The sequence below is a fragment of the Musa acuminata genome, chromosome BXJ3-4 (assembly GCF_036884655.1).
Source record: "Musa acuminata AAA Group cultivar baxijiao chromosome BXJ3-4, Cavendish_Baxijiao_AAA, whole genome shotgun sequence".
Classification (NCBI taxonomy): Eukaryota; Viridiplantae; Streptophyta; class Magnoliopsida; order Zingiberales; family Musaceae; genus Musa; species Musa acuminata.
The window spans coordinates 1,547,658-1,666,849 of NC_088352.1; the positions used below are offsets into that span (position 1 = coordinate 1,547,658).

At 36.0% G+C, this 119,192-nt stretch overlaps 16 protein-coding genes across 31 annotated transcripts; 4 read left to right on the forward strand and 12 right to left on the reverse strand.

Moving 5' to 3' along the window:
* The first annotated feature begins 224 nt into the window (after positions 1-224).
* Positions 225-5,042, forward strand: LOC135635038 (UPF0481 protein At3g47200-like). Its single transcript, XM_065145842.1, has 2 exons — positions 225-278; positions 3,286-5,042. The coding sequence occupies exon 2, from the start codon at positions 3,495-3,497 to the stop codon at positions 4,980-4,982; it is 1,488 nt and encodes a 495-aa protein (XP_065001914.1). The 5' UTR covers positions 225-278; positions 3,286-3,494; the 3' UTR covers positions 4,983-5,042.
* A 9,693-nt stretch (positions 5,043-14,735) lies between these two features.
* Positions 14,736-17,839, forward strand: LOC135635793 (UPF0481 protein At3g47200-like). Its single transcript, XM_065147132.1, has one exon. The coding sequence runs from the start codon at positions 16,329-16,331 to the stop codon at positions 17,715-17,717; it is 1,389 nt and encodes a 462-aa protein (XP_065003204.1). The 5' UTR covers positions 14,736-16,328; the 3' UTR covers positions 17,718-17,839.
* Positions 17,840-18,707: 868 nt separating this feature from the next.
* Positions 18,708-21,156, reverse strand: LOC135635825 (extradiol ring-cleavage dioxygenase-like). The gene is made up of 3 exons (XM_065147185.1): positions 20,742-21,156; positions 19,147-19,517; positions 18,708-19,072 (listed from the first exon to the last, which is right to left on the reverse strand). The coding sequence occupies exons 1-3, from the start codon at positions 20,970-20,972 to the stop codon at positions 18,880-18,882; spliced, it is 795 nt and encodes a 264-aa protein (XP_065003257.1). The 5' UTR covers positions 20,973-21,156; the 3' UTR covers positions 18,708-18,879.
* A 1,422-nt stretch (positions 21,157-22,578) lies between these two features.
* LOC135634931 (early nodulin-like protein 21) lies at positions 22,579-23,271 on the reverse strand. Its single transcript, XM_065145686.1, has 2 exons — positions 23,073-23,271; positions 22,579-22,928 (listed from the first exon to the last, which is right to left on the reverse strand). The coding sequence occupies exons 1-2, from the start codon at positions 23,269-23,271 to the stop codon at positions 22,579-22,581; spliced, it is 549 nt and encodes a 182-aa protein (XP_065001758.1).
* Positions 23,272-25,066: 1,795 nt separating this feature from the next.
* On the forward strand, positions 25,067-31,285 carry LOC103980323 (uncharacterized methyltransferase At1g78140, chloroplastic). Of its 4 annotated transcripts, none has more exons than XM_065145873.1 (9): positions 25,078-25,402; positions 26,685-26,785; positions 26,948-27,088; positions 29,011-29,092; positions 29,377-29,567; positions 29,703-29,814; positions 30,010-30,117; positions 30,634-30,866; positions 30,945-31,285. In XM_065145873.1, exons 1-8 carry the CDS (start codon positions 25,211-25,213, stop codon positions 30,772-30,774), a joined length of 1,068 nt encoding a protein of 355 aa, XP_065001945.1. In that variant the 5' UTR covers positions 25,078-25,210; the 3' UTR covers positions 30,775-30,866; positions 30,945-31,285. The 4 variants fall into 4 exon arrangements, with proteins under 4 accessions (XP_065001946.1, XP_065001947.1, XP_065001945.1 ...); XM_065145872.1 differs by having other exon boundaries at positions 30,634-30,842; XM_065145874.1 differs by lacking the exon at positions 26,685-26,785 and having other exon boundaries at positions 25,067-25,402; positions 26,948-27,009; positions 29,393-29,567; positions 30,634-30,842.
* A 5,959-nt stretch (positions 31,286-37,244) lies between these two features.
* On the reverse strand, positions 37,245-39,161 carry LOC103980517 (uncharacterized). Its single transcript, XM_009396953.3, has 2 exons — positions 37,527-39,161; positions 37,245-37,426 (listed from the first exon to the last, which is right to left on the reverse strand). The coding sequence occupies exon 1, from the start codon at positions 38,709-38,711 to the stop codon at positions 37,614-37,616; it is 1,098 nt and encodes a 365-aa protein (XP_009395228.2). The 5' UTR covers positions 38,712-39,161; the 3' UTR covers positions 37,245-37,426; positions 37,527-37,613.
* A 3,732-nt stretch (positions 39,162-42,893) lies between these two features.
* On the reverse strand, positions 42,894-45,317 carry LOC135634854 (probable trehalose-phosphate phosphatase 6). The gene is made up of 11 exons (XM_065145522.1): positions 44,937-45,317; positions 44,708-44,848; positions 44,542-44,613; positions 44,355-44,447; positions 44,215-44,268; positions 44,028-44,129; positions 43,843-43,920; positions 43,693-43,762; positions 43,545-43,615; positions 43,360-43,452; positions 42,894-43,262 (listed from the first exon to the last, which is right to left on the reverse strand). Exons 1-11 carry the CDS (start codon positions 45,222-45,224, stop codon positions 43,197-43,199), a joined length of 1,128 nt encoding a protein of 375 aa, XP_065001594.1. The 5' UTR covers positions 45,225-45,317; the 3' UTR covers positions 42,894-43,196.
* Positions 45,318-55,624: 10,307 nt separating this feature from the next.
* On the forward strand, positions 55,625-56,995 carry LOC135637179 (FCS-Like Zinc finger 5-like). The gene is made up of 2 exons (XM_065149687.1): positions 55,625-56,057; positions 56,701-56,995. The coding sequence occupies exons 1-2, from the start codon at positions 55,726-55,728 to the stop codon at positions 56,852-56,854; spliced, it is 486 nt and encodes a 161-aa protein (XP_065005759.1). The 5' UTR covers positions 55,625-55,725; the 3' UTR covers positions 56,855-56,995.
* Positions 56,996-62,921: 5,926 nt separating this feature from the next.
* On the reverse strand, positions 62,922-63,989 carry LOC135584435 (heavy metal-associated isoprenylated plant protein 23-like). 5 transcript variants are annotated; one of them, XM_065147548.1, is made up of 3 exons: positions 63,863-63,989; positions 63,453-63,684; positions 62,922-63,366 (listed from the first exon to the last, which is right to left on the reverse strand). In XM_065147548.1, the coding sequence occupies exons 2-3, from the start codon at positions 63,601-63,603 to the stop codon at positions 63,068-63,070; spliced, it is 450 nt and encodes a 149-aa protein (XP_065003620.1). In that variant the 5' UTR covers positions 63,604-63,684; positions 63,863-63,989; the 3' UTR covers positions 62,922-63,067. The 5 variants fall into 5 exon arrangements, with proteins under 5 accessions (XP_065003620.1, XP_065003621.1, XP_065003618.1 ...); XM_065147549.1 differs by having other exon boundaries at positions 63,453-63,627; positions 63,863-63,963; XM_065147546.1 differs by having other exon boundaries at positions 63,819-63,955.
* Positions 63,990-67,542: 3,553 nt separating this feature from the next.
* Positions 67,543-71,954, reverse strand: LOC135635372 (transcription termination factor MTERF4, chloroplastic-like). Of its 2 annotated transcripts, none has more exons than XM_065146405.1 (2): positions 70,581-71,954; positions 67,543-67,858 (listed from the first exon to the last, which is right to left on the reverse strand). In XM_065146405.1, the coding sequence occupies exon 1, from the start codon at positions 71,764-71,766 to the stop codon at positions 70,594-70,596; it is 1,173 nt and encodes a 390-aa protein (XP_065002477.1). In that variant the 5' UTR covers positions 71,767-71,954; the 3' UTR covers positions 67,543-67,858; positions 70,581-70,593. The 2 variants fall into 2 exon arrangements, with proteins under 2 accessions (XP_065002477.1, XP_065002476.1); XM_065146404.1 differs by lacking the exon at positions 67,543-67,858 and adding an exon at positions 68,166-68,384.
* Positions 71,955-75,472: 3,518 nt separating this feature from the next.
* On the reverse strand, positions 75,473-79,289 carry LOC135635901 (transcription termination factor MTERF8, chloroplastic-like). 3 transcript variants are annotated; one of them, XM_065147361.1, is made up of 2 exons: positions 77,967-79,289; positions 75,473-75,754 (listed from the first exon to the last, which is right to left on the reverse strand). In XM_065147361.1, the coding sequence occupies exon 1, from the start codon at positions 79,150-79,152 to the stop codon at positions 77,980-77,982; it is 1,173 nt and encodes a 390-aa protein (XP_065003433.1). In that variant the 5' UTR covers positions 79,153-79,289; the 3' UTR covers positions 75,473-75,754; positions 77,967-77,979. The 3 variants fall into 3 exon arrangements, with proteins under 3 accessions (XP_065003433.1, XP_065003431.1, XP_065003432.1); XM_065147359.1 differs by having other exon boundaries at positions 75,473-75,807; XM_065147360.1 differs by having other exon boundaries at positions 75,473-75,807; positions 77,939-79,289.
* A 5,338-nt stretch (positions 79,290-84,627) lies between these two features.
* LOC135634936 (transcription termination factor MTERF15, mitochondrial-like) lies at positions 84,628-85,785 on the reverse strand. Its single transcript, XM_065145692.1, has one exon. The coding sequence runs from the start codon at positions 85,783-85,785 to the stop codon at positions 84,628-84,630; it is 1,158 nt and encodes a 385-aa protein (XP_065001764.1).
* A 2,748-nt stretch (positions 85,786-88,533) lies between these two features.
* On the reverse strand, positions 88,534-92,320 carry LOC135635730 (transcription termination factor MTERF6, chloroplastic/mitochondrial-like). 3 transcript variants are annotated; one of them, XR_010495726.1, is made up of 3 exons: positions 90,996-92,320; positions 89,921-89,961; positions 88,534-88,836 (listed from the first exon to the last, which is right to left on the reverse strand). XR_010495726.1 is itself a non-coding variant. In XM_065147017.1 (2 exons), exon 1 carries the CDS (start codon positions 92,179-92,181, stop codon positions 91,009-91,011), a length of 1,173 nt encoding a protein of 390 aa, XP_065003089.1. In that variant the 5' UTR covers positions 92,182-92,319; the 3' UTR covers positions 88,534-88,836; positions 90,996-91,008. The 3 variants fall into 3 exon arrangements, 1 of the variants encoding a protein (XP_065003089.1); XR_010495725.1 differs by having other exon boundaries at positions 89,921-89,972; positions 90,996-92,319; XM_065147017.1 differs by lacking the exon at positions 89,921-89,961 and having other exon boundaries at positions 90,996-92,319.
* A 2,837-nt stretch (positions 92,321-95,157) lies between these two features.
* LOC135635614 (transcription termination factor MTERF15, mitochondrial-like) lies at positions 95,158-98,682 on the reverse strand. Of its 2 annotated transcripts, XR_010495673.1 has the most exons (3): positions 97,316-98,682; positions 96,231-96,282; positions 95,158-95,518 (listed from the first exon to the last, which is right to left on the reverse strand). XR_010495673.1 is itself a non-coding variant. In XM_065146813.1 (2 exons), the coding sequence occupies exon 1, from the start codon at positions 98,500-98,502 to the stop codon at positions 97,345-97,347; it is 1,158 nt and encodes a 385-aa protein (XP_065002885.1). In that variant the 5' UTR covers positions 98,503-98,682; the 3' UTR covers positions 95,158-95,518; positions 97,316-97,344. The 2 variants fall into 2 exon arrangements, 1 of the variants encoding a protein (XP_065002885.1); XM_065146813.1 differs by lacking the exon at positions 96,231-96,282.
* A 3,682-nt stretch (positions 98,683-102,364) lies between these two features.
* On the reverse strand, positions 102,365-105,905 carry LOC103980312 (transcription termination factor MTERF15, mitochondrial-like). 3 transcript variants are annotated; one of them, XM_065147086.1, is made up of 3 exons: positions 104,521-105,905; positions 103,446-103,486; positions 102,365-102,733 (listed from the first exon to the last, which is right to left on the reverse strand). In XM_065147086.1, exon 1 carries the CDS (start codon positions 105,702-105,704, stop codon positions 104,550-104,552), a length of 1,155 nt encoding a protein of 384 aa, XP_065003158.1. In that variant the 5' UTR covers positions 105,705-105,905; the 3' UTR covers positions 102,365-102,733; positions 103,446-103,486; positions 104,521-104,549. The 3 variants fall into 3 exon arrangements, with proteins under 3 accessions (XP_065003158.1, XP_065003156.1, XP_065003157.1); XM_065147084.1 differs by having other exon boundaries at positions 103,446-103,497; XM_065147085.1 differs by having other exon boundaries at positions 103,446-103,497; positions 104,493-105,905.
* Positions 105,906-110,572: 4,667 nt separating this feature from the next.
* Positions 110,573-115,342, reverse strand: LOC135635601 (transcription termination factor MTERF4, chloroplastic-like). Its single transcript, XM_065146792.1, has 2 exons — positions 114,000-115,342; positions 110,573-110,943 (listed from the first exon to the last, which is right to left on the reverse strand). The coding sequence occupies exon 1, from the start codon at positions 115,199-115,201 to the stop codon at positions 114,044-114,046; it is 1,158 nt and encodes a 385-aa protein (XP_065002864.1). The 5' UTR covers positions 115,202-115,342; the 3' UTR covers positions 110,573-110,943; positions 114,000-114,043.
* Between the last annotated feature and the right edge of the window lie 3,850 nt (positions 115,343-119,192).

Consider the following 119,192-nt stretch of genomic DNA (forward strand, 5'->3'; position numbering starts at 1 on the left):
GTAATCTACCATTATAAATACAAATACGTACGTAAAAAAAAATCACAAGGCGACTAGCCGAAGAGACGGAGCAAGCTGTAAAGTGATACAAGAGTCGAGTCTTTTGATAGACAAAAGTGTGGCTTAGTTAGTATGTGGGATGTTTCCTTGGGTGGCCCCTCGCACAAGAAAGCTATCAACTGTATAAATACAGAGCTCAGGGGGCAATGTATCGATGTCTTCCCCATCCCCCCACTCCCAAACACTTACTCCAGTCTATATAGCGCACATGATTCACGGTAAGCAAAACAACTTAGCTTTTAGAACCTATCTCTTTTGTGTCACATCTCTATCTTAGCTTTTTCTCTACATGCAAACATTTCTCATTTACTTGATGTTGTTTTAATCAGCATTTTAGTATGTTTTTTATTGGCATAAAAATACACAGTTATGTGGACTAACATAATGTCAAAATCAAAATAAAAAACATAGATTAGGTTTATGTACCTCAAAGAACATAGTTTATGTACCTTATGCTATGAAACAATAACTTAGTTTGATCTAGCAACTCATTATAGTCAGATTTGTATGAAACAACAGCATTGATTTGCAAGAAGGAAAATAGACACTTATTCTTTATCTCTTTTTATCTTTTATAAGACCATGATATTGATGGAAGAATAAGGATTAATAAGAAGATGAGAATAAATCTATGATCTATAATCTAATCTCTCATAAGTTCTATATATATACAAGCGAGAACAAAGGATCTAGATAGATAATTAAGAGAGTTTCTCCCATAAAATCATATCCCAAGGAATCCTAATATAAGTGGACTTTCATTCTATTAGAATTTTAATATATCTTAACTAATTGAATAAGGGTCATATAATCTAATATTTTTCTCACTCGGCCAATTAACTAATAAGATATAAACAAAATAATTCAAAATCAAAATTAATAAAATAAAATTTATTTTAAAATAATTTTACCTAATTGGATTCTGAAATTTTGAAAAATATTTTATACGTATGTATAAACTTTATAAAATATGCCAATAAGTCTAATATAAATAATAATATCATATTTAATCTGACTATCAATGTAAATCATAGTGGTTATATATTATCAATGTCATACTCTCTTTTTTGTATCACAATACTATTAGTCTTTCTTAATACAATTTATAATATTTTTATTAATTTATCTTGTCAATATAATCTTGTTATTATATTTAACCATAATATATATATAAATAAACATAAATAGAATAACGAAAATAAATAACTTTAAGTATAAATAATAATAATAATAATAATAATAATAATATTTACTTAAGTATGTCAATTAATTTTTTAAGTTTCACTATATTAGTTGTTAACCCATTTAGTATGGCTTTACAATCTAAGATTAAAGAGCATATTCTTAGAATAAAGTTAGTAAGTAATAAATCTAGTTTTATTATCTAATATTATCATTTGAGTCATGTTTACTCTTAAAGATTAATTTAGAATTGACTTATTTATAATTATTAGGTAATTTGATAAGTTTTCAAATATAATTTTGGTCTATTGATTTTAATTTTTTTTCATTGCATCATATCACATTTTTAAAATCATTATTTTCCATAGCTTTGTGAAAATAATAATAGGTCATTTGAATTCTCGTATTATAATATAATTTTTAAAGATATATCATATAATTATTAGAAATGATAAGTCATTTTCTTCGAGATATTCTCAAAACCATCGATTATAGTTGTTTTACAAGTTCATTAGCAATGATATCAACATTATGTAGGAATTAATTAATGTAATTTTATTATTAATCTTCGTCAAATAATTTAGTAACTTAGGAATAATAACTTCTTAAATATGAAATGATAAAAGAGTATTAATCTTTATCTCCTTCAAATTTTAAGATTTTTCACTCTTATTAATTTCATAATTTTTAGAAATCTTATATAACCAAATTTGATTGTCTTTGTATTGTTATTAGGATAATAAAACATATACTCTTAGATTTTTTTAGATAATCTATAAACTACCCCGATATAGTTCTTGAATTTATTTTTTTTTATGTGGAATGAAAACTCTTATTCTATACGATAACCCAAATATATAAATGTCTTAAAATATATTTTCTACTAGTCCATAACTTAAATAAAGTTGATAAAACTAACTTGTTAGGAATTTATTTTATATATATATATATATATATATATATATATATATATATATATATAGTTGTTCTTAGACCTTTACCCCATATTATTCTAATATAGAAAAATAACTTATCCTACTTTTAATCATATTCATAAGAATATAATTTCACCCTTTAGTAATTTTATTTGCTATAACACACTTAAGACATACTAAGCATAAATATCTTACTTTGTAAAAAATTTAGAAAAAGGATTAAGATACTCACTCGACTTATTATGTCTACCATAAAGTTTATCACCTCTATTGAATCAAATAATTTTAATTTTTATTTATTATCTTTTGATTTTATTCATGTACACTTTAAAGATATTAATAACATGAGAAGTTTTATGTATTAGACATAATATTCATATCTTGATAAGTCATATATAATAGTAATAAAATACTTGTCTTTCTTTACAAAATAGGAAACACGAAAAAAATATGTAGATATAAGTATACATCATTCCAATGAGTTTATGGAACAATATTTCATTCGTTATTGTAAACTCAATATTTATATTAATTATGTACAAACCATCATATACAATTTCATAACTCACTTTTATTGACTTATAAATACATGAAAAATAATATCCTAACAATTATAAATAAAAAAAACTAAATTTCTAGAATAGGAGCATATACCATGTCTATTTATAGGCTTAAGATATTATAAAATAATATATGTATTCCAAGAAGAAAATCATGTAGCTGATTAGCTGATCACTCATGCTCATGCCAATAAACATTTTGATCTTTGGAGGAATTCATTTTCATTTCATCAATTAAATTCTCTATTTTTATTTTGTAAACAAATTATAGGAATAGGATGACACATTAAATTAGAATACGATTATCATCTACTATCGTATTCACATCTATTTTGTGTTATTAAAACTTTAATACTTTATCAAACCAGACTCAATCTTATCAGCTTTTTTATAAATTAATTCAAGACTTTTCGTAAGATATAATTTTAATCTTCACGTTCACAGTACACTAATGGTATGTTTTAAAAATTAAGACGATGGATGAGTGAAATTTATAGCCTATCATTCTAACATACGCAGAGAGTAATATTGAATCTGTTTATATGTAGGTTTTCTGTATTGTTTTGTCTTTGATCAGAGATGGTGAGAGCCAGCGTGCGTGCAATTTAGACTCGCCGTTTCTCTACAACTATTAGGTGGCTATTTTGCCCGCACATTCGTGAATGCAATGAATCGTGAATTCCCTTCGTTTCTCTAAAAGAACTAGAACTTGGAAGGGGCCCTAAAAGGTTGGGGGAGAAGAAAGGAGGAAAAAGAAATGAGTACTGCAGGGGAGCCGATTGAGAAAACTATAGATCGAGACTGGGTTGTCTCATTGAAGAACAAGTTGAAGGAAACAGAACAGGAGGATTGGCGCACCGAACAGCCGACCATCTTCAGAGTCTTACCGCACTTGCGAGGGATCGATCCAAAGGCATACGAGCCAATGATCGTCTCGCTCGGCCCATTCCACCATCTCGAGTCTCACCTGAAAGCCATGGACCACCTCAAATGGCACTATCTCAACAAATTCCTTGGCCGAAACCCCGAGAAGCCCCTGGAAGACTACCTCAAGTTGATCAAGGAGAAAGAGCGGCAAGCACGTATGGCCTACTCAGAAGAAGTGGAGATGAGCAGCGATGACTTCGTCCAAATGATGTTGCTTGACTGTTGTTTTGTGATTGAGACCATATTGTCAGAGGGAGAAGGACAAGCCACGATATGGTCGCTATCGCCAGTGTTGGTGCGTGATATGCTGATTCTGGAAAACCAACTCCCTTTCTGTCTCCTCCAGCCTTTGTTCGACTCTATTTTTCCTGACCAATCCCATAACCTCAAGAATTCGATACTTGATTTCCTCAGCGAGTCCATAAGCATCAGGCCGGAAAATCCCTCCGTCGAAAAGTCATTTCACCATACACTCCATCTTTTCCTTTCTTGCATTCTCCCAGCAAAGGACGGAGATGGCAGTGAATCCTCCACATCCCTCTGCCACAACCTCAGCTGTATGCAGAACGTGTTCCCCGTGTCGTTTTGGCTCCCATCGTGGCTAATCAAATTATCATGCTGCTCTAGAGACGATCAGGAGGAGACAAATGCGCTTGGCGGTACGCAGAACATGTTCCCCGTGTCCTTTTGGCCCTCATCGTGGATAAACAAGTCAGGCTGCTCTGGAGACGATCAGGATCCGACAAATGCGAGTCTGAAATGGATTCCAAGTGCGACACAGCTCACGGAGGCTGGCGTCCATATCAGGAGGAAAAACAAGGCTAAGAGCTTTCTGGACATCACCTTTCGGGACGGGAAGATGGAGATCCCACAGCTTCAGGTTGATGACCACACCAACACCCTCCTCAGGAACCTCATAGCATTCGAGCAGTGCTGCAAGGAAGCCAGCCATCATGTCACGTCCTACGCGGGACTCATAGATTGCATCATCGATACTGCTGCCGACGTCGCATTGCTCCAACGAAGTAAAATCATTATTAACGGTATGGGCAACGGCGAAGAAGTCGCTACTCTATTCAACCGAATTTGCAAGGAGGTAATGATTGACGAACCCGATAGTGGCTACTTTTCAAGAATCTACAAAGAAACCAATGAGCACTACGACGCCAGATGTAACAAATGGCGAGCAAGGTTGAATCATGATTACTTCAGTAATCCTTGGGCGATTGTCTCGGTGGCTGCAGCTATCTTTCTCTTCGTTCTCGCTACAACTCAGACCATTTACACAGTACTGAGCTATGTTCAGCCAACTAAGTAGTCATGTATCATTTGTTAGTTTGTATGAACCACGTAATGATACATGTTCTCAGAGTTTGCACGTGTGATACATGTTTCTTCTATTTCTGCAAGTAAAGCCTTTCGCATGGCAATACCTATAGTATCAGCTTCACCTTTCATAAGCGGTGACAGAACGAAACGACCATAATAAAGACGTTTACTGATTCAACACACCTCCACTGTAGTGTTCTAGTGGATCCTGCTACTTCCTCTCGAACCATACTATACTAATACTATTATTTGATCAGATCATTGAATCATTTATTTCTCTTGAAATCCGTTGTTTTCTTATTTCTACACACATCTTTTTTTAGGGGGTCAACATCAATTATGTGGCATAGGTGTTACATAACGTACGAAACTTAATAGTATACCACTTCTACGAATGGCTCGTAATGCTGCATCTCTTTGGAGACCAGGACCTTTTAACATAACTTCTGCTCATTGCATACCCTGATTAACTACTGTACGAATAACATTTAATGCTATTCTTGTCCTATGCCGCTTAAGCAGCATAGGGTGTCCCTCTTCTTGTCCCTTTGAATCTGGAAGTACCAGAGGCCCAAGAAACTACCCAACCTCATACATCTGTAACAGTTACAATGATATTGTTGAACCTTGCTTGAACATGAATAATTCCTTTTGGTATTCTACGTCCATTCTTACGTTAACCAATACACCCATTTCTACGTGAACCGATTCTTGGTATAGCTTTTGTCATATTTTATCATCTTATAAATATAAGTCAGAAATATACAGAAAGAAAAGATACGAAAATATCCATTTCATATTAAAAGAAATTCTTTATTTTATCTTTTCTTTAGAAAGTTCTTTTTTAGAAAGATAATCCTTGTCTCTGTTTATGTCTCGGATTGGAATAAATCACTATAATTCGTCCGCGCCTACAGATCAGTCAATATTTTTCATAAATTTTAAGAACGGAAGCCTTTATTTTCATATTTCTTATTCCTTACCTTAATTTTGAATCTATTCCTTGGAAGAAAATAAGTCTCTTGAATTTTTTTTTAACTTCGAATTGTATTGTCATGAAAGAAATGCTTTAAAAATCACCTAATCATTCGAATCTTTGTTGCGAAGTCTATAAATTATACGTCCCCTGGTTGAATCATAACAACTTGCTTCAATTTTGACTCTATCCCCAAGGAGTATTGGTATAAAACTACATCCGATCCTTCCGGAAATATAACATAGAATTATATCTTTATTATCTAGGCAGACCCAAAACATACCGTTGGGAAGTGATTTAGTAATTAAACCTTTATGAATAAATTTTTGTTCTTTGTAACTTCCATGAAATATCAACTAATGGAGGAAGAGTTATATAACTCACTTTTCCTCTCTATTTCACAAATAGGAAGTTAGAGATAAAATTAGGATACCAGAGGGGGAGGATCACCATATATATAACAAAAGTTCACCTCCAATTTTTTCTCGTCAAGCTTCTTGATTTGTCATTATACCTCGGGAAGTAGAAAGAATTACAATTCCTATTCCACCTAAAATCTTAGGAATTTGTTGATAGTTAGAATAAATTCGTAAACCGGATCAACTTATACGCTTTAAAATAGTTCTGTTGTATTCTTTTCCTAGTCTTTCTATGTCACAAAGTTGAAACCAAGAAATATTTGTTACCTTCCTATGTTTTCGAATGTTTTCAATAAGACATTCTCATAGAAGTATTTTCACAATATTTTCAGTAATATTAGTAGATGTTATTCGCACCGTTCCTTTTTTATTCTTGTCAACATTTCTTATAGAAGTTATTATATCGACAATAGTGTCCTTACCCATGACGAACTATAATTATTGGTGCCTCCTAATTTTGATATAATCAACATGTTCCCTTTTTTTCTTTGTTTTATTTTCTTTCTTTTTGTGTTATAAAATTATTTATTATTAAAAGTATATGCGTGAGACACAATCTACTAATCTACTAAATTTGATCTATTTTAGACGTTCTGATATATCATAGTCCCATATAGTAGTATTTATAATACCTCGGGAGCCAATCAATCGCACCAAAAACTTGAGTTCCTTTTGGATTTCCTTCTTGATCACTGACAACTGCAGCATTGTCATCATATCGTATTATCGTACCGTTGTCACTTTTGAGTTCTTTACAAGTAGGCTACAATTACAGTTCTAATTATTTCCGATCTTTCTAGTGGCATATTAGACAGTGCTTCTTTGATTACAGCAACAATAACATCACCGATATGAGCATATCGATTATTACCAGCTCCTATGATTCGAATACACATCAATTATCGATGAAGACCAATACACTGTTTAGTTCTAAATACCTATCCTGACAAATTGAGTTCGTATAGGCATTTTGGACGCATCTAGTGAAATAGCTGCTTTGGCTACAGCTTCTAATACTCTGCCTATTTCATAAAGTTTTTAACAACGGACACCCAATATTTGTGGGATCCCTTTCCCGAACTCATAAGTGTTTCCGTAGGTCTTACTGTAACAGGTTTGTCGGGAAATATACATAACCATATTTTTCCACCACGACGCACATATCGTGTCATTGCTCTTCGCCCCGCTTCTATTTATTTAGCCGTGATCCAAGCGGGTTCAAGTGCCTGAAAAGCATATCTGTCGAAACAAATACGATTGCCCCGACAAGATATTCCCTTCTTTCTTCCTCTATGTTGTTTACGAAACTTGGTTCTTTTTGGATTATAGTTGATGGTTGTTTCTTAATTCCATCTCTACTACGGAACCAGGCATGAGAGTTTCTTCTCATCCAGCTCCTCACAAATGAAAAGATTCAATAATATTACAAATACACATGTATTTAATAAACTAATACACTAAGACATTTATTAATATTGAATTTGTTTTGTTATACAGGAAGATGTATATACATGATATACAGCTAGAATATTTATGTTATGCATATTTATAGATATAAATTATAGATAATGCTTTTTATTGTATAACGATCCTTGATCCTTATTTTTATCCTTATCAAATGATGCCAAAATATTGTAATGTAATCTCAATAAATAAAGGTTTCCCGGGCGAATAATAACTCTTTAATGTTTTATTCCTAGGTCAACCCATGACTTCTCATAATAAATAATTTTTCTCTCGGTTCGTTCCGCCATCCCACCCAATGAATTATTCGGATTCGTTTTCAGTAGAATCCTGTGACTGAGTTCCGTCGTTCCCATAGCTTCTCAAGCTTCTCGAGTCAATCTCCTTCGTTTTTATTAACCCGAGGCTCTTTATTATTATTTATATTCGATGCTTTATCACATTACCTTTATGGGGTAATTCATAGACCATACATATTGGAATCATATATCATTGATATTTTTGTTCTCTTTTTCTATCATCCTTCCATTTATCCACATCCCTTTATTTTTGTTTCACAACCCATAATCAGATTTTTTATGGAAAATATTTTAGTTGCAGTTGCTGCAACTATATGATTGATCCACTCATCTCATATAGTGACTGTTTCTTGGGATCTCGACAATACGAAGCAATAAGTTGGTTATTAGTTTATTTTGTTTTTATTTTTGTTTTTATTTATTTTATATAGTTATTAAGTTTAAGTAGGGTTTAGTCTTTTTTTTTAATTCCAACTCTAAACTCTAAAGAAAAATTAACGAGTCACACACTAAGCATAGCAATTATAACAAATGGTCAATCGAATTTTTATTCAACATTATAGAATTAGAATTGCTCATTTTTGTTTGATTTAACAGAAAAAGAATGAAACAGTTTGTTATCTTTTGTTCGGCCAGAATGGCAAGATAAATAAAGGTCTATTATTCCTTGTCCACAAATATCCAAATTTTGATGCCTAATACTCCATAGATAGTTCGAATTGTATAGGAACAATGATCAATTTTAGCGCGAATTGTTTGTAGGGGAACCCTGCCCTCTTTGATCCATTCGACACGTGCAATTTCTTTTCCGTCAATCCGCCCTACAATTTGTACTTGCATTCCTTTTGTATCGGTTTGTTCAGCTAATTCAATAGCCTTTTTCATTGCCTTTCGAAATGAAACTTTATTTTTTAATTGTAAAGCTATACATTCCGCAAGAACATTATGTTGCCCGTAAGGTTTTTCAACTCTTGTGATAGCAATGTTGACTCTTCGGTTCACAGAATGAAATTCTTTCTGTACATTCATATCTAATTCTTTGATTCTGGTCCTCTATTAATAAATTTAGAAATCCAATATAGATTATGACCCGGATCAAATCAATTTTTTTTTTAATTCTTATATGAGCGATTCCTTTGAAACCCGAGGATATTCTCCTATTTTTTTTTGTACATAGTTCTTGATACAATTCCATATTTTTTCATCTTCCTGTAAACCCACGGAATAATTTTTTAGTTGTGTGAACCAAAAGGAATGATGACGTTGGGTTGTACGTACGAAGTGGATTTATTTTTTGTCCCATATTTTCCTATTATATTTTCTTTCCATCCATATATGTTATTTTACTATGATTACTATGATGAATCTAAATCTTAGATTCATCTAAAAATAATTTAGATTTATCTTTTAATATAATTGTTATATGACAAGTAGACCTTTTTATCGGATAACTACGTCCTCGAGCTTGAGGTCTTAATTTTTTCATAATGGTACTCCTATTAACTTTGACTTCACTAATGAATGAATCAGCTTCGTCAAACCCATATTATGACTAGCATTTGCTGCTGCAGAATAAACCAATTTTAAAATGGGATAAGATACTCCATAAGGTATGAGTTTCAGTATCATAAGTGTTTCTTCATAGGAACGTAGGCGAATTTGATCAATTACTCTTCGCGTTTTGAAAACAGGCATACTACATATATGTCGAGCTAAAATTTTCACTCTTATCCCCCAATAATGAATGATAAACACTTGTTTTACTTTCAGTTTTTTTTTCACAAAAAAATATTTTTTTTAAATTTAAATTTTTATATTTAATTTATATTTTTATATTTTAATATTAAAATAAACTTTAAATTAACTTAACGATGAGATTTATTATCGTTTCTTGCATGTCTCGCAAAAGTAAAAGTAAGGGCGAATTATCCCAATTTGTGACCTACTATACGATCAGTTATATAAATAGGTAAATGTTCCTTTCCAAATAGCGATTGTATGGCCAATCATTGTGGGTATAATGGTAGATGCCCGAGACCAAGTTACTATTATTTCTTTTTCCTCTCTCATGTTGAGTTTTTTTATTCTTTTCGATAAATGGTTATATACAAAAGGGTTTTTAATAGCCAACGTGTCATGTCACAGTGTATTACTCCTTTTCTTTATATTTTTTTATTTTAAAGATTAGCATTCTATGTCCAATATCTCGATCTAAGTTAAGTATGGAGGTAAGAATAAATATAATAATGATGAATGGAAAAATGAGAAAATCCTTTATCTAGCAAAGGGGGTGGCTGTAGCCAAGTGGATCAAGGTAGTGGATTGTGAATCCACCATGCGCGGGTTGTCATTTGCCCATCACTTTTTTTTAAATTCAAAAAATTCTATTTTCAATATTCCTATTTACGATAATGAAGAATAAAACTATCACTATATTTTTTTCTTTTCCTACTTCTTCCACAGGATAACCCCAAGGGATTGTGAGTTTTTTTTCTACCGAATAGGGCTCTCCCCTCACCGCCCTCATGGGGATGGTCTACACGATTCATAACTACTCTTACTACTGGATGTTTATCTAGCCAACACTTAGATCTGGTTCTATCCAAACTTTTTTTGGTTCACCCCAACATTACCCACTTGTCCAACTATTGCTAAGTAGTTTTTGGATATGAAACGGACCTCCCCATATGGTAATCTTAATGTGATCGATTTACCCTCTTTTGCAATCAGTTTTGCTACAGCACCTATTGCTGTTGTAGCTAATTATCTACCCTTTCTAAGTGTAATTTCTATGTTATGTATGACTGTGCCTAAGGGCATATCGGTTGAAGTAGATTCTTCTTTTTTATCAATAAAAATCCCTTCCCAAACTGTCCAAGCTTCTTCCAAAGAATATATATATATATATATATATATATATATATATATATATATATATATATATATAATTGAACAGTTAGAATTTTCAATTCACTGTCAACTTGACTTCTATTTGATTATAAATAGTTGTCAATTGTTAACTATGTATTTCTCACGTTTGTACTTCTAATCAACTACTAAATTTTCTTATAAAATATTTTATTTATAGGATATTTTAATTGCATCGGTTAGAGGTTAACATCCAAAGTTTAATTTTGCGAGAGCATGATAAAGACAAATATAGAATGATAATTTTAAATTCCTTATATCTCTACAATATGAGAATCACAAATTTGAGTGCATGATTTGAGTGTATGATTATAGAAAATCTTTTCCTCAAAATTTATATAAATATATATTATCTCAATAAATGATATATCTTTTTCAAAATAAATATTTCAGAAACCATTCATTTGTGATTATCCACAATTATCAACGCATATAAAAATAATTCTGTCAACTTCTAGCTGCTTGAGATAGAACACGGTAACATAAATTTTCAGAGAAAATAATGCTTATATATTTTGTAATGTAAATAGATCTAGAATCCTTCTAAAAATGATTAATACTTCAATCTTATCGTATCAAAATCAATTATGGAGACCTCAAATTGAAAGCTCTCATTCGATTTTGTAAAACAACATTCAATTACGATAAAGAAAGTGAGTCTCGATGATCGAGAATATATATTTTAATTTGACCAACATTAATTACTATTTGATGTGATTGTGGCATACAACCTCCCATCACTAGACTATCTATGAGTGTTTATTGTAAACAAAAATAAATAAATCTAGAATCCTACTAAAAATGATTGATACTTCGATCTTATCGTATCAAAATCAATCATGGGGACCTCAAATTGAAAACTGTCTCATTCGATTTTGTAAAACAACATTCAATTACGACAAAGAAAGTGAGTCTCGATGATCGAGAATATATATTTTAATTTGACCAATGTCAATTGCTGTTTGATGTGATTGTGGCATACGGCCTCCCATCACCAGACTATCTATGAGTGTTTATTGTAAACAAAAATAAATAACTATCTATGTGAGCTGATCACAGAGTCTATATATAGACTCACATCCGCCACTCCCGTTCATATTATATCTTATTCTCCGGTCAGCTTTCAAGGTTCTCTTCTTTCCTCGCCATTTATTTCTAGATTGATTTCATTAGTTTGTATCTTCTAAGCAATTCTTTCGTTTAACGTCTTAGCCGTGTTTCTAAAATTTGCCATACATTGAGGAAAATTTAGTGAATATATGTGGGATATATATATTGGTAGTAGTTAAGAATAAGCAGTACCTAACAGCTATAATTCCTCTAAATTAAGGTTTGAATGCCATGATATTATAGAGGAGAGGATAAAGTTGGTCGATCCATTGAGTGGGATGGTAGCAGCTTAATTATCATTATTGAATCCATATATTCTCTAAAGTTTTTTTCTAGTTAATACCTGACTAAATGCCAATTTATTATGATATGCTAATCTAGTCTATATAACACAAAGCCGCAACTAATATATTTATATGACTATATTATATATTATAAATTATGTCAATTCGGACTTCGCTAGCTAGTGCACCTAACTTCTCTGTAATCTACCATTATAAATACATACATAACAGAAACTTAAGATATGAATTGTATATTATTAGCAGGTGTCCTTACCGTCTTCCCCTTGTGCTTCGTCAATTTTACTTGGACTCCCTTTTCCGGCACACTGATAATTAAACATAGATTAGATTTACGTATCTGTGATAGGATATCTTAGTTTGATCTAGCAGCTCATCATAGTCCGATTTATAAGAAGTAACAATAACACCGATTTGCAAAAAGAAGATTTATAAGAAGTAATAATAACACCGATTTGCAAAAAGAAGATTTATAAGAAGTAATAGTAACACCGATTTGCAAGAAGAAAAATAAGCTTTTATTCTCTCTCTTCCTGTCTTTTATAGGACCATAATATTGATGGAAAAGTAAGGAATAATAAAAAAATGAGAATAGATCTATGATCTATAATCTAATCCCTCGGATATCATATTTATATATAAGCGAGAGTAAAAAATCTAGATATAAGAAAGTTCCTCCCATCAACATTGTATCCTAACAAATCCTAACATAAGTGAACTTTTATTCTATTAGAATTTTAATATATCTTAACTAATAAGGATCATATAATCTAACATTTTCTCACTTAACTGTCCATTAATTGATAAGATATAAAATAAAATTATTCAAATTCAAATTTGATAAAATAAAATTTATTTAAAAATAATTTTACCTAATTGGATTCTAAAATTTAAAAAAATATTTTATACAAATGTACAAACTTTATAAAATATACCAATAAGTTCAATAAATATAATAATATAACATTAAGTCTGAGTATCAATTTAAGTCGTAGGTTATATGTTATCAATGTTATACTCTCTTTTCTATATCATAATACTATTAGTCTTTTTTAATACAGTCTATAATATTTTTATTAATTTATCTTGTCAATATAATCTTGTTATTATATTCAACCATAATATGTATATAAATAAATATAAATAGGATTATAAAAATAAATAACCTTAAGTAAGCAAAAAAAATATTAATAATAATGTTCACTTAAACATATATCATCATATATTTTTTGTATTAGTTATAAGCCTTATTGTAAGAATATGTTCTTTAATCTTAGATTGTAAAGCCATACTAAACGGGGACAATAGCTATTTCTAAACTTTTTATCTAGCCATCAACTACTTTATACTAATATGCTTAAATACGCTAAAATTATTCAGTGATTCAACCATGTTAATTTTTTTAGTAAGAAGTTTTTTTAGTCTGCACAATAAACTAAAATCACTATTGATAAATAAAATATCATTCGTATATAAGACTAATATGATGAAATAACTTTCAATGACCTTTAGTTATATACATTGATCAATAATATTTTTATTAAATCTGAAGAAGATAATAATATTATAAAACTTCGTATATCATTGTTTAGAAGTTTATTTAAGGCTATAAATGAATTTCATAAGTTTGCAAGCCAATTTTTGCTTTTCTTTCTCTATAAATTTATCTAGATTCTCATTCAAAAAAATTATTTTTAGATCTATTTGATGTAATTCAAGATCATAATGAGTTACCAATATTATGATAATGAATTCCTTCGAAAACTAGTCTCATTATCGTCCATACTATTATTTAAGGAAAAAATCTTTAGCCATAAATCTAGTTTTATTATCTAATATTGTCATTTGAATCGTGTTTATTCTTAAAGACTAATTTACAATTGACTCCTTTATAATTATTAGGTAATTTGACAAGTTCCCAAACATAATTTTGGTCCATTGATTTTAACTTTTTTTTCATTGCATCATATCATACTTTCAAAATCATTACTTTATGTATCTTATGAAAATAATAATAGGTCATTTGGATTCTCATATCATAATATGATTTTCATAAATATACCATATAATTATTAAAAATGATACGTCTTTTCTTTCAGATATTCTCAAGACTATCGATTATAATTTCTTTACAAGTTCATTAGCAATGATATTAATATTATGTATGAGTTAATTAATATAATTTTGTTATTTGTCTTCATCAAATTATTTAGTAACTTGAGGAATAACAACTTCTCAAATATGAAATGATAAAAGAGCATTAATCTATATTTTCTCAATATCATGATTAAATTTTAAGATTTTTCACTTCCATTTATTTCATAATTTTTAGGAATCTTGTATAACCAAATTCAACTATTTTTTATTATGATTAGGGTAATAAAATTTGTACCCTTGGAGTTTTTTGGATAACCTATAAAATATCCAAATATAGTTCTTGAATCCAATTTATTTTTATGTGGAATGGAGACTTTTATTTATGTATGATAACCCAAATATATAAATGTCTCAAACTATATTTCCTACTAGTCCACAATTTAAATGAAGTTGATAAAACTGATTTGCTAGGAATCTTATTCAAGATATATACAGTTGTTTTATCTGGTATTGATTCGAATATAGAAGAATAACTTATTATGTTTTTAATCATATTCATAAGAATATAATTTCACATTTTAATAATTTTATTTTACTACAGCACACCTAGTAAGGTATACTAAGTATAAATATCTTGCTTTTTTAAGAATCTAGAAAAAAAGATTAGAATACCGACCCAACTTATCATGTTTACCATAAAATTCATCACCTCTATTGAATCAAATAATTTTAATTTTTTATTTAATTAATTTTTTACTTCATTTATATATATCAACAACATGAGAAGTTTCATGTATTAGATATAATGGTGATAAAATACTTTCTTTCGCTACAAAATAGAAAACACGAAAAAGTGTGTAGATATAAGTACATATAATTTTAATAAGTTCGTGCAATAATATTTCATTCGTTATTGTTAACTCAAATATTCATATTAATTCTATACAAACCATTATATACAATTTCATAACTCACTTTTATTGACTTATAAATATATTAAGTTTATCACCACTAAGAAAAATAATATCCTAACAATTATAAATAAAAAAACTAAATTTCTAGAATAGGAGCATATACCATGTCTATTTATAGGCCTAAGATATTATAAAATAATATATGTATTCCAAGAAGAAAATCATGTAGCTGATTAGCTGATCACTCATGCTCATGCCAATAAACATTTTGATCTTTGGAGGAATTCGTTTTCATTTCATCAATTAAATTCTCTATTTTTATTTTGTAAACAAATTATAGGAATAGGATGACACATTAAACTAGAATACGATTATCATCTACTGTCGTATTCACATCTATTTTGTGTTATTAAAACTTTAATACTTTATCAAACCAGACTCAATCTTATCAGCTTTTTATAAATTAATTCAAGACTTTTCAAAAGATATAACTTTAATCTTTACGTTCACAGTACACTAATGGTATGTTTTAAAAATTAAGTCGATGGATGAGTGAAATTTATAGCCTATCATTCTAAAATGTGAAGAGAGTTATATTGAATCTGTTTATATATGTAGGTTTTCTGTATTGTTTTGTCTTGATCAGAGATGGTGAGGGACAGCGTGCGTGCAATTTAGACTTGCCGTTTCTCTACAACTATTAGGTGGATATTTTGCCCGCACATTCATGAATGCAATGAATCGTGAATTCCCTTCGTTTCTCTAAAAGAACTAAAACTTGGAAGAGGCCCTAAAAGGTTGGGGGAGAAGAAAGAAGGAAAAAGAAATGAGTACTGCAGGGGAGCATATTAAGATAACAATAGATCGAGACTGGGTTGTCTCATTGAAGGACAAGTTGAAGGAAACAGAACAGGAGGATTGGCGCACCGAACAGCCGACCATCTTCAGAGTCTTACCAAACTTGCGAGGGATCGAACCAGAGGCATACGAACCAGCGATCGTTTCGCTCGGCCCCTTCCACCATCACAAGTCTCACCTGAAAGCCATGGACCACCTGAAATGGCAGTATCTCAACAAATTCCTTGTCCGAAACCCCGAGAAGCCCCTGGAAGACTACCTCAAGTTGATCAAGGAGAACGAGCGGCAAGCACGTATGGCCTACTCAGAAAATGTGGAGATGAGCAGCAAAGACTTCGTCCAAATGATGTTGCTTGATTGCTGTTTTGTGATCGAGGCCATATTGCCAGAGGGAGAAGGACAAGCCACAATATGGTCGCTACCACCAGTGGTGGCGCGTGATATGTTGATTCTGGAAAACCAACTCCCTTTCTGTCTCCTCCAGCCTCTGTTCGACTCTACTTTTCCTGACCAATCCCATGACCTCAATAGTTTGATACTTTGTTTCCTCCGCAAGGCCATAATCATCACGACGGAAGATCCCTCCGTCGAAAAATCATTTCACCATACACTCCATCTTTTCTATTCTTGCATTCTCCCAGCAAACGACCGAGATGGCAGTGAATCCTCCACATTCCTCTGCCACAACCTCAGCTGTATGCAGAACGTGCTCCACATGCCCTTTTGGCTCTCATCGTGGCTACACAAATTATCATGCTGCTCTAGAGACGATCAGGAGGAGACAAATATGCTTCTGGGCTGGATTCCAAGTGCGACACGGCTCACGGAGGCTGGCGTCCATATCAGGAAGAAGAAGAAGGCTAAGAGCTTTCTGGACATCACCTTTCGGGATGGGAAGATGGAGATCCCACAGCTTCAGGTTGATGACCACACCAACATCCTCCTCAGGAACCTCATAGCATTCGAGCAGTGCTGCAGGGAAGCCAGCCCTCATGTCACGTCCTACGCGGGACTCATAGATTGCATCATCGATACGGCTGCCGACGTCGCATTGCTCCAACAAAGTAAAATCATTATTAGCGGCATGGGCAACGGCGAAGAAGTCGCTACTCTCTTCAACCGACTTTGCAAGGAGGTACTGATTGACGACCTCGAGAGTAGCTACTTTTCAAGAATCTACAAAGAAGTCAATAAGCACTACGACGCCAGATGTAACAAATGGCGAGCAAGGTTGAATCATGATTACTTCAGTAATCCTTGGGCGATTGTCTCGGTGGCTGCAGCTATCTTTCTCTTCGTTCTCACCACAACTCAGACCATTTACACATTACTTAGCTATGTTCAGCCAACTAAATAGTCATCATGGTCTGTATCATTTGTAAGTTTGTATGAACCACGTAATGATCTCTACGTTTATCTTTAAAGCTGTTTGCGCCATGTACGCGGATGTCATATCGTCAACAAGCTTAAAGTTTTCAATCATGGTGCAGATTCACTGTGTCAACAAGCAGACGGATCGAATTGAAGTCATAATCTTGTACACCCACATCTATTGCATACGTAGTAGCGTATGAAACTTCAACACCACCTTTTGTAAATTAAGATTGCCTTATTGGTGAATCTTGATAAAAGAACAGAGGGCTTTTCTTTGAGTGGTATAATATGTTTGGCGTAGTATATAATATTATTAACATAATTATTACTAATATTATATTTTGAATATGGATATAAAAAAAGCTTAACTAACTAATAATTTATGTCAAGGTTAATGAAAGTGGAACATAGTGAGCATTTCACCAATTGAAAGGAACATTCGATCGAGGTTGATGTGAAAATTAATAAAGAACTGCTGCGTCCTCTTGTTCTGTCTAGTAGTTTTTTTTTTTTTAATAGAAAAATGACGAAGATAAAATTTAAATTAAAGATCTTACGATATATTATCAAAGTTTGTACGTTAATTAATAGCCCTATCATTGTCTTGGACAGCTTTTGAAACTCTTTACTGCACCTAAGGTGTAGTTTATTTTGTTTTTTAGGAAACTTTTGCAGAACAAACTTTCTACCTCTAAGCCACTATTAATTTGTCTCCACCCTTCCAATGCTGGCTTTACAAATCTAAAATTGAATCCCTCAGCCATCTTCTCTTCAATCGACGAAGGTGAGCACTTGCAGAGAGAAAAGATGCTCTGGTCCTCGAGGTTTATCTGGCCACTGGATTTTGGATGTTATGGAATGGTAGGAATGATGCCAAGTTCAATCAAATTTAGGATAAGCCTAGGAATATTATGTTTAGAACTTTTGCATATGCTGCTTCTTATATTGACACCCAATCTGATTGGTGAGCCAATGTAAAAGCCGTAGAGGACTTCTTATTTATTAGTTGTTGCAGAGAATGTTCAACAAACAAGCAGTAGATAAGCCTCGAATTAAGATCAACAGTGGTGAAATTAGCCACATCTAGAACGAGATAATTTCTTTGAGAATATGCATTTCATATTTATTCGGGACTACGGTGCACATCATTCAGCAGCCTTGAACCGATAAGAGGAATAAGAAAGTGTGCCGTTGCTCCAGCTCTGATGGACCTGTTCGGCCTTCGCATTCTCGCCGGCAGCCCCAAGCGCCACATGCAGAGGGTAGAAGTGGTCCGGCCATGGCTGTGCCATCTTCGCGTTGGGCGCCTTCACCAAGTAGTTGTTCACGTCTTCATACCTACCAAACAGCATCAAGGAGTCAGCTCAGTGCAGTGATCGAAACGCCAACAAGCACGTATATACATGTCATACCTTCCATTAAGAAGAGCATCTGTGAGCCAGTTATCGAAGTCGACGGCCCAGCTGGGCGGAGGTGCACCATCTCGTCCGATAGCCCTCAGGTTGTGCGTGGCGCTGCCGGAGCCGATGAGGAGGACGCCTTCCTCCTTGAGTGGCGTTAACGTCTTCCCCATCCTGTAGTGGTATGCAGCATCTTTGGCCGAGTCGATGGAGAGTTGGCACACCGGGATGTCTGCCGCCGGATACATGAGCATGAGCGGCACCCAGGCACCGTGATCCAGCCCGCGGTTCTTGTCTTCCTTGACGTGGCCGAAGCCCGCCTCTTGCAGCAGCTCTTTCACCCTCTTCGCCAAAGCAGGAGTCCCTGGTGCGGGATACTTAAGCTGTCACAATTCCAAGCTTCTTAGTTTTCACTTGCTCTCCTTCCGGAGGACATTAAATGCTGCGTTACTCATCTTCTATGCACTTAACCATGCCCTAAGATAAACAATCAAGATCCTCTTCTACATATGGAAATGTCAAAGATGCATGTCTTAATTAGCACTTTACGTGGAAAGAAACTCAGTTTAGGAGACTCATTTAGTAGGTCATTTAATCTAATATTGATTGAGAAATATAAGCCGGGTTTATAAGTCTGTCGAGTCTCCCTTACTCTTAGATATACTTTTTAGAGTTCACATATTCCGAAACGGACAAAACCCCTAGCAAGCTTACTGGCTATACCAATGATCGACTGATCAAATGGTCGATGCTAGAAGAAGGGAAGGGTCTAAGGCTTGCATCTCAGTCGAGCAAGCTCGCTACTGCATAAAGCTATTTTAATCTCAAAATAAGATGTCATTGAATTGGTAAGCCTCATGTGTTTTAGGTCTACCTAACTCTCGCCACCTAATCATTAGTCAATTGCCCACCCAACACGTGCGTGTCATCAAATATTATTATAATTAAAAAATCTCCCTAATAATTTTTTTAAGTGGTACTATTGACAATCCTTTAAAAATAAAAGGATTGATGAGACACATAAGAGTTATTTTACTATTTAATTATTAGTTATTAGGGAGACTTTTAATTAACTCCCACTTAAAATAATACTATTGACACCCACATTTTACTAGGGATTAAGTCTCCCTAATAATACTATTGACACGCACAGTTAAAATAATTAACTCCCACCTAATAACCTTTTAATTAACGCCCACCAAATCATTTTACTATTTATCAATAGGTCTACCAACTCCCACCACCTAATCATTAGTTAATTGCCCACCCAACACTTGTGATCGTCAATGGTATTCACTAATCAGACTTTCAATGATAGAAGATCCACAATTTTCATGGACAAACTTGATGCATCGCATGTCTTCTTGAGATTCAACTAGGATTTTGAGGTATGACAAATATTACAAGTCCTCTAAAATCAAGGGATCACAAGATTTTATGCAACCTGGCGAACTCCAATCCGTGAAAAAGAGGAGATTTTTTTTGTTGTTGGAGGAGGAAACAAGAAAAAAATATCCAGTTTTCACAGAGAAAGAAGGAAAGAGAGAAAAGACGAGTACAGGGAAAAGAGGAGCATAAGAAGAGTAGAGGGAGGGGATGATGATGACCTGGTACATGGACTTGGGGAAGCCATAGAAGTCGTAGATGGTGTCGTTGGGGCCGTTGATCACGTTGACGGTGGGCTCCGACACATCCCAGTGGCCGGAGACCATGAGGATGGCCTTGGGCACCTCCGGCAGAACCTGATCCCTCCATGACTGCATGAAGTGCCTCGCCTGCAGCCGCTCGTCGATGGACAGCGTCGGCGAGCCATGAGACAGGAAGAAGGTATCCATCATCAACTAGAAACCACAGCACAATAGATTGGTGGCGGTAAGAAGGGGGGAGGAAGAGCGATGAGATATGAGAAAAAGTATTGGTTGTTTATAGAGGATTAATGCGTGAGGATTTGAGTCGAAAACCAAAAGGGAAAGAAGAGTGCTATATTTATCGAGTCAATGCCGACGTCGCCGTGAGGCTTCTCTGACCACGAAGATGCCATTAAGTTCTAGATATAGTAGGGAGAAGCTAATATAGAATCAGCTCGCTTTGACTGTCGGACCGTGTCAGCAATCGTAGGATTCAGATCTTCGAAATGCATGCGACCACCTAACCACGTAACCAAGTCTTGGCTCGGTGGATCAAACCGTCCAATCGCAAGTTTAGTACAACACAAAAATAAAAAAAAAAGGTTAATATTCCCTATTGACCATCCTTTAAAAATAATATAATAATATTTTATTATTTATAATCTAGATATTACTAATTTAATCTTTTTTTTCCACAACCCCCTGCCAAATAATATTAAAAAATTTAAAATAAAATTATAAATAGTAAAAAAGAGGTTACAAATAATAATATCCAAATAAAATAGATGAATTCTGAAAGGCCTCTCACTTTAGGCTTTTTCTTCAATATCCTCACTTTTCACATATTCCAAAATGCTCCTAAGAGGATAAGGTAAAAAGATTCTCATCTTTTGCATTAGATTAATTCTGAACAAATATAATTATCTTATTTTTAATCATATTATGATGTATTTAGCACCTCCACAAATATATTGTAAACCTATACGAGAATACTATAACTAAGTGACAATGATTTAAAACTATAATACAATATGTGAAAAATACTTTGTGTTCTGAGTTTCTTTTTAAGGTGTCTAGAGAGGGTGCTTTCAGGAGAGGGTGAATAAAAATAGTGTAAATTCTTTAAAATATATATAACGAGGATAACTCAAAGTATGATAATTGACCTCACATTATCATATGGGGGGAGCTCATGGGCACTGGAACTTCGAAAGCTCTCTCGACCAACGAGAAAACTTATCCCCTTCCTTGGAATCCCTTTTACATGTAATGGTATTGGCGGACAAAATCTAACAGTAAAAGCTGTTGGTTTCGTGGCTGAGCTTTGAAGGGTAGCTGATTAGAGGGCAATCCAACTTAAATGGCATGTCTCTAATTATTTTATTTTAGATGTTACAATTATTCGTAATAGAAAAGTAACATTAAGATATATTATGATCAGAAGCGAGATTAATAACATATAAACTCAGAAGAAAATTCTATGGATTTGGTCTCACACCTTCATTAGATGTGAGCTCGGAGTAGCTGTTCTTCTCTTGCCATGTGATCAATATAAAGCAACTTCTGTTTCGATGGTAGTTAGGTTGACTAGGTTTCTCCTCTGTTTTGCCATAAATCTTTTTATGCATGATTTAAAAGAATGTGTTAGGTACTTGACGTGAAGATATATCCAAGAGAATGCCATACTAAACTTGGAAATTAATAACATATAACGAATTAATTAAGCCTTAAACTGTAATGAAACAACCAAATAAATGACTAAGCTATCCAAATCATAAAACAGAAGCGTCCAATTCTAGCGTCCCTAAAGCTTAATCTAGGAGAACAGGGAAATAGCGAAGAGAGATCCGAGAGCTGCCATCAACACAGAAGCAGCAGTAGTGGTCTTCAAGGCAGCACCGGACTCCGTGTTAGCCGAACCGCCGCCCGGCTGAGATGATGGAGCTGCTCCTGGCATCACCTCCGAATGCACCATTACGCGAATGATCAGCCGCTCCCCGGCCTCGCAGTGGCCCGGCTTGCCGCTGATGAAGTAGAAGTAGCCGTGGCGGTCGAACCTGAACGTGGTGTTGCCGTCGACGAACTTGAGTTGTGGATCCGTCGTGTTGCATTCCTTGTACGCGTTCTTGTCCACCACCAGCACCGAGTCGTTCTCATACTTGAAATCTAAAAGCTCAAGTAATCAAATCAACATGACCACAAACATATGATCGATGAGAGGAGAATCTTATGTTACTAAGATTTAATAACCGAGTGCTCTTCGTATCAGTGAGGTGAGTTCTACTATTATATATATAGTGATCAACCTACACAAGGAATCTCCAACATGGAAGCGATTCTTTGTGGCCCAGTGGTTGTAGTTCTCCAACTCATCTCCGGTGGGCTTCGTCCAACCTCGGGGTCCTCCGACGCGGAACTCGTAAGCTGATACGGCGGAGGTAAGCAGAAGCGCGACCGAAAGGAAGAACAAGAGGTTGGGGAAGAACTTTGTCTGAATCGGAGCCGCCATTGATGAGGTTTGAAGAGCGAAAGCAATCGACTACTCGTTTGTTGGACTTGGGAGCTCGTGATAGCAGGAAAGAAGCAGGCGAGTGCGCCTTAAAACAAGAGTGAGAGAGAGGGTAACGGGTGGTCAAAGTTAGTTGGACTGGATTGAGCATGAGGAATCGAGGGAGAGTGGGGAGAGTTCGTGATTCATTGAAACGGCTGTGGTTGGAGTACGTGCTGAGATTTGATGTGCTACGAGGGATAGACATAATGTTCCAAGTTTTGTTTGTGACTGCATGGCGTTGAACGAGTCAACCCGTGTCGATCGAGGAGAGTGCGGAGGACGTGGGGGCTTTAACGGTCAAAAATATCGTGTTCTTCCACTAAATAGAGTTGGTTAGAAAAATAGATTTTGGTTCAAGCCCGCAGTTAGAAATATCGTGTTCTTCCACTGATGATAGTTTAGGCTATCGATTTAGCCATCGGGCCTAATTCAATTTTGATTCAAGCCTAATAATTTTTTTTTTGTGTGTATAAGTTGACTTTGTTTTGATGTAATACTGACTTAAATTGATTTAAAATAATCTCAATTATGATATTATCAAATCAATCACGACATATTTTTAAAATTTTCGATATATTATCCTCTCTCTCGATATGTTATTCAATTTTTTGATATTTCGTTTGAATCTATGACATATTATTCTTTCTTCGATATATTACTCGTTATAACGATGTATTGATTTTCTCATACATTTGATATTGAAGTATAATATTTGATTTTTTTAGCATGAATCTATAAAATGAAGTTTGATACATATTGACCAAATCTTGACTTAATGTCTAAAAGTTACCACACCTACCTATCAATTATTTGTGTGCCACTATGCCTAATCCTCTAGATCATCACACCCAAAGGTATCGCCCTACCTCACTTAGCCTCATCGATCCCTTATATTTCATCATCATACCTGACTATATCATTCTATCCTATCGTATTGCTATATCTAATCAAAGTATTAACATATAGCATACCAAGTCAAACATTCCATTATATATAACTGCATGTATCGTAGTGAATATGATGTCACTCATCCAAAAACGTAATGTGCCCATACTACTACTTTGTGTTTGACACCTCATCTCCACGTGGCTAAGCCACTTAGCCGACATGTGGGAGCCATTTAAATAATCTTCCGTCGTTACCTCAGCTTGATGTAACTATACCCTACAAGTGTCAACTGAAAAATGATACGCACCCATTATCGTGCAAACAATATTGTGACCGGGTGTAATGATCCAACACTAGTTGATGGCGGTTTCAATTGGAGTAATATAGTGGCTCTGCATCAATGAAGGATGGTTATAATTGATTCATATGTGTTTATTACCATACCAGCTGAGTAACAAACCCCTAGGCACTCACTATAAAAGGGAGACCAATCTTAGTTCCACTTGTCTACTAAAATAGAATAAGTCAAAAAAATATATATATAAAAAAAGAAATTTAAGTTATATATATATATATATATATATATATATATATATATATATAAGATCGGCGGCAATTAGTGCCTAAACCAAGTCTCTGTGTATCATCATGATATTTAGAATGCAAATGCAACTAGGAGTGCTTAACTGTGTTGTGAGTGCAAATGACATCATGATCATCATATATACATGATGATGGGCCGTAAGCGTCCGTTGATGGGCCGGCCAACATTTGGTTCCGATTGGATCAAGGTTCGTGTGTACGTCGCAACAGCCACGTATCCGTGTAGTGTCTGCCCATGGCAAGCAACGCCGAGGCGGTCGCAGGATAGCCGCACAACATGTGAGACCGTAAAATTCCGACAACCGTCATCACCGTAAAATGACATCCCGCGATCTAATTCGAGATCGTCGTACTTTATCTTACTGTCGCCGGGGTTCAAAGCGAGAAGCGGTGGGTGTAGGGAAACATGACAACAGCTCTGGGAAACGTGGGAGGCGTCCTCCTCCACCTCCCGCTCCGCCACTTCCTCTTCAATCCTCGCCGGAGTCTCATTCCCAAACCCCACCTCCTGGCTCGAGGCGTAGTTATTCGAGCCGCCACCACCTCTTCCTCCTCTCCTCCTGGGACGGCCACCGGCGACTCCAATCCGGTAACACAGGTCTTATTCGTCTACCCTTCATTCGCAATTCGATTTATCATCGGATTTAGACCTTTTACACTCTACCCTTCATTCGCAATTCGATTTATCATCGGATTTAGACCTTTTACACTCTGTCCGCTTCTTAGTTAATGTCACGGGAGATGAATGGTTCGGTGATGTGCAGACTATGAAAGGGGAGTTGTTATAATTTTGGGACTGGTGATACAAATTGAAGGTGGATTTGGTAAAAATTCGAATTTTAATCTAGGAGGATATTTCATTGAAGCTGCTGCATCAGTTACAATAAAAAGTCCATCCAATAGAGATAGAAAAAACAAATGGAAAACAGTAAGCGGTTCAGAGTTTTACAATTCAAAAAATTTGCATGTTATCATATACGACATCCATGGATGGATGTTGTGTAGTTGCATTCACAGGCATGATCTCGCCCTTGATGTCCCAGAATCATATAGTATTTGAATTGACCATGATTTTGATGAATACAGTAATTCTGCACGTCAAAAGCAGTAATATACACTATTGTTGCTAAAATATTGCTAATGCCATCATATTAGCTCTGATTGATTGACAATGAGAAAGTAATATTGTATTACATGAGCATTGCTGATCATTCTTCCTTTCTTTTATACTCTTCTCCATGTCAGAATTTGGGGGGTTATGCTTTTCAGTTTGTGAACCTTGTACTGCGAATAGTTATGTGGAAATTTATAACATCCAGTCAGCTCTTTGAGACAAGTACCTGGCTTGTTTTCTTTTATATTTTCCTGACTATGATTTTTCAAACCAAATTAGAGGGTGGAAATCATTTAATAGTTGTTCATAAGATTGTGCCGAATAAGGCCATTGAGACTTTGCTTCAACCATGTTGACTGCCCTTAGGCTCATTATTTGAGCCCTTGAAACTTAATTCTTTTTACAGTATCCCAGTGTATCTATCAAGACCTGCATGATTTTGGGAAACTATTCTTGTAAGGAATTTATAAATCCATCACTGCAGTATACAAGCTAATCATTACCATTTTAGTACCCTTATTGGTAGAATTTTATATGAATTTAAGCAATCGTTATTTGATTTGGAGTTTGTGAGTTATTATTTGAACTTTCAAAATTTTCTAATGGACCTTACGTAAATCCTGTTTTACCAAAAAAGCCTTTGTTTGTCTGATTATTAATACAAATATATTTCTTATATGTACTACATTTATTAGATAATTTTTTTGGTGCTTTAACCAGCAGTCTTGTGTTTGATAACCCTTTCCTGATGTGGTACTCTTTTCAGGATCTCACTGAAGATGCAAAAGTTAGCACTGGCATCCCCATATTAGCTTGTCCTATTTGTTACAATTCTTTGATCAGCAAAAATGGTCCAGGCTTAACATTGTTAGTATTGGTAGAAGTATTGTTATTATTATTATTAATTTTTAAATTGTCAACACAAGTGTGACTAATTACTATACTATTTCTTCTAGTATCATACAATATTTGCAAAGTTGAAAAGATCATCCTGCTTTGTGTAATGTTATATTGGTTGAATTTTTTCAGAGCATTCCAGTCTGCGTCCAATCTTGAATGCCATACTTGCAAGAAAGATTACCAAAACAATGGTATATATCTTGATCTGGCAGTAGCTAGTGGATCCAAGGATTATGCTGAAACTATGCCAGCAATGACTGAACTTTTCAGGTGTTAAATGATTCTTCTTTTGACAAGCAAACCATGGTGCAATAAAAGGAATGAATGTTACCATGTTATGGATCACATTTATATTCAATAGAATCTCACAGACTTTTCTGTTTAACAGCATTGTTGAAAGTATATACTAGATTTATTCATAAATGTAATAAGGTTCTTTGTAGTCACATAAAGATTATAAGGGCCAAGGCTTGCCATTTTGCCTGGACCAGTATGAAGGGGAAGTTATGTATTGATCTAGACGTGAATCGGGATGCTGACCGTCTCTTTTCAAGCGGCATGTCTGGTTCTCTTTTTTCTTTTTACTAGGGATGCCCCTGCCCCTCTCTCTGTCTCTCCATAAGTTTCTATCACCTCCCTTGCTTGCCTCTCTTGTGCCACCTACCACTGCCAGACCATCACCCGCTGTCCTCATCCCATCCAGTTCTCCTCTCCTCCTCCTCCTTCCAATCTTGTCTTCTCCTTCTCCACCTCCTCCTGTTCCTCTTTCTCTTACTCTTCTTCTCCTTCTCCTCCACCCATATGGGTCTGGTCATGGGCCAGCATGGGTCCAATAGCAGAAATGGGATACCTTGATATCCTCTTATATACTCGTGTTTATATTTAGGAGGACTTTTTTCTTCTCTGCTACTAATTTATAGGAACATGATAAGTTCAGACCACAAAGACAAATTAGACAAGAGCAAGAGCCTTGCACTTCTTAATGCTTGGAGTTTGATATGCTTAGGAATCAGTAACTTCCGTAGGGACAAGCATCATAATTAATGGCATTCTTCTTTATCATTCTTCTTTATTATTCAGTGGATAGATCTTTTACTTTCTAAATATATTTGGTCTTCTGATCTAGATTAAGGGTCTCTGAATGTGCTAGAGCCCAAAGGTTCCCTCATAGGAGATTGATTACCACCTTTCTGAACCTCTAAATTCCATGGAAGATGCTGGTTGATCCTTCAAAAGATAAACTGACAAATTTATAATCTATATTTTTCAATACAAAGAGCTGAAACCCCCATCGTTTTGTGAGGGTTCTTGGTGAGGTTCAAGTTAGTATCTTTCTTGAAGTCCTACTAAATGATTATCTGTATCTTCTGCCTAAAACTCATTCATTGTGGATAAGGGATGATTTATGTCATTGATGAGCAAATGGTTTAGCAAAACTCTTTTGTTTGTTCTTTTTTGTCTGAACAAAAAACTTGCACATCTCTTACACTCTTAAATATCATTTTCTTGTTCTCTGTCCAATATGTTGATAAGTGAAGATAGTTACTCTCAGTTTCTGAAAATTTTCAGTGCAGAATCACTGTTAAATTCATCTACTTTTATGGGCTAGGTTTATTCATTTAATCATGAGATGTCAATTCATGCAACACCAAATTCATCTTATCCATCGTACACATCTTATGTTTGCAATGTTTATCCATTAATGGTTTACCAGACACCATTCTGATTCTTAAATTTCTATGTTCTAATATACTCATTCCTAAGTCATGATTATAATATATTATATTATACATATATCCCTGTGATTTGGTCATTGGATTTTAGACCCTTAGACAATAAAAACTAATTTTTATGTGTTTTTTCTACTATGATTTTCATATGCAAGAGGATGGCAAAGTCAGGTTGATGTTCAAAAAAATATAATGGATATATATATATATATATATATATATATATATATATATATATATATATAATCTGAATGTTTTCCTGCAAAAAGAGATGCCTACACTGCCATGTTAGAGTGAATCATTTTATATCATTTCTTGTCTTCATAATTTTTTTTTAAAAGACCTGATGTGAATCTCCTGCTAAAATTTGTAAAGTTTTATTATTGAAATTGAAGAACCATTAAGTTGTTTCATTTGACTTAGACATTCCAAGTATCTTCTTACGAATTGCTTATGGAACAGGAGCCCATTGGTATCATTTCTTTACGAGAGGGGATGGCGCCAAAATTTTGTATGGGGTGGTTTCCCTGGTCCAGAGAGAGAGGTTTCATGACTTCTTTCTTGATACCACTGTTCAGCTTTAAACTTAAATTGGATCATGTGCAGAATATTATTTGTGAACTATTTCAACATCTGTTTCTTGCAATTTGGGAGTACTTAACACTCAAGAAACAAATACATAAAAGCAATATTTTGGAATGAAGTCAGACTGCTAATATCATCAAAAAAACTGTATGATACAATACCAAAGAAATAGAATTTATTTTTTGTGTCATTTCCTTAATTCTAGTGTCAAATCTTTATAATATTCTCGGTATCTAACTGCAGTTTGAAATGGCTAAAGGTTATCTTAAACCCAGCACTGGTGGAACTATTATAGATGCAAGCTGTGGGAGTGGCTTGTTCTCAAGGCTGTTTGCTAAGAGTGGGATGTTTTCGCTTGTTATAGCTTTAGATTTCTCAGAGAATATGCTGCAGCAATGCTATAATTTCATCAACCAGGAGGGCATGCCAAGAGAGTAATAAGCTTCTTTCTTTCTCAGCAGTCTTGTGAATCCCAAAATTTAACTTGCTAATTGTCTTAAGGGAAAATTCACACTGAAACTATTATGAGAGTTTCAGGAAAGTTTAATTTATAATTTGTTATGATTCAGGAACTTGATTTTGGTGAGAGCTGATATCTCTAGGCTCCCTTTTGTCTCAAGTTCAGTTGATGCTGTTCATGCTGGTGCTGCCATACATTGCTGGCCTTCTCCATCTGCTGGTGTAAGTATTTTCTTTCCTTCTTTCACTTTTGAAACCCAAGTGTTACCCTCTTCTTTGCCTTTTTTGGGATATGGAAAAAGCAAGAAAAAGAAGGGGTAACTATCTAAATAAGTTACATTCTCCCTCCCTCACACGTGTCCCATTTGTTTTTGAAAAAAAAAAAACATTTTTATTAGAAATTTGTGGTGTTTCTAGGTAGCAGAAATAAGCCGAGTTCTGCGCCCTGGAGGTGTATTTGTTGCAACAACCTTCATCTTGGATGTCTTGCCTCCGGTTATTCCAATCTTGAAAACAGTCCGCCAGGTAATGCTTTGATCTAACATTTATACTGTCAAAAAACTACTGTTTACATGAAATTGTAGTCTGGCCGCTGGTTATCAATGACATGTGATACACAACTGATATAAATGCAACGCACATAAAAAAAAAGATTATACATTGGGTTGCTGATACCTGGCCCCTGGTCCATGGTCCAATATCAATGGATCTTATGGCATATTTCTTATTTGTTTTAAGGACAAAGCACAGTTATAAAGGCATCTATAAGCCCACTTTAGTCATCCTTTTGTTCATACAAGAGATGCACTACCATGGCTACAGAGAGCCTTTTTTTTATGATGTTAGAAACATAACATTAGTCCTCGTTCGTATGTCTCTATCTTGCTATTTGCGTAAATAAAACAGGTTTACATCGGATGTCTTTGTGTCTTAATCAATCAGGTAAGCCTCATTCTTTTTAACTGCTGAGTTATTGTAACCTTTGATCTTTATTTTATTCGGTTTTTGATTTGCGGAAATTGGTGGCATTTTCTTTTGCAGTATTATATCCGTGCCTCGAGCAATTACCTCTATCTATCAGAAGGTGAACTTGAAGATCTCTGCCAGACATGTGGCTTGGTCAATTTTACATGTGTGAGGAATGGACCTTTTGTGATGATATCTGCAACCAAACCCAGTTAATCATGACATTGTATACAAAGCTCATAACCCGATTTTTATGACCCTTGCAACTCACTTATTTTTGAAAGGTGCATGATTGTGTAGTCGTTCATGTGAGTTTCTGCACATGATTTACCTGATCTCAGTTCTTGAAATTTTTATGAATGTTTTGTTATGTTTTTATTCGTCAGGTTGATCATGAACAGAATAATCTCCTTGTCTGCTCTCGGACTTTCTCCAAGGAAAGGAAGGGGGGCTGCTGCAGAGGATGTGATAAGACTCTGCACTGTGAACTTGCAGTCGCTAATGCCATTTTTACTAGGTCGAAGCTGCTTAATTCTTAGGGTTGTAATCCTGTAAAAAGAGGATGGTGGGATTCTTCTTCTGCCTTTTCTCATGCTTAAACAGAAAAGATATATATACCTGCCTTGAGTTAACTTAAATGCATATTCTGTAGAAGAATCTTCTCCTTCCTTTTCATATAATTTGCTAAAGGAATAAATTTGTGTGTGAGATGGCATGCAATTAAGCATCTGCTGATTAAATGTCTTGACGATGTTCTTTTAGATATAGAGCACGTCTCTGAGAATTGGAAACATATTTAGGTGACGAAGTAGAATGAATAGTCTACCATCATTGTGCCATGTTGCATATTTTGACCGTCATATGGAAACAGTCTATCAGCTAATTCTCTGTGGTTCCACTTCTCCACACCTACAAACCGGAAGGAAAGAAGAGAAACAAGCAGCTTGAAACATCTTCAATATATTAATCCAACAGAAGGGTGGCAAGCAAATGTACAATGTACATATTTTCTTATAAATCTTTTCACCTGTGTTATACATTATTATTATTGATGGTCATGGTGGTGCTCGTGGTGTTGTCATGGCACCGACACTGAGATGGGAGTCGCATCGTCATCGTCGTCGTCGTCGTTGCCACCGTGAATGAAATCGACAGGGGCCCCATGAGCGGGCGCCGTTGGCCCCACCTGTTTTACCAGCCGCACCTTGCGCCAGCATGGCGCACCATCATCGTCAATGGGTTCGCCTTAACTGGATCCTTGGGGGCCCATTGTTGACTATCCCGGATCCGTTTAACAAATAGGATTTGGGCTCAATATTGTGATACAATTCGAAAACATTTGCACTTGTAATTGATATTTTGATTTAATTATATACATCTCAAGCTGATACTGATCCATGTCCTCTGTCTGGTGTATTTATGATATTGGACTCTTAAGATTGTCATCTCACATGATGTTAGGTCAGAAAAGCTACAAGGATCTCAATTCACAGTCAAGATGAAAACTTCTAAATGACACAGTAATTTTGCAGCCACAGATTTGATCAATCTATGTTGCTAAATTTTCAAACCAATCCTGTTTGTATGAACTTAACTCACCTCTTGGTTTTCTGAGTAAAACTTATGATCTTTAATCAAGCAATCCAACATTTATGGCAGAGGGGTTTTTGCCCAGCCTTGTCCTTTGGAGACAGTGTTAGGACTGATGTGAGATGCCAAACCTTGTCTCCTCATCCATGCCCCAAGTTTGGGTTACCCATCATCAGCAGAAACACTAAGTAGCCTTGCTATCACAGGTGCATGGGGGGCCCTCAAGCAAGCAACTCCGATTATGACACCAATAGACAACATAGAATTTGTGGGAGATAACATCATTAGATACGCAGGAGGAGGGTTGTCTGAAACAAGAATCATGAGATGAGACAGGGAGACCCCTCAGCCTCAGGTGTAGCAGTATCTTGTCTTTCGTTGGTGCTACTTCCTGAGAAGAAAGACATCTAACTTTTCGTGCTTGAGGGAGATCTTCTTATTCCAAGTTGAAATTCATTTCCAAATTCAAATAATAATGATTAATGTTCTGTTTTTTTCTTTTTGTTTTCTTTAATTTGGTGGAAGGAGAAAAAGTGGGTTGTCATTTATGACTGCCTGTTTGCTAAGGATTTATCTAAAAGAAAAAGGTTTATCTCACCTGTTTTCATCACCAAGTCACCAAATATCTTCAGGTATGTAAGATGTATCAAACCAAGACAGTATTTGAACTGAAAAGGTAAAAACTATGCCCCTTCCCAGGAAAGAAAAAGGATGTCAATTCGATAAAGTGATATCTCATCAGCTGCTAGTTAACCAGAGGTGTAGATTTCACTTCTACTCCTTTACGTCCCCTTCAGTCACCACAATTTAGCAACTTATTAACACATGATTTTTATCTAGAATTAAAACAGCATTTTTTATTAGTGAGTGTGTGTGTTGGTAAGAACAACATTTAGTTCTATTTGCTTATTCCAAGTAGTTGTTGTCTTCACATTCTTGTGACAGATTATGAGCTTAAAGAACTTTAACAAGATCAGTAAACCTGGTTAGGCAGCTCGTTGAATTGTTGTTGCCTATCTGGTAAACACTGTTCTGCTAGGCAGTATAGTAAGTGCACCATGTCCATGAATTATGGTGAGAGACAACTTTATTGAATCCTAGTTGTTCTTGCTGAACTCCAAGGGATGGATGTACACCAGCAATAAAGTGATGATCCCTCAAAGTCTTGGTCAATGTCGGAAGAGTTTAGTCAAATGCTCATGTGGGGGAATTTAGAGTCTGTCTGTCTTGGAGTTGGCAACTATCTTGGGTAACTGTTGCCAAAGAGAAATCAGTCAAGAGAAGGATCGACACTCTCTAAGGTCTAATATACACTTACCACACAACGAGAGGGGAACCAAGAGTCGTCATTCTTGTGTCTTGCAGAAATGGTGGTACAGAAGGAAATATTAAAGGGCATGTGCTGAGTCTTTGCAGAAAAATGACCAGTTGTTTTAGAGTTTTCTGAGTCGAGGACTGTACCCTTCTTTGGACTGGTAAATGGCCTTGTCTTGTTCTCTTGAGTAAGAACAAGTCCTAATTGTCATTGCATCCTGCCACCCTTCACTCACTCTTGACACTATTTGTATCTGTGCATTTGGTTACACCATGATGCTTGTTCTAGTTTAGGCACTGGTAATAATGTGGATGGTGGTGTGTGGTTGAGCATATGGTTCATGTCTTTATTAAGATGCAGATAAAACCACCAAGGTCCTTTTATGGAGATTGTTGGTATCAGACATGGGAAACCAATATAAGAAAAGTTCTACAGATCTTGTTGATGAATCTCAATTGATTCTTGACTAAGCTTGTTGCTAATATATGGCTAGTCTCTTGTACTCACAAAAACCTGCATGGCCTACTACTATTGCTCTTATCATTATGTGATGAACATGTTGTATGTAGTAAATGATGCTGGCATAGGGTTTCCAAGTGTCTCATAGCAAGATGACAAGATCTTGTGGTCAGTTTGACTGTCATGTCTGCTTCATCCATATCTGAACTAAGGGTGAAACTTTCACAGCTTTGCAATCAAGCAGTTAGGACTCAAATTAGGATGAAACACTAAATGATCAATTAGTCTATCATCAGTCAGAAAGCTAGAAAAGAGTGCCTTGCTCATCATATACAAGAAAGTTCCATTGTCTTTTTTCCCCACACAAGGCAAACAACCCACCTTGATTTCATGCCTTCCCTAGTAGATCTATTCTTCAATAAAGTTCATGCAGAATATGTAGAACCAACCTCACTTAGCTGTGTCAAATTCCACCTCCATGGTTCTTGATATCACAAACTGTTCCAAGGATAGTAGATGTGGACATTCCAAAAAGAAATATCATGTGGGAGATGAAATATAAAAGAGTATGTTCTTGTCAACTAGGTCTTTATTTCTCTGCATTGCGCTACCTACCATAGGAAGGGAAATTTTATAGAGGATCACAATTGATATTATTTTATAGAGAAGGAAATCACCATCATCTTGTCTAAGACGAGAATTTTATGGTGACTTGGATGAGATGTAAACAAGCTAATGTTACTGTCCACCTAACAAGAATTATTGAATAGATTTGCCTCAAAGTATTTTACATGAATTATGTGATATATTTATGTCTCATTTCACCAATTAATTGTCCTACCTACTGTACAAAACATCTATTTTTGTTTTAGGAAATACTTTTTCGGTCCTCATTCATTTGGTGAGATCGAACACATTAATAGTCTTCAGAATTAGCCTTTTGAGGTCACAAGGAAGATAACAATTCATGTATCTCTAAAATTACTCCAAAATATTCTCAGTGTGGCCCTGGCAAGTAAACCTTCCCTTGACCTAAAACCTTGAGCCAAACAGATCAAGTGCAAGACTTATTCTATGTTCCAAAAAGATGGCTCAAATCTCTCTTTAGCTTCACAGAATTTTCTCCCTGGATCTTTACTGCCTCTCCTACATACATAACTACACCAGTCAAAGGAGGACTCCCTCCATTCCTGGGTCAAGTCAACCAGAGGAGTGTTGGTGTAAGCTACAAGTCATGGCCTTCCCTGGTCCTGTCAACTTCACACGGCATCTCGCAGCATAAAATATAAGCATGTACTCTTCCCCTAGAAAATAGGCAACATGCTACCATCCCTGCTCGAGACTGATCAACCATCCTTGGTCTTAAAAGAATTACTGGTTGATGGTTGATCCAACAGTTCACAGCTTGGTAACTTCCTGCTGCTTGCAGATGACCATTTCAGTGAGGGTGTCGTTCATGATAGGATTCTCTGGTAATGGCAGTCGCATGATTTGGTTCTAGTATGGACATTAAAGTGAGACAAGATAAGAGACAGCCACTCATGTAGCTTTGTCAGTCTGGTTGCAGTCATCATGCCCGGTTGACCCCAGTTGGTGAGCTGCTTTGTTGACACCAATTCTCACCTCATTAGGTGCATGAAACAACGGCAAACCACAGAATTACGCAAACCAAGTCGTTCAAATCCACAAAGTCTTGTTGTTAGTGATCCTTTGAGAGATTGTCACTAGAACTTGTTTCTGAAGTCTGATGGAAGATGTTGGTCTTCTTCGAGAAGGAAGAAAGAGAGGCGAGGCAGTCGGGGAAACCCCTCGATCTTTTTTTGAAGCCCGTCGTCCTTTTAAGCAGAACACCAAATGCTCCATCTCACGTGTTACTTTGGGATGGAAGAAGAAAGACATCATTTGATGTAGATCACATTGTTGTCTACAGTTCTCTATCATTTATTCCAAAACCTGACACATCTAATCATGCCAAATTTTGTTAGATCTGTTCACTTTCACCTGCGAGCCCAAAAAACCAAGCATTCTAAAACGCGGGAGAGAGAGAGAAGATTTGTGTCAGCAACTCAGATTGTACATTGCTGTCTTACAGGAGGAGATGAATAGAGACTGGAAATATTGTTGCGAGCAAAGTAAGAAGCAAAATATGGGCACAGCAAATTTTTGTAGATCAGTAAATGTTCTTTGGAGCCTAGAAAGCTTTTACACCACAACCTTATTATCCATGGCCTGTTGCATCTCTGATGTGATTGGTTTTGAATGTTGCTATACCATTTTACTGCCGTTGTTCTTTTCATTTTCCTATCTTTGGGTGGTCGCTTTCAATATATTTATTGTTCTTGTCATTTTCTTTAACCTGATCCATTGCAAAACAAAGAAAGATCAGGATTTATGAATAAACCATTCAATATATTGTTCTTGTCATTTTCCTTAATGTAATAATTTATTGGATGATGTTCATATCATCAAATTTTAATAAATGAATGTTACTTAATTAATATTTTAAATGTAAAATTTATCGAATGAGATTTTGAATCCTTATCAAGTAGATATCAATGGACAATGTTTATAATTAAAATAATCTTTGAAATGTCTTCCAGTTTTATTGACAATTAAGGAAGAGTGAACTAGAAAAACTACTATTTATCTCATTTCATCATAATATCATATATTGTCAACATTCAGAAAAAGAATAGGATGTACTATTTTGAAAATACATAAACAAAAACTAGTATTTATCGAACACCCATTCAATTGTAAGCTTTGACGAACACAAGATTTATAATTTGCGAATAGTCGTAGAGAAAAGTATCTCTCTCATTTGCGAGAACCGCTTCTTTACGTGAGGAAGGTTTAGAATGATAGTATTATATGAAACAAGTCGCCGTTACGATAACTTTATAAAACTGATGAAGAATTTGCAATATGAAAGCTTTTAATTCATTAGCATATTTTAATTTATTTTTATCGAAAAATCAATAAACGATAGTAATGAAGTGTCAATATATACCGTATTTGATAAAAGGACAAATTCAATGCATATAACTCCTAGTAATATTAATACCGGATTTGGGAAGACCAATGCAGTCTTACCTTTATGGATAAGAAGAGTATATTCACGAATCAAATTATTATCACTCACGTCATAAATAAACAATCTGATTTCTTGTATAGAAGTACTGAAAATTGATTATTCTACATAATTATAAAGGCATTCCGATTCATTGTGTCAACGTGACGAAGGAATCGGTATATGAATGAAAGGAATCTATCTATATGTAGCATGATTAAGATGGAAGATTGCTGAAAGCTTTTGCTCCACTTGATTTCCATCTCGTCCCATTTGTTCGTATTATAATGTAAACATTGATAGACATCACATATTTGCGTTTCGATTGCACCATGCACATCTTTAGTCTTCTTTTAGAAGAGCTACTGTGGTTGACAATGCCTGAGGAAATGGGACGAACGACAGAAGAAACAAACTACTACTGTTTCCAAGCTCTGTCATTGTGCAAGTATAGTGATGAGCTCGAGAAATCCTCTTAACGTACCAAATAGATAGGTAATAGAGAAGACGAAGAAGATACTAATGTATACTTACCAGTGCTGCTTGCTACATGTGTCATGTGCATGAGGAAAAAGAAGGCAGCCATGAACTCCTCTCCTTCTGCGTCCAATAAAAACCTCACTACATCTCTCTTCTCGATTCCGCCATGCCTTCGCTCCTCGTGGCTGCGATGCTCTCCGGCTGCCTCTCTCCGTCCAACTCCAACCGCCCCGAGAGCGGCCTCGATTGAGCTAGATCGGTGCTGGCGTCCGGCCAGCCGGACCGCATTGCTTTGGACGCGATATGACCTGGGAGGAGGCCGCTGAGCACGTTGTTGCCATACTCAGCCGACGGCACGCTGTAGGGCTTTGCATCGAAGCTTGTCGGCATGGCACGCGTGTAATTGGCTTGGAGTAGAGAGGGTTGAAGTGGGGATTGAAAGTTGAGGGCGGGAGGAGATTGGCTGTGTCCTCCACCGAGGCCAAGATCTTGATAAGGTAGTTGGTAGTCGCTGTTGTGGTTATCAGTAGGAGTACAGGTGTTGACACTATATGCAGTAGTTGTGGGGATCAAAGCTGGAGGAGAAGAAGAAAAGGAGGAGATGGAATTAGTCGTAGTAGGAAGGGACGGAGATTGGACCTTTTGGGGGAAGGGCCGGAGGAGGAAAGGGGGCGGAGGGGCGTCGGTGGGACAACGGAAGCCCACGGAAGCAGAGTGGAAGAGATCGAAGCGGGAGCGGGCGAAGGGGGAAGAGGACGCGGCGGCGAAGGGAGGGGATGGGATGCCGGTGAATTCCTGTACCATGGCCCGGAAGTTGGACGTGTCGGTGGTGAGCACAGTCGTCGGGGCCCGGCGCGAGGCCCTAGAGCGCTTCTTCGAGCTCCGCGACCCTGCAGCTGCCGCAGCGGTGGGGACGGGCTGTTGCACTGACGACATCGACGACGACGACTGGCAGACGGCGGCAGCGGTGCAATTGGAGGAGTCAAGATGAGAGCAAAGCCAAGGCACCGCAGCGGCGGAGTCGAGGGGGAGGAGCGAGGTGGAGGAGTTGAGGTAGGAGATGGACGGGTAGTCGAAGAAGTGCTGGCCGTCGGATAGCGGTGCCGGTGGGAGGGTGGTGGCGCCAGCTACGGAGGAGGAGCTGAAGAAGGCGGAGAGGGAGTCGACATGGGAGTCAAAGTCATCATCGCCGCCGCCGCCGCTGTTTGACTGGAGGCTACCACGGTTACCAGAGTCCATGGTATAGCTTGTAGAAGACAGAGAGAGGGTGAAGGAAACAGTACTCCAGGAGGAGGAAGAAGAAGCTGCTATTATCTCAATTCAAGAACTGATGGCAAACACGGAGACGAAAGCTATCATTCTCCCAATAAACGTAGATCAGATCACTCTTTTCCAAGAAGGATACGCGGGAAGAGAAGATCAGAGAAGAGGAAGGATCAATCAGCACTCAGCCATGGGTTTTGAGGGAGGAGAATGGGAGAGGACGGACAAGGAAGGTTCTTTGTAGCTTCTGTTTTCGTGTTTTCTGGTAACTAAAAAATGGCTCCTTCATCCCACGTTTCCACTTACAAAAAGAATAAAAAAATCTTTTAATTAAGGGAAAATTCTTTCTACTTTTTGATAGATTTCGGGGTTAGAATTGTGGGGGGCAAAATCCAAGCCACTTATCAATGTCGCAATTGGTGTCCAACACATACTGATCAGAGACTGCCGTCAATTCCAATTAAGCATGAGAGAATAATTACAATAATTAGATAGCAATAACACACCCACTTGAGTTGGATTAGAACGTCTAATCGACCTAATTAGATAGATAGATAGATAGATTGTGAATTATCTTGGGGGGATATACACTACTCGTCAACCGAAGTTGCACAAGTACACATCACTCCCATGACCCTACAACAGAAGAACTCTTAATTGTATCTGAGCTTGTTCTCATCACAGTTCTCCAAGTCACAACACTTCAATGGCTCCCTCATCCATCCCTTTCACCAGCAAAGCTGATCTCACAAGCAACAGGTGGGCTCAATTGGATCCAGTGCTGTAGTCACAGAACAAGTGTACTGCCTTCCATGCACTGACATGGGATAAGTTGGACAAACTGCAGCAGAGAAGGCAATACAAGTTTCTTCCTTCAGTTTAAGAGGTCCAACATCCACAGTGGAGTAGTTCATTGATGTAGCTACATAATGTTTGAAGAGGACTTCAAGTCATTTGCATTTCTTTTTACCTTAATTGAAGTCATTTTACTACACAGAACGATTTGACCAACGAAGATCTTTTTGACCTATCTCCTATATTAGATGCTAATTCAGTGGAGTGTGAAGTATTTAATGATTTCCAGCTTTACTCTATTATACAGCTTTCGTGTTAGGTTAGAATTTGACCATGTTTTCTCCTTCTGTAATTGGAAAGGTTTCATCTTTTTTCTCTGTGGTGTTTCTATGATTGAAAGAGTAACTATATATCTGAGTATTTAGACTGAGGCAGCATATCGATATCAGGCACAAGTACAAAAATCTGAGGCCGAACATATTTGCTGATAAACATGTTTGTACAAGTTTTCATAAGTAGTTGTGTTCTTAATTTTTATTAATGTAGTTTGAAACTTTGGATATTAACAACTTAAAAAGAATGCAGAAATGCAATCATCATTTACTTGAGGAGGATTATTTATTGTATTAGCTTGCTATGCTCTCGTATCCCTTGTTTAAGAAGATGCACTAAGTTTATGTAAGAAATAAAAAAAAATGAAAAAGTATTCCAGTGATGCATCTGATTCCTAACCATAATAAATCCACCTACCAGTACTGGATGTCATATCTAATAGTTGAAAAGGCAGCCATATGTTCTAATATTATTAATGAATCCACCACCAAGTGTGCTGGATTTCATATCTAATAGCTGGGAAGAGATGACAACCATTTGTTTAAAGGAGTTCTCTTTCTGCAGTATAAGATATCAGAAGAGCTTATATGATCATCAGAAAGCTTCTGAGGCTTACACCCATGCGTGGCTAGTTTTGTTCCAAGCTTGATGTGTTCGTCCGCTGAACTCACAAACAAATAAGAAGCAAAATTCGACTCGAATGTTGCAGAAGATGGGGCAATCTTCTTAGAGAACTTTCCGGGTCCATTACGGAACAGCTAAAGTAATGTGGCTCATGTTGTTCAACTGATAGATACTGCTTGAGGAGGACTCCATCCATGCCCATGAAAACTACCTTCCTAAATCACTTCAACCTCATATCATCTCTCTCTTGTTTCTTCTTCTATTCAAGACCAATCCTAAGACGTAGTTGTAGGGTAGTTTTGACTACGATTCAATTCAAATCAGAATCGAATTAAGTACTCGATAGAATCAGAATTCAAATAAGTTCCATAATATAGTTAGCACTTTAAAATCAAAATCTAGTAATGAAATCTTTTAATCTTTTCTTTTTTATCAATGCGAACCGATGGTTTGAATCAAAATTGAAGCCGAAATCACTTGAAACATCGGAAGATTATCCTCTTTAAGACCCAATGGTTTCGGAACTGAAATTGCTTGGAACCAAAACTGTTAATTTCAGATGTATGTTTCATGAAACTTAAAACTATTAATTCCGGGAGCATGATCAGATGTGTTGTAGAGTTTATTAGTTCTGGGATAAAGAAGATGGATAACAGTGAAGGTGCACATCCACTTCCAAGTTCTGGAGGATGAGTCCTTTCAATGACAAATATTGGGTAGTGTTGCTTCTTTTGCATATCTTCTTTCTCTTGACTTGACTCCATATCCCAGAGGACGGGCCGAATTAGAAAGATACGGGCCAAACAGCTCAAGATGCTTGATGCTTATGGATTGAAATTGATCTGTCTTCTGTGTCTCCAACTTGTGACCCAGTAATTTTTGTTCTTAGCTGTAACTTCTTTTGGATGTTAATCAACATGATACGTATTTTGGGTGGACAAAGGTGCATCACAATTGTCTGAAGCAAAAATGACATGAATGAGAATTGATGAGAAAGGTAAGGTTGCATCTCACATCCCTTCTTTATCAGATAACATTGAATTACTTGCCATGTTCTTAGCTCAATTCTGTTTGATTGCGTTTTAGATCGTTGTCAAGAAAGATGAATTCCATCAATGTATCAGAAGATGTGGCTGTTGGGTAACTTTTCACCGAACAAGCAGAAAGCTATATTTCCTGAGCAAATTTGCATGTCCAAGCTTTGATGGAAATGATAGCTTTCGCTGTCATTATTAGAGATCCAAATGAATGCCCTCCTCAATTAGCTAGCTACCTGTAGATATAATTTTTCTTGAGATAAGGTAAAGAGTTTGTGTAATACAGATCAATTTGTTGGTGCCCAACATTGGATGAAATCAGGTGACAATTTTGTGGACAACAAAATTGATCTTTCCATCAACATGAGACCCCTTAACTACAAAGATAGAAACAGCTAAATCAAACATCTCTTTTGCAAGAATAATCCTTCACACCTTGTTGCTGCCTCCCTTTCATGACCTACCTGGAAGGGTACCCAACCAATGTTGAAGACAACAGACCTTCCATATTGCTGAGATTCCACTCACTGACAGACCAATGTGGGTCTGACAGAGATCCAAGATGGCCATCGTCCCATGTTTGAGAACACATGTGAGGTGGTGAAGATAAACTCTTCCTGTGGAAAATAATTTTCATGTGCTCATTGGGTTTACTTGTGTCAGTCACTTGTTGGAAACACAAGACATATGTGTAGGTAAAGAACAGAGGATGACCCCTCTGCATGGTCCAACTTATCTGAAGCTCCCAACCTCTTTGATTGTGAAACAGCAACTTCTGTCGATAAAGGTATATTATATGGTGTGGGTGAAGATGATAAAGTAGGATTGGTTTCAGAGTTCTGTAGCTGCTGGATGCTATTTGGAAATGGGACTGACAGCTTCTGAGGATGAAACTAAGTATGCTGCTAATTTTTGTAGGTTTTAAGACTGAAATATGACTTCAACACAAGTACAAAGCATAAATGGAGCAAAAGAACATGATTCTGAGAAGGGTTTATGGAGATTCAGGTGAGGAGAGGAGAGACGTAATTGGCTGCTGATGGAAACGCTTATTCCAATCAGAATTCGTAGATCCTACCTTTTTCTCTTCACCAAAGAGGGACCAAAATGGGAAACTAAAAAGACGACTTCAGGGTGTGGGTTTCTTCTTCCTTTTACAACGCATCAGAAAGAGACTGAAGAAAGTGACATTCCGACTGAAGGGAGACTCGAAGAAGAAAAGAATTTGCCTGCTTATGGACATTGCAACTACTGACAAGTCTCTTAAGATGAACTTGCCATATATTCCACACACAAATCCAAGTATATATTTCAGTTTCCAAACATAAAGTAAATTAGTTTACCCTAAGAACAACATGTTAGTCCTCTCTCCATTGCAAAGAGATCAAGAAAGCTAACTTTTGTTTCTCCATTGTACATAGTTCTACTTACAAAATTTAGCTTCATTGAGGGGCAGGAAAGCCAATTTTTTTGCAGTGCTTTCAAACCCCGAAAGAACTCATAATAAGAAAAGGATAATGAAATGCTCTCTCTCTCTCTCTCTCTCTCTCTCTCTCTCTCTCTCTCCTTTTATTCTTAAACGCGGGATGAAATGAAGTCCCATCTCATTCAATCCCAAGCATACCCCAAAGTTTTAAAGGGGTAGTGCCATGGCACATCCCCTTCGTGCTTACTACTCCAAGCCATCCTCCAAAGAGAGGCGCTTCCACTCCACCAGGCGAAGTAAGAACTCCATGACCTATAATAATAATAATCCAAAGATCACATCAGCAATTTCACACCCAGCACACAAACTTCCATTTGTCTGTATAAATACATGAGGTTACACTAATTACTTCAGAGGGCCGTCGCAGGAAATAAGAAGCATTCGTCTCCTTTGGAAACTCTGAAACGAGGATCCCAATGCCTCGGCCTCTATCACGTAAAACCTAACAAAATCACGTCACATTCTTCCTGTTATCAACATCACTAACTCATGAACTTTAGAGGCAAACAAGGTAAATGGAGATTGCATGTATACCTTAAAAGCATCTTCATCGGTGAGATCATCTCCGATGTAAACAGGCAATACATTTTTGGAGTCAGCAAAACCTATAGGAATCAGAAGAAGTTGATGCTTCGTTAATGGAATAATTAGAACACCAAACCAATGCTACTCTTCGGTTTACCAAGTGAGTCTAATAGGAACTGCAAGGCCCTCCCCTTGTCCCATTTAATAATGGGACGGATCTCCAGTACCTAAATATGTAGTGAACGAGGAACACAAGTCACATCCATGTTATGGCGTTAAGCTCCAAAAAGAGAGAGAAACACTTCACCTTTCTCCCTGGAGTAATCCACAACATGGGGTATTCCTTCAACACTAACCACACCTGCTCCAGCAGCACTCTCCAATGCTGCATATAGTTCATACACAGAGAAGGATAAGATGAAAAGATTTTGTTTCCCATGCATGATGGCATGGAACAAGCAGTTGGTCCTCGAGTGTGAGCTCACGGCTGACCTTTTCATCTACACATCTAAAGTGAACAGACACACAGAACTTGTTGTTCTCCAACTTGGCACCAGGAATGGGTTTGGTCTTCTCCGACAGCGCTTTGTGAACCTGAAGGAGAAAGCAAATGTTGGTGATCATGTATAATGCTATAGTTTCATGTACAGATCAGAAACACTTGGAAGATGAACCGAACCTTCTTTATCATGGGCAGGAATTCGCTTGCTGGTTGAAAGAGAACAGTTTTTTTCTGGACAACGAAGACGAGAGAGAAGCATAAATGTGTGAGAGAAATTTTCTTGATTTTGATGTAATAACAGGGAAAATGAGTGGTACCTTCTTGGTGTATTTAGTTCCTTTGGGAACTTCGATGTCCATGCCATGGCTTCCAGCGTAGTACAACTCGGTCAATTTTACGAAGTCAAACAACTACAGATCATGGGAGTCAAATGGTGAGCAGAGGAAACAGAGAGACGGACATTACTGACACATGTTATGTCTTGGAGTTGGGTGTTCACTGCACCTTGCTTCGGCACCGCCCGCTCACAATCGCGGTGGGGAAGCACCCTGCCACTTCCTTCACGGCAGCTCTCATCTGATACTCCCAAGACAACCAATCGAATGATCACAATATCATCTTTTGATGAATTGGGGCACGCAATAAAGAGATGAAAGAATGGAAGACTCACTGCATCCGACATGAATGCAGAGTCGGGATCATCGACGATGGGGGACAGCGTCCCGTCGTAGTCCAAGAACATTACGATTTGCTTTCCTTTGGTGGCTTTCATGAGCTGCTCAAACTTACTCAAAGCAGATGGATGCCGCACCTGCTCCAGCAAAACATGACTATCAGCAATCGGGAGATCCGACCTTTTTGGGTTAAAGGACGAACGCAATTGAACTATAAGCGCTTACGATCCATGCTGAGTGCTCATTCTGTTCGCGCTCTATGATGGGCACCGCGGCAGCGCTGGCCGCAACCTTCGCGTGGATGGGAGAGGAAGCTTTCATCGACTCCAGCCACGCGTTGGTCCAGCTCTCGCCGAGCTCGACCTGAGAAAGGTGCTTCTTCCTGATAGCGGCTGCAGCGGAGGCGCCACCACCGCGAGGCGGGGGGTAGGGGAACAGGACCGGGGGTTTGGCTGCCGCCGCCACCGTGATAGCTGGCGTTGCCTCCGGCACGACCACATTCTGATTCGTCATGGCGGCGAGGAGTAAAGTTCGGTTCTTTTTCGTTCCCTTCGCTAAAAATGGGATTTTTAAGGATTTTGAGGGTTGGTAGGGCGGTGGTAGTGATTGAGATTGGGGAGTTGGCGACGGAGCGATGTCGCGGTGGGCGGTGGATTTATGGGAGCGAGGAGAACACAAGGCGACGAAGGCCGGGGCCCACGCCCAGGTGGTTGGCGGCCGTTGGGCCCGCCGCCGTCAACGTCGCGGCGAACGCAGCACGCGCCAGCGTCGGGTCCACGTGTGATGCGGACGTGTCGAGCCCGCAGCGCCAACAAATCCAAAAGCCACCTAACAAATGGCGGTAGCACTATTTTTCACCCTATAAAATTATGAAGTTTACGAATTAATTCTTCTTACTACTTATTAAGATCGTGCAATTATAAAAGAATATGATCATTAATTTTGGTCAATAAAAATTTGAGCCACGTGGTTGATGAATCCAAATATTACTATGCACTAATTAAATAATATCATATCAATAAAAAATCTAAAAGATCATTTTCCTATTACAATCTTCATTTGTTTTTTTAAGATGTCTTTATCGTTTTTCTCATATAATATTTTTATTTTCCTTTCTTTCATTGCACATCGCTTTCACCTATTGGTGCCACCTATCCTTTCTTATTTATATCTCTATCATCTCTATCGTCTACTTCTATTACGAGATTTTATTGTCTTTATATAGTATCCTTGTCTATCGTCTTACACCTCTACTCTTTTCACTTCGTAATTTTGCTATTCTTTATACTACGATCTTGTCCACTTATTGTATTTGTCACTTTTGTCCCTTCCCCATCTATCGCCTCTATTCCCTACCCATCACTATAAAATTTTGCCCTTGTTGACGTATCATGCTCATCACCTCTACCTTTATGTGCCTCATGTCACTCGTCATCTTTGCCTATGTGCACCTTTCTCAACCCATTACACATGTCACATTCGCTCTTCCTTTGTTTCATGAGGCGAAGGTGATAATCACGACGAGAGAGGAAGAGCGCACAAAGGCAAAGATGATAGTTGTGATGAGCAAGACCCCTCGGTGATAGGTAGGGGGAGGAGGTGACAGGTGAGGAAGGGTGGGTGACACCAACAAAGCGATGATGATAGAGACAATCGATGACTAGGAAAGAGAAAGAAATTTATAAGATTAAAAAAATAAAAAGATTCTATTTAGGAAAATGAAAAGAGGAGATACCTTATGAAAACATAAAAAAAGGAAGAGTTTTTAGGAAATCATTCAAATCTAAAAAGAATATGCTTTTTCTATAATCATTGAGCTAAATCTAAACCTGAATTTATTATAGATTTTTTGCTCATAATAAATTTAAACTAACTTAAGATGAAAATAAAATATGAGATATAAGATATATGTATTGTTATCTTTTGCCTTCGGTTGATAATTTTCTTGATCATATTCTCTTGAGAAGAACTTTTCATTTTCTAGATGTGATCCAAATAGAATCAATCTCCATATATTATTAGATTGACAATTGATATGGGAAATCTAACATACAAGTAATTCGTTAACACGTTAGATCTGACTATACACCTTGTCATTCTGATATGATAGTTAAATCATCATCTATAGGAATGCTGGTCCAATGTGGACAAAACAACCTATTAAACCAGAATGACAACTTGTGTCCCTCCAGCATCATTAGCATAAACATCGATTGCCTTATAATTATAGCATTTGACAATTTGACTCATGACCTCGTGGTTTAATAATCAGTTGAATATTTGGCATAATTGTTTTTAGAATTACTCGTCTGCTCTAATCTAATGGCTACCCGTAAAAGGTCCTAAAATATTATCTTATTATTTTAGAATCATATAAAATCATACTAATTTAAGCATCGAAAGCGCCTACGAACCATATGCCTCTGATATAATTTTAAAGGATCAGGAATCCATCGTTTTCCCAAAATCTAACCTATGATAAGAGTTAGAAGTTAGACTCATATAATATAATGATAAAATTTGATCGTATTACTAAGTCTTATTTTCATTGAGAAGAATGAGATTAAGCAAAAAAAAAAAAAAAAAAAAAAGATGAATAATACATACGAAACAAGTAGCGTGAGCCCAAAACCAGCTGCCATGTTCTTTACAGTGTGTTGAGTAATTTTTATGAGAGGATTCCATTAAAAAAGAACACATCCAGATTTTCTGATAGCATTAAAGATAGACACTAATCAAAATCTGTTCTTGGAGAGCAAGCCACGAGAGTGGTGTTAATTACAACACACACAGACATAAGAATGAACTGTTACTTTTATCATGATATCTTATAGTACTTACATATAAAAATGTATCTATGTTTGGGAGGTGATGCTGTGAATAAACAAAAAGACATTTATCGTCTTCCAAAATTGTGTTCCTCTCTCATGGTTTAGGGTTCTGAACTGTACCCCTTGTGACTCGCTAAAAGTCAATGCTTCCTTCCATGTACCTAATTCTGATCGTTTGGATCTGCGTGCAGAAGCCTTCAGAAAAATAAAAGGAGTAGTTGGCTGTCTTACTTTTAGTTTAATACGTAGAATCTATCACAGATTTGCACCAGCTTTAAATTATTATATCGATGGTTTCAACGTTAAAACTCTATGTTCCAGACTGAGCTCACTGTAAAGAAAATTCCCACGCAACAATTCCAATCTTTGCTGAAGGAACCCTCCGTTTATTACACCAAACAATCAATATTCTTCACTGCTGCATAAAAATATTTGATTGCTAAGTATTCAGGAGTCATGAAATGATTCAAGCTAATCAGAGATTTTTTTTTATAATTTAAAATTTTATTTATTCGATTAATATTTCATGTATATGTAAATCTTGGTGGTGGGAGAGCAACATATGAGAAAATAATTTGGGTGATTCAACTTATTTGAAGGATCAGAATCCAAATAAGAAAAAAAATTTATGATTTAGAATTTATTTAGTCTATAAATAGACTAAATAACTTAATCAAACTTATGATTTGATAACAATAAAATTTTTAGTTTTCTTTGTGTAATTTTATGTTAATTTTCTGGTTTGTTCTTTAAATTTTGAAGTTTTTCTTTCGAACAAAAGATCCAATGATTAAAAATTCAATAAAGATGTTTACATTTTGATGGAAGAAAGAGTTTTACTTAATGAGGGTGAAAGTTGTTATTCAACAAAACATAGTAAATATGTTAGGCGGACGAACAGACAAACTTGAACTCCATATGATCGATAAAAATTCAAAAGGAGCTAAAATATATTTTCTACGACGCACACAAATAGATAAAAAATACTCAATTATTGTTTAGGTTAGTAAATATTTAAAGAGTGGTTATATGATTTAATTACTTGAAGTAAGAAAAGAATCCTTTGTGATTCAAAATTTATTTATCTTATAAATAATTAATTTATAAGATAAATAAATTTTATATTAATTATTAATTTGTTTTTAAATAATTAAACATTTTCTTTTGATTTTAAAAGTGTTTTTAATGAAAAAGAATGGGTGATTTTTTTGATGTCGAGACTCCATATGGAAGACATATGGATTACACTACACGCTCTTGCAGAATCCATCCAAGCGTTTCTTGTATGCTTACATTTCTTCCGATGAAGACACACACAAACACACATTGATCCAGTGCAAGTCCATCGGGGCTCCGCAAGGATCATTTTCTTGCCTTCTTCGTGAGACATGAGGAGGACGATTAAGCTCCGTCTCCCTGACGTTTGTCGAAGTGGGATCCGGACTCGGGTTTCCGTGTCAGAAACCTGCGAGCTTCCCAGTGACACGTTCCCTGAACTCTTCTCCCCTCGCACCACTCGAGGCATTGTTGCCACCGATCTTTATCTTTATCAAGTGATCACTTATCAGCGGCTGCCTGCCCAAAGCCTGCCATGGTGGTCTCTATCCATCTTTCTCGCTTTGGTGGAGTCTCGAAGCATGAAGATTACCACTTCGGCCTCCCAGATATTTCTTTGCTTTTTGTTTGTTGCTTTGCATGCCGTTCAAATAGCTTATCCATGTCTGCACCTACATCTCTGCAAACCGTAAGCAATGACGGTCTTGTGGAGGCGTTGCCCTTCGAGTACCAGGATAAAATATTTAATTTACTTTGTAAGATATGCTCAATATATGTATTTTAAGATCTATTCAACTTATCCTCATGTGATTGTAAAGAACTAAGCAATTCACTAACCTGTAACTTAGATAAATCTTTTGATTCTTCAATAGCATCAACTATATGATCATATCTATCCATAAAACTTTTTAAAATTTTTTCAATAATTTTTTAATCAAAAATTAATTCACTATATCTTTTCATCTAATTTACTATCTCCATAACTCTTGAAAAATAGGTTTATATTGTTTATCTATAAATAAATTCTCAAAATTCTTTCAAAAAAAATTAAAATTTAATGGTCAATACCTTAGAATTACTATGATATTGTTACTCTAAGATATTCCAAGCATCCTTAGAATTTATTACAGTTGAAATTCGAGAAAATATAATCTTACTAAGAAGATAAAGAGCATACAAATCCTTTCTTTAATCTTCTTTAGTGGCTCTAGCTAAATCATAATATTCTTTAATAATATCCCATCAATCTTGTCACCTAAATCAAGTTTTTGTCATTACACTATATGTCAAATAATTATATCCTCTAAAAATGAGGACGTCAAGGACTCATCATAATTTTATCTAAAGTAGGTATCCTAAATCAATTAAATTTTTATCTTGATATCTTCTAAACAAATAAAACTTATATTAGCAATCTTAACCATTGCAGCATGAGATATGTTGTCTTTGCAAACACGTGAGAAAAGGTCAATAATGTTTGTGTTCAATCAGCAACAAAGGAAAAGAAGCATGCATGAGGCACTAATGTCTTGCTAAAACAGAAGTTATACAAGAGACTGTGTTGCCATACTTTGAAGTGTATATCACTGTTTCAGAAATGTCATGAAAAAGACAGTGCACCAACTAAAGAGCTAGAAAGATAAACAATTACCAAGGAGTTGCGTTCTAACTGGTAGCAAGCCACCGTCTTTAATGTTTCTTCTTCTTTTTTGATTTAAAAGGTCAAAAAAATCTGACATATAGCATTGTCCAACACTTAAATATGTGTCATATATTGCACTTTTGCTCATCTCAGTGAAAGCCTATAACAAGTACAAGCTGAAGAAACCTAATATTAATTTTTCTTTGTAAATCTACATGACATATTTGCATGGCTATTCAAGACATCAATGCAGCCATTAGACACCACCGCAATCTTCTTAATAAGTTGTCAGCTAAACTCAAATATATTTTATATACCTTTAAGGACTAGTTTCACATGCATAAATGGGAGAGAATTATTCCATGAAAGAGGATTCAAGTTGGAAGCATTTGGAATTAAAAATGTTAGGATAAGAGCTTTCAGAGGAAAGCTTGAATGTATGCCAAGAACCTACAAAGTGACTGATTTATATTAAGCATGCAGTCAAACCACAAATCTACCTGGACCTAACTCCCAAGCCTTTCACATGATCCAGAGCTCCTCCCTTGCTAGTTCAAATCCCTTGAATCAAGTCAGATTTCAGCAGCCAAAGCTGAAAGTATCTTTCTGGCCATGGAGTGGTTTGGATGCATCAAACAACATGACAATAGAATGTTCTCTTTGTATCTTGGCTCTCCATTTCCATTAAATTTTGTTATTTTTGAGCTTCCTTTTTTATCATCAGGTGGAGTTCAGAATGCTGAAAGCCTTTTTTTTCTCTCAGCTGCAGTAGAAGTTGGTAATAAAGGAATATTTAGTTGGCAAGGTGGAATTCCTCTGTGACAATTATTAGACCACCAATAAGAGACAAATTCAACAAGGAAAAGCCAATGTACTGGCAACTGAGTGGAGAATGATTTGACTCATGAACACACACACACTCTCTCTCTCCGCAAATCTCAATTGGCATCCAAACAATGTACAGTGAGCCACATTTGCTGTCCTAGGAGATGTAGTTTTGATGTGAAGGTCAATGTAGCAATAATCAATGCAGGTGATGAGTGGATAGACTTGGTAGGAAAGTGAGAAAAAAGTTATTATCATATGAAGGGAGGTGGGAATCAAGTCTCACTTAATTGCTCTAATAACAGAATGTATCAGAGATACTGGTTTGTACTTAGTTCAGCTTAATAATGAATCATTATTCTTATCTGAAGCCCATGAAATAATTAACCTATTGATTTGATAGGTCTAGAATTATATTGATCAAAATGTATAAGTTGTAATTAATAATAATAAATCCATGAACCTATTATAGATTAATTTACTATTCTCTTAATTTTCATGTAGGACTAAATGGATGTAGGGAGTTGACAAGCTCATAGTGACCCAAAGTACTAGCATGATTTATATATGGAACCAAACTATGGGCGTAATTATTTATTTATTTTAGGGTCTTGACATGATCCAAAGATTTTGCATGATGTATATGAGGCTTAGCATAGAACACATTTGATAACATGCATTGACAGCCCAATATATATTTGAAATATGAATTAGTATTTGATAATTTTTTTAAAATCATATTTGGCTGCTGTATTGTAAATACTCAAATGTTGATGTCAGGTAGCATTAAATATTTCAGTATTTATGGGATATTAATAAAAAATTAAATTTTTTAAAGCACCTTATGATATTCTCTAAAATTATAAAATTACCACCATATAATAGATATCCTAACTCTGATTTCTGCCTTCTTTCTCTAGTGTTTTTTGTTTTTTTATCATTGACTCCTCTCACAAGTCCACAAACACAACCCACCATAATCAAACCTAGTCATGATCTCATGTCATCCCAATGTTTGTTTAGTTATAATATGATTAAGACACATTAACTTGATAAATATTAAACCATAGGATCGAAATGTTTGAATTGATTTTTTTAAAAAAAAACCAAAGTTAATGATAATATAGCCATCAAGCCTTGTCGATTAATTTGAGCATTCTTTCAATTCTAATTCCGATAAGAGATTAAACTGGGTATTATATAAACAATCAACCATTTGAGTGATATAAGGTAAGCTCAACTATAGGTCTTTGTTCCCTCATTAACTTTGTCATTATTGATACAATTATCACTTGTTATTTCTAGTTTATGTTATTCAACATTTTAGAGATATGATAAATTTGTTTGTGAATACTCTTGTATTTGGAATTTACTAATCGAGAAATGATTGATAAGTCTATAATTTATACTCGCGTAGTACTACTAACTAACGAGATAAAAATTTTGACTAGCATTGTTTATGCAAAGTGATTTTCAAGTTTGTGATATATATTTATATTTTATTCATAATGATGATTACTTTGTGATGAATCGAGTTGAAATATAGGAAACATATCGTGCATTTGGATTGAAAAATTCAAATATAGGTTACAAAACCATCCTCCATGGCTCTATAAGAAATATTTTTATTTCAATTTTTAAAAAAGTTCTATTTCTAATATAACTTTCTTGTCAAAGAACCACATTCAAACATTTTTTTACATCAACACAAAGTGTAACTTGGAATTAATTGTTGAATTACAATTTTCTTTTGACATTACAGGTGCAAATTTTTAAGCTTACGAAGAGGTCATCATAACCTATCTTTTCTCCTCTTTAAATAACATGGGCCCAAATTGGTCTTTGTATATATTCTCGGACCACCAAATGGACCGATAAATGGAATCCACTCACCGCCAGTGAGGATAATACTAGAGAAGACGAAGAATTTTACGCCCAAAATAATTTACGTTGGCACAATTTGTCATGTACTTGACAGGCGGTAAACTCACGGGGTCCTGCAAATGCACGGCGCAGATTGGTTTCTGTTGCCACGAAATTGAAAGGACGTGGATGACAGCCTCAAGAGAAAGTTTCATGTAGGTCTCCTGATGATAGAAAGTTGATAAGGTTTTCTTCCTCCAAGGATCAAGGATGAGGAAGGTGAAGGTTAGTGCAACATCTCACAGTGGAGGAATTCTCCTCCACTTGTTGTTGCATCTTTTTTGCCTCTTCTCTGCCACTAATGGGGAACAAAGCAAGAGGTCAGTAGAGGGTGGTGGTGGGAGTGGACATGCCCCACTCATTGCATCCAATGCTAAAAAGCTTTTGGTTACAGGCTGAGGTTTGCATCAAGATGCATAACCTTTATATATCCTGGTTGCCTAAGAATCAAGAGATATATTATCAGGAACTCTGATGCCACTCCTTTTAGTGCAGGGACCATAGCTGGTTTGAAAGTGACTCCATTATTGTGATTGGTCTCTCAAAACAGATTAGCTTAGAGAAACTCAATACAACAAATTACTGCAGGAGGATGATACAGTCAGTCACAGAACTCTTTACTAAATATTCTTTAAACAGCATATGTAATGGCTGGAAATAGATGGAACTTATTCTAGGCCAATACTTGTTGAGGGTTGAGCTTTAATTTCTGACAAACACACAGACAGTTCGCAAACCTATATGGTAGGCCAGTGATTCTCTTTTTGGGTTATGAGGTCCATACCGATGAATTAAATGAGATAGCAAGTTACCATAAGAGCTTGTAATCTTATCATGCAAAACAGGAGAAGAATTTATTGCATGAATGCATTTGGAAGGCAGCAGTTTGATCTTCTTCCTTCTGATTATGTAAAGGTGGGGTTTTGGCTCATCATTTACCAATCAGCAGAAAGCAACAGTTCCAAACTTGGATGCATTTTGGTGATCTTCCTCCACTCATTCTTTTGTTATAATTTCTCTTGAATTGCGATTAGAACTGGAAAACTGATTGCAGAAATAAATTATTGTAGTTGGTAGATGTCATAGTGGGGATCATGAAGTGATTACACTCTTACTCTCAATATCTATGCTTGGTGTCTGATGAAACCTGACAGAGACATGGGTGTGCACCTCCACAGTCAATGGTTACAGATCTTTCAAGTCTAATAACGCTAGGTATATTCCTTGCAGTGATCTAAGCCTCGGAAAGGAAGATGCTCTCTGAGTAAGCCGTATAAGCTATGGATCAACCTTTAGACCACTTCATGTCACAGTAGAATATTGAGTTCTTTAGGTGTGGACAACGGTAAGTTCTTTCAGAAGAGTAGTCTTCACATAGAACTTTTTGGGGGGCATCGATGCAACTTTTCTGCTGCAGTGACGTATATTAATGCATGTGGAAAAGAGTAGCCTCCAGGCTGAAACTACTTTTCTATATTATGAATTCGTCTTCCAAGCTGGTAAACATGGATTCAACTCTCCAATTATTTTGCAGATTAACGTATAGTTTAGCATCAATCTTAGGATGCCATCATCCAAAATGGTTAACTCATGTTTTCCATTGTCTTTTTCATTATGCTACCATTCAGTGTCCGTTGTTAGCTAGATGTCGTTGTCCTCTTAATAATAGTTCATTAAGTAGTGACGATAGACCATTTCAACCTCTCACTGTTTATTTCCTAATCTAATGGACATGGATTTGACTACTACAGTGACATCTGCGTACCCCTTTTTTTTTATGATATAAGAGGAGGATTTGGAAACTTTTTTTCTCTAGTTTATCAAAGTTTTAGACTTTATAAAAATATATATATATATTTTTTTTTATTTTTATTGAATTAATTCATGAAAAATTAATAATTATCACAAATAAACCCGATGAAGAACAGGCTTGGTGACCTACCTCTCTTTGAATATTTTACCAATTCAAGATTATCACCACATTATTTTTGTTGTTACCATGCTTGTGTTATGAGGTTGATTTTGAGCCATGCATCATTTACATGTTTGTCCATATTTGGATGAAACATAGGAATAAAATAAAAAATATATATTAAACATTTAGTTCAAACCGATTTGACCTGGCAAAAGATCACTGTGCTAAAAATAATATACTCTTATACCCCAGAAAAAAATAATTGCATAGTATTTCTGGGAACAAAAGAAAGGCAGAAAGCGTGAACGAGGAACGAGGAAACCGGAGGAGCTGAGTAGGCATGGGGCCCACCATTTGACCTCATCGACCGGGAAAGCGAGATGCTGGGGCGTGTCCCGACCGAGACTCGAGCCGAACCCAGGAACCGTGGGCCCCGCGGCAATGATTCATAAGGCGGGCCGACGATAGAGACGTCGATTCTGACGAGGTCCCGAGCAGCGGTGTGGTGTTACGTCGAATTACGACCGTCCGATGCTGATCGGACGGATGATCGTAACTGGTCGCCAATCTATCATGGAAAAAATAACGCGTATAAAAAGATGAAAAAGCCCCGAAAAATAAAGGACGGACGTGGACCAACGGATGGGGAAAGCAATCGACGGTTCAGATACATCTGCTTCTTTTCTGGCTTCCCTTCTTCTAGTTGACTGCGGTCTCCTCACCTCCTGTTCTCTACTTCGCTCGCCTCCCAACGCCCGCTCCTTTCTACGCCTCCTTCTCTTCTTTACTGAAGCAAGAGGAATTAGGGAAGGAGGAGGCGATATGTTGCTGGGGAAGCGGCAGCGGCCTCCCATGAGGCGGACCACGAGCATGACCGAGTTCGCCGCCGACGTCGAGGTGATGCAGCAGCCCTTCGATCAGGAGAAGGTCAGCAACGCCCTTCACCACCAGCGGGACCAGTCGAGAGAGCGGCAGACCGCGTCGGATTGGTTGGAGACGAAGAACCTGGGAAACCCGGCGGCGCCGTCGCCGCGGGGCGGCAGGTGCCCGAGGAACTCGGCCGAGCTAGTGGTGGTGGATACGGCGCCCTTCCTCAGGGCCTGCGGCCTCTGTAAGCGCCGTCTTGGACCCGGCCAGGACACCTTCATGTACAGGTACTGCTTCTGGTTCATGGATAAAAATCCCATCTCTTTTTCCCATAGTTTTCTTCATGTTCCACGCTGATCCTTGGATTTCTGCTCTAAAAACTTGTTCTTTATTGCTTTATAATGGGTAAAAACTCGAGGAGATGCCAAGTGCATGCAGAGGTATATCTGTTCGATGGTGCTTAGAACTTTATCTTCTTTTTTTTCGCTTGCCTCCAAGTTCATTTGTGCTTACTGCTCTCGCTAAAGCTTAAGGTTCATTTCTCTCCATTTCTTGTGGAAATTTAAATGTAGCCAAAAGTATTTGTTGGATGTTCTGTGAAGCTTTTTATCCCCCAGTATTATCTTCAACGAGATAAATAGGTCTTCTCCTAGTTTCTGAGATCTACATAAGCCCTGAAATCTTTCAGACTCGGATTTTGAGTGATCTCATGAGATCTTATGGGATTGTCTCCTATAATATTGGAAGACATAGATCTTGGATATAACAAAGATATTCTTGATGGTTTGTCTCGGAACCAGTTCATCGTTGCTCAGCGATCTTTGGCAACGTTAGATCCAGCCATGAAGAAATGATGGTCATTATCTCATGCAAGTAGAAGCTTACAAATCATCACTGGATGTTTAACTCTATTATTCCTGTCTTGCACAGAGGTGATGCGTTTTGCAGCTTCGAATGCCGTCAGCAGCACATAACTCAGGACGAGCTGCAGGAGAAGTGCTCGTTGACTTCCATGAAGGACACCTCCACTGCAACCACTGGATCCGAGCAAGCCGGTGACAGCGAAATGGTCGCCGCCGCATAAGCTTCAGAGTTCCTTAAGAACAGTCCATGTCATGCACTGTAGATGCTGCAGTTAGCAGAAGGGAATATAATGTAGAAACATGAAGCTGATGTCTTTTCGGTTCTCATGGAAAGCAATGAAGTCTACACCATCTTGTGCTTCGATTTGTTCTTGTGGCCTTGAATGCCAGCAACTCGTGAATCAAAATGTCCTTTTGTTTGGCCTGTATTCCAAAAAGTCTAAATCATATGAGCTAGATGATCCCCATCCTCTTCGAGTGATTCCTATAAGTCTTTTGGACACCTAAGAAGAATAGTCTTCCACAAGCATGAGCGGCAGTTTTTTGCATTGAACCAATATTCATACTTCATGTGAAACTGAGAAATATGCTTAACGTCAGCGCCATGTGCCTTAATTCAGAGGTAGCTGAGTTGCGGAGAAAGAATTCGTGCAGCCATGTTGTTCCTTAATAGTTGCAATATATTAATGAATCATCCCTACGAAGCTTCACTGCCACCAGAGATACTGGTAATGTTAGGCGTGTAGCTTGATATGCTTTTTCCTGGCATAATTGTAGCTTTACTGGGAACATTTAGATGCAGAAAACCTCTGCACATACATTGTATGAAGGCATGCAAGGTTGAATGTTCATTCTATTCCCCATGTCGGCTTGCGTCAAGTGGGACCCTTCTAGGGTGGGCCCGGTAGGAAGATGCAATGATCTGCACGGCCCCATCTTTATCACCGTTCATTTAACCCACTAGCTCAGCGTCGTTCATGTCCCCATCTCTCGCTCTCGTATTTGCCGTGTGACGTAGAGATCACAAACAACGACGACCTGGCCTCGATGTTGTCCTCGTCTTCTCAGCTGTGACGTCGCTGAGCACCGAAGGCCGAAAGGTTTGCGTGCTGCTGCAATCTTGAACTCGCTTTCTTGGGCGGACGACTTTTACCCTCTTAGTACGAGTCAATAGATTCATCGCCATCATCTTTCTGAAACTCCAACTTTATTGGAAATTTCGACCATAAGCATCCTCGATCTGTTTACTTCATGCAAAGCACCGTGGTTAAACTGAATTACCTCATTAAAACATTCACCATCGCTTCACCATGATGGAATATGAAACAGTACTGCACACTGAAGAACAACACAAGAGTGTTCATCTAACTCTACAGAGGTTAAATATGCACTTAACGTTGGACTTCTACCATCACCTTACTGTATCACCTCCTTACCTTCAACTTGATGGTGCCACTGGCTATCAACAGAGGACAATAATATCATGTTATGTACTTGAGTTCATGTTGCGAGTTATCCTTGAATTGGAACTTACTTGATGAACAATTTGCTGCTTTAAAGTGTTTGGCATAGTACAGCTCCTAGTCCTATTACATTATCTAAGATCTATCTAAGCAAAGATGGATTCAGTCTTGGTATATGATTGACAGAATTTGGAGACGGGAGTTCATTGGAACTCTAGCAAGAGTTGGGGGGGTAAAGCTACATAAGATATTTTGTATGACATTTGCATTTTCTAATATATATATTGCTCTGTAAGATCAGATATTGTGGAATCTGCACTCGAGTGAGGGTGACTAAACTAAAAAATGAGTGTTAGATGTCCGATACCTTTCACAGTAAAAGTTGTCTCCCTCAGCACATCATAGCTTGCTGTGGATCTGGAAGCCATCTCATTCCTCTTATTAACTTAATCCTTATCATACTTCCTGATCTTGTCTGCTTGTTATAAACTATACCCTTGAGATTTGCTTACATCTGGAGTTTAGGGACTAATTAGGACTTCTTTATGATTTTATTATTGGTTTCTTTCAGATTGTGCCACTATCCAGTCCTACAATGATGTCCAGTTCCATCAAAGCCTAAACTCCAAATCACCAGTGCAAGAAGCCTATTGGTTAACAAATTGAAGTCATTAGCAGATAAATGCATGGAGAGAGGCCACAGAACCACCAACAATATGCACTAATGTTTTGAGAAAAGATCAATTATGATGCCAATACCATCACCCATGCAGGTATCTACCCTGGCAATAATTGTCACTGTTCCACAGATCCTTTTCGCCATCAGCACTGAGAATTGATACTTCACCCTTTGACTGAAGAGCAGGACAATCACGTCATACTAGTACTGAAAGCTGAGAACTTCCCTGTTCATATATTGTGCTGATCAGTGAAGAGGCATTCACTGGTGATTTCTCTCATGTTTGAAGTTGCAGTTTAGTCTTACTAGCTCCTTAGCCAAGCCTTTTGACGTGGCAGTGGAAATCTTTCTCAATAATGTTATGTAGCTTGAGTTCCAGCAGTTTGTCTTAAATGAAACTTGTAAAAGACATCACTAAATTTTGCTCAACAACGGGAGAAATTAATGTGTGAAGACAACAAACTGCACTTGTGTGGTCCATCAGCTAACTGTCTCAAATAATATGAGCTGTGTATAGGATGCAGGAAGCCTCTCCAGGCTTGCTTGCTCTAAAAATATATTGGTCCAAGAATGGTGAGAAGTAATTGTTTGTTTGGAGCATTCAGCATGAAATCAGTTAGAAAACTATGACAGAATTAAAAGCAATGTTGCCTTTTATTAGTTTATTCCAGTTGATCCATAGGGCTGGCCCATTTTTCGATTAGGATATACTGATGACAGACAAAAACTAGGTGGAGAAGAGGCACCACAATGAATGCCAATGCCTCTTCTCTTTGGTGAAGAGGCAAACAATAACCTCAAGACAAGTCTCCTGCTAACAATAAATGCATGGATCCTGCTCTGCCTAAACATTATTGCATGAAAACAACTCTTTCATGGGCAGGCTTGCATGGTCATATTGTTGCATGAAATAAAGTCAGCTTGTGGTGTAGGATGCTAAGTCTTGATAACTGATCTACTTATTCTAGATTGATAACGCATCTCTAATCCATTGTTTATTTTTCTTATCTTGTACTGCAAAATACTTCTTTTTCTTATCTTGTACTGCTAAATTCCTACTGACAAGCTTTAGGAGTATCATGAACTGTACATGCACAAGGTTCTCAAAAAATGAACAGACATGATGGCCTGTCTTAAGAGCAATTTGTGGCTTTGTTAATGACTAATGCAGATTGTGCTAATTGATAATGATGATCTGCACATGCTTAGAGGAACTGAAGAATCTGAGACTAAAACACTTATTGATATCTGAAGATGGCTATATCGGTGGATTTCAAGTGGAAAAACTGAAGGTGTTACATTGTTACTTCTATCCTGTCGTGCCTTCATTGATAATTTATCTGGGAGATCAAGCATCCATGCTTCTTCATATTTGAGTAAAAGATTGAGTTCCTTGAGTTGGATCCTTAGAAGAAGCTTGATGTTGTGATCCTCTTGCTGTCTCTTTTGTCAACCAGTCAATTATTCTCTCGGAAGAACTTGTATAAGATTATTCTTCATCTATTACTCCATGTTCTTCTAATACAAAAGATTTTATTTATGGTTGATGCCGCGCGTGTGCTAATGCTGAAAACATAGTAGAGATCCATATGCAGCTAGTATTAATTTTTAGGATACTTACTGATATTTGTCTGGTGATAACCAAAAGCGGTCTTGGTTCAAGGGTTCTTGATTCAAAGAATACAAGCATAATCCAGCTTAGTTCCTGTGTATTTTAGGTCAAGTGGCTATCTATCTTAATTGAGAATATTAGCACATGGTGACATGGGGTCTGCAGGTAAGCAAAGTTCAAATGATTTGGCACAGAGACTCCACACAGCATTCTCCTTGAATGCTTGATTTAGGCTTGAGCAAAAGAGAATTAATGGTTTGTCCTACGACACATATTCTATTGAATCATGTCTCCAAATCTGAACGAATTATCATTGAATACAGTTCAATTTTGTTCCACAATTTCATCTGCATCATCAGTGAGGAAGGCCAAGCCTATCAACAGTATAAGCCTCATAATTTCTTTGATTGAGCCCAGAAAAGAGCCCAATCAACCAGAGGTAAGTACAAGCTCAAGTTTCAATCAGTAGATGTGCTATTTTTTCATATCTATTCATTGCCAGAATTCATGCTCTTTAGAAAACATTTTGCTGTTAATCAAATGTTGATACTTCCAGGTCCTCCAATTCCTAGAAGTGTTTGTTAATTTTGTTGCATTTTTTGCTCATAAATGCTGGAGTCTTTTTCTCTTCCCAAATCACATTCATAGATGTGGAAAATGGTCTTATGGATCACCAGTTGGATTCCAGAATATTAACTTTACCATCACTCCATCACAATAATCAAGCTCTGGTGGCAATGTCCTCTTAAAAAAAGAAAAGATTTATACTGTAATACTCCAAATTTAATCATATATTAGAAATAAATAAAGAATTAAATTATTTTATAATAATTTTATAAATATATTATTACTAATTTAGATTTAAGTATTTTAGATGGATGATGTAAATTCAATAAGTTAATCAGATAATTTTCATATTTGAATCTGGACTGATAAATTATATCAAAATAAACCTACTGTTAAGTATAGTGAAAAACTCATTGAGGAAAAGGTTAATCCTTACCACTACTCAGAATAGAGGATAATGGGTATTTCAAAATGAGTTGAATGCACTGCAAGAAGTCATGAGTCCATCTATCAAAATCTAATGTCTGAGAATGCAGTGTGACTAATTTTATGTTGTTTGAGGAAGGAAGATGATCCCATCCTAAATCTCTATAAGTTGTTTGCAGCTCATCTAACACTTAAATTATATATATATATATATATATATATATATATATATATATATATATATATATATATATATATATATATAGTCTTCTTGATAATTAGGATTTGATTCTTCTATAAATAATTTATATATCTCTAGACGGGGAAGAGCAAGATATGAGAAATATCTTTAGAGCAAGATATTCTATAGAGTTTTTATAAAGGATAAGAAAAAGTATATAAATTTTTCAGGCGTTTGTGTGAGATGGTGTTGATATTAATTTGTGCATAGTGAGGATAATTCAAGGATCATCTCACATATTAAATAATTTAATATTTGAATATATCTAGGGATTTATCGAATAACGTTAAATCTTACATCAGCTTTCTTATATGTTCTTTGATTATTAATCTCTCTATTTATATTTTTTATTTTTGAAATTCTTCTCTTCCTCACATGAATGATTGACATGGATAAGTATATTTCCCTTCAAATAACACGAGTACTACTCTGTATTTTGGACGTCACTACTGTTTTCTAAACAATCTGTATATTTGCATAAGAAGGGGAACATTTCATGCTTTATTGCTATAGTTCAAATAAGCTGACTGGATTTGATAGATTGTGCTGATCACCCCATGAGCAGAGTAGGAGACAAACCTCAAACACTGATGCATTTATTTTATGTATACATCATCACATTTTGAGATTCTGAATTTTGCTGATAGGTCGGATTCTACAGAAATCAGTCGTGCCTTATAAATCCAAAATCACAATTCATTTAGAGTGTAATTAACCAAACGAATTCATGAGAAGATCTTTCTGTGCCTGACTTCTTGCATAGGTCTCTGGTTTCTTGCAGCACAGTCACAGGCTCTCCATAATCTTTCCAAGTGAAGAGGTACAGAAAGATCTGACTTCTTTTTTTGATTCTTCAAAGTCAACACAACAATGCCGCAGACTTGCACTAGGTGCAACTGTTACATCAAATGCTTAGCTATGTTTCACTGCATGCTGCTGGTTAATTTCTGTGTCCTTCAACAAGCAGATTTAAGGCAGAACCTTCCCCAGTGAAAAGGATGTATTGATGTGGTAGGTATGATCTCCCTTTCAAAACATTAGGTGCTTGCTAAAAGATTTAGAATGGTTGTTAGATAATCCTTTCTGAGTTCCTTGCTTTTGCTTAAATTCCTGGCCATGTACTTAACAAATAATTGGAAACAAAGATGGTTGTTTTGGTTCAATTGTGTCATTGAGTTGTAGAAAAAGAGCTTCAATGTATTGGTAAAAGTGAAACTTCTTTAATGAACCTGGGTGTACTTGTGTCCCATAAGTACTCTTCTTTGTTGTTTGTTTAGAGGACAGCAATAAGACAAGCAAATGGAAGAAAGGAAACTGCAAACTCTGCACTCAAAGACAAAGGACAAGAAATTACAACATGCAGCTGTTCCGCAACAAAGCACAGAAGCAACTTTGCAGACATAGAACAATGGTAGAAAAGAAAGAACAGTGGTCTCTTTGATATGTTCACATGATAGAGCAGGCATTTGGGTTGTCATCACTGAACAAGGTTGTGAACTGGTCCTCTGGCCTCACAGCTTGGCTGGAGACTTTGATGACCTCCACGTTCCTGACATACCCAGGGGGTGCCTTCTTGTCATAGGTTTGAGCAGCATACGGGTGGGCAACCAGGTTGTAAGGAACGTAAGGCCAGATCTCAGCCTTCTTCCCTGTGGATTGAACTTTCTTGAGTACCTTGTGTGGCTCAACATACCCCGTTACAGTCACCTTGTACTGCTTTCTGTTGATGTCCACTGATTGAACTCCTGTGAGGATCCATCAGAACTGCATCAGAACATCATATGATGTACTACAATGGGCACAGATCCAATAGAGGAGAAGAAGAAGAAACCTTTCATGGAAGACAGTGCATTTCTAACTTTCAGCTCACAGCCGTCACAGTCCATCCTCACCTTCAGTTCAACAGTCTGAAACTGCTTCCTCTTCCTGTACTTGTGGCCACTGCCAAGCAAGCTGGAGAGGTAGTCCATGGTGCCTCCCATGGTGGTGGTAGGAGGAGGAAGAAACTATAGAAGATTAGGAGAAACTACAAAGATGAGATATAGAAGCTCCTGTATAGTGATCTGGAAAATGGAAAGACACAAGATATTGGTATTTAGCCTATAGACGATCACAAAAATGGCAACCACATGCACCCAAGCTGTTGAAGAAAGAAAAGACTGAGCTTGATGGGAAACGAGACCAGAAAAAGGGCTACCTGAAAGAGAAATTGGGAGAAGCAAGAAGAGGAAAGAAGAGAACCTCAGCAGGATTGCACTGTGAAGCTTTCTTATATAGTTTTCTTCACACTGCCCTTCCTTTGCTGCAACTTCGCTCCACCTCAACCCCCTTCTTAAATAGGCCTTGCAAAGGCACGAGCCACGAAAAGAACCTTCACCAAACAAACGTCGAAATGCCAGTGGAAAAGGTTTGCACTGATGCAGGAAAACTCGAAAAGGAAAAACAACACTCTACCTGTGTATATTAATGGGTTGAGTGGCCCTCGGAATAACACAACTGCGTTGTGTGTAAGAGTGGAGAACCCAGTCCATGAGCTGTAAGAAAGCTTCATTGAAACGTGGAACTCCTAAACCTCTCGTAAGGATTCAATGAAAAGGACACTAGTAATAGCTACTGTGGGTCCTTGCAAAGGACCATGTGTCTAGCTTCCATGCCATCATCACCTTCTTGCCACTGCAATACTCTCTGCTTGGGCCACAGGGGATAGCTCTCTCTCACCTGGTTGTTCTTGTCGTTTCATTAGAGTTTTCTCAGGATTTGGGAGACTGAGTAAAGAAATGAGAGATTAGCCTGTGATTGGAGGTGGTACTTTCCAGTTGTCACACCACAAGCTGGTCCTCGTTGTCTCAGATGCAGGTGTCAGAAGCAGCAAGGTAGGTTTTTGAGTTCTCCATTAGGTTTTGCTGACTTTGAGACCCAAAAGTTATCTTGATGAGCAGAATAGCCTGCTGGATTAATTTCTTTGACTTGTTTGTGTTATCATGTCTTCTTGTGAACCATTTCTCTATCAGAGGAACAGCTTGTATGGTGTTACATATGTTGGTCATAATAATTCTCCCCTCTTTACTATATATAATGCAATGAAGCTTATTAAATGAAGGGAAGCAGAGGCTCTACTCAAGTAGGCAAAAATATCAATGTCACTTCAAGCTAAAACTGATGTGGTGACTTTTTTAGGTACATATCGACATCATCATTACCTACTGCAATGCTCATCCAGTGCTTTGTAATGTTTTGATAGTGCAGAGAGAGAAACTACCAACATATCCGAGTGTTCAACTATCTTATCATTGGAGTTCTCCTGTCGTAATTCTTCTGCATCTCATCCAATTCGCTGCATGTGATCTCATATTTACTTGTGGTATGCATGCATGTGCCTGTTTCTGTGTGCTTGCAATGTGTGCAGCGTTTTGATCGTCTGGGTAGCGAAATGGAAGATTGTTAGAGGAGCTGGAAAGCTGAGATAGCAAGAAAGGAGGCATCCTGCTGTTAATGGTCTAAGAATATAATGTTGCCAACTTTAGTTTCGACTCGTTCTTTCAAGATCTCCTTCCAAAAGATCTCAGCTTGATTCCATGGATTGCATCCAATTCGATCTATCCTCTGATGCATGAAGCCTTGGTCTTTGATAAGAGTCAAATTCTTCTTTGAAAATTTGACATGCGAACATCGACTTGGTGGACAAAGATCAAATCGGATACGATGAATCTTTTACGTCAGCAACAATCACAATAAAACAAAAATATTATTCTTCAAATTAAAAATGATTCAGAGAATATTTCTCTGACTCTAGGCAATGAAAGCTTTGCACTGCTAAGCTCACAAGAACATGATCTTGGAACTTCACATCTAAGTTGCAGATATCAAGCTTCTCCATCTCTAAAGTAAATGACAGGAAAGAAAGGAAAACAATTGAAGGAAGACAGAAGGCGAAAGCTACAAAGAGGGCCTCATACCAAACAGTGACATTTATCGTTGAGCAGCAAAATGCAATCTCCCCGCTACAGAAACCTGATCTCATATCTTGCAATTGAGGTAGGATGATTTCAATTGCAGTTGGAAAGTTGAAGCAGGTAGTAAAAGAACGGAAGCCAGCCATGGCCTTTTGCAAAGGAGATGAATCCTTGTGACGTAGGAGATTGGTGGTGGGGTAGCCACCGCCATCATGCCCATGCGCAATAATTGCACTCAGGTTACATTAGATTCTGTGAAGCACTCACATGACCTTCTTACAGTGAATCTGTCAAGTTTAGCCGATAAATCCATCCCGTAGAGTAACAAGGATTTGAAGCCCTCGTAGTGTGTGGAGATCTTCATTGTGTTATCTGATCCAAGCGGAGGAAGATACTAGACAGAACAAGCACGAGTATGCTATATAGTAGGCTTCGAAAGTTCCAACTAAGTTCCAATCATTTGCTATTAGATATTACAGAATTCCAGGTTGCAGACAAAACAAGTTGCTATGCGAGTTCCTCATATCTAAACAATATCTTGTGACCGACAATTCTCTTAAGATCTTTGGCTATCTGCATTCAATAGAGTAAGTTTGAAAAGATAAGTATTGCACAAACAAAGAATCATCAGTGCATTTCGTTAAGCCAAGAAAGTTCTATTCATGTAAAAGAAGAGCATTGTAGTGATGAGATTTAGATGGACTAGCAAAGAATAAAAGGAGCAAAGTTTTAGTTTCTATGATAAAAACGCTGGAGGGGCGCTAATAAATGATGATCTGTGTATGCTTTATATTTATATGATGGTGTTGTGTGCAAGAATTAAAACCAGATTTCAGACAACATTACTGATTTGCTAGTAATCAGTTTCACAAATTATTATACCAGCTTGGGAAAATATTATGTACTTGTTATAACATGATCTTATTTATAAAAATGAACAATTTCCCTGCAATTTCAAATGCTTGAAAATGTTTGCTAGATCTTTTTTTCTTTTATATTTTTCTGTATTGACTGTTCATGAAGATTGTGCAAAAAAATACCTTCAACACTGCAATATATTGAAGAGACCGAAGATTATTAGTTAGAATATCTTCTAATAAAATCTGCTTAGTGACTAACAAAGTAAAGTGGAGAACACTTTTGTTCCTTTTCCCCAACAAGTCAAATATTTCATTCTCGAGGTAAAAAGGGAAACATGGTGGGCACCACTTTGGAAGGTCCTCAAGAAAACTTTGGCTGCCTAATTCCTTGATTTGTGCCTTGTAGCAGTAGGTCTTTTAGGCTTTGCAGCAACACTCAGTGCTATTCTCTTCTTTACTGAACATTGTGCACGAATCTGGTGGAGAGATGGCATGAATCAATGCCTATGACCCAAAATTCCATTCGGTGTCTGCAAAAATTGGCTGCGGACATTACTCTGGTGGAGAGACGAGTGCCATTTGCCCTTCATTTTGCATCTCACGGGAACAAAAGAAAGAGAAAAGAAACCAAGCATAAAATCTAGTTAGCTACTATTTGGTTGCTTTCACCTCCGGAAGATCTCTCTCTCTCTCTCTTTTCATCTTTTCTTGAAGACTAGTAGATTCAATGTAAAAAAGCAGTGCGGTTTTTTTAATCCGTTTCTTCCTTCTTTTCTTTTGGAAAAACAGAATGATTATGAGAATTTGCACTTTTTACTCTTTTTGTTTTTTTACTTATTAAAGTATTCTCAAAAGTGATAAGAACAAGAACAATGAAATGAAAGCAGAAAGAATCATATCTATGTTTTCTGAAATATAAACTGATGTTATATGTTAAGACATGACATGAACACACCTGCTCTGTGTAAATCAAAGTGTTAAGTTTAAATTTCACTTTATCTCCATCAATCTGGTGGAAATAAAATGACAAAGAAAGTTCAGTTTGTTACAGTGCAATCTAGCTTTTTACTGGATGAAACTAGAAAAAAACCAAGTGTGACAAGTGATCTGATGACAAAAATTATGCTCAGATTTATATCATCTTTTAATCTAATGCATATTACAACATACAACAACAACAATTGTACCAATCCATAATGTCTCAACTATTTAAAGGTCAGAAAGGCATATTAAAGCATCCTTCTCTTCTAAATGCTGCAATAGTTTCCAAGTAGAATCCATTCTTGCAGAGGATTTATTGCCATTTTATAGTGCTCATTGCAGTTTGAGTTTGACTCTTACTCTGTAATCCATTTGTCTTCTAAATATCCAAAAGTATATGACATTTTGTAGTGCATATTACGGTTTGGATTTGATTTTAAGACCTGTCTCAAAATCAAAACACAGATAAGTTCACATTCCCAAGAAATGGTACGAAGAACAAAAGGAGCAGATTCAACATTTGACCTATCAGAAATCTTAAACATGAGAAGCAGGGATGATACCACATTACTAACACAACCTGAGAATTATGACAAAAAAAATGATCATCCTGTTTAGCAAGCAATTTCAGAGATAGTGTGCGTGTGTGTGCAAAGTGCAAGTCTTTTCCTACAGCAAGAACCTGACCCTATCCAGCAACTAGTTCTAAGGCAGAAAAGTACAGTATATAATTCTTCACTGAGTCAAGCCTTTGTCAAAAAAACATATCTACGATGCTCAACGAGCAATAGGGTGCAAATCCTCTACATCATCTGTTGATCCCATGACTCAACAAAGATGAAAAATTATCCAGAAAATTCCAATTTCTGTCACAAGATACAAGTGGTGCTTCTGTTTTGTTTGACAGAGTATCTACCTACAAAAGACACTGCGAGCATCATTTCTCCTGGGCCAATGATGCATCAAAACCTAAAAGAAAGCACAAAGCAAAAGATTAGAACTCAGAGATATATGACATTTACCAGAGATTAGCATGCTACAATACCTCAGGGAAGATTATTTTGATGAATTTGTCCAGAGACAATAATACATCAAAACCACAAGATGGGAACATACCAAAAGATTAGGACTCGGACATATGGCTGAGACCAGCATGCTATACTACAACAGAATAGCATAAATAAGAATCTGGAGAGCTAAGGGCTGGAATCAAATTCCAGATTACATGCTGCTATTAGGCAATAAATTTAGAGATGCTTTATAGTCACATTGAAGCTCAAGTATGTAACATAAAAACAACCTGCACTTGACTTGCAGATCACCTTTTTGTCATATAGCTCTTACAGATTTGACAATAAGAAGATACCCAATAAAGGATGCAAAAGAAACATACAGAAGCAAAGGCCAAAAAAAGTTGAAAATTTGGATTTTCATAGTGCATAAACCACTATAACTACATATCATAAATATAATTAAAGATTCAAACTGTCAGAAATATCTTGACTCGAGTTTGACTGTGGGCAAAATACATTTTGGGAAGGGTTTTTTTACTTCCTTTTGGGAAGGTTGAAGTTGGTATCATATGACAGTGGACAAAATACATTTTGGGAAGGGTGAAATTGATTTACAAGAAGCCAGCGAGTCTCATTTCTCTTTCATTACCTGAAGACTGGGCAATGGCTGAATTTTGCTTATAAAAGTAGCTCCTAGAATTATATTTACTTTTCCAATTTGTTCAACATAGCCTAACTATTGTAATCGAACTAGCACACTGCATATGCCAACCACTGGACAGTAACACCTGCTAAAAGAGCAATTTCTGAGAACACTGTTAATTCACTTCATTTGCACCAAACACTCTGCAAACCGAGCTAACACCTACGTATTTTGGATTGATAAGAACATGTTATGCTCAATATGACCAAATCATAAGAGGAGAGGAAAATATCATCCAAACATCCGTAATACACAGAGCAAAATAATAATACTCATTGCCAACAATTGAAAAACCATCTCATCAAGTCTCATCATTATTAATATAGTAAACGTCTAACTATAATTTTATTAGATAATCAGCTAAGGATTTCACCTAGCCGGAACAGAACACTTCTTCAATCCTTAGCTCCCTAGCTATGGACCATCTGAAATATGTAATTTTCAGCTCGCAAGGGATTATCCTAGTAGAAACAGGACGTCAAGAAATCTAATCATGTGTCACGGAATCAGCTTATAAGAATCATAATACGAAAAGGCAAGCATAAACTAGAATAGAAGATCTCATAATTTCTTCATGAGAAAAGCACATCCAGCAATGCGCTTAGCTGTAACTCAACTTGTCCGACCACTAGGGATGAAACAAGCTCCTTATAGATTAAGAACTCAATTCATATCACATTCCAAGCTATTACTTCATTACTCGAATGGAATGGTGCACCACTCACAATGGTAGAAACACATCTACAATCTCTTGTCAAAATGTTGGAAGACTACTAATCCCATTCGATACTGAGTACTAATGCTGTCAATCTTGTTCATCAAACTAATCCATTAAGAAAGAGAACAAAATTTGACAAACAAAATATACAAAAAGAGGATGATACTCAACATCGTTTCTCTTTTTTGGGTTTTGGATTTGGATAGGAGAGTAGCAAAGTTATATAAAAGGTGACCGACCCATACCCTAAATCAAAAGCCTCATCTTCCACCTCAAAATCACTTAAGCGTCCTACCCAGTCATCCAAAAGAATCCTACTTCTTATCATTTCGAAAATTAACCAAAACTCAAACCCTAATTACCAAATATCCATAGCCAAATCAATTAAAACATTTAGGTGTCGAACAACCTACGAAAGTTTGATATCTTCAAGTAGACTTAAAACGAACAGGACAAGAATAACAACCACATCTACAGAAAGTGATTATCAACAAGCAATTAACTATATCGACAATATCATTGCAAATTTTCTCATCAATCTTCATTTTCTTGCTTCATGTGTGCATCCAAGTTCATCTTACATTCATAAAGAAAAAAAGTAAATGGCAGGAATTATTTGGTTGCAAACTGCAGATAAAAGTTTAATGGCAGATATCACACTACATGGATGCAAACAGTTATGCAGACAGTGGAAAATTGGAACCTGGAAACACAACTTGCTGGTACAATACCTTGCACCATGCATTATGCACTTGCAGTATCAAAGAGCATTTCTGTTTTTGGGGCTACATTATACAATTCAATGAGTTCTGGAAACTCCTTGTAGCGGAAGATGAACCTCTCCAGAAATTTCTTCTCTGCATATGACATGTATGTGTCCATTTGGAGGTTACCGATGTGAACTCCCCTTGACTTCAGGCCCATCAATATCCGATACCTGGGAATCAATCTTTTCTCCAAACTCATTGACAAAATCAATGGCCGGCGTGCAAGATAATACGGACAGCATCTGGTTTCATTTACCAAGAACTCCATCTTTCTCTGCAAATTCTTTAAAGAACATGCCACAAGAGTAGGAGCCTTTCTGAATGCAGCAAGGAAATCATCCTCGGACCACCCGAAACCCTTGAAGAACTCCAAATGAGCCTTGAAGTTCTTCTCGGAAACGCTGTGGAGCGCAGTCAGAGTGTGGATGAACATCCCTGAGGTGCGAGCTACTCCCAAACCGTCGACACGACCGATTAACGCCTTCAGGGTTTCAGCCTTATGGGCTATGAGGAGGGGGCGGTTCCGTAGGATCATTGAGAGCTTCTGATCGGTGATCCCGAAATCCCTTAGAATCTCAATGTTAGGCTGGATCTTCTTCTCGATGCTATACGAGAGAAACCACCTGTTTCTCTTGCATAACTTCATCAGTAAGTCGTTGGACCCGATGGTGCCTTGCCAAAATTGGATCTTGGACAAGACATTCTGGAGTTTGTGGTTGATGACGGCGTTATTCGAGCTGACCAGGTGGGTAATGTCGGAGCAGGAGAAGCCCAGATCCTGCAAAGCTCGGAACTTTGGGGCCAGAGTCTTCTCCACGTCGAGGAGAAGCGACCGGGGGTTTTCAGTTAGGACCCTTTTCATCTGAGCATTATCAAAACCATGGCTTTTGAAGAAGCCAAGGACGGAGTCAGGCTGATGGCGGGATTCGATGCGGCCAAGGAGCTTCGAGGCCTTGGCCGCCTCATCCGGATCGAAGCCACAGGAGCTGACCAGGTATTCAGCCATGAAGCTGCTCTGTGGAGCCCCGGAGGCGGCGGAAAAAGAATGGGTTGAGAGAAAAACGGCAGCATCGGCCGGACGACGACGAGGGATGAAGGCGAGGGCTTTGAACAAGACAGAGACGTACGGCGATCTATACATCAACGTCATCGTCGTCTACTTCTCCTTCTTTGTATGTTCCTTCTCTTCACCAAAACCTAGCGATGGTGGTGTTGCTGCGTCCGGAGGAAACTGGCCGGAAGTACCTGCATCCGAAACCCTAGTAGTGCGTCAGTGCTCGAAGTCTTTCTTCAGTCGGAGATTTTTGCGACCGCAGGCCTCTTTTTTTTTTTCCTTCGTCAGCTTTTATTGTGTGCCAACTAGAAATAGTAGATGAACGAAAACTAGTCATCACTTTCTCTTCGGTCGGAGATATCTGCGACCGCAGACCTCTTTTTTTTTTTTTCTTCTGCAACTTTAATCGTGTGCATCTTCAAAAATAAATGAATGAACACTAGCGAAGTCATCCCTTTTCTTCCATTCGAGATTTCTACGAACACAAACATCTTTTCCTTCGTCAACTTTTATCGATTGATAACTAAAAATAATAAATGAATGAACACTAGTAAAGTCAACTATTTTCTTCAATCGAGGATTTCTGCAAGTCACTTTTTCTTTGTCAATTTTAATTGTGTGCCAACCAAAATTAATAGTAAATGAATGAGCACTAATAAAGCCATAATCCTCATAAAAATCGATGGGTTAATAATTATGCTACCTAAATTATAAAATTAAATCAACTATAGTATTTTCATTTAAGGGTATTTTCTCAAAAAACAATCACTCATTATTAATTTCTTTTTATCAAAAATACTAATTATTAAGTTTTCATCGAATGATATCCTTATATTCGCTTTTGTTTATGGCACTTATTTTTTACTTGAACGAAAATGCGTTCAAATCTTAGCATAAACTACTTTTGAAGTCAATCATAATGCGTGAACCAATTCTTTTAAAATAAACTAATCCAATAATCCTATTTAATTTGGTTTAGTTCAATAGAACCCTAATTTATCTCTTATTCTCCACTAAGTTACCTCGTGGTACGTGATCTCCAATAAAACGAGAGACTTTTCATCATTGATTATCCACTGGTTACCAATGTTAGTTTATTGAAATCTTCATTCCTATAGGCTTCATCGACAAAACATTTGGAGAAGGTTTCATTGTTGCATTGGCCAAATCCTTTGTTGTATTGATAAAATGTTCATAAAAAACTTTTTTACTGTATTCACAAAACATTCATGGAAGCTTCGCTACTGTATTGCCTAAGAATTCATGGAAGGCACCGCCAAAACTTTTGTTGTGTTGCGAAAGCCTTCATTGCATCACTAAAGGTCTCCTTGTTGCTTTGCCAAAGCATTTATTGTACGATGCTAATCATCATAGCCTAGATTCCTACTGTGGTTGTCCTAGAACTTATCTTCCCTATGACCGAGTAGTCCGTTCGTGCAGGAAAAGGTTCAACACTAGGCAGGCCATATGGTGAGAAGCATCGTTGGTTTAGATTATATATCTTTTTGTGGTATTGTTTGCATACATATTATGGCTACACACATTAGTATTCCATTACATGTTTGAACATAGTACCAATTATGATATTGGATGTCAAAACAACATATCTCATATCTAATGAGTAAAAATATCACATTATCATAATCAATTAATGAGTAAAATTTCTTATCATTTGGAAAATCAACCGAACTTAAAACCTAAATTACCAAATATCCATAATCAAATCAATTAAAAAAATTCAGGTGTACAACAACCTGCATAAGTCTGATATCTTCTGGTAGACTTATGAAGAACAGGACAAGAATAGTAATTCCATGCAGTGTCTACAAAAGAATTAAGCAATTAACCCTATTGACAATATCATGGCAAATCTTCTCATCATTCTTCATTTTTTTACTACTTGTATGCATACAAGTTCATCTTAAATTCACCAAAAAAAAGCAAATGACAGGAATCACACTGCATGGTTGCAAACTGCAGATCAAGTTAAGCAGACAGTGGAAAATTGGAACCTGGAAACAACTTGCTGGTACAAAACCTTACACCTTGCATTATGCACTTACATGAACAAAGAGTTCTGTTTTTGGGGGCTACATTATACAATTCAATGAGTTTTGGCGATCCTAGTAGCAGATGATGATGAACTTCCTCTAGAAATTTCTTCTCTCGATATTTCATGTATGTGTACATTTGGAGGTCACCGATGCCAATTCCCCTAGACTTGATGCCCATCAACATCCAATACATTGGAGCAACCTTTTCTCCAAACTCATCAACAAAAATCACTGAACGGAGTACAAGATAAGATGGAGCACATTTAGCTTCATTTACCAAGAACTCCATGTTCTTCTCTTTAAAGAATCTATCGTAAGTGCAATAGCCTTTTTTAATGCAACAAGCAAATCATCTAATCACCCGAACCTCTTAAAGAACTCTAAGTAAGTGTTGAAATTCTTCTTGCTGATTATCTGGAGCACCCTCGGAGTTCGTTGGAACATCCCTGTGGTGTGGGCTACTCCCGAACCCTTAACATGACTAATTAACATTTTCATAACTTCAGCCTTTTGAAATATCAGGTGAGGATAGTGCCATAGGATCTCACAATCCTTTAGATCACAATGTTAGGTTGGATCGTCTTCTCATGCTATCCCCGAGAAACTACTGGTCTTTCTTGCATAACTTCACCAAAAATTCATTGGATCCGAGGAGGCCTTACTATAATTGGATCTTGGACACAATAACCTAAAGTTTTTGGTTGATAACGATAGGATTTTATCAGACAAGATGGGTGATGTTGGAGTAAGAGAAGCCCAAACCCCGTATTGTTAAAACCATGGCTTTTGAAGAAGCCAAGGACAAAGCAAGGCTAACGGCGGGATTCGATGCGACTAAGAAGCTTCGAGGCCTTGGTCGCCTCATCTAGATCGAAGCCACGGGAGCCAACCAGGTATTTAGCTATGAGGCTGCTCTATGGAGCCCTAGAGGTGGCGAAGTAAGAATCAATTGAAAGAAAAAAGGTAGCACTGGTCGGATAACGAGGGATGAAGGTAAGGGCAAGAGAGAAAAGTAAGACGACCTATTCATCAATGTCATCATCTTTTTCTTCTTTTTTGTATGTTCCTTTGCCAAAACTTAACAAAGGTGGTGTTGCCATATCCCAAAGGAGCACGTCTGAGTCGAAAGTACCTACATCCTAACCCTTAAAAGTTCGTTAAAATGTTCAAGGAAATTTTTTTTTTGTCGATCAGATATTTTTACGATCGTAGTCATCTTTTTCTAATTAAAAATAATAAATAAATGAATAAACGACATGTGAGTCCTAATGCTGGTAAAAGTTGATGGATTAATAATTATACTACCTAAATTATAAAATAAAATCAATGATAATACCTAAATTATAAAATAAAATCAATGATAATAGGACATTTTATTGTAAAAATCTCAATTTTAAATTAAGATCCATTTTAAACGTTGTCATTTTGACTATTGATCACTTAAACTTTTACGATATACTTATATATATATATAATAATCCTTATATTTTAAAAAACATAACATATAAACTCTTCCTGTCAAAATTAACAAACATTAAAATCTATGACATGTTGACTCATAATAAATTATTAATATAATAAAACATAATTTAAATTTAAATTATATATATAATTTAAGTTATTATACATATATATATATATATATTTATTTATTTATATTTCTACAATTTGAAAGGATCTCAGTCCTTTTAAAGACAATTCCCCACAAAAATTAACAAAACTTACAAAGAGCATTAGTCTTTTTGCTATTGAAAGAACTTTTATTGGAAAAACATCTCCATCCAGCAAATAGATGCCTTATCCATCAACTAGTTCCTAGTCAGGAAAGTACATATATAATTCTTCGCTGATAACAAGTCAAGCCTTTGACAGAAAAATATTTCTACGATGATCAACAAGTATTAGGGTGCAAATCCTCTATGGAGTCTGTTGATCTTGATGACTCAACGAAGATGAAAAATTATCTCGAAAATTCCAATTTCCGTCACAAGAATAACCAGTGCTTCTGTTTAATTTGACAGAGTACCTACCTGCAAAAGATGCTGTGACTATCATTTCTCCAGGGCCAATGATGCATCAAAACCTAAAAGAAAGCACAAAGCAAAAGAATTAGCATGCTGCAATGCCTTCGGGAAGATTATTTTGATTTATTTGTCCAGAGACAACAATACATCAACGTGTTAATAAAACGAACACACCGAAAGACAAATTCAGATATAGAGCTGAGACTAGCAGCTATAAAACAACAGAGTAGCATATAAAAGAATCCGGCGAACAAAGGGCTGCAATTAAATTCCAGATTACATGTTGCTGTTAGGCAATAAATTTAGAGATGCTTTATAGTCACATTGAAGCTCAAGTAAGTAACATAAAAACAACCTGCACTTGACTTGCAGATCACCTTTTTGTCATATAGCTCTTACAGATTTGACAATAAGAAGATACCCAATACAGGATGCAAAAGAAACATACAGTAGCAAAGGCCAAAAAAGTTGAAAATATGGATTTTCATAGTGCATAAACCACTATAACTACATATCATAAATATAATTAAAGATTCAAACTGTCAGAAATATCTTGACTCGAGTTTGACTGTGGGCAAAATACATTTTGGGAAGGGTTTTTTTACTTCGATTTGGGAAGGTTGAAGTTGGTATCATATGACAGTGGACAAAATACATTTTGGGAAGGGTGAAATTGATGTAAAAGAAGCCAGCTAGTTTCATTTCTCTTTCATTCCTGAAGACTGGGCAATGGCTGAATTTTGCCTATAAAAGTAGCTCCTAGAATTATATTTACTTTCCCAATTTGTTCAACATAGCCTTTCTATTGTAATGGAACTAGCACATTGCATATGCCAACCTCTGGACAGTAACACCTGCTAAAAGGGCAATTTCTGAAAACACTGTTAATTCACTTCATTTGCACCAAACACTCTGCAAACCGAGCTAATACCCACGTATTTTGGATTGATAAGAACATGTTATGCTCAATATGACCAAGTCATAAGAGGAGAGGAAAATATCATCCAAACATCAGTAATACACAGAGCAAAATAATAATACTCGTTGCCAACAATTGAAAAAACTTCCCATCAAGTCACATCATTATTAATATAGTAAACGTCTAAATATAATTTTATTAGATAATCAGCTAAGGATTTCACCTAGCCATAACAGAACACTTCTTCAATCCTTAGCTCCCTAGCTATGGACCATCTGAAATATGTAATTTTCAGCTCGCTAGGGATTATCTTAGTAGAAACAGGGCGTCAAGAAATCTAATCATGTGTCACGCAATCAGGTTATAAGAATCATAATATGAAAATGCAAGCATAAACTAGAATAGAAGATCTCATAATTTCTTCATGAGAAAAGCACATCCAGCAATGCGCTTAGCTGGAACAGAACTTGTCCAACCACTCGGGATGAAACAAGCTCCTTGTAGATTAAGAACTCAATTCATATCACATTCCAAGCTGTTACTTCATTACTCGAATGGAATGGTGCACCACTAACAATGGTAGAAACACGTCTACAATCTCTTATCATCATGTTGGAAGACTACTAATCCCATTCGAAACTGCCTACTAATGCTGTCAATCTTGTTCATCAAACTAATCAATTAAGAAAGAGAACAAAATTTGACAAACAAAATACACAAAAAGAGGATGATACTCAACATCGTTTCTCTTTTTTGGGTTTTGGATTTGGATAGGAGAGTAACAAAGTTATATAAAAGGTGACCGACCCATACCCTAAATCAAAAGCCTCATCTTCCACCTCAAAATCACTTAAGCGTCCTACCCAGTCATCCAAAAGAATCCTACTTCTTATCATTTCGAAAATTAACCAAAACTCAAACCCTAATTACCAAATATCCATAGCCAAATCAATTAAAACATTTAGGTGTCGAACAACCTACGAAAGTTTGATGTCTTCAAGTAGACTTAAAACGAACAGGACAAGAATAACAACCACATCTACGGAAAGTGATTATCAACAAGCAGTTAACTATATCGACAATATCATCGCAAATCTTCTCATCAATCTTCATTTTCTTGCTTCATGTGTGCATCCAAGTTCATCTTACATTCATAAAGAAAAAAAATAAATGGCAGGAATTATTTGGTTGCAAACTGCAGATAAAAGTTTAATGGCAGATATCACACTACATGGATGCAAACAGTTATGCAGACAGTGGAAAATTGGAACCTGGTAACACAACTTGCTGGTACAATACCTTGCACCATGCATTATGCACCTGCAGTATCAAAGAGCATTTCTGTTTTTGGGGCTACATTATACAATTCAATGAGTTCTGGAAACTCCTTGTAGCGGAAGACGAACTTCTCCAGAAATTTCTTCTCTGTATATGACGTGTATGTGTCCATTCGGAGGTTACCGATGTGAACTCCCCTTGACTTCAGGCCCATCAATATCCGATACCTGGGAATCAATCTTTTCTCCAAACTCATTGACAAAATCAATGGCCGACTTGCAAGATAATACGAAGAGAATCTGGTTTCATTTACCAAGAACTCCATCTTTCTCTGCAAATTCTTTAAAGAACATGACACAATACCAGGAGTCTTTCTGAATGCAGCAAGGAAATCATCCTCGGACCACCCGAAACCCTTGAAGAACTCCAAGTGAGCCTTGAAGTTCTTCTCGGAGACGCTGTAGAGCACAGTCAGGGTCTTGAGGAACATCCCTGAGGTGCGAGCTACTCCCATACCCTCGACACGACCGATTAACGCCTTCAGGGTTTCAGCCTTCTGGGCTAGGAGGAGGGGGCGGTACCGTAGGATCATTGAGAGCTTCTGATCCGTGATCCCGCAATCCCTTAGAATCTCAATGTTAGGCTGGATCTTCTTCTCGATGCTATACGAGAGAAACCACCTGTTTCTCTTGCATAACTTCATCAGTAAGTCGTTGGACCCGAGGATGCCTTGCCAAAATTGTATCTTGGACAAGACGTTCTGGAGTTTGTGGCGGATGACGGCGTTATTCGAGCTGACGAGGTGGGTAATGTCGGAGCAGGAGAAGCCCAGATCCTGCAAAGCTCGGAACTTTGGGGCCAGAGTCTTCTCCACGTCGAGGAGAAGCCACTGGGGGTTTACAGATAGGACCCTTTTCATCTGAGCATTATCAAAACCGTGGCTTTTGAAGAAGCCAAGGACGGAGTCAGGCTGATGGCGGGATTCGATGCGGCCAAGGAGCTTCGAGGCCTTGGCCGCCTCATCCGGATCGAAGCCACAGGAGCTGACCAGGTATTCAGCCATGAAGCTGCTCTGTGGAGCACCGGAGGGGGCGTAATAAGAATGGGTTGAGAGAAAATCGGCAGCATCGGCCGGACGACGGCGAGGGATGAAGGTGAAGGCTTTGAACAAGAGAGAGACGAACGGCGACCTATTCATCAACGTCATCGTCGTCGACTTCTCCTTCTTTGTATGTTCCTTCTCTTTTCCAAGACCTAGCGATGGTGGTGTTGCTGCGTCTGAAGGAAACTGGCCGGTAGTACCTGCATCCAAAACCCTAGAAGTGCGTCACTGTGCCCGAGGAACTCTTTTGTTCCGTCGGAGATTTCTGCGACCGCATGCCTTTTTTTTTCGACTACTTTTTTTGTGTGCCAACATAAAAAAAAAAAAAAAAAATCCGATTTAGTTTAATAGAACCCTAATTTACCTCTTATTCTTCACTAAGTTACTTATGTCACATGATCTCCAATAAAACGAGGGATTTTTTTATCATTGATTATCCACCTATCACTATTTTTAGATTATTGGAATCTTTCATTCATTGACAAAACATTTAAAGAAGTCTTTGTTGATGTATTGGCCAAATCCTTTATTGTATTGCGTATGAATTCATGAAAGACATTGCCTAAGCCTTTGTTGTATTGCCAAATCCTTCAATGCATCACTAAAAGCATCCATATTGCTTTGCCAAAATATTTATCGTACAATGTTAATTACCATAACCTAGATTTCTAATGTGGTCGTCATGGAACTTGTCTTATCTATGATCGAAATAGCCCATTCGTTGAAGCATCGTCGGTTTAAAATTTACCAAAGCTATGGTTTTTGGTGTTGTTTGAGTTTTTTTTTTTCAACTCGAAATATTATTCCTAAATTTTTTAAAATTTAAAATAGTAATGTTACAAAACTTTTTCTAGGTGAGAATTGAGTGATTTTATAGAGCACAATAACTAAAAGGGAAACTAGTTCTATAAAGTTTTTTTAATGTTGCATAAGTTAGTATATCTTGAATAGTACTGTTTTGAAACAATTAGTTTTAGGTGTCTGCATCTTCATTTAATTTATATTTATTTGCTTTTATAGATTTTCAGTATCATTTGAATATGCCAAACTATTTTTGATAGGAAAATATTTAGCATTCGGGATGAATCAAGAGTTTTAACCAAACATAACTTTTGTCACTTCCAAAATCAGAAGTATTCACGAAGGATATACTTCCATACAATTTCAAACTTTAAACATTGAATTGGAAGTAAGCCAAGTTAAAAAGGATCTAATTTCGTACAACTTTAATCTATATTTTAGAAAGTAATCATGAGATACATTATTAGATTAAAGAATCCATTTTCGCATAAATCCTAACTTTAATTTGAATGAGACATTTTTAATAGATGAGAATGAAAATAGTTATAAGATATTTGAATAGCCTAATTTTGATCATAATGTTTTGTTGTCTACGCTAGCTAGAGATGGACTTTTTTTATAATATATCTATACAAGTTTTTAGCAAATATGACATAATATTATAAAGCATTTTGAACTATTATTAATATTAAATATGAAGTTAACATTGCACAATTGATCTTACGATCCTTATTATAATCATGTTTTAGTTGAATTATGAAAGCGGACTTTAATATGAAGTTGACATTGCACAACTAAGTTATATTCAATTAGAGCACCTATTAAAAAAAACCTCTAATTTAAATAATTAAATATCATAATAATTTTTAAATATTAAAATGATATTAATCATGTTATAATCATGTCCTACTAAATCTATGAAAATCTATGTTAGTTTAGTAGAAGTCAAAATTGAGTTAAGCTACACAAAAAAATTTATAATTTTAATAATTGAATTTCATAAAATCCTCTAAAAATAAAAAAAATAGAACCGATCATATTAGCATTATGAATAGATAATTTCAAGAAATTTTGGATTGATTTGGCTGAATTTGACCCAAGTACAATCAAAATTGAATTAGGCTACGTTTATTCATAGAATATACACAAAAAATCCTTAATTTTGATAATTAAATTTCATAAAATCCTTGAAAAAAATGGAAAATATATTGTTAATTATCTTGATATCATGTTTCATTAAAGTTTGAGTTGCTTTTGTTAAAGTTGATCCAAAAGTACCTATTGGTTTGGTTGAAGTTGACCCAACATTTATATATGATATAAACACTTTTCAAATATCACTTTTACATAAAAGAAATATTTAGCAAATTTTGTTATATAGTACACATCATACTAGCAACACATCAAAGACATCATTTAACTTTGAGAACAATGACATACAATTATATACAATAGGAACAAACGCCCATATCACAATACATATTACAGTAGTGACACACCAAAGACATATCATTCAATTTTTATACAATGATATTGATATTGATATTCACACACACACACACACACATATATATATATATATATATATATATATATATATATGATGAAACATATGTTTACTAGGATGTTTACATATATATATATATATATATATATATATATATATATATGGTGAAACATATGTGCATATTTTAGTAAACATAATAGTACTCGCATACCAGAGATATATAATTCAACTTTCATAATAATGACATATAATTACAATACAGTAGTGACACACCAAAGACATACAATTGTATACAATAGGAACAAGCGTCCATATACATACAATAGGAACAAACGTCCATATCACAAACAATTGCATACAATAGGAACAAGCGTCCATATCACAATACATATTACAGTAGTGAGACACCAAAGACATATCAATCTATTTTTACACAATGATATTGATATTGATATTCACACACACACACAAATATATATATATATATATAGTACTCGCATACGAGAGATATATAATTCAACTTTCACAATAATAACATATAATTATATACCATATGAATATGCATACATCATAATACATAGTAGTCGACATTCAACATTTACAACAACATTCAATTATAAACACACACACATATATATATATATATAGTACTCGTATACCAGAGATATATAATTCAACTTTCACAATAATGACATATAATTATATACCATATGAATATGCATACATCATAATACAATCGTAGTAGCCGACATTCAACATTTACAACAACATACAATTATAAATGATATGGTATTCTATTACATGTTTGACATGGTACCAATTATGGTATCCGGATGTCAAAACAACATATCTCATATCTAACGAGTAAAACTATCACATTATCATAATCAATTCTCTTAAATTGCAACAAAATGAACTTCATTCAATATAGCATTTGCAATTTCCATCCGAAACAACATGTCGTTTTATGTGAAATTTATTTCTTTGTACATCAATAAGTGATCCATATATCTTATCATGAACACAGTTCAGTCATTGCTAGAAAATGTGTCAATCAATTAGTAAAATCACCACGATGAATCATCAAAATAAATTAAGCAAACACTTACGTTTCGTCTTGCTGTGGGCATTTCACAACTTTCAACTTCCAACCTTACTAAGAATCTTCTCATAAATATCAAGTGGAGACTGCTAATATCAACAGCAGACATTTTCAGTCAGTTTTTTTGGCGCGGGGGGGGGGCGGGGAGAGAGAGAGAGAGAGGGAGCGAGAGAGATACAATGGAAATAGAAATTCTTTTGAAGATCTATGAATCACCATATGCCAATGTTCTGTGACAAAAGAATTTCTTAGGAAGTCGTTGAGGGAGGTTTTGAAGCTTATATTTGAATTCTTCAACCCAAATGCATAATATACTTTCTATAGTTCAAAACAAAAAATATATTAGTTCTCCATTCATTACAAAGTAATCATTATTAATAACATAACATAAATATACATCACAAACTTGAAACCAACTCTACATAAACATTGATGGCCAAAATTTATGTCCCATTAGCATTACATTATGACAAATATAGACTAATAAGCATCGATCATCTCTCCGTCAGTAAAATCACCTTCCTTGTGATAAATGTTCATCCATCTTATGTTGAGACAACTTGGGAATATCAATTTTTCATCACTTATATCGGATGTTATGTTTTCCTTTAAGTAAATTGTGTTTCTAAAAAAATATGGGCTATATTTTAAAACTTGATAGATTTTGAACCAATAAAGCCTTTGGACATTTGACTATGTAGCTCCTGATTCATCCTTCCACATTCTAGGTGTGATGGAATGAACTATGGATGACTGGATGATCTTTACATCCATTAATTTCATTGAGGATTAAGGTGATAAGATGTTCAAGTCCATGATCACGAAGGATCTTTAGTAATTTCTTATTTTTACGTCGATACTTCTAACAATTGGTGCATATTTGTTTTGTAACAATAATAGAAGTATCCTGTAAATAAAATAATTTGATAAATGCACCAAATGCAGAATACTACAACATCATAACATATCACATTCAATGGAAAATAAAAAGACTCATTGCCAACAATTGAAAAAACATCCCATCAAGTCTCATCATTATTAATATAGTAAACGTCTAACTAATTTTATTAGATAATCAGCTAAGGATTTCACCTTGCCGGAACAGAACACTTCTTCAATCCTTAGCTCCCTAGCTATGGACCATCTGAAATATGTAATTTTCAGCTCGCTAGGGATTATCTTAGTAGAAACAGGACATCAAGAAATCTAATCATGTGTCACGCAATCAGGTTATAAGAATCATAATATGAAAAGGCAAGCATAAACTAGAATAGAAGATCTCATAATTTCTTCATGAGAAAAGCACATCCAGCAATGCGCTTAGCTGTAACAGAACTTGTCCAACCACTCGGGATGAAACAAGCTCCTTATAGATTAAGAACTCAATTCATATCACATTCCAAGCTATTACTTCATTACAGTCACAATGGTAGAAACACGTCTACAATCTCTTGTCATCATGTTGGAAGACTACTAATCCCATTCTAAAGTGCGTACTAATGCTGTCAATCTTGTTCATCAAACTAATCAATTAAGAAAGAGAACAAAATTTGACAAACAAAATACACAAAAAGAGGATGATACTCAACATCGTTTCTCTTTTTTGGGTTTTGGGTTTGGATAGGAGAGTAGCAAAGTTATATAAAAGGTGACAGACCCTTACCCTAAATCAAAAGGTTCATCCTCCACCTCCAAATCACCTAAGCGTCCTACCCAGTCATCCAAAAGAATCCTACTTCTTATCATTTCAAAAATTTACCAAATATCCATAGCCAAATCAATTAAAACATTTAGGTGTCGAACACCCTACATAAGTCTGATATCTTACAGTAGACTTAAAACAAACAGGACAAGAATAACAAGTTAACAACCACATCTACAGAAAGTGATTATCAACAAGCAATTAACTATATCAACAATATCATTGCAAATCTTCTCATCATTCTTCATTTTCTTGCTATATGTGTGCATCCAAGTTCCATCTTACATTCACAAAGAAAAAAAGTAAATGGCAGGAATTATTTGGTTGCAAACTGCAGATTAAAGTTGAATGGCAGGAATCACACACACTACATGGATGCAAACAGTTATGCAGACAGTGGAAAATTAGAACCTGGAAACACAACTTGCTGGTACAATACCTTGCACCATGCATTATGCACTTGCAGGATCAAAGAGCAGTTCTGTTTTTTGGGACTACATTATACAATTCAATGAGTTCTGGAAACTCTGTGTGGCGGATGACAAACTCCTCCAGAAATTTCTTCTCTGTATATAACATGTATGTGATCATTTGGAGGTTACCGATGTGAACTCCCCTTGACTTCAGGCCCGTCAATATCCGATACCTTGGAATCAACCTTTTCTCCAAACTCATCGAAAAAATCCGTGGCCGGGGTGCAAGATAAGACGGAGCGCATCTGGTTTCATTTACCAAGAACTCCATCTTTCTCTGCAAACTCTTTAAAGAATATGCCACAATAGCAGGAGCCTTTCTGAATGCAGCAACGAAATCATCCTCGGACCACCCGAAACCCTTGAAGAACTCCAAGTGAGCCTTGAAGTTCTTCTCGGAGATACAGTGGAGCACACTCAGGGTCTGGAGGAACATCCCTGAGGTGCGAGCTACTCCCAAACCCTCGACACGACTGATTAACGCCTTCAGGGTTTCAGCATTCCGGGTTATGAGGAGGGGGCGGTGCCGTAGGATCATTGAGAGCTTCTGATCCGTGATCCCGCAATCCCTTAGAATTTCAATGTTAGGCTGGATCGTCTTCTCGATGCTACACCCGAGAAACCACCTGTTTCTCTTGCATATCTTCATCAGTAAGTCTTTGGACCCGAGGAGGCCTTGCCATAATTGGATCTTGGACAAGATGGTCTGGGATTTGTGGCTGATGACGCCGTTATTCGAGCTGACGAGGTGGGTAATGTCGGAGCAGGAGAAGCCCAGATCCAGCAAAGCTCGGAACTTTGGGGCCAGAGTCTTCTCCACGTCGAGGAGAAGCCACCGGGGGTTGACAGATAGGACCCTTTTCATCTGAGCATTATCAAAACCGTGGCTTTTGAAGAAGCCAAGGACGGAGTCAGGCTGATGGCGCGATTCGATGCGGCCAAGGAGCTTCGAGGCCTTGGCCGCCTCATCCGGATCGAAGCCACAGGAGCTGACCAGGTATTCAGCCATGAAGCTGCTCTGTGGAGCCCCGGAGGCGGCGGAAAAAGAATGGGTTGAGAGAAAAACGGCAGCATCGGCCGGACGACGGCGAGGGATGAAGGTGAAGGCTTTGAACAAGAGAGAGACGAACGGCGACCTATTAATCAACGTCATCGTCGTCTACTTCTCCTTCTTTGTATGTTCCTTCTCTTCTCCGAAACCTAGCGATGGTGGTGTTGGTGCGTCTGAAGGAAACTGGCCGGAAGTACCTGCATCCAAAACCCTAGAAGTGCTTCACTGTGTCCGAGGAACTCTTTTGTTCGGTCGGAGATTTCTTCGACCGCATGCTATTTTTTTTTTTCTTCGGCTACTTTTATCGTGTGCCAACGTAAAAAAAAAATAAATGAACGAATCCGATCTACATAATCCTACTTAACCATATTTAATTTAATATAACCCTAATTTACCTCTTATTCTTCGCTAAGTTAGCTCATGATAAAACGAGATATGCTTCATTGACAAAGCAGAAGTTTTTATTATTGCATTAGCTAAATCCAAAGCATTCCAAATTGTTTTTGCATATTGTTCCACCGTATAAACATTATAAAGTTGATTCGAAAGAGCATTGAGAATATGTCCTCTACACATGATTTTATTTTTGATTCTCTTTTTTTGTTCAGCCTTGACTTCATCGGTATCATCATCGGTTGTATCAGTAATTGGTTGAAGATTTGGATCAAGCACATAGAAGATCTTCAAAACAGTCAACATGAATTTCATCAAAACGATCCAAACGAATAAAATCTTGATTTAATAATTTGATGGTATTTGTGACCTCCATAGTGAATTTATATAAACTCACAAATATCGTTTTTAGATTGTTGGAAAAAATATGACAAAGAAGAGGATAAAAACACTATGAAAACAAATAACAAACATAAGATCAAGAATACTTTAGGAAAGATATTTAGGTTTGAAACATGTATAAACACTTTCCTAAAAACGATATTTGTACCCTCTTCTCAATAAAATTGTTATCGGGTTGATACAAATAGTTTTAGTGGATATAACAAGTCTTTAGAAGATATGTATTGAGCAAACAATAAAGAATCTTCAAAGAGAAATAAAAGAATATCTAATTCAATTGGAGAGTAAAGAAAAGGAAAATGAAAAAGATGCCTTAATAATTTACTCTCAAATATTTATTTATAGATATTTTCTCAAAATACGAAAAATAACTATCAAAATAACTATAAAAGAAAACATCTTTTCAAATAAATCTTTTGAAAAGAAATTCTTTTTTTTCATTTTAATTTGAATAATTTATAACAATCCTTATATTCATTTTTGTTTACTTATTTTTTACTTGAACGAAAATGCATTCAAATCTTAGCATAAACTACTTTTGAAGTGAATCATAATGTGTGAACCAATTCTTTTAAAATAAACTAATCCAGTAATCCTATTTAATTTGGTTTAGTTCAATAGAACCCTAATTTACCTCTTATTCTCCGTTAAGTTACCTCGTGTTACGTAATCTCAAATAAAACGAGAGACTTTTCATCATTGATTATCCACTAGTTACCAATGTTAGTTTATTGAAATCTTCATTCCTATAGGCTTCATCCACAAAACATTTGGAGAAGGTTTCGTTGTTGCATTGGCCAAATCCTTTATTATTGATAAAACATTTGTAAAATTTTTTTTTACTATATTCACAAAACATTCATGGAAGCTTCGCTACTGTGTTGCCTAAGAATTCATGGAAGGCATTGCCAAAACTTTTGTTGTGTTGCGAAAGCCTTAATTGCATCAACAAAAATCACATACGTGTACAAGATAAGATGGAGCATATTTGGCTTCATTTACCAAGAACTCATGTTCTTCTCTTTAAAGAACCTGCCGTTGGAGCCTTTTTGAATTCAAGCAGCAAATCATCTAACCACCCGAAGCTCTTAAAGAACTTCAAGTGAGCATTGAAATTCTTCTTGTTGGCTGATTGTATGGAGCACCCTCAGAGTTCGGTGGATGTAGACTACTCTCAAACCCTCGACACGACTAATTAACACCTTCAGAGTTTTAACCTTCTGGAATATCAGGCGAGGGTAGTGTCATAGCATCTCACAATCCCTTAGATCTCAATGTTAGGCTGAATCCTCTTCTCGATGCTATACCCGAGAAACTAGTAGTCTTTCTTGAATAACTTCACAAAAAATTAATTGGACCCAAGGAGGCCTTACCGTAACGGGATCTTGGACACGATAGCCTAGAGTTTTTGGTTGATGACGATAGGATTTGATCTGACGAGATGGGTGACGTTGGAGCGGGAAAAGCCCAAATCCTGTAAAGCTCAAAATTATACTCTAATTAAAAATAATAAATGAATTAATAAACGACATGTGAGTCTTAATGCCGATAAAAGTTGATGAATTAATAATTATACTCTTTAAATTATAAAATAAAATCAATGATAATATGCTTATTTAAAGATATTTTATCGTACAAGTCTCATCTTTGAATTAAGATTCATTTTAATCCCTGTAATTTTGATCATTGATCACTTAAACTTTTACGATTTACTCATGTATATAATAATCTATATATTTAAAAAAATATAACATATAAACTCCTTCCATTAAGTTTGAATTAATTAACATTAAAATATACTTACGGGACATATTGACTCATAATAAATTATTAATAAAATAATATATAAATTATATATATATATATATATATATATATATATATATATATATATATATATATATATATATATATATATATATATATATATATATATATATATTGAAAGGATCTCAATCCTTTTAAAGACAAAATTCCTCATAAAAATTAACAAAACTTACAAAGAGAATTAGTCTTTTTGCTACTGCAAGAACTTTCGTTGGAAAAACAACTCCATCCACCAACTAGATGCCTTATCCATCAACTAGTTCTCAGGCAGGAAAGTACATATATAATTCTTCGCTGATAACAAGTCAAGCCTTTGACAGAAAAACATTTCTATGATGATCAACAAGTATTAGGGTGCAAATCCACTATGACGTCTGTTGATCCTAAGGACTCAACGAAGATGAAAAATTATCCAGAAAATTCCAATTTCTGTCACAAGAGTAACCAGTGCTTCTGTTTAATTTGACAGAGTACCTACCAGCAAAAGATGCTGTGACGATCATTTCTCCAGGGCCAATGATGCATCAAAACCTAAAAGAAAGCACGAAGCAAAAGAATTAGAATGCTACAATGCCTCAGGGAAGATTATTTTGATTTATTTGTCCAGAGACAACAATACATCAACGTGTTAATAAAACGAACACACCTAAAGACAAATTAAGATATAGAGCTGAGACTAGCAGCTATAAAACAACAGAGTAGCATATAAAAGAATCTGTTGAACTAAGGGCTGCAATTAAATTCCAGAGTACATGTTGCTATTGGGCAATAAATTTAGAGATGCTTTATAGTCACATTGAAGCACAAGTATGTCACATAAAAACAACCTGCACTTGACTTGCAGATCACCTTTTTGTCATATAGCTCTTACAGATATGACAATAAGAAGATACCCAATAAAGGATGCAAAAGAAACATACAGTAGCAAAAGCCAAAAAAGTTGAAAATTTGGATTTTCAGAGTGCATAAACCACTATAACTACATATCATAAATATAATTAAAGATTCAAACTGTCAGAAATATCTTGACTCGAGTTTGACAGTGGGCAAAATACATTTTGGGAAGGGTTTTTTTACTTCATTTTGGTAAGGTTGAAGTTGGTATCATATGACAGTGGACAAAATACATTTTGGGAAGGGTGAAATTGGTTTACAAGAAGCCAACCAGTCTCATTTCTCTTTCATTACCTGAAGACTGGGCAATGGCTGAATTTTGCCTATAAAAGTAGCTCCTAGAATTCTATTTACTTTTCCAATTTGTTCAACAGAGCCTTACTATTGTAATCGAACTAGCACACTGCATATGCCAACCTCTGGACAGTAACACCTGCTAAAAGGGCAATTTCCGAGAACAGTGTTAATCCACTTGATTTGGACCAAACACTCGGCAAACAGAGCTAACACCCACGTATTTTGGATTGATCAGAACATGTTATGCTCAATATGACCAAGTCATAAGATGAGAGGAAAATATCATCCAAACATCTGTAATACACAGAGCAAAATAATAATACTCATTGCCAACAATTGAAACAACATCCCATCAAGTCTCATCATTATTAATATAGTAAACATCTAAATATAATTTTATTAGATAATCAGCTAAGGATTTCACCTTGCCGGAACAGAACACTTCTTCAATCCTTAGCTCCCAAGCTATGGACCATCTGAAATATGTAATTTTCAGCTCGATAGGGATTATCTTAGTAGAAACAGGACGTCAAGAAATCCAATCATGTGTCATACAATCAGCTTATAAGAATCATAATATGAAAAGGCAAGCATAAACTAGAATAGAAGATCTCATAAGTTCATCGTGAGAAAAGCACATCCAGCAATGCGCTTAGCAGTAACAGAACTTGTCCGACGACTCCGGATGAAACAAGCTCCTTATAGATTAAGAACTCAATTCATATCACATTCCAAGCTATTACTTCATTACACGAATGGAATGGTGCACCACTCACAATGGTAGAAACACATCTACAATCTCTTATCATCATGTTGGAAGACTACTAATCCCATTCGAAACTGCCTACTAATGCTGTCAATCTTGTTCATCAAACTAATCAATTAAGAAAGAGAACAAAATTTGACAAACAAAATACACAAAAAGATGATGATACTCAACATCGTTTCTCTTTTTTGGGTTTTGGATTTGGATAGGAGAGTAGCAAAGTGATATAAAAGGTGATCGACCATGACCGTAAATCAAAAGCTTCATCCTCCACCTCAAAATCACCTAAGCGTCCTACCCAGTCATCCAAAAGAAACCTACTTCTTATCATTTCGAAAATTAACCAAAACTCAAACCTAATTACCAAATATCCATAGCCAAATCAATTAAAACATTTAGGTGTCGAACAACCTACATAAGTTTGATATCTTCCAGTAGACTTAAAATGAACAAAACAAGAATAACAACCACATCTACAGAAAGTGATTATCAACAAGCAATTAACTATATCGACAATATCATTGCAAATCTTCTCATCATTCTTCATTTTCTTGCTATATGTGTGCATCCAAGTTCATCTTACATTCACAAAGAAAAAAAGTAAATGGCAGGAATTATTTGGTTGCAAACTGCAAATTAAAGTTGAATGGCAGGAATTACACTACATGGATGCAAACAGTTATGCAGACAGTGGAAAATTAGAACCTAGAAACACAACTTGCAGGTACAATACCTTGCACCATGCATTATGCACTTGCAGTATCAAAGAGCATTTCTGTTTTTGGGGCTACATTATAGAATTCAATGAGTTCTGGAAACTCCTTGTAGCGGAAGACGAACTTCTCCAGAAATTTCTTCTCTGTATATGACATGTATGTGCTCATTTGGAGGTTACCGATGTGAACTCCCCTTGACTTCAGGCCCGTCAATATCCGATATCTTGGAATCAACCTTTTCTCCAAACTCACCAACAAAATCCCTGACCGGGTTGCAAGATAAGACGGAGTGCATCTGGTTTCATTTACCAAGAACTCCATCTTTCTCTGCAAATTCTTTAAAGAACATGCCACAAGAGTAGGAGTCTTTCTGAATGCAGCAAGGAAATCATCCTCGGACCACCCGAAACCCTTGAAGAACTCCAAGTGAGCCTTGAATTTCTTCTCGGAGACGTTGTGGAGCACAGTCAGGGTCAAGGGGAACATCCCTGAGGTGCGAGCTACTCCCAAATCCTCGACACGACTGATTAACGCCTTCAGGGTTTCAGCCTTCTGGGCTAAGAGGAGGGGGCGGTGCCGTAGGATCATTGAGAGCTTCTGATCCGTGATCCCGAAATCCCTTAGAATCTCAATGTTAGGCTGGATCTTCTTCTCGATGCTATACGAGAGAAACCACCTGTTTCTCTTGCATAACTTCATCAGTAAGTCGTTGGACCCGAGGGTGCCTTGCCAAAATTGTATCTTGGACAAGACGTTCTGGAGTTTGTGGCTGATGACGGCGTTATTCGAGCTGACGAGGTGGGTAATGTCGGAGCAGGAGAAGCCCAGATCCTGCAAAGCTCGGAACTTTGGGGCCAGAGTCTTCTCCACGTCGAGGAGAAGCCACTGGGGGTTTACAGATAGGAACCTTTTCATCTGAGTATTATCAAAACCGTGGCTTTTGAAGAAGCCAAGGACGGAGTCAGGCTGATGGCGGGATTCGATGCCGCTAAGGAGCTTCGAGGCCTTGGCCGCCTCATCCGGATCGAAGCCACATGAGCTGACCAGGTATTCAGCCATGAAGCTGCTCTGTGGAGCACCGGAGACGGCGGAATAAGAATGGGTTGAGAGAAAACCGGCAGCATCGGCCGGACGACGACGAGGGATGAAGGTGAAGGCTTTGAACAAGAGAGAGACGAACGGCGACCTATTCATCAACGTCATCGTCGTCTACTTCTCCTTCTTTGTATGTTCCTTCTCTTCTCCAAGACCTAGAGATGGTGGTGTTGCTGCGTCTGAAGGAAACTGGCCGGAAGTACCTGCTTCCAAAACCCTAGAAGTGGGTCAGTGTGTCCGAGGAACTCTTTTGTTCGGTCGGAGATTTCTGCGACCGCATGCCTTTTTTTTTCCAGCTACTTTATTTTGTGTGCCAACATTAAAAAAAAAATAATCCGATCTACATAATCCGATTTAGTTTAATAGAACACTAATTTACCTCTTATTTTTCACTAAGTTATTTATGTCACATTATCTCTAATAAAACGAGGGATTTTTATCATTGATTATCCACCTATCACTATTGTTAGATTATTAGAATCTTCGTTCCTGGACAAAGCATATAAAGAAGTTTTTGTTGATATATTAGTCAAACCTTTTATTTTATTATCTAAGAATTTATAAAAGATATTACCTAAGCCTTTGTTGTATGGTCATACAATGTTAATTACCATAGTCTAGATTCCTAATGTGGTCATCATGCAACTTGTCTTACCTATGATCGAAATAGTCCGTTCGTTAAAGCATCGTCGGTGTAAAATTTGTCAAAGCTATGGTTTTTAGTATTGTTTGAGTTTTTTTTTTCAACTCGAAATATTATTCCTAAATTTTTTAAAATTTAAAATATTAATCTTACAAAACTTTTTCTAGGTAAGAATTGAGTGATTTTATAGAGCACAATAACTAAAAACTCTTGAAATCCACCGTGTAAGGTTGTGATGGTGATATCGATTACTAGGGAAACTAGTTCTATAAAGTTTTTTAATGTTGCATTAGTTAGTATATATTGGATAGTACTATTTTTAAACAATGTTTAGTATTAGGTGTCTATATCTTCATTTCATTTATATTTATTTGCTTTTATAGATTTTCAGTATCATTTGAATATGCCAAACTATTTTTGATAGGAAAATATTTAGCATTCTAGATGAATCAAGAGTTTTAACCAAACATAACTTTTGTCACTTCCAAAATCAGAAGTATTCATGAAGGATATACTTCCATACAATTTCAAACTTTAAACATTGAATTGGAAGTAAGCCAAGTTAAAAGGATCTACTTTCGTACAACTTTAATCTATATTTTAGAAAGTAATCATGAGATACATGATTAGATTAAAGAATCCATTTTCGCATAAATCCTAACTTTAATTTGAATGAGACATTTTTAATAGATGAGAATGAAAATAGTTATAAGATATTTGAATAGCCTAATTTTGATCATAATGTTTTGTTGTCTACACTAGCTAGAGATGGACTTTTTTTATAATATATCTATTCAAGTTTTTAACAAATATGACATAATATTATAAAGCATTCTGAATTATTATTAATATTAAATATGAAGTTAACATTGCACAATTGATCTTACAAACCTTATTATAATCATGTTTTAGTTGAATTATGAAAGTGGACTTTGATATGAAGTTAACATTGCGCAACTAAGTTATATTCAATTAGAGCACCTATTCAAAAAAAACCTCTAATTTAAATAATTAAATATCATAAAAAAATTTAAATATTAAAAATGATATTATTCATGTTATAATCATGTCCTCCTAAATCTGTGAAAATCTATGTTAGTTTAGTAGAAGTCAATATTGAACTAAGTTACACATATCACAAAACATATAAAAAAAATCTATAATTTTAATAATTAAATTTCATAAAATCCTACAAAAATAAAAATAGCACTGATCATATTAACATTATGAACAGATAATTTCATGAAATTTTGGATTGATTTCGCTGAAGTTGACCCAAGTACAATCGACATTGAATTATGTACATTTATTCGAAGAATATACACGCAAAAATCCTTAATTTTAATAATTAAATTTCATAAAATCCTTGAAAAAAATGGAAAATATATTATCAATTATCTTAACATCATGTTTCATGAAAGTTTGAGTTGCTTTTGTTAAAGTTGACCCAAAATTACCTGTTGGTTTCGTTGAAGTTGACCCAACATTTATATATGATATAAATACTTTTCAAATATCACTTTTACATAAAAGAAATATTTAGCAAATTTCGTATGTAGTACACATCATAGTAGCAACACACCAAAACATATCATTCAACTTTCAGAACAATGACATACAATTATATATAATAGGAATAACGTACCCGTCACAAAACATATTACAGTAGTGACACATCAAAGATATATCATTCAATTTTCACAAAAATGATATATATATATATATATATAAGTATGTATATATATACATGTATATGTATATATATACATGTATATGTATATATATACATGTATATGTATATATATACATGTATATGTATATATATACATGTATATGTATATATATACATGTATATGTATATATATACATGTATATGTATATATATACATGTATATATATATATATATACAAATATATTTATATATATAGTGAAACATATGTGCATATTTTAGTAAACATCATAGTACTCGCACATCAAAGATATATAATCCAACTTTTACAACAATGACATATAATTATATACCATATGAACAATGACAACAATTATAAATGACATTCACATTAGTATTCTATTACATGTTTGACATAGTACCAATTATGGTATCCGGATGTCAAAACAAAATATCTCATATCTAATGAGTAAAACTATTACATTATCACAATCAATTCTCTTAAATTGTGACAAAATGAACTTCATTCAATATAGCATTTGCAATTTCCATCCCAAACAACATGTTTAATATATTTCTTTGTCCATCAATAAGTGATCCATATATCTTATCATGAATACAGTTCAGTCATTGCTAGAAAATGTGTCAATCAATTAGTAAAATCACCACGATGAATCATCAAAATAAATTAAGCAAACACTTACGTTTCGTCTTGCTGTGGGCATTTCACAACTTTCACCCTTACTAAGAATTTTCTCATAAATATCAAGGTGGAGACTGCTAAAATCAACAGCAGACATTTTCTTAAACATTTATATCTGTTTTCAAATAAATAAATAGTCAATGCCAGAAATAAATATAATTCACCAACTAATTCCAAGTTACACTTACCACTGATTTTAAACTGTCTGAATGCAGTTTTTTGGGGTGGGAGAGAGAGAGAGAGAGAGAGAGAGAGAGAGAGGGAGAGGGAGAGGGAGAGAGAGATACAATGGAAATAGACGTTCTTTTGAAGATCTATGAATCACCATATGCCAATGTTCTTTGTGACAAAAGTATTTCTTAGGAAGTCATTGACGGCGGTTTTGAAGCTTATATTTGAATTCTTCAACCCAAATGCATAATATACTTCCTACAGTTCAAAACAAAAAATATATTAGTTCTCAATTCATTACAAAGTAATCATTATTAATAACATAACATAAATATACGTCACAAACTTGAAACCAACTTTACATAAACATTGATGGCCAAAATTTATGTCCCATTAGCTTTACATTATGACAAATATAGACTAATAAGCATCGATCATCTCTCTGTCAGTAAAATCACCTTCATTGTGATAAATGTTCATCCATTTTGTGTTGAGACAACTTAGGAATATCAATTTTTCATCACTTATATCAGATTTTATATTTTCCTTTTAAGTAAATTGTGTTTCTAAAAACATATGGGCTATATTTTAAAACTTGATAGATTTTTAACCAATAAAGCCTTTGGACATTAATTTAAGCCTTTGGACATTAATTTCATTGAGGATTAAGGTGATAAGATGTTCAAGTCTATGATCACGAAGGATCTTTAGTAATTTCTTATTTTTATGTCGATACTTTTAACAATTGGTGCATATTTGTTTTGTAACTATAATAGAAGTATCCTGCAAGTAAAATAATTTGATAAATGCACCAAATGCAGAATACTACAACATCATAACATATCACATTCAATTGAAAATAATAATACTCATTGCCAACAATTGAAAAAACACCCCATCAAGTCTCATCATTATTAATATAGTAAACGTCTATCTATAATTTTATTAGATAATCAGCTAAGGATTTCACCTTGCCGGAACAGAACACTTCTTCAATCCTTAGATCCCAAGCTATGGACCATCTGAAATATGTAATTTTCAGCTCGATAGAGATTATCTTAGCAGAAACAGGACATCAAGAAATCTAATCATGTGTCATGCAATCAGCTTATAAGAATCATAATATGAAAAGGCAATCATAAACTGGAATAGAAGATCTCATAAGTTCATCATGAGAAAAGCACAGCCAGCAATGCGCTTAGCTGTAACAGAACTTGTCCGACCACTCGGGACAAAACAAGCTCCTTATAGGCTAAGAACTCAATTCATATCACATTCCAAGTTATTACTTCATCACTCGAATGGAATAGTGCACCACACACAACAGTAGAAACATGTCCACAATCACTTATCATCATGTTGGAAGACTACTAATCCATTCGAAACTGCCTACTAATGCTGTCAATCTTGTTCATCAAACTAATAAATTAAGAAAGAGAACAAAATTTGACAAACAAAATACACAAAAAGAGGATGATACTCAACATCGTTTCTCTTTTTTGGGTTTTGGATTTGGACAGGAGAGTAGCAAAGTTATATAAAAGGTGACCGAACCTTACCCTAAATCAAAAGCCTCTTCCTCCACCTCAAAATCACCTAAGCATCCTACCCAGTCATCCAAAAGAATCCAACTTCTTGTCATTTCGAAAATTAACCAAAACTCAAACCCTAAATTACCAAATATCCATAGCCAAATCAATTAAAACATTTAGGTGTCGAACACCCTACATAAGTCTGATATCTTCCAGTAGACTTAAAACAAACAGGACAAGAATAACAAGTTAACAACCACATCTACAGAAAGTGATTATCAACAAGCAATTAACTATATCAACAATATCATTGCAAATCTTCTCATCATTCTTCATTTTCTTGCTATATGTGTGCATCCAAGTTCCATCTTACATTCACAAAGAAAAAAAGTAAATGGCAGGAATTATTTGGTTGCAAACTGCAAATTAAAGTTGAATGGCAGGAATCACACTACATGGATGCAAACAGTTATGCAGACAGTGGAAAATTAGAACCTAGAAACACAACTTGCGGGTACAATACCTTGCACCATGCATTATGCACTTGCAGGATCAAAGAGCAGTTTGGGTTTTTGGGGCTACATTATAGAATTCAATGAGTTCTGGAAACTCCTTGTGGCGGATGACGAACTTCTCCAGAAATTTCTTCTCTGGATATAACATGTATGTGCTCATTTGGAGGTTACCGATGTGAACTCCCCTTGACTTCAGGCCCGTCAATATCCGATATCTTGGAATCAACGTTTTCTCCAAACTCACCAACAAAATCCCTGGCCGGGGTGCAAGATAAGACGGAGTGCATCTGGTTTCATTTACCAAGAACTCCATCTTTCTCTGCAAACTCTTTAAAGAACATGCCACAAGAGTAGGAGTCTTTCTGAATGCAGCAAGGAAATCATCCTCGGACCACCCGAAACCCTTGAAGAACTCCAAGTGAGCCTTGAAGTTCTTCTCGGAGATGCAGTGGAGCACACTCAGGGTCTGGAGGAACATCCCTGAGGTGCGAGCTACTCCCAAACCCTCGACACGACTGATTAACGCCTTCAGGTATTCAGCATTCCGAATTATGAGGAGGGGGCGGTGCCGTAGGATCATTGAGAGCTTCTGATCCGTGATCCCGCAATCCCTTAGAATTTCAATGTTAGGCTGGATCGTCTTCTCGATGCTATACCCGAGAAACCACCTGTTTCTCTTGCATATCTTCATCAGTAAGTCTTTGGACCCGAGGGTGCCTTGCCAAAATTGGATCTTGGACAAGATGGTCTGGGATTTGTGGCTGATGACGTGGTTATTCGATCTGACGAGGTGGGTGATGTCGGAGCAGGAGAAGCCCAGATCCTGCAAAGCTCGGAACTTTGGGGCCAGGTTCTTCTCCACGTCGAGGAGAAGCCACCGGGGGTTTGCAGATATGACCATTTTCACCAGGGTGTTGTCAAAACCGTAGCTTTTAAATAAGCCAAGGACGGAGTCAGGCTGGTCGCGGGATTCGATGCGGCCAAGGAGCTTCGAGGCCTTGGCCGCCTTATCCGGATCGAAGCCACAGGAGCTGACCAGGTATTCAGCCATGAAGCTGCTCTGTGGAGCCCCGGAGGCGGCGGAATAAGAATGGGTTGAGAGAAAAACGGCAGCATCGGCTGGACGACGGTGAGGGATGAAGGCGAGGGCTTTGAACAAGAGAGAGACGTACGGCGATCTATTCATCAACGTCATCGTCGTCTACTTCTCCTTCTTTGTATGTTCCTTCTCTTCACCAAAACCTAGCGACGGTGGTGTTGCTGCGTCTGGAGGAAACTGGCCGGAAGTACCTGCATTCGAAACCCTAGTAGTGCGCCACTGTATCCGAGGAACTCTTTTTTTGATCGGAGATTTCTGCGACCGCAGGCCTCTTTTTTCCTTCGTTGGCTTTTACTGTCTGCCAACTAGAAATAGTAGATGAACGAACACTAGTCAACACTTTTTCTTTGGTCGGAGATTTCTGCGACCGCAGGCCTCTTTTTTTTTCTCATTCGGCAACTTTAATTGTGTGCAACTTCGAAAATAAATGAATGAACACTAGCGAAGTCAACTCTTTTCTTCCGTTCGAGATTTCTACGAACACAAACATCTTTTCCTTCGTCAACTTTTATCGATTGATAACTAAAAATGATAAATGAATGAACACTAGTAAAGTTCACTCTTTTCTTCAATCGAGGATTTCTGCAAGCCACTTTTTCTTTGTCAATTTTTATTGTGTGCCAACTAAAAATAATAGTAAATGAAGGAGCACTAATAAAGCCATAATCATCATAAAAATTGATGGGTTAATAATTATGCTACCTAAATTATAAAATTAAATCAACTATAGTATTTTCATTTAAGGGTATTTTCTCAAAAAAATCACTCGTTATTAATTTTTTATCAAAAAAACTAATTATTGAGTTATTATCGAATGATATCCTTATATTCGCTTTTGTTTATGGCACTTATTTTATTTTCCAAGTCAATCATAATGCGTGAACCAATTCTTTTAAAATGAATTAATCCAATCTACATAATCCTACTTAACCTAGTTTAGTTTAATAGAACCTTAATTTATCTCTTCTTCTCCATTAAGTTATCTCATGTTACCTGATCTCCAATAAAACGAGAGATTTTTCACCATTGATTATTCACTGGTCACCAAAATTAATTTGTTGGAATCTTCATTCCTATAAACGAGCAATGTGGTATGGGTAGGCTTCATTGACAAAGCATTTGGAGAAGGTTTTGTTGTTGCATTGGTCAAATCCTCTACTGTATTGATAAAGCATTAGTAAAAAACTTTTCCACTATATTCACGAAATATTCATGCAAGGCTTCGCTATTGTGTTGCCTAAAAATTCATGGAACGCATCGTGGAAGCCTTTAATGCATCACTAAAGACCTCTTTGTTGTTTTGCCAAAACATTTATGGTATGATTCTAATTCCCATAGTCTAGATTCCTAACGTGGTTATCTTGAAACTTGTCTTCTCTATAATGAGTAGCTCGTTCGTCGAGGAAAAGTGGCGAGAAGTATCGTCAGTTTAAAATTTGACAAAGCTATGGTTTGTGGTGTTGTTTGGGTTTTTTTTATCGACTTAAAATATTATTCTCAAATTATTTAAAGGTTAAAATATTAGTTTTATAAAGCTTTTTTTAAGGTGAGAATTGAGTGGTTTTATAGAGCACTATAACTTAAAAACTCTTGAAATCCACCGTGTGAGTTTGTAATGGTGATATCAATTGCTATCATAGGAAACTTGTTATATAAAGCTTTTTAATGTTGCATTAGTTAGTATATCTTGGACAATACTGTTTTGAAACAATGTTTAGTATTAGATGTCTACATCTTTATTTCATTTATATTTATTTGCTATTATAGATTTTCAGTGTCATTTGAATATGTCAAACTACTTTTGATAGGAATGATTCTTTTTCAAATAAAATATTAAACATTCCAGATGAATGGAGAGTTTTAACCAAACAAAACTTTTGTCTTTTCTAAGTAGTGATATACTTCCACACAATTTCAAACTTTAAATATTGAATTGGGAAGTAAACCAAGTTAGGATCTACTTTCTCGTAACTTTAAACTTTAATCTATATTTTAGGAAGCAATCATGAGATACATGATTAGATTAGAGGATCTATTTTCGCATAAATCTGAACGTGTAACTTTGATCTGAATGAGACATTTGTAATAGATGAGAATGAAAATAGTTATAAGATATTTGAATAGCCTAATTTTGGTCATATTGTCTAAACTAACTAGAGATGGACTTTTTTTTTATAATATATCTATACAAGTTTTTAGCAAATATGACATAATATTATAAAGCATTTTGAACTATTATTAATATTAAATATGAAGTTAACATTGCACAATTGATCTTACTATCCTTATTATAATCATATTTTAGTTGAATTATGAAAGTGGACATTAGTTGAATTAGAATCATGTTTTAGTTAAGTTATCATTCAAGTAAGACATCACAATCCTACCCCAATAATGTGCCAAAATTTTTCAATATCTTAAGATCCTAAAAAAATGATATTAATCATCTTATACTTATAGCCAAATAGTTTAATAAAAGTTTGAACTAGTTTAGTGGAAGCTGACCAAGTCATAGTCAAAATTTAATGAAGTTACACTTGATCACTATATATTTTCAAAAAAATTTAATTTTGATAATTAATTATCTCTAACAATAGGAAAAAAAAAGTATTAATCATCTTAGAATCATGTCCTAGGTTTTGTGAAAGTTTAGGTTGGTTTATTAAGTTACATTCAAGATTGAACTAAGTTATATCTGATTAGAGCAGGTATTAAAAAAACCTCTAATTTATATCATAAAAATTTTAAATATAAAAAATGATACTAATCAGTTATAATCATGTCATCTATGTTAGTTTAGTAGAAGTCAAAATTGAACTAAGTTACACATATCACAAAACATATTAAAAAAAAATCTATAATTTTAATAATTGAATTTCAAAAAATCCTACAAAAATAAAAATAGTGCTGATCATATTAACATTATGAACAGATAATTTCATGAAATTTTGGATTGATTTGGCTGAATCTGACCCGAGTACAATCAAAATTGAATTAGGTTACATTTATTCATAGAACATACACAAAAAATCCATAATTTTGATAATTGAATTTCATAAAATCCTTGAAAAAATGGAAAATATATTGTTAATTATCTTGATATCATGTTTCATTAAAGTTTGAGTTGCTTTTGTTAAAGGTGATCCAAAAGTACCTATTGGTTTGGTTGAAGTTGACCCAACATTTATATATGATATAAATACTTTTCAAATATCACTTTTACATAAAAGAAATATTTAGCAAATTTCGTATACAGTACACATCATATTAGCAACACAACAAAGAAATACCATTCAACTTTCAGAACAATAACAAACAATTGCATACAATAGGAACAAGCGTACATATCACAATACATATTACAGTAGTGACACACCAAAGACATATCATTCAATTTTCATAACAATGATACACATACACATACACATACACATACACATACACATACACCTACACATACATACATAAAACATATGTGCATATTTTAGTAAACATCCTAGTACTCGCATACCAGAGATATATAATTCAACTTTCACAACAATGACATATAATTATATACCATACGAATATGCATACACATCATAATACAATTGTAGTAGCCCACATTCTACATTTACAACAACATACAATTATAAATTCTCATATCTAATGAGCAGAACTATCATATTATCACAATCAATTCTCTTAAATTGTGACAAAATGAACTTCATTCAATATAGCATTTGCAATTTCCATCCAAAACAACATGTTGCTTTATGTGAAATTTATTTCTTTGTACATCAATAAGTGATCCATATATCTTATCATGAATACAGTCAGTCAGTGCTAGAAAATGTGTTAATCAATTAGTAAAATCACCACGATGAATCATCAAAATAAATTAAGCAAACACTTACGATTCGTCTTGCTGTGGGCAATTCACAACTTTCAACTTCCACCCTTACTAAGAATCTTCTCATAAATATCAAGGTGGAGACTGCTAAAATCAACAGCAGACATTTTCTTAAACATTTATATCTGTTTTCAAATAAATAAATAGTCAATGCCAGAAATAAATATAATTCACCAACTAATTCCAAGTTACACTTACCACTGATTTTAAACTGTCTGAATGCAGTTTTTTGGGGTGGGGGAGAGAGAGAGAGAGAGGAAGGGAGAGGGAGAGGGAGAGGGAGAGAGAGATACAATGGAAATAGACATTCTTTTGAAGATCTATGAATCACCATATGCCAATGTTCTTTGTGACAAAAGTATTTCTTAGGAAGTCGTTGAGGGCGGTTTTGAAGCTTATATTTGAATTCTTCAACCCAAATGCATAATATACTTCCTACAGTTCAAAACAAAAAATATATTAGTTCTTAATTCATTACAAAGTAATCATTATTAATAACATAACATAAATATACGTCACAAACTTGAAACCAACTTTACATAAACATTGATGGCCAAAATTTATGTCCCATTAACATTACATTATGACAAATATAGACTAATAAGCATCGATCATCTCTCTGTCAGTAAAATCACCTTCATTGTGATAAATGTTCATCCATTTTGTGTTGAGACAATTTGGGAATATCAATTTTTCATCACTTATATCAGATGTTATATTTTCCTTTTAAGTAAATTGTGTTTCTAAAAAAATATGGGCTATATTTTAAAACTTGATAGATTTTTAACCAATAAAGCCTTTGGACATTAATTTAAGCCTTTGGACATTAATTTCATTGAGGATTAAGGTGATAAGATGTTCAAGTCTATGATCACGAAGGATCTTTAGTAATTTCTTATTTTTATGCCGATACTTTTAACAATTGGTGCATATTTGTTTTGTAACTATAATAGAAGTATCCTGCAAATAAAATAATTTGATAAATGCACCAAATGCAGAATACTACAACATCATAACATATCGCATTCAATTGAAAATAATAATACTCATTGCCAACAATTGAAAAAACACCCCATCAAGTCTCATCATTATTAATATAGCAAACGTCTATCTATAATTTTATTAGATAATCAGCTAAGGATTTCACCTTGCCGGAACAGAACACTTCTTCAATCCTTAGCTCCCAAGCTATGGACCATCTGAAATATGTAATTTTCAGCTCGATAGGGATTATCTTAGTAGAAACAGGACATCAAGAAATATAATCATGTGTCATGCAATCAGCTTATAAGAATCATAATATGAAAAGGCAAGCATAAACTGGAATAGAAGATCTCATAAGTTCATCATGAGAAAAGCACAGCCAGCAATGCGCTTAGCTGTAACAGAACTTGTCCGACCACTCGGGACAAAACAAGCTCCTTATAGGCTAAGAACTCAATTCATATCACATTCCAAGTTATTACTTCATTACTAGAATGGAATAGTGCACCACACACAACAGTAGAAACATGTCCACAATCACTTATCATCATGTTGGAAGACTACTAATCCCATTCGAAACTGCCTACTAATGCTGTCAATCTTGTTCATCAAACTAATCAATTAAGAAAGAGAACAAAATTTGACAAACAAAATACACAAAAAGAGGATGATACTCAACATCGTTTCTCTTTTATGGGTTTTGGATTTGGACAGGAGAGTAGCAAAGTTATATAAAAGGTGACCGAACCTTACCCTAAATCAAAAGCCTCATCCTCCACCTCAAAATCACCTAAGCATCCTACCCAGTCATCCAAAAGAATCCTACTTCTTGTCATTTCGAAAATTAACCAAAACTCAAACCCTAAATTACCAAATATCTATAGCCAAATCAATTAAAACATTTAGGTGACGAACAACCTACATAAGTCTGATATCTTCCAGTAGACTTAAAATGAACAAGACAAGAATAACAACCACATCTATAGAAAGTGATTATCAACAAGCAATTAACTATATCGACAATATCATTGCAAATCTTCTCATCATTCTTCATTTTCTTGCTACATGTGTGCATCCAAGTTCATCTAACATTCACAAAGATCAAAAGTAAATGGCAGGAATTGTTTGGTTGCAAACTGCAGATTAAAGTTGAATGGCAGGAATCACACTACATGGATGCAAACAGTTATGCAGAGTGGAAAATTAGAACCTGGAAACACAACTTGCTGGCACAATACCTTGCACCATGCATTATGCACTTGCAGAATCAAAGAGCAGTTCTGTTTTTTGGGGCTACATTATACAATTCAATGAATTCTGGAAACTCAGTGTGGCGGATGACAAACTTCAGAAATTTCTTCTCTGGATATAACATGTATGTGATCATTTGGTGGTTACCGATGTGAACTCCCCTTGACTTCAGGACCGTCAATATCCGATATCTTGGAATCAACCTTTTCTCCAAACTCATCGACAAAATCTGTGGCCGCCGTGCAAGATAAGACGGAGCGCATCTGGTTTCATTTACCAAGAACTCCATCTTTCTCTGCAAACTCTTTAAAGAAAATCCCACAAGAGAAGGAGCCTTTCTGAATGCAGCAAGGAAATCATCCTTGGACCACCCGAAACCCTCGAAGAACTCCAAGTGAGCCTTGAAGTTCTTCTCGGAGACGCTTTTGAGCGCATTCAGGGTGTGGAGGAACATCCCTGAGGTGCGAGCTACTCCCAAACCCTCGACACGACTGATTAACGCCTTCAGGGTTTCAGCCTTAAGGGTTCCGAGGAGTGGGCGGTACCGAAGGATCATTGAGAGCTTCTGATCCGTGATCCCGCAATCCCTTAGAATTTCAATGTTAGGCTGGATCGTCTTCTCGATGCTATACCCGAGAAACCACCTGTGTTTCTTGCATACCTTCACCAGTAAGTCGTTGGACCCGAGGAGGCCTTGCCATAATTGGATCTTGGACAAGATGGTCTGGGATTTGTAGCTGATGGCGTGGTTATTCGATATGACGAGGTGGGTGATGTCGGAGCAGGAGAAGCCCAGATCCTGCAAAGCTCGGAACTTTGGGGCCAGGGTCTTCTCCACGTCGAGGAGAAGCCACCGGGGGTTTGCAGAAATGACCTTTTTCACCTGGGTGTCGTCAAAACCGTAGCTTTTAAATAAGCCAAGGACGGAGTCAGGCTGGTGGCGGGATTCGATGCGGCCAAGGAGCTTCGAGGCCTTGGCCGCCTCATCCGGATCGAAGCCACAGGAGCTGACCAGGTATTCAGCCATGAGGTTGCTTTGTGGAGCCCTGGAGGCGGCGGAATAAGAATGGGTTGAGAGAAAAACGGCAGCATCGGTCGGGCGACGGCGAGGGATGAAGGTGAGGGCTTTGAACAAGAGAGAGACGTACAGCGACCTATTCATCAACGTCATCGTCGTCTACTTCTCCTTCTTTGTATGTTCCTTCTCTTCACCAAAACCTAGCGATGGTGGTGTTGCTGCGTCTGGAGGAAACTGGCCGGAAGTACCTGCATCCGAAACCCTAGAACTGCGTCACTGTGTCCGAGGAACTCTTTTGTTCGGTCGGAGATTTCTGCGACCGCAGGCCTCTTTTTTCCGTCGACAGGTTTTATTGTGTGCCAACATAAAAAAAAAACTAATCCGATTTGTATTTCTTTGTCAGGTTTTATTGCAATTTCCATCCGAAACAACATGTCACTTTATGTAAAATTAAGCAAACACTTACGTTTCGTCTTGCTGTGGGCATTTCACAACTTTCAACTTACTAAGAATCTTCTCATAAATATCAAGTGGAGACTGCTAATATCAACAGCAGACATTTTCTTAAACATTTATGTCTGTTTTTATTTCTTAGGAAGTCGTTGAGGGCGGTTTTGAAGCTTATATTTGAATTCTTCAACCCAAATGCATAATATTGTTTTCTCCCTTGTTGACTTAAGCATATAGTTTACATACTAACCTAGTCATATAGTTTACATTATTGTTTTCTCCCCAATGTTGACTTAAGCATCATAGAGACTATGCCAAACAATCCTCGATGTTGCCTTGTTATGTAGGATCGTTGACAATTAGGATGCGACCCCACTGTCAGGACACAACCACGCAACCATGAGATAACCCTTCACCACACACGGACGATCTAGCATGAGGGAGGAACCTCGCAACTAGGAAGACTCTAGATCGCCTACCCTATCATCCCAAATCGGGTAATCGCCAATAGAACGACTTTCGATTGAACCATCTATTTAGTCTCACCTTACTAAGTCGCCCACGTCAGCCAGGAAGAGGTACCCATGTGAGCTTTCACTTTCGGCGATTGATCAACCGTGCTGACTTTTCGGTCGATGGTACTTGTGACACCATCAACATCTCTACGACATTCGGATACGAGGACGGTGCTCCTATAGATCAGATAGAGATCTTTTCAGATGATATCAAAAGATATTCATCATAAATCTAATCTATGTTATTTGATTTCAATCCTAATATTAAAATTAACATATAATATATTACAGATTTTATGCTTAGTGCCCTCTTTCCCTCTTCATTCTACCCTGTACATCTCTCTGCAATAATCATCATTACACTTCAAAAGCTAACGGCAAACAGAACAAAAGACCACTCTTGGGACCCTGTCCTGTTTCTATGTTGTCCCAAAAAGCCATGCAAAATGGTACCTTAAAAACTATTTCTTTGTCTAAGTTATGTTAGAATTTTAAAGAGTCATGTATAATTAAATGTGTTAAAGACATTATTTTTAATTAGCCAAAATTAAAGTAATCTAATTAAAGTAAAATTATTTGGCTAAAGGGCATAATTGTTATGAAAATTAATTGTGTGGATACCATCATGTTCCTAACTTAATGACGAGATAAGTTAGGAATATGAAACTCTGGAAGCATAATTACAGATTCATCAATTATGAATATAATCATAATTGTAGATTCATCAGTTATGACGACTATAAATAAGGTTATGGTCTCCGGTTGTAGTATCAAATGAAGTTTCTCTTCACCCGTCAAGGAGAAATCTAAAGTTCAAAAGGTACTCTGTAATTGGAAGACCAAATCACCGATCAATTCAGAAAATACTCTAATGGATTCATCAGGTACGCTTCCGTGTTAATATGTTTATCAATCATCGTAGGATTTCATGCATATTATAGTGGATTAAATAAGTTTTATGAAAACATTCTTAATCCATTATTTTGGATCTATTCGGTTTTGATTCTATAAAACAATTGTTTGATTCATATTTGATATGTTAAAAGAACCCCAACAAGTTAAAGTGAAGATTTTGGCGGTAGAGAAAGACAGCGGAACATAACTAAAACTAAAACTTGAGCAAAATCGAGTGAAGAATTGGTAAATGAGTGCTTATATTTTATCTTGATTCGAAGTACCAATGCTGAACTCATATTTTGCCAATGAAGTAAGACGAATTCAACTGCAGTAGTAAAGTAAGAGCAGGAGTTAAAAGAATGGAAGCCAACCATGGCATTTTGCAAAGGAGACGATCGGATAAATCTATGTGAGCTAGGAGATTGGAGGTGGGGTAATCCAACACAATCATCCCCATGCGCAATACTTACACTCAGTTTAGATAAGATTCCAAGAGAAACTCGCATGACCTTATTATGGCTATCTTATCAGATTTACCACTTCGTTTGGATTAGTAGATTACTGTATGTGTGATCTCTAGTGTGTTGTCTGATCGAAGTGGAGGAAGATAAAAGACAAAATATAAGTTGATATATCATATGCTTAAGAGAGTTCCAAATAAGTTCCCATGATTTTCCACTAGAATATTGTGATATTCCAAGTTGCAGACAAAACAAGTACCTTTTGGAGTTCTTCATACCTATACAATATCTTGTGACAGATCACTCTTTTAAGATCTTTGGCTATTTACATTTAATAAAGTCAAGTTCGAAAGGTAAGAACTATACAGACAAAGGATCATCAGTGCACTTCGTTAACCCAAGAAACCTGACTGAGTTGTACTGATGTAAAGACTGATCATAAAGTTAGCATTCTAAACTATGCACTGAGTTGGAGCATTGTGGTGATGAGATTAAACTGACTAGCACAGAATAAAAAGAGCTAAGTTTTAGTTTCTATAATGAAAATGATGGAAAGGGTTGAAATGTGTATGCTTTGATATGCATTTGATGGAGTTGTGTGCATGCATCAAAACCAAATTTCAGTTGTCAGATATCATTACTGATTTACTGGTAATTAGTTCCACAAATTATTATACCAGCTTGGGAAAAGAGTCTGTACATGTCATAACATGTTAGAACAATAAACACCGTGATCTTACAAAAGAAAAGTACTCGTTCTTTATTCCTATGTGGAAGATCTCATGAAAAACTTGAACGATTTTATGAAAAACCATCACATTTTGCTTTTTGAAAAAATTGTAAATATTTTTTCTTTTTTTTTTTTCTCCAACATGAGCATATTGATCCAAGTGGTGCACTAGTCTAAATAGATAGATTTGATCATTTAAAGTTGGGAGTCCATTTAGATTATTTATAATATTTTCAAGTAGATTTTATAGTATTTTTGTTGTGATGATCGAAACATTATAAGAGGCTAGACATTATAGGCTTGTAATTAGTTTGATTGAGGTTGAGTTTATTTACGGTATGCTTTACAATATTTTTCTTATGATGGCTAATAAAAACATTATAATAGACTAATTTTTTACTCCTATTTGGATGATATTATTATTAAATTATTATAAATACATATATCAAATTGTTTCTAGTGTGTTTGGATTTCTTGGTTATAGTATTTTTAAATAACATTATAGTGTTGTTGTAAGGTGTAAAGCCATTGAAAAATAGTATTTTTCAATTGTTCATCTTTGATTATCATTGATTGTAGATCATTACACATATAGTTGGTTTGACCGAGGTTAGGAGTCTATTTGGGTCATTTACAATATTTTTATTGTAATGATCAAAATACTATAAAAATTAATTTTTGATCCTCAGATGAATCAGATCATGCTACTGTACAAAACCAATCAACCAACTTGGATTCACACACCTATAGATCGGCCTAAAAGGTATCCATGAAATTAGTGGGAAAAATTACATTGAGACCGGTAAGAGATACTTTCGGTATTATTCAAAATAGAAGGGAGAAACGTGAGACATCATTTAGGAAAATAATAATAATAATAATAATAATAATAATAATAATAATAATAAAATAAAAAAAATAAAAGAGAGCTTTTGCAGCATCAGAGAGTTCCCCTCTTCCCAACTCCTGTTTACCTAACAACGAGCATGAATATATGCCTATGACCAAAAATTCCATTTGGTGTCTGCAAAATATGGCTGCAAACACTAAATCCGGTGAAGAAATGAATGCCATTTGACCTTCGTTTGCATCTCATAGGTGCAAAAGAAGGGGAAAAGAATCTGGGCATAAAATCTAGTTAGCTAGAATTTGGATGCTTTCATCTCCAGAATCTATCTTTTTATCTTTTCTTAAAGATCATTAGATTCAATGTAGAAGGCATTGCAGTTTTCTTCCTGTTTCTTCCTTCTATCTTTTCTTTTGGAAAAACAAAAGGATGGTGAGAATATGGACATTTTGGTTATATATTCTCAACAATGATGAGTATAAGAAAAATGATATGACTACAGACAGGACCAATATCTATGTTTTCATAAATAACAACTGATAAGTCGTCAAATGAGCAGCTGTGCTGTGTACATCAGTCTTTAAAGTTTAAATTCCACATCATACTTCACTTGATCACCATCAATATGGTGGAAACAAATTTAAAAGAAAGTTTAGTTTCATTTGATGTAAAACAAGATATCTTGGTTTGATCTAATTACAAAAATTTATGCTCAGAAGTCAGATCTACATCATTTCTTGGTCTAAAGTATATTAGAACATACATCAATAACAATAATAGCATGCCATAATGTCTCAAAAATTTAGGGGGGTGAAAGGTATACTCAAATATCCCTCGCCTCTAAATCTTGTGAGTTAAGCAGTTTCTATGTTGAATTCATTTGAATTTGATTCTTGCTCTTGAATCCATTTGTCTTCTAAAAGATCAAAATGATATGACAATTTGTAGTGCACATTACAGTTTAAATTAGATTATAAGAACTGTCTCAAAATCACTAAACACAGGTTCCATACCCAGGAAATGATGCGAGGAAAAAAAAGAGCAGATTCAACATCTCACCTATCAGAAATCTTAAATTCGGGAAGCAGGGATGATACCGCATTACCAACAAAACCTGATAATAATGAGAAAAAATAAATTGATCTTGTTTAGCGAGCAATTTTAGAGGGCATAAAATCCTAGAACATATATAGTTCTACAAGTTGAAAGGATCTCAGTCCTTTTAGAGACAAAATCCCCCACAAAAAGTATCAAGCCTTGCAAAGAGCATCAGTCTTTTCCTACTGAAAGAACCTGACCCTATCCAGCAGCTAGTTCTGAGGCAGTACAGTACATGTATAATTCTTCGCTGATAACGAGTCAAGCCTTTGTTAGGAAAACATCTCTACGATGATCAACATGTGATAGGGTGCAAGTCATCTAAAACTTCTCTTGATCCCGATAACTCAACAAGAGTAAGCAGTGCTTCAGTTTAATTTAACCAAGTACCTACCTGCCAGAGACACTGCTGTTAATTCTCCAAGGCCAATAATGTATGAATACCTAAGAAAAAGCACAATGCAAAAGATTGGAACTAGGACACATACAACATTTACTGGAGATTAGCATGCTACAATACCTCAGGGAAGTTATATTGACGTATTTGTCCAGAGACAACAATACAACAAAGTCTTAAGAAAAGGAACACACCAAAATATTAAAAATCGGACGAATGGAGGAGACTAGCATGCTATACTACAACAGAATAGCATATATAAGAATCTGGAGAACCAAGGGCTGGAATCAAATTCGAGATTACATGTTGCCATTAGGCAATAAATTTAGATATGCTCTATTGTCAGATTGAAGAACAAGTTTGCAACATAAAAACAACCTGCATAATTTGACATATTAACAAGACTTCCAGATCACATTTTTGTTTGATAGCTATTACAGCTTTGACAAAAATAAGACACCAAACAAAGGATGCAAAAGAAACATATAGTAGCAAAAGCCAAAAAAGTTGAAATGTGGATTTTCATAGTACATAAACCAGTATAACTACATATCATAAAAATAACCAAAGATTCTAACTGTTAGAAATATCTTGACTTCAATCTGACTGTGGGTAAAATACATTTCAGGAAGGCTGAAATTGGTGTCATCTGACAGCGAACAAAATACATTTTGGGAAGGGAGAAATTGGCCTACAAGAAGTCAGCAAGTCTCATTTCTCTTTCATTACCAGAAGGCTGGCAATGGTTGAATTCTCCCTAGCAAAGTAACTCCTAGAATTTTATTTCCTTTTCCAATTTGTTCCACATATCCTTACTAATGTAATCAAACTAGCACACTGCAGATGCCAACCTCTGGAAGGTAACACATACTAAAAGAGCAATTTCCAAGAACCTTGTTAATCCACTTCTTTTGCACCAAACACTCTGCAATTGGAGCTAACAACCCAAGTATTTTTTATTGATAAGAACAATTTATGATTGATACAAGACAACCTCTGGACAGTAACACCTACTAAAATAGCAATTTCCGAGATCACTGCTAATCCACTTATTTTGCACCAAACACCCTGTAAATGGAGCTAACAATCAAGCACTTTTGATTGATGAGAACACGAACACTCAATATGACCCAACCCAAAAAATGAGAGGATCACACCCTCCGTAAACTTATGATCCAGACATCAGTAATGCACAGAGCACAATAATAATATTCATTGACAATAATGGAAAATGCATCCCATCAAGTCTCATCATTATTACAGGCGTACACATCTAACTGTACTTTTATTAAATTTCAGATAACAATCTTCACATTGCTAGAACCGAACACTTCTCAATCCTTAGCTCCCCAGCTACGGATCATCTGAAATATATAACTTTCAGATCGATAGGGATTATCTTAGTAGAAACAAGACGTCAAGAAATCTAGTTGTGTCTCATGCAATCAGCTAAATATAAGAATAATATTGAAAAAATATAATAAATTAGAATAAAAGATCTCACAAATTCATCATGAGAAAAGCACATCCATCAATGCACTTTGCTGCATCGGAACTCGTCCGACTGCTCAGGATGAAGCAACCTCATTATAGACTAAATTCATATCATTCCCTGCTATTAGTCCATTACTAGGATCAAGTGGTGCCTGGAAACAGTAGAAATATGTCTTTCTATAGTTGCAAGGAATATCTTATAAGCTTGTTTGACGACTACTAATCCCTTTCAAAATTGCCTACTAATAATGACAATGTTGTTCAATCATCCATATATGTGTATATCAACATGCTGCACAACCATGCAACAACATCCTTTCACATGCTCAAGCGTCCAGCTTATGCATCATGGCACGTCTAACAAATATTAATATGCGTCAATTATAGGCTATAATAGACGCATCAATATAAAATTGACTGCCAAAAGAAATATGAACTAATAACAGCATATTAAAATTTCATCATGTCAGCATACAGAGAATCTAGGTTTTATGAGGCACCTAACACTATATTGATCATCCAAATTGGATACAGAGTCCAAAAAAGTTATATCGATTTACAATTCAGTCCTTGAAATTTACAATCATTTCTTCATTACATTGCAAACCAGTCCCTAGCAGTCTTAATGGGCAGGACCTTAGGAAGCCACGTGGAACTTGGTCTCACAGGCCGGACCACATGGAGTTGGCCTGTCTGAGCTGAAGTGCATGAAGTTTAGACCACCCCCGTACTCAAATGCTTAAATTGGTAAAGGACAACTTGTATATTCCAGTGCTTAAATTGAGAACAAAACATTGTCAATACGGAAAGTGTGGTTTCCTTCATAAATCTAAGAGTTACAACTTCATACTCAAGAAGACAGTCAGCTGCAAACTATCATGGTGGCAACCTGGTATTCATTAAGGTTTTGCATTTATAAAGAGAGAAATTTCAACTGAATTGACTGATCAGCAAGAGGAAAAAAGTGGTTCAAACTAATCACTTAAGAAAGAGAACAAAGTTTGATAAACAAAATATACAAAAAATTGAAACCCAACCTCATCTCCCTTTTCGGGTTTTGGGTTTGGTTTTGAATAGGAGGGACTTTAGTAAATTTATATAAAAGGTGACCAACCCTTGCCCTAAATCAAAAGCCTCATCATCCAGCTCAAAATCACCAAAGCATCCTATCATACCATCCAAAAGAATCCTAATTCTTATCATTTGAAAAAATAACCAAAACTCGAAACCTAAATTACCAAATATCCATTGTTAAATCAATTCAAAACTTCACGTGTCCAATAACCTACATAAGTCTGATATCTTCCAGTAGACTTAAAACGAATGGGACAAAAATAACAATTCCATGTGGCGTCTACACAAGTGATTATCAACAAGCAATTAACTCTATCGGCAAAATCATCACAAATCTTCTCAACATTCTTCATTTTCTTACTACATGTAAGCATCCAAACTCATCTTACATTCACAGAAAACGAAGTAAATAGCAGGAATTATTTGGTTGCAAATTGTAGATCATGTTATGCAGATAGTGGAAAATTGGAACCTGGAAACATAACTTGCTGGTACAAAAGCTTGTGCTATGCATTATGCATTTCCACGATCAAAGTGCATTTCTGTTTTTGGGGGCTACATTATACAACTCAATGAGTTCTGGATACTCCTTGTAGCAGTTGACGAACTTCTCCAGAAATTTTTTCTCTGGATATTTCATGTATGAAAATATACTAAGGTTACTGATGCAAACTCCCCTAGACTTCAGGCCTGTCACAATCCAATGCCTTGGCATCAACCTTTTCTCCAAACTCATCAACAAAATATCTGGCCGAAGTGCAAGATAAGATGGAGCACATCCGGCTTCATTTACCAAGAACTCCATCTTCCTCTGCAAACTCATTAAAGAAAATCGCACAAACGTAGGAGACTTTCTGAATGCAGCAAGGAAATCATCCTCGGACCACCCGAAGCCCTTGAAGAACTCCAAGTGAGCCTTGAAGTTCTTCTCGGAGATGCTCTGGAGCACACTCAGGATCACGAGGAACATCCCCGAGGTGCGGGGTACTCCCAAACCCTCGACACGACTGATTAACGCCTTCAGGGTTTCAGCATTCCGGGTTATGAGGAGGGGATAATGCCGTAGGATCATTGAGAGCTTCTGATCCGTGATCCCGCAATCCCTTAGAATTTCAATGTTAGGCTGGATTGTCTTCTCGATGCTACACCCGAGTAACCACCTGTTTCTCTTCCATATCTTCATCAGTAAGTCGTTGGACCCGAGGAGGTCTTGCCATAATTGGATCTTGGACAAGATGGTCTGGGAATTGTCGCTGATGACGTCGTTATTCGATCTGACGAGGTGGGTGATGTCGGAGCAGGAGAAGCCTAGATCCTGCAGAGCTCGGAACTTTGGGGCCAGGGTCTTCTCCACGTCGAGGAGAAGCAACCGGGGGTTTGCAGATATGACCTTTTTCACCTGGGTGTTGTCAAAACCGTAGCTTTTAAATAAGCCAAGGACGGAGTCAGGCTGGTGGCGGGATTCGACGCGGCCAAGGAGCTTCGAGGCTTTGGCCGCCTGATCAGGATGGAAGCCACAGGAGCTGACCAGGTATTCAGCCATAAGGCTGCTCTCTGGTGCACCGGAGGCGGCGGAATAAGAATGGGTTGCGAGAAACAGGGCAGCATCGGCCGGACGACAGCAAGGGACGAAGGCAAGGGCTTTGGACAAGAGAGAGACGTAGGGCGACCTATTCATCAATGTCATCGTCTTCTTCTTCTTCTTCTTTGTAGGTTCCTTCTCTTTACCAAAACCTAGCGAAGGTGGCGTAGCTGCGTATAGAGGAGCGCGTTTAGGCCCAAGTACCTGCGTCTTAAACCCTAGAAGTGCGTTACCGTGTTCGACATTTTTTTTTCGGGCGGAGATTACTGCGACCGCAGGCGTCTTTTTTTTATTCGTCAACTTTTAGTTTGTTGAGGGGAGAAAAAACTTTTATTGCGTGCCAACTAAAGATAATAAAAGGTGTTCTTTTAGAAAAAAGTTGCACTATTATTTTTTTATCTTGGGTTTATTTTTTATAGTTAGAACAAAAATATACCCTTAATCTTCTATTAAAAATGACTTGATCAGCTATTAAAAAATTGATAATTAATTATCAAAAAAAATTTAAAAAATATAAAAAGCTATGCTAATCATTTTAAAACCAATAGATATGTATCGAAGATGATTAATATCTATTTTTTTAAAAAAAACTTTATAATTAATTATCAAATTATAATTTATTTAAATAATATCTATGATTAAGTCACATAAGTTAAAAATATAAGAGTGTTTTTTGTCTATATAAAAAATACCTAAGTAAAAATGAATATGGAGGATTTCATCGATAAAAAAATAATACTAGAAATTATTTTTTTTTATAAAAGACCTAATATAAATGAATGAATGTTAGAAAATAACTTATTCGTCATAAAATTTGATGGATTAATACATATGCTACTCTAATTATCAAGTTAAAGTCAACAATAAAAAATTCATATAATCTTTAATGTCATCGAAACCATCAACTATTTATGATGTGAATAACAAAACTACTCATTGTTCACTTAAGAATCTATTTAATAGATTTTCACCATATAAGGAATAGACATAGACTCGAAACACGTCGACTACCTTGCTACTGAGAATTGCTACAAACATATACTATCTATGAAACAAAGCCCAAGACAATTTCTATCTAAAAATTAATAATCATTAGATGATCATGTTCATACTAAAAATAAAAAGTCATTCATCCCATAATCATTAAGAAGGTGCACCCTAATGATTACCTTTGATTTAGAATCGATTATATTTGATTTAATATAATTGCAATTGTTATAAATATCCTTCTACGGAATCAAATAGTTTGCATAATATATCTCACATTTATAAAGGCTTCTTATCATATTTATTATTTTTCAATATCGAAGAATTATTCTGTGATTTATACTTGATCTAGTAGGCTCTTTATGCAAAGTAACTCAAAATCTCTTTTCAATTTGTATATCAAAATTGTTATAATACCTTACTGTTTTTAATGGTTCTTTATAATTAAATAAGATATATAATAAAATTAATTAGATTTTCATAACGGATATTAGTTAATAGAAAGAAGTATCAAAATATGGGCCAAATGGGAAAATATCTTATTAATTAATAAGTTAAGTGGGAGAATATCAAAATATATGATCATTTATAATTAAATAAGATATATAATAAAACTGATTGAATTCTGATAATGGATATTAGCTAATAGAAAGGAAGTTCATATTATAATAGGATTCCTTATGGTACGCACTTGATTAGAGGACTCTCATAATTACTTATCATAGACCCTCTAATCTCGCATATAAATAGATAGGACCTCCTAGGTCTAATGACATGATGTTTATGTGACGTGATGATCGTGGACACATACACAAGATACGATAGGTGATATTGAGAGATTACGGTTTCTTTCTCATCCTCTCTTGTCTTTGAACTATCAATAACTATAGTCTTGTGAAAAGGCAGATAGAGATGAGAAGTGTTTAGTTCTCTTTGTAGATCGATATTTGATATAGATGATTTTGCCCCACACAAACTCATCTGCCACTAAGGCCAACAAGAGAGTTCCAAGTCACCAGCTCCAAAATGGCACCATAGTGCATTCTGATAACCACCCTACTTTATTAAGATCAAAGAATGATTAGGTGATTCAACTAATCTTATCTAAGACTAGCCAATAAAAGGCCTAGGGATTAAGTATAAAAAAGAAACTCATTAACTCAAGCTGAGAGGGGGGACTTTCTACGTACTAACCTAGTCATACAACTTACACCACTATCTTTTCCCTTTCGCTGACTTAAGCATCGGAAGGAATGCGTTGGGCAACCCCTAATGCTGGCCTATCATGTAAGATTGCTGACGGTCAAGAGATGACATCACTATTAGGACGCAACTATGCAACCATGAGACAATCCATCATTTGAGGACACATGGATGACCCAACCCCAGGGAAGAACCTCGCAACCAAGAAGACTCCAAACCTCCTACCCGATCATCCCGAATTGGGTCCTCGCCAATAGAACGACATCTGATCGGACCGCCTATGCTGTCTCACTCATCAGGTCACCCACATCAGTCAAGAAAATGCACCCGGATAAACTTGCACTTTCGATAATGGATCAATCAGTTATTAGTCGACGGTACTCATGACACCATCAATATCCTTACAATATTTGAATCCGAGAATGGTGATCCTACGTATATAGAGAATTTTTCATATAACTTTGAAATGTATCTAATATAAATCTAATATATGTTATTTGATTTCAATCCCGATATTAAAATTAATATATAGCATATAATATATTTTATGCTTGGAACTTGCTATGTGTCCTCTTTCCCTCTTCTTTCTACCCTTTACATCTCTCTACAATAATCATTATTACAATCCAAAAACTAATCGTAAATTAAGCAAAAGAGGTAAATGGAACAAAAAACCACTTTTGGGACCCTGCCCTGTTTCTATGTTATCCCAAAAAGCCAAGTACCTTAAAAGCTTTTTCTTTGTCTATGGAATAGCTAAACACGGCCAAATTAAGTGAAGATTTTGGCTGTAGAGAAGACAACGTAACATAACTAAAACTTGTGCAAAACCAAGTGAAGAATTGGTAAATGAATGCTTATATTTTACCTTGATTTAAAGGATCGATGCTGAACCCACATCTTACCAATGAAGTAGAATGAATTCAACCTCAATTGTAAAGTAAGAACAGGAGTTAAAAGAATGAACGCCAACCATGGCCATTTGCAAAGAAGATGATCAAACGAATCCTTGCGTGCTAGGAGATTGGAGGTGGGTTAAGCCAACACCATCATCCACATACCCAATAATTACGCTTAGGTTAGATAAGATTCCATGAGAAACTCACATGCCTCATTACGGTTAACTTGTAAGATTTACCACTTCGTTTGGATCAGCAGATAAATCCATCCAGTAGATAACAAGGATTTGAAGCCCTTGCTCTGTGTATGTAATCTCTAGTGTGTTGTCAGATCTAAGTCGAGGAAGATAAAAGACACGAGATGTATGAGTTGATATATCATATGCTTAAGAAAGTTCAAAATAATTTCTCATGATTTTCCATTAGATTATTGTGGAATTCCAAGTCGTAGACAAAGCATGTACCTTTTGAAGTTCTTCGTACCTACACAATATCTTATGACAGACATCTTTATTAAGATCTTTGGTTATTTGCAGACAAAAGATAAGTACTGCACAGACGAAGGATCATAAGCACACTTCGTTAACCCAAGAAACCTGACTGATTTGTACTCATGTAAAGACTGATCATAAAGTTAGCATTCTAAACCGTGCACTGAGATGGAGCATTGTGGTGATGAGATTAAACTGACTAGCCCAGAATTAAAAAAGTAAAGTTTTAATTTCTATAATGAAAATGATGGAAGGGGTGCTAATAACTTGTGAAATGTGTATGCTTTGATATGCATTTGATGGAGTTGTGTGCATGCATCAAAACCAAATTTCAGTTGTCAGATATCATTACTGATTTGTTGGTAATTAGTTCCACAAATTGTTATACCAGCTTGGGAAAAGAATCTGTACATGTCATAACATGTTAGAACAATAAACACCATGATATTATAAAAGAAAAGTACTTGTTCTTTATTCCTTTGCGGAAGGTCTCATGAAAAACTTGAATGATTTTAT

Excerpts from the sequence above, each read along its gene's own strand:
- LOC135635038 (XM_065145842.1), top strand. The coding sequence starts at position 3,495 with ATGAGTACTGCAGGGGAGCCGATTGAGAAAACTATAGATCGAGACTGG.
- LOC135635793 (XM_065147132.1), top strand. The coding sequence starts at position 16,329 with ATGAGTACTGCAGGGGAGCATATTAAGATAACAATAGATCGAGACTGG.
- LOC135635825 (XM_065147185.1), bottom strand. The coding sequence starts at position 20,972 with ATGATGGATACCTTCTTCCTGTCTCATGGCTCGCCGACGCTGTCCATC. Across the intron at positions 19,518-20,741 it reads TCCCCAAGTCCATGTACCAG|CTTAAGTATCCCGCACCAGG; the intron begins GTCATCATCATC and ends GAATTGTGACAG. Across the intron at positions 19,073-19,146 it reads GATGCTCTTCTTAATGGAAG|GTATGAAGACGTGAACAACT; the intron begins GTATGACATGTA and ends GCTGTTTGGTAG.
- LOC135634931 (XM_065145686.1), bottom strand. The coding sequence starts at position 23,271 with ATGGCGGCTCCGATTCAGACAAAGTTCTTCCCCAACCTCTTGTTCTTC. Across the intron at positions 22,929-23,072 it reads CCATGTTGGAGATTCCTTGT|ATTTCAAGTATGAGAACGAC; the intron begins GTAGGTTGATCA and ends TTGAGCTTTTAG.
- LOC103980323 (XM_065145873.1), top strand. The coding sequence starts at position 25,211 with ATGACAACAGCTCTGGGAAACGTGGGAGGCGTCCTCCTCCACCTCCCG. Across the intron at positions 29,093-29,376 it reads TCCCTGGTCCAGAGAGAGAG|TTTGAAATGGCTAAAGGTTA; the intron begins GTTTCATGACTT and ends ATCTAACTGCAG. Across the intron at positions 29,815-30,009 it reads GGCCTTCTCCATCTGCTGGT|GTAGCAGAAATAAGCCGAGT; the intron begins GTAAGTATTTTC and ends TGGTGTTTCTAG.
- LOC103980517 (XM_009396953.3), bottom strand. The coding sequence starts at position 38,711 with ATGGACTCTGGTAACCGTGGTAGCCTCCAGTCAAACAGCGGCGGCGGC.
- LOC135634854 (XM_065145522.1), bottom strand. The coding sequence starts at position 45,224 with ATGACGAATCAGAATGTGGTCGTGCCGGAGGCAACGCCAGCTATCACG. Across the intron at positions 44,448-44,541 it reads GCGGGCGGTGCCGAAGCAAG|TTGTTTGACTTCGTAAAATT; the intron begins GTGCAGTGAACA and ends CATGATCTGTAG. Across the intron at positions 44,130-44,214 it reads TCCTGCCCATGATAAAGAAG|GTTCACAAAGCGCTGTCGGA; the intron begins GTTCGGTTCATC and ends TTTCTCCTTCAG.
- LOC135637179 (XM_065149687.1), top strand. The coding sequence starts at position 55,726 with ATGTTGCTGGGGAAGCGGCAGCGGCCTCCCATGAGGCGGACCACGAGC. Across the intron at positions 56,058-56,700 it reads CAGGACACCTTCATGTACAG|AGGTGATGCGTTTTGCAGCT; the intron begins GTACTGCTTCTG and ends TGTCTTGCACAG.
- LOC135584435 (XM_065147548.1), bottom strand. The coding sequence starts at position 63,603 with ATGGGAGGCACCATGGACTACCTCTCCAGCTTGCTTGGCAGTGGCCAC. Across the intron at positions 63,367-63,452 it reads TGCACTGTCTTCCATGAAAG|GAGTTCAATCAGTGGACATC; the intron begins GTTTCTTCTTCT and ends GGATCCTCACAG.
- LOC135635372 (XM_065146405.1), bottom strand. The coding sequence starts at position 71,766 with ATGACGTTGATGTATAGATCGCCGTACGTCTCTGTCTTGTTCAAAGCC.
- LOC135635901 (XM_065147361.1), bottom strand. The coding sequence starts at position 79,152 with ATGACGTTGATGAATAGGTCGCCGTTCGTCTCTCTCTTGTTCAAAGCC.
- LOC135634936 (XM_065145692.1), bottom strand. The coding sequence starts at position 85,785 with ATGACGTTGATTAATAGGTCGCCGTTCGTCTCTCTCTTGTTCAAAGCC.
- LOC135635730 (XM_065147017.1), bottom strand. The coding sequence starts at position 92,181 with ATGACGTTGATGAATAGGTCGCCGTTCGTCTCTCTCTTGTTCAAAGCC.
- LOC135635614 (XM_065146813.1), bottom strand. The coding sequence starts at position 98,502 with ATGACGTTGATGAATAGATCGCCGTACGTCTCTCTCTTGTTCAAAGCC.
- LOC103980312 (XM_065147086.1), bottom strand. The coding sequence starts at position 105,704 with ATGACGTTGATGAATAGGTCGCTGTACGTCTCTCTCTTGTTCAAAGCC.
- LOC135635601 (XM_065146792.1), bottom strand. The coding sequence starts at position 115,201 with ATGACATTGATGAATAGGTCGCCCTACGTCTCTCTCTTGTCCAAAGCC.